At 35.7% G+C, this 124,692-nt stretch overlaps 1 protein-coding gene across 8 annotated transcripts; it reads left to right on the top strand.

Moving 5' to 3' along the window:
* Positions 1-3,969: 3,969 nt before the first annotated feature.
* On the top strand, positions 3,970-124,013 carry MEF2C (myocyte enhancer factor 2C). 8 transcript variants are annotated; one of them, XM_071581503.1, is made up of 12 exons: positions 3,970-4,497; positions 46,175-46,373; positions 58,770-58,973; positions 85,581-85,724; positions 85,786-85,923; positions 92,249-92,435; positions 94,153-94,200; positions 108,456-108,628; positions 109,835-109,858; positions 110,758-110,887; positions 111,752-111,887; positions 119,125-124,013. In XM_071581503.1, exons 2-12 carry the CDS (start codon positions 46,320-46,322, stop codon positions 119,444-119,446), a joined length of 1,560 nt encoding a protein of 519 aa, XP_071437604.1. In that variant the 5' UTR covers positions 3,970-4,497; positions 46,175-46,319; the 3' UTR covers positions 119,447-124,013. The 8 variants fall into 8 exon arrangements, with proteins under 8 accessions (XP_071437604.1, XP_071437603.1, XP_071437600.1 ...); XM_071581497.1 differs by lacking the exon at positions 85,786-85,923 and having other exon boundaries at positions 3,972-4,497; positions 46,178-46,373; XM_071581496.1 differs by lacking the exon at positions 85,786-85,923 and having other exon boundaries at positions 3,972-4,497.
* The last annotated feature ends 679 nt before the right edge of the window (positions 124,014-124,692 follow it).

The following is a 124,692-nucleotide window of genomic DNA, read 5'->3' as shown; positions in this document are numbered from 1 at the left end:
ACACTGACTGGATAATGAGTACAGTCTGCAATCAATACTTTTGTAATTTTATTGATAGTGTAGCATTCCTAAGGTAGGATTCAGATGGAGTTTATAACAGCTTTAGAAAATGTCAAGTTACTTGCGAGTAAGTTAGGCCTAAGTGCACTTCAGTAAAGACTTATATTCTTTTTATAGAAATTGTTTCATTAATCTTCTTAACTATATTTAAATACTATTGGTTTGCATTTTAATAATATACTACTTTTGTGCTTTTAAACATCCAAGGTGCCGAACAAGAATTGTAAACTGTGAAGTAACTACTATGGGAAAGATTAAGTAAAGCATTGGAGGCAAATGATTTTGACAATAAAGAGGGTGTACGTGGTGAGTATTTAATATTTATTGCGTTTGATATTACAAAGTACTATTTATTGAGATTTATATTAAAAGCAAAACCTGGAGAGCAAAACTCTACTGTGTTATGTATTTACAGATACTCTTGTGACAAAGGCTTTCTGTAATCATTGCTTGATGTGCATAGCACCATTTTAGTAATGGCATGCCAATTTATTTAAAGTTAATGTGTCAGCTGTGCCTGCCGTGCAGATTTTTTTTTGCAATTAAATGATTTTGCAAAGAAACATATACATGTCATCTCTTTGCAGTGGTTTACAAAGAATTTAAACTGTGCTCCTCGAATATATATCCTATTACCTTTGAAATTATCTGAGTTTATATCTTTTTGTTCATTACAAAAGTATATGGTTTGAGGGAATATTCTGAATGAATGAAGAACAAATAGGGTACTGTTGAATAATCTTGTGGGGTAGATTAATCTTTAGCCTTGATTTTTCTCAGGGTGGGTTGCTGGGGCAACCACCCCAGCTCACTTTAAAATAATTTTGTAAAGCTCACTTCAAGCGCTGCACCCAGCGTGGGCCAAGTTTATAAGCAGCCAGACATGAGAAGAAGAGTTATACTGTGTTGCTCTTACAAATAGGGAGGTGGTGAAAAGAGCGAGGCACGGAGTGGAGTGCGGTTGAGCAGAACTTTAAACGGCAAATAGAAACCAAGCCACCCTAGGGTTAAGATGCAAAAGAGGTGGATCATTTCATAGTAACCTCACTGCTTTTCAGTTTAAATGCCATTAAAGGATGTAAACTGGCAATCTCATTTCTCCTAAGGGAAAGATATGTTATGCATCCACAAAAGAACAAAAATGGACTTTGATAACCATCTTCAAAGGAAATGTTACCTTGAGATAATCACACTTGTAAGGGAACAAGACACTTGGATACACTCTTTGATAAACCTTTGGAGATCTGATTTTATAACTATTACACTTTGACTGATGTCTCATAGTTTAAAACACTGCATGCCTCAGGTGGTGGATTGAGGAAAAAATAATTTTGTCAGCAGCCCTATGTATGAACTGCAGACAGCAAAAAAGAGTAGATTTAAGTCTCGTGCCAGAAATTTGAAAAGGGTACATTTGTGGAGCATCAGTAGAAGTACAGGCACCAGAGCAAAGGTTTTTCACTGCTTGAAATTATTCCAGACTTTTAAATGAAATGCAATGAGAGGGAAAAAAAATCCTAAACACTTCAAATGATACTGCATAAATTCATGCCTTATCTAACCCTGAGACAAGTGAGAAAGGCTGATCCCTCCTCTTATATCTGTTTGTCCATTTAGCATCTGAACCCTGTTTTAAAAATTGAGGTGTCTTTTACATGGATTTGATAAATTGTACTCGTGACAAAATTTGGCATGGTTTTAAGGTGCGCTGATATGTGAAGGTCACAACTATATAAAGATTAGGCCACAAGTGCCTACATGGAGGTGTAGCTCATGTCCTAAGCTACTGCATACTTTTATTTTCTAAAATACTTGCCTAGTCTAATAATATCAAAATATGACAGTGCTTGTTTTCTGTCTTGCCAGTCAAAGGACTGTTACCAACTAACCAGAAACCAGAAAACTTATACATCCTGCACGAAATAAAACAGATGACAGTCATTTTCAATTAGAGCATGAAAGTGTGAAATCTTAACAGTTTTCTATTTTTGCCACTAAGAATATATGAATATTACTGGATAGATGGTTGCCACACTGGGAGACCAAAATTGTCTGCAGAAGAGGCATAGCAAGGGTACCACTCATGTAACTGTTATGTGTTTGTTTCCTGCTGTGCTCATCCCAGACCTGAGGCTGAGAAAGTATTTCTTCCCCAATGTTTTTTGGCCTCTGTTACTGCCTCTGCTGAGCATATGTGCCTCTCATGACCATGTACAATGTGCATGGCTCATGTCTGGCTGCCTGAAGGTTCCGGGCACATCCGTATCACTGTCTTTGTTAGTGTGGGTGCATCTGTAGCGTGTCACTGCCTGTCCATAGAGAGTTGTGCACTCTCACCCAGACAAAGCAGGGCATGATATCTGTAGTATTCTCTAGGGATCTGAGTTGAAAGCAATGCAGGGTGTTGGATCTGCCTGAGCTTTGCTTTGCTCTGGCTGTGCTTTGAGCATCCATGTTTTAGTAAGTATAGTTGAACTAGGTATTTATTCACTGTCAAATATTTCGGAAGTAGGTCAGTGGCCCAATGAGATGTTCATAGGGGAAAAGACTGCAAGACCAAGGACTTGTATTAAAATAACCCAAATATATATTTATCACTGTGTTTGAATTCAGTTGATTGGTTTTATATGTGTGCTGTTCCTATTTCCAGTACATCAATCTATCATAAAAACAATGGTCTGTACCTTTACAAACTTCCCCACTGCTCTCAAATAATCGTAAAAGTTGGCTATCTTCATAGAAATTAAAACAAGTATCCGTAAAGTCCAGATTTACTCACAAATTACTGAATGTGCTTAATCTGGATTCAGCTTTTCATAAAGTAGTCCTTTCAGTCTGGTTTTAGAAGTAAATGAACCTATTAAAAAATAAAAGTAAAGCCCTGTTCTCTCGTACAGCATACTGACAGTGCTGCATTTCTGCGGGTAAGTCTGACATGAGACCGTCTCCGGCAGCCGGCCGTGGCCGGGACCCGCACAAAGAGCCGAGCGGGCCAGGCTCTGGCTGAGATGCGGCCGGTGTTCCCCGCGGGGAAAGTGCCGCTGCGCCGGCACTGCCCGGGGACTGCTCCGCACGCCTCGGGTTGGGGAAGTTGGGCTGTTCAGCAGGCAGAGGGCTCGGGAGGGGCAGCCCGGCCAAGGTGCGAGGGGCAGGACGGCTCGGGGGAAGGGGGCGAGGGCCGAAGGGCCACAGCCCGGCTTCGCACTGGGGGGCGGTGCAGGGGCCGGCGCCTTCGGGGCCGCACGGGCGGCGGCGGGGCGGCTGTGCCCCCTCCCGGTGCCCGCCCCTCCTGCCGGACGCGAAGCCGCTCGGTAGATGCCGTCGCGGTAGTGCCGAGGGTGCGACACGAGGGGACGGCTCGAAGCCCCTCTATCCCCCAGGTCCCCACGCGGGGGGGGCGGGCTCCGTCACGGCCGAGGATGCGCTGCCCCGGGTGGTGCGCGACCCCGGCCCCGCGGCCGCCCTGCCCGCCCTCCGCTCGCTGCGGCGCCTCGCCAGAAGGGGGAAAACACGCACCGGCTCGCTGCCTTGTCTTCGCTCGGTATAATAAAGGATTGTCATTAGGTTTGCCTGTGGCATATGCCATTACCCCCACTGTAGAACTAAAATTAGCAAAATGTCAGGAATGGAAAGATTGATTCACCCAAGATGCAATTATCATTTAAAAAGTGCTTGATTGAGGTGCTGATGCTCGGTGATTTATTCTGCATACCATATACATAATTAAAGTAGTGTAGTGGAGCAATTTATCAATCTAGTTTAGACTAGAGGGGCAAGTAGCTACTGCTGCTGCTGCTGCTGCTGCTCTATGTTTGTTTTATTAAAACGCTTTAGGAATTTGATCCCGCCCCCTTTTTGCAAGAGTGAAACTGATTATTTCTCCAGCTCGGGTGGAGAGAGTCATTCGTTTGGGATTGTGGGAGAGGGAGAGAAATAGAGACACGGAGAAGGAGAAGAAAAGGGAGGAAGAGAGAACGAAGCAGAAAAGGACACCTCCTCAGGCGTGTAGTTTGAATCTCTTTCTCGCCCCCCCACCTGCCCCCCCCACCCCACCCCCTTCCCCTCCGCGATGTTACAAAGGCTGTGAGCTAGTCGCCTTTTCCCATTCGCCTGCTGTCACTTCCTTCCTGGACGATCTCAGGACGAGTCCGGTTACTTTTAATCCGACCAGCAGCTCAGCCACTTTCTCCTCCTCCACGCTGCACACACGCGCACACACACATGCACACGCGAACACACACACACACACACAAGGCATCTTCTGGCTGCTTATTGGATTGACTTTGAAGGTTGTGTGTGTGATTCAAAGCGGCTGCATATTGAACCAGGTGGTGAATATTTAAAGCTGGAAGAAGTAAAGGGATTTTTGATTTTTCCTATGAAAGGAAAATATCTGCAGGACTAGTCTGATCATCCAAACAGCTAGATGTTTATAATGTAAGTACCTGTGAAATTCAACATTGGAATAAAATACAGTGGGCATGATACAAAAGCCCTAGGTACATTTCCTATTGGGTTTGAAAAATGTATCACTCATTTAATGTGGACTGGGATTGAGGTTGCTTGCAGACTTTTTAAGTGTATGATTTTGCTGTTGCTTTAAGTAACTTGTTAGACAAGTAACATAGTTAAATCACTGTCCTGTAAATTATTGCTAACTTGTCTTTATCAGTGTCATAAGTGCTTGAACTTTGATGAAGTTAGTTTTCATAATTTGTGTGCTTGATCTTGTGAAGTGTTGTAAGCTTACTTGATTTAAATAGTTCACTAAAAGCTATGACCTTGCAGTGCTTGCACTCTGATTTATCACACTAAGGAAACAATCCGGTTTGAGTGAAATGCTCTTAAACTTTGTTTTATCACAGTCTCTTCAGTTCTTGAGTTTAGGTAATGCATGCTTGCAATTGTTTAACTTAATGTATCTTTCATCTGAATATTTATATTGGAGATGGAAAGCCTCCTTGCACTGATGTGGGAATTTTTAAGTCATGGGCTGCAAACCTCTCTTGGAATAGTATACTTTGGTCTTTACACAGTACTTTGAGTAATTTTTACATTTTTTGTCATAAAGCTAATCAGCCTTACAGAACTGGATGATGTAGGTACAGTACAGTTACTTGCAGGCTAAGATAAAGTTTAATGTAAATGAGAGACTTGTAAGACTATTGGTGCATTATGTAACTGTAATACTTTATGTTTCCCATAAAACTTAGTGTGTCCTTCTGTCAGCCTGAAAAACAAGTATAAAGACAAACCAATACTTTCCTTTCTCAGAAGAGCACACCCCCCCAAAAGCCCCCCAAAACTACCAAAAAACAACCAAACCCAAACCTCACCAAAAAAACAACATCCACAAAAAAGAAGGCAAAGCAGCACATTGCAAAACAAAACTTAATGGATCATTGGGGGTACCTAGGCATTGTGTTTTGTACAAAAGTTTTATTTTCTTTATTGTATATAATGGTTATTATTACCTACCTTCCTTCTTAAATTAAGTAAATACTGTAATACACAATTTAAGACTAAAGATATAAAAAATTAAGCAGAGAAAGGTAGTTCACCAGTATTTTATTAGTGATCAGAAAAGAATTGCCTTGACACAAAATTTTTCTAGCACATATGTGACGATCAAATTAATGGCAAATGTTCTGGTTTCATATCTTTACAAAATGAATGGTAACAAAATTATATTAAATGCAACTGTGACTAGATTTTTTTCATTGGCACTTTCATGGCTATTATGGTTGAAAAGTAAAGATGTTTATATGGAATATAATAACTAATCCCCAGAGGCTTGGCAGGGCATGGAAATACTACCACCTGTGAACCAGTACTAATCTCTGTATTATGTACATACTGATTTCCAGTTCAAATGATCAGACATATGGCTACTTTGGAGATTTGTTATTTAGTAAACTACTTTTGTTAGCTGATTTCACGTACCTTTCAAAAAAAAAAAAAACACAAAAATAGAAAACCTGAAAAACTTTCTTACTTTATCATTTTTCTTAAAATGCCTATTATATTATTTTTTCATATCCATGAGTACATAATTAATGCTGAGTCTAACACTGAAGTCTCTGTTCATGGTTAAGTCCCTTTGGAAGTAACAGAAAAATTCCCTGAAAAGAATTTAAGACAATGGCCCTTAATTCATGGTGTCTATGTTCCTTGTCGTATACGTATTTTTATTTTTAAAAACTTGTTTTTCATATATATTTTTAGAAATATTCCCTACATAGCTATCATGAGGATATAATTCTGAGACCTGAACATGGAAACCTTCTTTCATGCAAGCAATTCCTACACAACTAGTCCCATTGGCAATGCTGAGACTACTTGTGTGAAAATGGACAAGTCACAGGGATAATTATTTACAGGATCAGGCCCGAGGAGACCTAAACCTCTTGTCTGTCCCAAAGCTCTCATAGGACAGAGATGTAAAAAGTGTCACTTTCAATGTTCTATAAAGGAATGCAAGGATCAGGTAGTGCCTGTATCCTCTTAAGATTACTTGATCAAGAAAAAAGAAACTTAAGAGCCTTATAGAAATTTGTACTAAATGATGAATAGTGTGTGAGATAAGTCTTTTAGAGCTATGTTCCTGAGTTAGGAGTACCATAAAAAAATTCATACAAATACTTTATTCCTGTAAATTTTCTTCCAGTATGGGATTAGTTGTGTTTTGGGGTTTTTTTGAGCATTTCATCTATCTGCAACACGTATAATCAAATTCAGAGGTACCTCTCTTAAATGGTTCTGTTTTTTAAAACACCTAAAATGTCATAGACAAAGAGAAATAAAGTTTTCTGAAGTTTTTCCCAAAAGTTTGCCTATGAAATATTCTGATAACTTACTATTTAGTAGATAAATATCATTACGTATAAACTTATGTACTAAGCAGAAGTTGTGAATAGAATACTTTTGCCAACTTAATTTCTTTTAATTTTGCTTCTCTGTAACAGATTAATTTATTGTTCACCAGAATAGTTTAGTTCATCTTTGGAGACAGCTAAAGATATTCCTACAGCTCATTGAGCAAGAAGTCATTAATTGCTATTAGGTGCTTTAAAGAAAAAGCATTTGGGTTTTGATACATATGGTTCATTTTTTTCCTGTTTGACATTGCATGACAATTTATCCAAAAATCAAGTAAGTTATACTGGTGTTCTTTTGAAAACACTGATGATGAAGTGGAACTGACATGAGGTGTTACATATTTTCAAGGATTTTATAATCCTTGCATCAGCATTTTGGAGAATAACCAAAACAGTTATATTTCTGTTGTATTTTAAGTCTTTAAATTTTGCTATACGATATCAGCAGAGAGATTTTGCTATACCCTCATTAGGCTATATAGTGACTTAGGTATAAAATACAAAAAAAAAAAATCTATATATAATTCTGAACATCTAGAAAACTTTGGGCTTAGGAGTAGGATTAGAATTTTGGTGTTTGAAAAGGATGAAAATACAATTTTGTATCCCATTTCAGAAACAAAACGGGCTTAGAACTGGTCAACAAACACAACTGATGGTGCAAGTTAAAAATTTAATTTCTTAATTTTCTATTTTTAAAAGTAATTATTTGGGTCTTCTGACAATCTTTAAGGTCATTTTCTCAGAACTGATGGTCAATGTTGCATTCGGACAGGTGATTAAAATCTAGTGTCTTCAGTTCTCCACTTTAATGTCACTGTCTCATTGACTTCGGTGTAGAAGAGCTTGTCTATTCACTGGGATCTGTCATCTTTAGGAAATCAGACCAGCTTATAGAGGCGATTCACAAAACCAACAGTGACAACAAAGTCTTATGCGCCTTACAAAAGAAGGATTAGGCAGTTCACATGTCATTTTGATTGGGCAGAGATAAAAGCTGATTGCAGCAGCATGGCAAGGCACACTTCAATTTTAATTGATTATTTTATGAGACAACTATAACTCTGTAGCTTAACCATTGTTAATTGCAATTTGAAGTGAGGAAAACTCAATTTTGACATTACTGATTTTGCATGACATTTTAGTGAAAGGTAGAGCCATTGTAGCATTGGTATACAAATTTATAAACACTGCTTAACTCACTGCTTTCAGAAAATATAATTACAATGTAGTAGTTAGTATTCAGGGATTCTTTTAAAAAAGTCTTTTGTGTAGATGATATCCTGTAAACAGCTATTAAAAGTTCTTAAAAGTGCCTAGAACTTCAAAAATACCTATGCACCAAAAAGTGCCTATGACTATGCTAAATTCACTGCACCTACCCTATTAAGAGCTTACAAGCAGTTTTATCAAAAATTACGGTATTGAAGAACAAATTATTCTGTTATTTTTAAAAATATGTGCTGTAAAACTATCCTTTATGTTGCATATATGAACATTATCTGATTTGAAAAGGAAATTGTTGTCCCTATATTATTAAATATTTCATTTATCAGCAAGAATAGATAGACAGTTTTACCTACTTACATAATTTAGTTATAATGTACAGCCTTTAACATTTGGAAGTATGAAACTTGCAAGCTGATAACTTAAATGCAAATTTCTTACCATTTTTCAAAAAACTCCTTTTTTTACCCAACTGATGCCTCCTAGTGTTTCACATAATAAACCACTAATGAGTCAACCATAAATGTAAACATTATTTTTTCATTGTCTTCATCTTATGAGATACATAAAATTAATATTTATGTATTTAATTTTGTGTGTGCTGTTATAATCAGACAGGAAACTCACATAAATTGAGATATTTCATCTTAATGGATATTGAAGGCACATCTTTTCTTTCATTTAGCTTTCTCTAGCTGTATTTTGAAAAATTGAAGTTATATAAAGTACATTTGTTTTTCTCTTTTTGTTTCCTATGTGCATTAAACTAACTTCTCAACAATATATTAATAGGTTCAAACAGGAATTTTAAAAATTTTGTAGGGTAACATTTTGAAAAGAAAGCTCTCCAAAATAGGCAGTGAATGCACTTATAGAAATGTTTGAAATATCCTGAAGTACCTCACGGCCAAATAAAATGAAAAAGACTGATCTGAGACATGCTTGTTCACTGCAGTCCTCAAGGAATAGTTAAGTTGTCACATTTTGTAACTGATCTTGGTTATTTTACTGATATATAACAAGTAGTCTTCAAATTCACAAAACGTTCACCTTACTCTTTTAATGGTATTTGTTCATGATCAGTACCTCTGAAAAAGAATACACATATGCATAAAATATTGAAATGGAACTTGAAATGGTAAAGACTGAAATACAGTGTCCTTTTCTTACAAGTGCAGTCTGGTCATGCAGCTCATAAATACCTCAAAAAACATTCAGCTGTGTCATACCATACAACAGTAGAATTGTGTGTATATATATATATATATATATATATATATATATACACACACACACATATATATCTATATATATATATGAAATTATGTATATAATTGGGTTTTTTAAAATTTAAGTACATAATTTTGTAAAGTTATCTAGCATTAGTATGACAAAACAAAACTTATGGGCCTCAGCTGTATATTAGATCTGTCAGGTACGGTCTTATAATAATAAAGAAGCAGGCAAGACTGAGTGCATTCTTGCACAATTTAATGTCCACACAGTTTTATGTAAAGTATGAGATTGATATAATGATGACATTGAAAATAAAGCCTGTTATTCTAAGGCTTTCAAAAAAACAGTGGAATTCCTAGGTACCTGTTCAGCTCAGGAAGTTTTAAAGAGAAATGCAGTGGATTTGTAATTAAAATATCCAAGTTTAACAGTTAACACAGGTAGTAAAAATTTGTATCTTCTTTTCAATGTGTCTATGGTAAATTAACGGCCTTCACAGAGATAAAATTCTCACTGAATACAGAGAGTTAAATCTATATATCCAGATCTTGATCATGGAAATTAATATTTGATTTTAGAATATTTTAAAAAAGCAGATTTTAAAATTGTGTCTTGCCATCAGCCCTATTATAATATTACATTTTTCTCCCACTAGTTCTAACATGCAAAAAAACCTTTTCAAGATCTCTCATTTATTTAATCCACTAAACATCACATTGAAACCTAGCCTTTAAACTACCTTACATCTTGAAAGTATTTCAAAGTACAAAAATGGCACCTGTTATTCAGCCAGGAAAGCTAACATGCTAGTCATAGAATTTTTTCATGTAGTTACATTGCTTCTTCCTTTGATAAGAGAGAACAAATTTGGAAAGAAATAGAGAGAAGCATAGAGAAAAAGAATCTTCAAATCATTTCAAGTATAGGACTATTACTGTGAAGCACAAGCAAACAGAACTCCACCTGGCATCCTTTTTTTGTTGTTTGTTTTTTTGAACAACAAATAAATTCAGATTGCAGAAATATGTCCTAGCAAATTCAACAAGTGCATTATCTGACTTAGAACCAGTTCTGGATAAATTACCTCAGTATTATTCTAATGCTGTATGGAATACAGTCTGGCACAATATAGATTCAGTAATCATACCAGTGATGTCTGTAGCCTAGGCCCCATTTGTAATCCCTTGAACAGGTGATTTACAAGTCTCCTGCTCCAGTGAGGTGGATGTACTTAACCCTGCCTTCTGCCACCTTCCTTGACATTGGAAGGCTCAAGAGTTTGGGTGAAGAGAGCGCCAGACATCCTGACCAGTACAGCAGGTCCACAAAAGTTAGTATCTTCTGCCTTCATTTTAGTTAACCATAAGGCAGCCCACAGATTAGGGATGGAATTGAACAGATGGCATAAAGCTCCTCTGCCTCCTTTTCCAAGGTTAAAAAGCTCAGAATTAAACCTAAGAGGTCTTCTCAAACTCCTGTCTTTTCAACTGTGCAATTAGTTCAGCGAAGTCTATAATGAAAATTATTAACCAAATACCAGTGCAGGGATTTATCTTAAATGTTACTACCTTTTATCTCTCATACTATAATCACAAGATGTACAGACAAGTAAACTGAATTAGAAACATTATTTATGTTTGCTTTTATAGATACAGGATGCATGCCTCTTGTGGAACCCATGCTCAGTTAAATTTCACTATTTACTTTTCAGTAGTCAATCAATAGCTGTTAGCAAAGTATGTACAAAGGACAAGGAGGGGGGATTGTGAAATTGTTTATAAAACATCTGCACAAGTAAACATAGTGCCGAACATTGTTCATGTGTAACATTACTCTTGGTAATATAAAAAAAATAGCAACATAATAGCATGTGGTATTTATGTGATTTCTAACAAATTCTTCCCACTATGGACAAAAAAAAATTTATATGACATTATATTTGAAATAATGGTGCATTATTTTAGTCCAGAAAAGTTAGTTATCATTGCATAGTTAACAGAGTTATAATGTTCCAGAACATATTCACCCGTTTAAGAAGCTAGACTGCAGCACTTCTCATTTGAAAACACAGTATGGACTTCTCAGTGGAGATTGTTTTATATCAGTTAAGCAGAGCTGGTGAGAAAAGCTGTCCCTGAAGGTGGGGTGTGGAGGGCATTGTACAGAAGTAACAGGACACTGAGGTTCTGTGACCATCCTGTAATGCTGGCCCACATATCCCCTTCAGCCTGGCATTTAGCCTCAGACTTGTGCTGCCAAGAGCTCCCCTCTGATTGCCAGACCCATGGGAATGCCTGGGCAATCACTAGAAAAAGTTAGTACAGTCTGAGGATATTCTGTGAAACCAGCAGGAGACAGTATGTTCTCCAGACTTATCCTCAGGCCTGCTTCATCTCTGTCCATCTGTGTACTAAATGTGTTTCTGCCTGTACTGAGTATGAGCAGTGGAAGAAGCAGCAACACAGGAGAAAAGCTTTTAGGAAGAACGTGAATATGTATTATTTGGTAACATGGTATACAAATGGAAGAGAGCGAATAACACATGGGAGTTGAACTTAAACCCTTAATCTTGCAGGTTTTTTTCATAAAAATATTCCTTTTGAAGGGTATAGAATTTGCCTTGTTATGAATAATCTTTAATTGTTGCAGATGTAGTGCAGTGTTCATAGTAACAATGGCTGCTGAAATATCTTCTAAAGCTATAAGGAACTGATCATTGAAGCAGTATTTGATGAGAACCTGTTTTGCCCCCAGAATCCTGGAGAAATCATCAGTTTTTCCTTTTCTTGCTTACATGTATATGATGAAGACAAGGAACCGATCTAGCAGAAGAATTATTAAAAGTCCAGTTTATTATCCCAGTGCAATATATGAAATAAGTGTGAATATGCACACTTACTAAACATCTACATGACACGTTTTTTATTTCAAATACTGAGCCAGGGAATTCATCCTTGCAGTGGCATACAAAATGTACAACTTTATCCAAAACACACATAGGCAAATTTTAGAGACAAGAAATATCACTATAAATTTTGGTAAGAACCTCTGGACTGGTATAGTTTTTTAAAACTAAATTTCATTCATATTCTTGGGTACACACATTTAAAAATGTGAAAATAATTTAAAGTTATATTTAAAATGTATATTAATTGGAAAATAGTTTTCCAGTTTATTCTTAAAAGGAAACATGATTAAATGCTTGGCAACTACCTAGTTAAAGCTGAACTGGCCATAATTATACCTTAATGCTTGGTAGGTAGAAATCTGCATATCTTCAGTGGGATGACAGTAGGGTTTGGTGTTACTGTTTTATTGATGCTGCAGTAAAAAACATTATGCATAGGATAGAAACAAAAACATGCTCTTCTACATACCCTAAAATATTGGCATATAAGTTGAAAATTGGACTAATATTTTTGTACATTTTTCAAAACTTGTAAATGGCAAAGCAAAATGAGAATTTATCTTCAGTATAAGTTGCAGTACTTGTGGTGATCTGTGGAATAGCCATCCAGAGAGCACCCTTACTACCTTTTCTGGAATGTCATGTTTTTAAAAATTGTATTGGGGTATGATATAGCGGTCATAGGCGTAATGTGAATCTTTATGACAGTTACAAATCAAACAGTAGATAAAGTGCTATTTTTGCATAGCATTTTCAATGCTATTAGAATTCTTTTTCCCTCTGCTTCTACTCATGTAGTAAAATACTAAATTAAGAGCACAAGGATTTCTCAATCAGGGCAGAGTGTGTTTTTTTATTTAACTCTTATTTTGTCACTAAAACTAATAGGAAGCAATGTCTGATGCAGCAAAGAGACACGAGAAAAAAGAAAGACATTATGTTCTGTTCTGAAGATCAGTACTTCATATGTATGTGGACAAGTGGTGATTTTCTGGAGCTGCTTTCTTTCTTTATACAAGTCACTAAAAGTCACTACTGTAAAACAGTAGCACTCTGCTCTACCACATTTTTATGTAAATGATTACAGGCAAATCTGTCATGAAACCATCACTACTTTGACTACTCCAACAGGACACGGAATGACACTCCTACAGATTTCTGATACAAAGTAGTTTTGAGAATTGTCAGGAAGAAAGTATTTGTTCGCTTCTTTTGCTCTACTGTTTTCCAGATGCAACAAGAAAGAAGAATGTTCCACTAATGGATCAAAATATTGCTCTGTGAATCAAACATCATCCTAAAAAATAGCTTCCATGTTTGATAGCTATAAATTCAAAATACAATATCAAAATGGCATCTTAGAAATCACAAGAAGTCTAAGACATAGTTTTGTAAGGTTCCACTGATGATACTTGTGGAAAGAAAAGAACCATCAGCATTCTATTTTCATATGTTGGTCCAAATTGTATCCTTGGATGCAAAATAGTTAAATAAATACCCACTATATGTTCACTGAACATGTTTTGAATATATCATGATCTAAACTAGATACCTAAAAACAGGTTTTTCTACTGAAAAAGTCAACATGTGGCATAATCAGTTCCAAATCATGCTTCAAATTTTGAACAAGTTTCCTGAAAGTAATGATATCCAGCACCACATGCAACCCATAGGTTACAATTTCTAAGAAGATCAGGGAAAAGAATCCTTCAATATTAATTCCAAAACTTAAAATATAATGGGAGGATTTAAAAATATATGGTGCATCCTTAATGTACAATTCACTAAGCATCATTCCCAAAAAGGTATTTGAACTTTATTTGAGGAAACAGATGCAAGGTAAAAAAATCTGCAAGTGAAGCGCAGAAGATGCACAACAGTCCAATGTATATAATATAAGAAAAGGGACTCAGAACCTCTAAATGTAAATTTTAAATGAAACTGCAAACATTTTCTTTTTGATGCAAGTCTGTTATGCAGTTCTCCAAGGGTAAAACATGGATGAAAATTGTCAACTTTACTACTAAGGTATTGTAAAACATAAAATTTGTGCCAGGATGTATTCAGATAGATAGGAAGGACTTAGGGCAACATGAGAAAGGGAAAATTAGATTTTTCTTTGCTATATCCTGATGTATACTGAAGGCACATCCCCAGATAAGTCTGTAAATTCTTTATACATGGTGGTTTAATTTGTGTAGCAGAAATTCAAGAATTGAGAAACCTGATTGGAAATACTTCCTACCCTTAATTTAGACCAGTTAATGGGAAATTCTATCTTTCTGGAAAGGTCCTTACTCAGTTGGCTGTAGAATATTCTGGGAGAAAGCTAATCTCAGTTTCCAATGTGTGAGGCCTCACATTTTTGTATAGATAATGAAATATTCATCAAATGAAGGACTGTAATTGAGTCATGTTTCACTGGAATGCCATAGTTTCTTAGCTATTGAATTAGTCTTATTCTCTTTTATCTCTCTTACTAAAAAATGCAAGCCTTTCTGTTTCTAGTCTGTAATATAGGGTAAAACTACTTTGAACAACAATTCCATCCCATCTTTCCTATTGCATTGTCTGAAAGTTTGATTTTACTTTATAAAATACAATGTATAAGAAGAAAATTATTTTTGTTTTATCTTTACACTTGCAAGTGTGTTTATCTAAATATGCAAAACTAGATTGTAAGTACCTCTGTGACAGTCTTTCATTACTTCTAATGACCTCATATTTTAATTTGAGTTTGTTTCTTGAACTGAGACATACCATGCCAGCGAAGCTCTGAAATCTGGAATAGAAGTTAGGAACATGAAGAGATGTTTGAATTTGGGGACAGTGAGGATGCTGTAAATGAATAAAGGGTTGATTATAGATTGGTTGAGACAGGAAGTACATCTTCAGGGTGTGATAAATCTTTCAGCTACTGAAAAATTTTTAATAAACGTGTACGAGAACAAATAATTCAAAAGTAGCCATTATGTTCGTGTTCCCACTCACCTTCAGGAGAGCTTGGGTGGTCCTTTAGGAAAGCCCTTGAAGCCTCTTCAGCCAGTTTCTTGTGTGGTTAATGTGCCTGTAGAATATGTGGGTGTCAATCCAAACCTGGTTTCCTGACCACATTATTATGCTTGAATTAATGAAGAAAAATAACTGGTTAAAATGTTGTGCCGATATTCAGTCTTGACTAGTATTTATCCAAGAGCTTGAAACAGTTCATGCTGCTGCCTTTTCCTTTCCTTCCACTATAATTTGGAAATTCTGATTAAAAACTATGAAATGGACTGATATCCACATACATTAATATATTTATTTTTAAATATAGCAGTTTAACAGTATTTCAGATGTAAGGGAATATATGATACTATGTCCTTTGCTCATGTATTCTAGCATAACTCCACTGACTTGATGACCTACTAAAAACTCCTTTATATACAGAATTCATGCTGTAATTAATATCCACCTCTTTTTCTCAGTTCCACTCTGACTCTTTTTCTGGACTCATTAGAAATAAAGGTACCATTTGAATAGAACATTTCAAAATAAGATTTCCTTTTCTTCTGGACCACTCTGGGAAGAATGTGTAAGGATCTACCACATCTTTGATCAAGACCATTATAAGCAGACTTAAGCAGTTTTTAAAATCTCTCTTGGGAGTTAAATACTGTACATGTGAGATTGCTGTTCACACATCCTGAAATGATGTGGTACATGAAGGTGCATAATATGCTATTCTAGAGCTTTTCTCAGACTAGAGGAGTATATCTCAGCATCTGTCAGCTGAATATTAATTGTATTATATAATGATCTGTATGAGTTTTATGAAGTCCAAATAATTTTATTTTGTTAATGTGATTCTAAAGTACTGTTAGAATATCAAATAGTTACTGTACACAGAATACATACAGACTGAGACTGCTGGCCTCATGAGACTTCCAGGTGCTCCAGATTACTAGAGATGCTCAGGCCATTAGGTGCTGTATTAGTCTTTACTCAGCTGACAATCACATCTTATTGCTGATTTCTGAGTCAAAACAGTGTATAAAATATCAGAGCTAAATTCAGAAGTATTTGTATGCCCTCATAACTGGAATATTGTTTGCTTAAAAAAAAACAAAGGAAAAACAATCAAAAAAAACCAAATAGCACTTCCACGTTTATTTGGCCTATCTTCCAGTGATTAACCAAAAGGGTACTATGTAAGTTCTTTTACAGCTGAAATAAAAGATTTTACAGACTCAGCAGAATTTCTGACTTCTTTCCTGAGCATAAGCATGCAGTTCTGCTGCCATGATGAGCCACTAGCTGGAGAGTGCTTTATAACTATTAGTAAAGATTGGGTTGTCCTTTTATATGAGAATGCACAAGTACCACTGTTTGTGGTGACAATTCTGTACTAACGACTGTAACTCACTGTTTCTTTTTAGACCCATCTTGGGCTCTCAATCTGTATATTCAAAAGTGAAGCTTGAGAGGATGCAAGCAGCAATAGCAAAGCTGACTCTATCACCTTTTATGCTAATTTTACTCCTCAGACACCCTAGTCTTGTAATGCTAGAGTACTAGCAAGTCAGTTGTTTAATGTCAATTTTAGGTATAATGGTATTGTCTGAGGGCACAGCTAAGCAGAGGAAGGGTATTCTAGCATCTAGGGTGGCAGCCTGGATTTGGACAGTGTGGATTTAACTTTTTCTTCCAGAACCTGTTTTATAGGACTGTGAGGATTTCACTTTGCTGGTTCAACTCCCTGTCTGTTGAATGAGATGGTATTTTCCCTGAGGCAAGTTCTGTGGGACTCAGACACTGTGGTAATGGTGTCCATATGAGTACCACAGGGAGTAACAAGACAATGTAGACTATAAATACACAGAGACTTTTGTAGAGTTGCTGTCTAAAGCAAAGCTACAAACTCTTAGATAAATTCACTTCTGTTAGAGAGCCATTCTAATTAGAGTTTAGAACTTTCTGCTTCTTTCTGTCCATTTTTCTTCTACTTCTTTAGTAGTTGTGCCAAGGTGTCCATGTGTGTTTCTTCCACTGTCATCTGGCTCATTCCCAGCAGATGCACACAATCTGTTTTGCTGTCACTGACAGGGCTCAGTTTATGGAAAGAATGTGGCAGAACATGATGCTGTAGTCACTTATACAGGATTCTCTTTTCTAAAAAGTAACTGAGCATAAATTAATTCTTTTAAACTTTTTTTTTTTTGCATAGTATTCAGTCATAGGGTTTTATCTAGGCTAATTGGGTTAAATAGGGTATTTATTTAATTATTTTCTTTCTTTTTAGTTTCTAGTTTGTAAAATATAAATTTGCCAATAATTTGTCTATACGAAATCAACACAGTGTTGATAGAACTCACTTTCAAGTGCTGACAGTAATCTTGGCCATTGTGGAATATATGTAATATTCCCAACTATTTTAGAAAATACTATAGTATTTATTTTAAAATTTAAATATAAATATTCCAATTTATAAATAATCCTCGTCATCCAAAGTTGTGGACTTTTAAGTATCCTTGCAAGTATCTGAATCATACTAAAAAATTTTTTATAAGGGCATATGTGTTCCTTCTCATGCAAAGTACTTGTCAGAAAGAGGCTGAGTAGATACAAATGGAAAAATGAAATTTGACTCTTTTTGACTTTGTTGCCTCCAGAATTAAAGATTTAAACTTTAGCATTATCACTTATTGTGGTGGCGTAGTAACAGCTACAGGTCCTAAAAGAGATTAGTGCCTACAGTGCATGATGCTGTGCAAATCCATATTAGTGGAGAGAGCTCTACCAGAGGCACTTACATGATGAACAAACAATGAAAAAAAAAAAAAAAAGAAAGGAAAGGAAAAAAAAAAAGAAGGTAAATGGAAAGGAAATGCAAGTCTCTTTACTATTAAGAATGTCTTGCAGTTCTCCTCAGTGTTCAGCAGGAAGATTCAATGTGCTCATTAAAATTTATGGTAGGTTTGTGTGTTTATGAGGTGAGGGGTGTTCCCATTGTCTTTGACAGGAAAATTAATTAACAGCTCAGATTTTGAATTCCTTCTTTGCTGCCTTCTATCTCCATCCCAATGAAGGCAGGGATGACAATAGCAAATACGCACTGGGCTACTAAGATTACAGCCTAAGATGTTAAAAAACTGTTAACATTAAATATGTATAGACACAATACATGTTTATTACAAAACAAAACTTGTTTTACAAGATGGTGTTGCCTATGATCCTATTATTTTCATCCATAATGACCTAACTTTTGTCTTTGAATTGTACTTTGTTCAGATGGGCTGAAAGCTCTTTTTTTTTTCTTTTTTTTTTTCCCTTTTTTCTATAGTTAAAAAAATGTGCAACATTGAAAATGTACATTAATTCCCCAAATCAAAAACTAGTTTAGTGCGCTTAATGACTTGGCTGCCTCTGAAATATCTGCATATATATGTTAATATAAATTAAATATATTTGAAGAAATTTGTTCTGTGTTTTTAGGACATGTTTTTAAACACTTTCATTTTGGGAAATATCTTTGAATGCTTACAACTCTGTATTCATATTGTTGTATCACACATAATTGCAGATTTTATGTAATTGATAGGGAATTATGTCACAAAGGCTATCTGGAAATGTGCTACAGGGGTAGACTGACACATTAGCTAGGCTTGTGGTTTTTCTGTAAAATCATTTCCTATGATCATGTACATATATTTATACATATGTACATATATTTATACATATGTACATATATATATGTGTGTGTGCTTTATATACAAATATATATGGTTCTCAAACTATGATTTCATGCTGCTGGGTATGCCTTACACTGTAAATAAAACTGTCAAAATGTCTCTTCACCGTTAGACCTCATAAAAATAATCAGTTCATAAACACGTGGTGTTCTTTATTCATGTATATACTGTTACTATATAAAGTAAAAGTCTTTCTCCTTCTATATTATGGGTTAGAAATATAATATTTTTTTTAGTGCATTCTTTTTAAACACATATATATTTGTGTGTGCCAGTATCAGAATAATAAATGTAAGAATACCAAACACAACCTCTCTGGTTTTATAGACAGGTTGGATTAGAAGACAACTTTAACCCCTAGTTTTCATTCGTGGGTTTTTGTGTTTGTTTGTTTGTTTTAATTTTATTACAATCTAGATCTCTCCAGAGTTTCTGGAAATAATGTCAACTTTTTAATTAGTCCCAAAAATACTTTAGGGTGGGAATCATTAATATGTGTATCTCTAGGAGACAAATACTATTGGTGTATCAGTTATCATACCTGATGTAAAAAGATAAAGAGAGTCCTAAGATGATTTCTTTTACTACCTCTATACCTTGATTCCTAGACTCAGTTCAAGTCCTGAAGTATTGTCACCACTTAGTTATTACACTTCTAAGACCAAGATTACAACACACCTACTAGTTGTTTGGGCAGTGAGATGTGAAAGGGATAATTTATTACATTTTTAAAGATTGGAATTTATGTCCTGATATTTATCACAAGAAATGATATTTCTCCAAAGTTTCAGGAAAGACAAAAAAGACCAAATGAAAAACTGGAATGTAGCACTTTCTCGTTATGTCACCTGTCAACCTTGATTTTTTTTAATTCACTTTCTGTAAAAATTAAGCATATTAATTATATTTCCTGGCTTTAAAAAAACCAACCAAACAAACAAACAGAACACAAGATAAAACCCAAAATATACCACCCAAACCAAACAAAAGAGAAACCCCTACCCACCAGAAACTGAACTGCAGCTCAGCATAGCAATATATTACTATTAGATGCAAATACTGAGTGAAAGAATCTCAAAACTATTTGCCTGGTATTTCTTAATCCTACTTGGAACCTGTTATGATGAAAGAGATGAAATTTATACACATCGAGAGTGGACAAATCAGATGATAAATTCTAAAGCTGAAAACGTACTATATAAAACTGTATTCAGTAAGTTAAGCAGTTGCAGAATTTGTTTCAGACATCAGTGGTGATCTTCGCTGTAGATACATTGCAAATAAGAAGATATGAAGTCAAGAGAGTGTCTTGTTTGGGGTTTGTTGTTTCTTTTTTTTTTTTTCATTTTACAGAGCTGATAAATTCCATGGCTTTTTTTTTTTTTAAGGCAAAAAAAAAGAGGAAAGACATAACAGGCTGGGAGCTGGTTTTTCATAGGTGCTGTGGGTTTTAGTTTACATGGAATAAGGGCACTTAGCTTTGTATTCCCCTTATTTTCACCACTATCAAATAGTAACTTGCATTTTCAGTGACCCAGTAATATTTGGGGAATGAATATTGTGACTTAAGTGATAGTATGCAGATATCTGTGTATCTTCAGATAAACTAATGTATAGAATAGGTCAGTAAATACTTTATAGGTTTGCATCTTAACTGGCAGACAGATTTGGCTATGGTATGCAGTCATGCTCCACCTGTTTAATCTCAGAAGTTGTGTGTATCTATGCAGTGCAGGAGATACCTTGCAATTATTAATTTTGAATCCTATCATGGTATCAACAAATGAAAATGCACGTAATCAATTCTTCAGTCAATTTCATTATGACTTACTGTTGTGATTTGTCCTTAGCAAAAATACGGGCAGTGCTTTAATTTAAAATTTGTTATTTTGAAGGAAAATGCTGTAATTTTGAGTATACTTTTGGTATGATTCAGAAAATTTAAGTATGTTAACTCTGTTAATATGGCTGAGGACAAGGCAGCCCTTTGGTGATAACACTTCAAAAATATCTTAAAGTGAGCTCAATTGACAATGATGTGTAATACCATTTTTTAAAATTCATTTTCAGTGTCATTAAGCTTTCAAGTGCACTATTTCAGTAACTGTTCCAGTATTTTATTTGTGTTATCTAAAAAATGTGAAAATTGCTTTGTTGTTTCCCAAGTCTTATAATTCCATTTTAGTTTGTTTGAAAATTTAAGTGTGAAAATATGAAATGTAAGCAGCTGAAAATGTTATGCACATTACAGCTTGCTGATTGTGTGGATTCAAATTCTGTAGAAAATACCTATTTGATGGAATAAAATGTAACTCTCTTCGGAATCTTGTATTAGAAATAGCAATATAAATTGTAATCCATTGTATAACTCTACTTTCTTTATGTTTCTGTGATAAGGCAGTAGTGGGTCTTAGAACTATGATTCTGAAAAAAAAAATTCAAGCACCCGAATGCTTTTATTCAAATGGCCAATGAAATAATTTGCATCCCAAATAAAGGCAGGCCTATACCAGACCCATTGGGCAAGTAAAGCACTGAAAAATATTGATGTTTTGTTGAAGAAGCAAAGCATTTCTGGAGCTGAGAAAATAAATAGCTTATAACATGTAGGTAAAGATCTTTGAGAAACCTTTCATGTTTTGGCAACATGATCACTTTCAAATCTGCAATATTTCAAAATTTTAATGTTATATATCCATATAGTGTATGCAACAACAAAGGTGTTTTTTTTCTCTTGTGCATAGAGCACACTTCCTATAAGCAGAAGCTGGGTCATAGGCAAAAATATTATATATTTATATTTAAAAATCAACCAACCCAAACCAGAAAAGCAGCAAGCTAATCTTCCAGTTTCCATCATCAAAAATATTTTGTTCACTACAGTTTTCAGTCAGAAGTGTTGCACACAGTAGCTTCTCAAGTAAATCAGGAAACACTTATATATGTAGCTATTTCAGCATTAAATTAAGCTAATGTTTTCCTTCCCTAAGTACCCACTGTTACATAATAAGACTGAAAAAATCTTTTCACAAGACTGAAAAATAGTCAACTTGTTTAAACAAAATTGTCTGAGAGTTTCTTCCTTGAAGCAACAAGGCCTGGTGACAGTGTGAGGTCTTTTTCTGAGTGATCAGGGCTTGTCTGGTTTTGGTTTCTTTGCTTATTTTCCTTAATAAAAATATGTAAGCAGATTTGTAACAGTTTCTACTCTTAATTTTTGGAGTGTGAGAAGACACTCTGTGAAAGCCATTTCTCCTCCTAAACTGAACCAGTGGTACAGGCACTTAGTTGCACAATCAAGGAAACCTGTGCTACTATCTCCTTAAGCTTCACGGCTTTGACTGGACACTTGCTGGCTCAAGAGAAACTATTCCACATCAGAATACTCACAAAATATATACTACCTATTTCTTGGCACCCTGAAGTGTGAAATTTTCACTATGAATTAGAATACATTACACAAAGCATTCACTGCTAAAACCATGGACCAGAAAGTGTCTTCCTGCTTGCATGAAGCCATGATAAAGATACATATTATGAAGGTATAATTTTGTTAGCCTTCTTGTACAAGGCTGTGCTGAACAAGGTTTCAGGGACACAGTAATCTGGATGAATTGTTAAGGTAGGGGACCAATCTTTAGTAGAACACCTCAACTGTCTTCCCATCCGCTCATGTATATCCACTGTATAACTCCAAATATTCAATTTGAAAATTCCTCCTTTTGCTGTAAAACTTCACTAGTGACTGTAAGTCAGAAGTGAAAAGCAGTGAGAGAAAATTTTATTTTATTATATACATTATTTTATAATCAGTGTACTATTTTCAGAAGCTTCTGAAAAAATAACACTTTTTATTTGAGAGCTGCAGCTGTTAGTCTGTTGAGACATAGAGGGGATGGGGCATATATTGAATTATTCATGAAGGCTACTGCTATAGCTGACAGAAGTTCATCAGCTAATTCCCCTACTCCATTCTGAACTTTCTTTCAAACTCAGTCAGGCTGCAGGGGGACAAGCTGTTACTGTTACATGCTGCTAGAAGTTTCGTAAACTATATATATCAATAAGCTTTCTCTTAATAAAATTATTTATTGTTCATTGGAGGCTGATCAGTGCTTAATTTTGAATACTTTTAATTCACTGGTAATGTGAATCACTTGATATGCTTTCAAGATGTAATGCTTACATAAATGTATTACAAAATATATGTAACTTTTTTTACCTTAAATTATTTTGATGAACCAGCTCCTCCCCGACATTTTAATTATATATACATTTAAGTTTTTCATTATATAAGAACACAAGGAGGTTTTGTGTGCTGTCATTTACAATATATTTTTCAGTTTATAGGGCTATTCAACATATGTAAATCCAAGAAAATTTTAGTTTGTACAAGCATGGGGATATCAAGCATTTATATTACAAATGTTAAGTCATTTTGCCTGCATGAGGGAGTTGGACTGGATGATCTCCAGAAGTCCCTTCCAACCTTAAGTATTCTGGGATTCTGGGATTAGCCAACTATTTTGTAGTGTAGGCTATCAGATTAATGATAAAATAATTTATGCTTCTTCAAAGCAGTGCTGATATTTAAGGTTAGTTTGGCAGACACCAGAATAATGTCATGAAGTGAGTCCTTGGTATAGGTATTGTAGGAATGTTAAATATCAAAAGCTTTGTCCCAGTTTGAGCAATAAGGAGCTGTGTGCCTCTCACTCAAGGTATTCCACAACTGTAGCTCTTCTTTTCACATAGGCAGGATTGCCAGCTACCTCTGCCCTGGCCACAGCAAAAGCACAAATCTTACCAGTGTGTATTTGTTCTCTTTAGGGTATTGCTCTCTCTTTTTACATGTCACTAGTCTGATTTGGGGCTTTGAGTGAAGTAGGAAATTGTAGTAAAAATTCTGATGTCCAGTTCATTCCCCTCTCTTCTATGGAGATTTCTGCAGTGAATGAGATTGAAAAATACCTATTTAGTGATGTGCTTGATACAGACAGTGCCCTTATTTATCCTGTGATGACCTCATAGCAGCAGCACATGCCCTTTTGATGGAGAGGATTATTGTAATTCCCTCCTAGAAAGGCTTCTAGCAGCTCAGCTCTGTCACTTGCAGCCTGTTCAGAATGCAGTGACACACTCCCACCCTGTCTTGAGCAAATATGATCATCCCCCTTGTACCTTAACTCATTTACTTTGTCTGCTATGAAGTAGCTGTTTGATTTTAAAGTTTGCCTATTAGTTTTGGAATCCTTAATGGTTTAGATCCTAGCTATTTTCAAAAACTCCTCCACAAATATCATCTTGGCAGATATCACCACCCCCATAGCACATTTTAGGAATCTCAGCATCACACCTTAGGTTGGCAAGTTATGTCCTTTGGTGTGATAGGCCTTCAGTTAAGGAACTCCCCCAGGAAATCTGTCTTGATCCATATATCCTTATCAGACAACATTAAAAATTAAATATACATTCTTGGCTACTTATTTTTTCTTCATTATAATTGTTCAGCATAATTTCTATTAAGACCATGTTTATTCTGGTTGCTGTCAATAATTCTTGCTGGAGTTGTTTCAAATTTTCTTGTTCCCTTATTTGTAAAGTAACTTACGCATGCTGCTGGTGTAGTTATTGATAGGGACTTCTTAATGGTGAGTTTCATGTTTCATGACAGGAGTGTGAGCTTTTCCATGTAAACATAGTTATGTATGTCAATATAAATACTTACCAAATAAGTCTTGTTACTTCTATTATCATCTCTGTAATTATGATGAGATGTTTACAGTTATGTTTGTACAGTGCCTAATTGTTTTCCCGATGATAAAATAATAAGGCTATGTTTGAAGAAGCTTAGACTAGATGCCAAATGTTGGCTTCAGTGAGGTCAGATGGATTCTGTTGAGGGCATTCATAAAGTACTTTGTGGAATAACAAGACTATTTTCTTCAGTTCCATGTCTGAATTTTCAGTCTAATAGTTAATTGTATTTTTGATAAGTGACTTAAGTTGTGGAGTTGGTTGGGACAGTTTTTGCCAAATTGCTCTAAATACTGTTCTGTGCACTGATAGTATCCCCTTTCACCTGAAAACAGTGCCATATTTAAATGCACCAAACTTGTATCCACCAAAGGTTTATGAACAGCATGAAGGATTTGCTTTTTTATCTGTCATGTACTCACTGATTTCAGATTCTCATTGGCTTGCTTGACTCATTGGGATGCAGTAACACCATCTGTGATTTTATTCATATTAACTGCTACATATGTAATTAATGTTAGGTTCAAGAAGAGTTCTGCAGCCTTCAGTGTGCTATTCAAGTGTTTCAAATTAGGCATATACATTCATGCTTGTGAATTTGGGGCTACAAGACATAGTACTGCAAAGACACATTTGTTCATGTTTACTATTTTTGGATGTTGTACTGATGTCACAATTATTTTCATGAAGTAAAGTGCTGTCCCATTAAGACCTCACTTGACTGTTTGGTGTGATGGTATCCCCCTAAGTTATTTATAATTCTTTGGATTTTAAACTATTCCATGCAAGTTACTTAAATAATCTTATTAAAATTAGCAGAATTCAGAATGTTTTCTAGACCGGATGTATTATTACAAACTGAAAGCTAGTCCTAAGAGGAAAAAAAAAGGTCGTTGATAGGTTGTTTTTATTTCTTACATCAAATTTTATAAATTATTTCCAAAGTGAGGAGGGGAGGAGAGAAAGAAAAGGAAATGGAGGAAGTTGACATGCATACCTGAAATTAACTTCATTATATTTAGATCTGTCTAAATTTAACTTCAGTGCAAACTCCTTATTCTGCAAGGTCAGCAAATTGATGATTTTTTTTAACATGCTTTTTTGTCCTGTTTGTTTTAGTGGTATTCCAATGGCTTAGAGTCAATGAGAATACCAAGGAACGTTTTAGCCCAAATAATTCTTGAAACAATCCAAAAGTATTGCACATTATTGAGCTGGGAGTTTACAAATCATCATTACTGGATAGTCTTCAGGGTAACTTGCTCTTAATCATTAAGCCTTAACCACAATCCCAGCAGAATGTGGTGGTTTTAATAGCACTGGTTCCTATAAGCAAATTTTATTGTGGCATCATGTACTATCCTGCATTGTATTGCTTTATGATTTATTCTCCCTAGATGCAAAATGGTAAAAGAGATGTGTTAATCTGTTTTTATTCAAAGTACAGAAATAGCTCTGTTACAGTTCAGGGATTGAACAACCAATACAAACATACTACTCAATCATGCTATACTTGATGCTCACAGTAAGAACATTGATCAATTACTGGGACAGATACATAGCACATTTTACAGATCATTGCTAAATATTACTTTTTTATGTTTCAGACTGTTTTCCCAAAACAAAACATAAAACTGCTTTGTTAAATAATAAAGTGCTTCAGTGCTGGTTGCAACTATATACTAGAAAAATACAGTAAGCAAACTCAAAATTAGTCTTAAAGACTAACAATATTATTTTCCACCTTGTTTGGATACTTGGGTCACTATTCTTCAGGGATTTATGCCCTTCATATGCCTGAATTTATACAGCTGAAAAAGTGTGTCAGAATGCAACATTTATCTCAAACTTGAGGGAAACTCGGTTACCTGTTTCTCATCATGCAATTAGAAACTGTCTGTTAGGCAGTGTAGAAAGCAGAATAAGGCAGCTTATCTTGCTTGTCTGGCACTTACCAGTTCATGGCTGATAACCCAGGCTGACCCTGACCTTGGCAGCATTGCACAAGTAATCTTTATGGGAGGATGAACTATTCTTTAACAATTTGTCTAATATATTAGACACAAGAAAGCTTTCCCTTTAACAAAGGAATGCATAGGTTTTATTTTCCTTCTTATCTTGAACAAATGTATTTAACCAAGCTGATGGCAGGACTTTAAATTCTCTGTTTCTCATTTGATCTCAGTCCTTTTCATAGTAGCCTTGATGGAGTGCTTAAGTGAAGGTTACTTCTTCAGTCTTTTTTCTGTCATTAATTTTTACTTGTTCAGATTGTGTTGTTTAGTGACTTAAACCTGCAATATTGCTTTAGAATTAACGAGGTGGGAGCAAGGACATACTTTTAATGTATTGGCATAAGAAGAACTAAAGTGATGAACTTTTCTCTCTTATCAAAGGAAATGCACTACTTCACACAGAGAGCATAGGGTAAAAGTAGTGATGTGATGGGCATTACCATAAGTTTAAATACTAGAATGGAAGACACTCCATAAGATAGATGACTGAACAAATCAGAGCTCCTCAGTTACTTAAATATCTGTGTAGTTCTAATGGAAGGTTCATCTCTTCAGAATGTTGCATATAATGCTCATTTAAATTCCAGTTTTCCTTAAAATATCTGCAAAAGTTGAAATACTATTACACCTTTTTAAAGTGTTTTCCTTTTTTTCACTGATTTTATGTACCTACTGCATTAACTTTTATGGACAGCAAAGGGGAAATGAGATAAATACACATGGATGCAAAAAGTCAGAACAGAGACTTTAGGCTACAATAAGATCAAGGTAACCTGCTTCATAGTCTCAGATCAAATCACTGATAAGCAGCAAGAGATTAAAAATTATATTAAGCTGTAAAATGTATTTTCTAAAGAGCTGTACTACAGTAAATCTGTTTAGATTTACTGAAGACAGCAAGGACAAAATATTACACTACAGTATTATCAGATTTTCAGTGAATAAAGAATTACTTCTAAAATGCAAACTGGAATTTTTTTCTTTATTTTCTAGCTGGCAGAAGAGAAGAAGGATGTAGAACTAAATTGCTTATTGTTACTGATCATTATTTCATGAACAGGGAAGAGTTAAAAGTAGTCACAGCACACTGCAACAGGTGCACAGTACTTTTGAGATGAGCCACTAATTCCACGCAAGGCATATATTTACCCTTCATACTTCTTGGTTTCATAATGTGCATGACATATAATCCTATTAGAGCAGATACAAACACCACAGCCAGGACACTGGGTCTGTTTTCTGCAGTAAAATGTAAAAAGTCAGCAGTAGTCAACACGAATGTGACAGTCTATGTTAATATTAATTATGCAGTTCACTAAGGATTCAAGTCTATAATGCTTATAAAAAAATCCATCTCACAATAGATATTGACTAAAATTTATGTAATTGTTCATAATCTTAACGTACTGATATGTGGTATCATATTTTTCAGAAGGTGCTTTTCTTTCACTGAGACCAGGCTCTTTATGTATAATTTTAGGTCTTACAGTATTCCAAAATGATTTTTACCCTGTCAGGTCGAAAGCTCCATGCATTTCAGTTGAAATGTGGACAAAATTCATGGAGAAAACCCCATAGAAATATAAACAAATAAATCATCACTATGTTCTCATACTTATTTGACAGCAAACTGAGATCTAAAATGTTCCTTCCAAATGTAATGACGAATTATTTTAAGTGAGTGAATCCCACCAGCTGTGTCTTGGAAAATGGTTGTTAATTATAGGATATAATTTCAGTCTTAAAAAAGTATTGCCAGTAGCAAACATTAAACAATCTACTGCAAGTCAGTGCTGGTATTTGGCAAAAGAGGGCAGAGACTCAGCCATGGAAGGATGATTTTAGGTTTATTCAGATAACGCTCAAGAATGAAGCGTTATCATTCCATTAGGTTTAGCCCATGTTTTCAATACAATTAATTAATAACACACTTTTCTGTTAGCATAGTGCCTTTGAAACATCATTGGTTGAAATCTGTCTAACTTTATGTATTACCTGCACAGGTTTGAAATCTTATGACTGAAGGCCCATTATTTTTTGTGTATGTATCTGTATTTGTATATTCTTTACTTTTTTCTTTTCTTTTCTTTCCTTTTCTTTTCTTTTCTTTCCTTTCCTTTCTTTTTTCTTTTTTCTTTCTTTTCTTTTCTTTTCTTTTCTTTTCTTTTCTTTTCTTTTCTTTTCTTTTCTTTTCTTTTCTTTTCTTTTCTTTTCTTTTCTTTTCTTTTCTTCTCTTTTCTTTTTTTCTTTTCTTTTTTTTTTCTTTTTTTAACTGTAAGAGCTCGTAGGAAGATATTGTCCATGTCCTAAAGAATTTACAAGACATAAATCTTACCCAACTTGACCCTGATTACCTGTGAGAATCAAGAAAGATCACAGCACATACTGGTTTGACTGCAGCAACTCAGGGAAGTCATTAACCAAGGTGACCATATGCCATACAGGTCAAGAGTATTTGACACCTCTTTAACTGTGGGTGACAAGTCTTTAAACATCTAATCTCAACCTCTTACTTGGCAGGAGAGCATGGCACTGACTTAGGGTCGAGGTAATGGGCAAATATTACTACTCTATGCGTATCTGACTGGATGTTGAATACGTTTTGCCTGTGGCAGGTGCAAAGCCTACTAAATTTTGAAGGAACCTTTAGTCTCTTTTAGGCAGCACCAGATCTCTGTTCTTGCTGTTCTTCTGCTTTTCGTCAGACAAGCTAGGTTGAGCAGAGTGACCTGTAGTCCTAAAACCCTTTAAATTTTTTTAACACCAGCCTATCATGATCATGACACTGTTTGTCATGCTCAGCATATTTCTGACTGGTGAAGGGAAATGAGAGATGTACAGGCTTAACCAAAATAGCAAAAGAATGCATGGTGCCATGTTTCCATGGATTTTTTAACAGACAAGGTATTGTACTGTAAAACTGGCAACTACCAATGTGTACACACCTGAATCCATATCACAGATTCTTGCATATGTCTTGTCATGGGTCATTTCCACGGTATCAAGCAGCAGTGGGGTTTCCAGAAACAATCCCATGTAGATGTTGCGGTCTCTACTTATCCCTGCAAGAGGTTTCGGCAGGAGCTACAGATGTATTAATGCATGACTTTGATCTGAAGAAACTACTCTAAGAACTGAAACAAATTATGTGGGAATCCAACATCAAAGTATAACAGACAAAACCAAAAAATATAAAAATAAAATATTTGTCCTAAAAAGAAGCTCCAAAACCACACTAAACATAACCCAGCAAGAGAGTTGCTTCCATCAATTGGAGCCAAGAAAAAAAATGACAACTGAGCAGCAAGATCATCTAAGATGGAAAATAAATCTGTCAGTTCTTGTCTTGGGCGGCTGGTGTTGAAAAGTAAATCCATGAGCTGGTATGGGAAAATGTTGGGTGATTAAAATTACTTGAAAGTATCCCCTTACATTTTCAGTAGTGTAGAAAACTATAATTAATAAATTTCTTACATTTTACTTGAACATATTCAATATATTGTATACTTTCATACAAAATTGCATGGTGAAGCCTTTGACTCCTCCGTGTTCATCTCTAGCTAACTGGACTAACACCTTTCTATTAATGTGGCTTATACAGAGTATTCATCATCATCACATCATCAATCATCATTATCATCATCATCATCATCATCATCATTATTTCCATCTGAAAGTTTTGTGCTTCATTTTTGTGATTTTTTTAACCTTATAACATTCCTGTATTCCATGAGGATTTAGAGCTCTCCACATCATCATAACTCATCTCTCCTCCCCAGAACCAACTGGTGGACTTATCAGAAAAGAATCAGTATAGCTATCTTTTATTTAAATGGCATAATACCATAGAGAGGTGTGGGTTAAGACCCTTTAGAGTCTGCAGCCTTGATACTAGAGTGGTCTGGAGCATTTTAATAAAGTATTCTCAACTTTTTCCCAGAGCCTCAGCTTTCTTAAGTAAATAGAAAAATTCCAGCTGAATTCCATATGCACTGTAACAATCAGGAAGTGGGATATTGTTTTAATGAACTCTGTTTCCAAGCTCTATACTCACATTTCTAAAATAATTGTAAAAAGACCTATAAAATGTTGAATTAAGGCTATGACATGAGATCGACATTTTCATTAGTAAAAGTCATTACTGACTCAGATGGTTTTCACTTTTGCAGCATAACATGGGTCGATAGCAGGTAGAACATATTTAAAGTATTTCATCATGCAAAATTTTTATGTCTGAAGTTTAAAAAAAAGTATGCTGGAGATTTTTTTACCCAGACAAGTTGTGATAAGAGCAGAACAATTTTATAGATTTGTTTTGAAAATATGTTGCTTGATAGCAGTGCATTGATACTTACCAGTATGCATGTTCTAATTGTAAAATTATCTGATTTTACATGTGAAGAGAGGAAATATAGGTTTACAGGCTGGCAAATCACCCTGACACAATATTTCTGTACAATCAAGAGCTTGCTTTTAATTATTTTGCTGTTGCTATTCACAGTAGTTTTTTAAAGCAGGTTTATTGTCAGGAAAAAATAATGAACTTGAATCTATCCTATCAAAAATGTGATTTTATTCTAAAAAAAAGATATGAGAAAAAAATGCAGTTCTCATCTAACTCTTGTTTGTTGTATTATCTTTTAAGTACTGCTAATTTTGCACCTTGAATATTGTTATTCTCTTCTCAAACTGTTTCAAAGGCCAAAAGTGTATTTTATACTATAGACAACAATGTAGCAGGTATGGAATGTATTTTGTCCAGTTTTTTGCCTATTCATTGCAAAATTGAAATTAATCTCTTTAGCTTGAGGCTGCATAGTTTACTGTCATTAGTTGGGGACAGCCAAAGGCATGTGAAGCTTCAATAGTAGAGAAGCTTTGGGATTTCCAGCTATTTCTGAGATCTTAATCAAAAATATTACTGATTGCTTGGGAATCAATGAACACACTCCTGAGGAAAAAAAAGAAAAAAAAAAAGAGCCAGCATAACCTTAACACTATTCACAGTGTTTTGTTAGAAGAGACAATGATTCATAATGATTACTTTTTTCTCATAATATAACATAGTGAGGAATATTAAAGACAATTATCCATTTTTGCCTCATATAAATGGGTGAGACATGTCAGTGCTTTTGATCTTTTTGAGACAGTCTTACACACATGAGTAGTTTTAAACATTTTGGTTTTCCTTTTGACCTCTTGGTATATTAAATTTTAGCATATTCAAAAGTCTGTGCCTATTCAGGGCTTGTGAAACTATAGCTTTGAAGTCACCAGATACTTCAGTAACAGTATAGTAAATTCTTTTTAAGAGAATTAACTTGTGCTGATGATACAAACGACACCTTGTAACATTTATTGAAACAGCACTTCTGAATCATTGAAGGACTTTAAAGCCAAGAAAAGACACTTAAAAATCATCACATTTGACTTCTAGAGAATGCCATCTCCATTATATTCTTTTTTAACAGTGACTAAAATTTGTCCCTGCTTTTATCCATCAGAATAAAGTTATGTATGACTGAATAAGAGTTAAGACATTTTTTAAAACACATTGCCTAATGTCCAGTCAGACTACTGAGTTTCAAAACTTTGTTTTTCTTGGGTGTCTTTCAGACAGAAAAGAGGAAGCACTTCCTTTTGCACCACTATGTCAAGACAAGGACATACACACTCACATATGCACACATACAAACAAGGTACTATTGAAGTTGTTTCAGAGTTTACTGGTTGCCACATAGGATCCTAAATGACACAAGGAAAAATGCAAAATTCTTTGTAAAACCAAAGCAGCTTATTTATAGTGTTTCAGTAATTACAATATTGCTATGCAAAATACAAGGAGTAAAGATCATTTGGAATAGGCATCAGTCAGTGTTCCATCTTAATAAAGCAACAGGCTTCACTTTCCCTATGTGTGTAAACTATTTTAAAACAACCTCTTTATCTAAATTAAAGTTGCAAGCAGCTTTCAGATTTCACTTTCACCAGTGTAAATGTGAAATAACAGGACCGGCTGGGCTGGAGGTTCACTCAGGGCCGTGCATTTGAATAGCCAGGATCACAACGCTGGCCCTGGGGCTACAGTGCACAGCTTTACAGTGTATTTTTGGTAGCGGTAAGGACATGCTGTGTCTCCTGAGGATTTTGTTGACAGCAAAGTACATCAATGAAGGCCAGCTCACTCACAGTGAAGGTCTATCTTTTAAGACAGCACTAAAACAAAATAGTGGTTGTGTTTTGATAAGGGTCTTAACTATTTACAGCAAAACAGCTAGAGCTGTAAATAACACTATATTACCTGGATCTCCCTATGATCTAACTCCAAACCTTAACCAACCACTATAACTAAGGGCCTTTTCTTTTGTAGCTTTTAAAAATACAGTATCCATTGTCGATGTAAACATTCAGACACTCAGGCTGATACTTCTTTTTAAAATGCAGAATTTTGATTTGTGACAGCTGCATTGGATCGTTAATCATATATTATCTTTACGGGAGCCCTTTTCTAACATATGTTAATTGGCTGTTTTCTGTGACAAATTATGAGCTCTTACTTTGATGAGGTTCAATTGCAATCATGTTGAAGTTGAGTATGTAGTTTCCAGCCCCCGCCGACTCCTTAAACCACTACAAACATCTGCACGTCACTGCAGTGCTGAGTAACGGCAGGATTTGGGTTGATCTGATCTCCGTACAGAGTTTTTTCCACAGGATATTTTCAGCTCTTTGCACTAAATCTGTTACAGGGTTTGCTGCTTTTAGCAAAAGAGCTAAAATTAATGTCTTGTATGGGATTATTAGAATACTATGAGAAATAATTAGCAGTATGGTATACCAAAATCTTTTTTAATATTTAGAAATTTCAAGGTCTAATTAGAAATTTTCTGTCAACAGTTATTGCTTGTTAGCATTTAAGTTTATTAGTGTCATATAGCATTTCTGAAAATAAAAATGCTGCCTGTTTTTTGAGGTCAATTTTTTTTTTAATTCTTAAATATAACATTTTTAAGTTCTTTTAAAAAAATTTACTTGCAAAGTAGTTGACATCAGTTTACTTTGTTTTTAATTTTTACCTCTTAAAAAGGGTATATTTCTCAGCTCAACAGGAAATGTGTCTAATCATGTTTCACATAAACTTGTGCATCTTCCTGTTAGTAAAGAAACTTTTGCACTGAAAGTTAGTGTCTTTCTATCATTTTTGTATTTAATGCAATCATGCTTATGTTTTTCAGTGTGTCAATTAAGGAAATACAGGAAAAATTTATCACAATGGAAGCAATGTTGCTGCTTTTTTTACTTGTTACTTAGTCTTTTGATGATACTTGTGCACATAATATTTTATATAGCAATTCGTTAGATATACTGAGGTAGAAAATGTGTGCTGTATTTTAATATGTTTTTACTCAAAGCTGTATTGAGGGCAAATATGCAAAAATACAAATTTTTATATATTTTAATACTGAGAGAGCAGTCTGGTCATAAAACTGTGTCAAACAGTATCAATTACATTGCAATTAATTTAGCAGAACACCACACAAGTCAGCTTTGACCTAAACCAAGTAGCAGTAGAGAAATCTGTCCCATTTCTTCCTCAGTGAAAAGTGGGGGGTTAAATTTCCAGGCAGGTGTTAGAGTTTAGAATCAGAAGAGCCAGATGTGTATAGAAGCTACTTCAGTCTCATGAGGGTGGTTTTAATTCCGCTATTTCCCTGGAGTACCACACAATCAATGAGTTCCAAATCCTGGGGCTACCTGCCTTTGCATGAAATCATGGGAACATTTCTTCACAGTATCACAGAACATGTGTGGAAAAATTAGAGCAGGAATTAAAGGCAAAAAAGGTTAACCTCAAAAAGTTACGCAAACATCACATTTCTTTAAGTTTCTGAAATAGAATGATGATAATCAAGTGGAAATGCTTACAGAAGAGTTGTATTACTATAAAGATAATTGTGAACAATACAAAACTCAGAATAATATGTAATATATTTAATATGTTTCTCTAGTCATTGTTCATTGTAGGCACTATTTTACAGCTAAGCATATGTAGGTCATGTGCAGCACAGTGAAGAGCATTAAAGTGAGGTGAATGGAATCAGAGAGGAGTTTCAAAATTAGGATTTTGAGTGTGTTTTCCCTACTTCAGAATGTCAGTGAAAGTAAATTGATGCAATGTATCTTGCATTAGTCTACAAAATGGCATTCAGTTCCACTTGCTAAAATGAGCTTAATTGGCTTTAGGAAAATAAAAGAAGGTAAAGGGAGATATACATGTGATAGAGAGGGCTTGGCACTTTATTGGATTTTGAGGCCTATGAGCCATGTGTCTTAATTGGGGCCAGTTGGGATCATTTAATAATTGCTGTCAGAAGATCAAATTTAATTCTCTTTATAAAAAGACCACAGTGGGATAGAGTTAAACAAATTGTCATCTGAGGTTTCAAATGAACTAAGCTTTAATTAGGTTGATTAGGATGCTGTAAGAGAGAGGGAAACAGGAAATTGATGAATCTGCTGTGTAGCATGTTAGACCTTTTATGACAGTACTGTCAAATATCTTTATTTCAAGAAAATGTACATTAGCATAAAGGATTATAGAGCTAGAACAACATGCATATATAAATGCTTTAGTATACAAGATAATTATAATTTTCTGAAATTGATAATTTTAAATACCGATATTGATATTTTTATGAACATAATATTGCCCTCAAAATTTATTTTATACTTTTTAAAATTTTCTAAATTCTCTTCTTTATTTGTTTACATACTCACAGTTTATACCAGATAAGAAATATACGATATTTACTGAAAGCCTTTAGAATTTATCTGTTGTGTGTTAAATATTCACTGTTCTATTTCTCAGAACATTTCCATGAGCAAAGCCACAGGTTTCTTATCTCCAGGTTTCCAACAGAGAAACTGAGTAGAAAATGAAGGTGACATGAAATATTTCTGGCAGAAAAGAGAGCAGACCTCAGCCATGTTTGCATCCCAACCTTGAATGCAGTTATTTACACTATGCTGCCTGCTATTTTTGCCACAGCTGTCTGTCTCTAAGAGGACATTTTGTCAGAAATCACCTTACATATCAATAGAGCTCAAAAAGTGCCATTTCAGAGAAAACTTAATGTACATTCAAGGCCACAAAAAGATTTAGCTAATGTATCTCTGTATTGATTATGTTTTGGGTTTTTTCAGCTTGCTTTTAAGATAATAGTAAATTGAGCAACGCTGGCCATGATCCATTAAGAGAAGCAAAATGCTCATTTCAGATGGAATGGAGATGATCAAGAAAATTCCTCTGCATTTTCCTTCTGCAAATTAAGAACAGTTTATATGTCTGTTTTCTTCTGATATTTGTCAAGGATGTTGACTTTTTACATTGGCTACTGCCAAATGCAGTGTGTTTTATATGTGTAAGAAAGTAATAAATCTAGCTGCATGTGCTAATGGAGAGGTTACAGCTGAGATTCAGTAAGCAGGGTGTGATGCTTACTTATAGATTTTATAGTTATAGACAGTAGTAGGTGCAAATGCCATCCCTTCCCATAGAAATTTTGCATTTACAGATTTTGAGGTTAAAGCTGTGAAAAAAATTAGAACATATCTTCACGTGGAAAGTATGAATTAGTTACCTAGCACAATTTTCAAAAATTGAATGTGAACTATGATGCGGTTTAACAAAACACTAAATTAGATGAGGCTATTTATGTCTTTGTAACTAATGCTCTTTATCAGATCACAGCATAACTCTTCAGCGTGCTGTATATTTTAGATTTCTCCATTGACTCTTTTTTTCTCTCTTCATGAGAATACTGTTAACAGAAATATATCTGTTGCTTGCCTGTCTGTCCCACACCAAGGACAAAATATTTTGTAGAATATCCCACTAAGCCAGAATAACAGAAAATTTCTTCCTGAACAGACAGAATAAGCCAGTTGTTTCAGGCAACGTTTTTTCTCCTAGCTTTTCTTACCATTTTACATGGCAAAGTCCATGTTACCTTTACCTTCTTACAAGTAGACTTACCTGTTTATGCTTTTTTCTAGTTCTAAACCAGTGGGAATCCAGTTTAGATCTTATAGTATAGAGAGATCCTTCTTGACCAGGTGCAGCCAGGAGGTGGAAAGCAAATACCTTCAGCAAATGACTTATGGAGTGCTAGCATTAACAGATATAGCCACATACTTTATTTCTTGGGAGTCAGAACCTTCTGCTTTTCCAACAGATGCTTCACCCCAAATATGCAGTATCCTAGACATGAAGCACAAGACGATATATTTGCGAGGTTTATTTCCTATCATGTGACTTATAAAAGGTATCAGATCTTTTCAATTGTGCTTCTTTGTTATACTGCCACTGTACTTTTATTTTTTCCCTTTTTTTAGGGTAGATCTATTCTGAATTTATATGTTTCTATTTAAATTGTGTGTATCTTATATGTTTAAAAGCAGCAAGCTGTCCTAATTTATGAGCTTGGGCAGTAGAAAGGACAAATATTTCACTGAGGTAGTTCCTAACCCCTCTGCAGTGAAATGCAGGTGTTATCTTTTTTTTTTTTTTTTTTTTTTTTTTTTTTTTTTTTTTGTTAACCTTATGATGTACCTGACATACATTTCATCTTCTTTTGTCCTTGGGAAAAAAAAATTTTAAAAAAGTTATCTGAGTGGGATTGGAAGCATTAATGGTGTAGACTTTTCAGCTGTCATGGTCATTGGGAAGATTGATATATTTCCCTTGCTGGTTTTCCTCCCCCTCCCCCACCCCTGTCTTCTTCCTTCTCCTCATTTTAAGCCTGCAGCTGTCTCTGCAGAGTTCAGGGAGTTTCATAGTTTTAATACTCATATTTATCATGTTAGCATTCACACAAAATGAATGAACTGTTACCGGTGCAGCAGCTCTTCACAAACTTGTGCAGTCTACATTTCATAACCACTATATTTAATTCTTGACATTTCTGGGAAGATTGGGAATTAAAGCAAAAAGAGTGTGCTTCTAGAACTGAGTATACAGAAAAAGAATAGCAGAACATCTCTGTGTCTAATAATTCCCCTATAAGAAAGGAAATACCAGGTGAAAGATATACTGATCTGAGATTGCATTAGAAAACTAACAAAGGTACTTAAATGTGGAAGTAATGTGCTTAGGTTTAAGTCTGTACGAAAGCCAATGTTCTGTTTTTGTGGTAGTATAGTAGCTGTAGCTGAGATCATCTAACCCCACAGACAAGAGATGATTTCTAGGCAGAGAAAATATATTTCATTTTCCATTTCTATAGCTGAAATAAAAGGATGGATTTTGAGCACACCGAGGAGCCACAGAATTGTACACCATAAAGGCAATTTTTTTTTCTAAATTGGTTAGTCTACATAAGTTACTAACTCTGCTTACAAAACTTGTCTCCCTTCTTTTTCAGTACTAGTGATGGATCTGTTCTCTTGTTTGTATTAGTAAAAAGGAGCCATACAGGAATCAATAACATTCACTAAATTTTAAGTCATATCTGTCCAAGACTCATTTCATCTTTGATGAGTCAGTGATGGGCTTAGGTGATGGGTTCCATCGTATAAGAACTAAGAGTGGAAAATAAATAAATAAATAAATATCCAAGGCATTATAATCAAATTTTTCAAGACTGAGTAGGTGCCATCCTACAGCAAACCATTAACTATTTAGCTTGAGAGTCTGATGCATACAGCTTCTATGAGACTTCCAAGATTTTATCAGATTTTGATGAGTTTCAGTGGCTCGGGAACACCTGCATGAATATTTTCATGTTTGTTTACTTCATTTATCTGGTAGGAAGCTGAACCACGTGAAGAGACATGCTTAAGAGACATTGTCCCTTTTTTGTTGAGTAGCTAACCAAATTCAGGTTGTTATACGTTGTTGCAACTAGGGCAGGTAAACTAATAAGTGACTCTAATATTTCGTAAATACTTTTTGTTTACCAAGATTTATTATGTCTCTAAATGTAGCAAGACTTGAGAATTGATGGCCATTATCAGGTGTTAGAGTTCTCTATCTAATCATCTGTTATTCCAAAGCCTGTGCTAGTTTTACTTCTGAACTCTGCTCTTTGTGTTTTCTATAACTGGGCTCTCTCTTAATCCCTCAAAATTTTCAGCTTCTTATCATCACAAATCACAGCACCTTAAAAAATAATTTTTTGCTATATTTTTTCCAAGTATTCAGACCTCTAAGACGGCAAAAGTAACACCAGCAATAATCCTATTCCTTCTCTCCTTCATCTTCCAGACATTGCTCTAATTAATTTTAACATGGCAATGCCATGATCCACATTTCCTATTCAGTAAAAATGTTTTACATCTTAACATTTTTGTACAGTTTTCCTGTCAAGGTATTTCCCATTACTAACCTGAAACAGTTTTACTTTCATTCAAGCTTTACCACTTGATTTTTACAGGGCATAGCTTTTTCCAATAATAACTCAAATTATCCCCTGATTCTTAAAAGCCATTTTTAAGTTACTCACCACAGACTTCCTCATGTAGGAGCACTAGTAACAAATCTGTACACCTAGATCTAACTAGAATCGGAGACTGCTTTCAGGTGATGCAATGACTTAACTCTAGAGAGTTTTTAACTCTTAGACTTTTCCTGTAACAAGCCAACACTCTCCAATGTTCTTGGTATTTTTTATAAGACTGCTCCCAAACTGTAGGCACTAGTATCTTGGCCAGTATGTAAAATGTCTTTAAATAAGGTAGACCCAGATCAGAGTTGCTCCAAGACACCTTTTCAACTCACAAGGTTACCCTATTGACTAGTGAAATGCTTCCTCTTCTCCTTCAGCTCAGTAAATGACAGTCTGAATTTGTAAAACACCTTTCCTGATATTCATTACACCTCTATTAACTATAATGCAATCCAATCAAATTATTATCTCAAAACTGTCAAGACTCGTAGCTGAATTTGCAGCGTTCCAATTTCCCTTCTCAGACAGGTTCCCATTCCCAGGCACTTGTCTCTGTTTCAGACCAATTAGGTAATTCACTTTTCAGACCTTTATTTTTTTCTCTTTTATTATCGGCTTGTCTAATTGAATAAACTGCTATGCTTGAGCCGGTCTCTGAAGCACTTCATGGATCTTATTCCATACATATTGGTCAGACTCTGATTACCTCTGGCTGGCTGCTAAAAGTACAGCATGAACAACATCATAAACCCATAAATATTTTCTTCAAAGTACTTTCCAATTTTTAATTCTGGGTGATGGTTATAAATGGAATTACCACCTGCTCATCACTTTAGTTTTAAAATCAACTTTTCACAGGTGTGTATTTATAGTAACACTTCACTTAAATGCTTTCCTTAAAAATATGTGTTAGTGTCTGCATTCTTTGCTTTACAAATCAAATATTCTTCTTGATCATGGCCGTCTTCTTCAAGAATGTTGTAACTTAGCCAAGTCTTCCTTTCTTCATCAAGCATAGCAGATGCATATTCTACTGGGGTGCAGATGATCAGTTTGCATCTAGATTGCTGATGGTTGCTTTTTCTTTTGGTACACGCCTGCAAGGAATGACTCACCATCTGTGGCAAATTCCACAATCACTTGGAAGGCCTTTGGCCCCCTGTCATGGTTTTTTATTGGTGTGACCGGGTTTGATATAACATGCATGTAATATTCTGAAAATCCCCCTTCACTGTGCTGGATGAATGCCTTTCAGCACATCCTCTGGAAGGTAAGATAAAATCACTTCTTTCCTTTTCATGGATCAGCTTATATTGAGAGGTGGCTACTGGGTATTCAGTGCCTGTATAGCTCAGTCTCCTGAAAAGCACTGTCCGTGGGATAGTTAAGCAGGGTTACTGTTAGGAAGTACCATCTTCTCCACTATTTTGGCAATGATGCTTAGTTTGCCCATAAACATTTTCAGGGGAACTTGACAAAACAAAAGCAAATGAAACTCTTCCACCAATATTGCACAAGTTCTTGCTTTGTGAGATAGCTTGGTACTCTCAGTTACAAGCTACAATGACCAGTTACCTGAAGCACTCTTACAACTAGTCTTTAAAAGTTCACATTTAAAACAAAACAAAACAAAACAAAACAAAACCAGAATGCTAGATATTCTCACGCCTCTTTCAAGGCATACAAATAATGGTATTGATTACAAGTCACTAACTTAGCTGTAAAAGGAATATTATGCAATTCATGGTTACACTGTCATTGTATTAGAAATTAGTTGAACTATAAACATGAAAAGCAAGTAAGATAAAACTCCAGAAGTTCAGATTTAAAAATAATCACATTTTTCTAACCTTTACACATGAACACATGAAATAATAAGTGGAGTGTCAGTTGAAATAATCTTACAAATCCACCAGATGCTTTCAAAATCAGTACTAAAATGAGTGAAATATGAATTCATATCAAAGGATTCAAGTTTTCTCTAAAACTTCTAAGCAAGAACTTACATATAAGGAATGATTTTGCAGTTAGCTAGTTTATGAACATTTTGCTCCTGCCTTAGTATAGAACTTCATTGTCCTTAACTTATTCTCCTTTATAAATTAAGCTCATGCCATAGGTCAGGAATCAGCTTAGGTAACTGAAAAGATTAATAAGCTTTGGCAGTTAAAGGTTACAAATATTTTCTTTGTGTACAGGCTTTTTTTTTTTTTCTTTTTGACTTAGTGTTTCTCTAGTAGTCTGTAATATGTCATCTGTTACAGCATATCCATTATGGCTTAAATGTTTGGTTTATATTTCCTGTAGCAAAATGCATGATCTCTTGAGAGTTATATTTAGTAGATAAAATGAACTCCTTTCCAATCTTTTCATATGACAGGCTGCCCATAAGATCAAAACACATAAGTGTAGGTTATATTTAATTTTTAAATCAGAGTGTTGTGGACAGATGTTTGAAAGCTTAAGATGACTCATATTCATTTGTTGCATGTTTTTTTGCCTGGGTAACCATACTGTAGATCATGCCATTGCTGCTTTACTGATATATTGCCATGGTGATGACTTATATAAATTTATCATAACCTTCCTGTCAATGGCCCAAACTGTGCCTTTTGTAATAACCAACCAAACCACCATATGAATGGGAAGAATCACTTCTATCTTTAATATCAGCTTATCTTAGTCAGATATTGTGATAGATGATCATTATTTTCAACCTTTTTTGCATTTCCTTCATCTATGTCCAGCCCAAGGTGACAGACACAAAATAAGTGATGTATTGAATTGATGAAGTATGCCCAGAAGATTTTTCATCTGTGTAGCTGTCTTTGTCTATGTATGGAACACAGTCAACTAGGGTTTTTACAGAAAATGTTTGGGTGATCATTTTATTTGAATATTTGTTTCCCGCTGTCAGTTTTCGTGGTTACATTGCAGTTTTTGCAGGTAATATTTCTTCAGAAGAGTAGCTGATGTGTTCTTACTCAGTACATTCACATTTTTACTTAGACACCTGATTCAAAACTCATTTCAGAAGACAGGCTTGTTAAAGAGATTTCCTAGTTACCTTGATATACCTTGCTATACCTTAATATACCAAGATAAGGATGATAAGGGAAAGAGGATAGTATATTTTTGTTTACTTCCTTATATCAGGATAATTAAAGAAATCTGGGTTTTAATTCAGTTTTTACCTAATTAATCCACTCAGAATTCAAACTGCTTAAAGGGACAGGGGCATCTTTATGGCATGTTTGTTTCTTTTACAAAGCAACCATGAAAATGCTAAACTCTAGTACAATTTAGCTTGATTTTTTCTTTGGCTCCCTTCTTGTTTATAAATTAAATATTTTTCCTGTCTTGTTTTGATACTCCTTATTGCCCCTGGTGTAACTGCTCAAAGGACTCTCTGTCTGGGGTGTTGCAGCAGAGCAGATTCAGACAGTTCTGCTTGGAGAAGGAAGTGGAGAGTTTTGGTTCCCATTTTGCACTTCTGGAACAGTTTAGGGAAGGAAACACCTTTACACCTTTTATTGTTCGTGGTTGCTGACATCATATCCTTCCCTGACCGCTCTGTGCGTGTTTCCTGCCATTCTGTCAAGATTCTTCTGTGTTGCAGAGGAGGGATAGAGGGTGGGCATGTGTGTGTGTATATGTGTATGTCTGTGTGTGAGTGTTCAAAAGAGACACATGAGTGGTCAAGAGATCCGCTGCATTTGTCCATTAGCTCTTTTCCCTTCTCAAGGCTGTGATCAATCTCCTCTCAGCTACCGCTGCCTCAGCCAAATCATATAGTGAACAGAAGCCCGCCAAAAATGAAGTTCCTCTTTTTGAAAGCAGTCAGTTTTATTTATTTTTTTAAACGTTTGACTTTGAAAAGAAAAAAAAAAATCAGAATGTCGTAACACAATAGTATCTAACTCTATGTTTCTTTAAATGCAATTTGTTTGCATGTGATCATATCATTAAACTGGAAGACTTCTTTATATGGATTTGCTTCAACAAAGCTCCTTTATAGATTCTCTTGGATAATGGAAGCCTGCAGTGCTATTTGAGTTTTGAAGAACATTCAGCTTTTCTAGTCAATATGCTTTATTACTGTTAGGGAAATAACAATTTATCAGTTGAAAGGACATTTAAATACTTAATACTGCAATTTTTGTTGCTGAAGAACTTCAAAAAGTATTGAGAACACTGTTGAAGTCCTAAATCAGCTACTGTGATTTGTTGGTCTCCAGAGTTCCTTACATTCTGACTTGGAAATTACCTGCCTTTGAAGGTTATAGCCCTTGCATGAAATGTCTTGATTTACTTATCTGAATTTAATTGATTAGAAATTAATCCAAATATCTGGTTTATATATGTACTAATGAAATAATTAGAATTATATGCAAAAACACGGTAAGAGTAGCACTTGAAGCACTATGTCTTGATAGGTATATATATGTTTGTGTGGGTGTGGGTGTGGTATGTGTGTAGCTGTGTAAAGAGCAAGACAGATATAGAAAATGCCATAACCTTCCCACTTTGTCTCCAGTAGCCGTAAAAATACTGGAAATTATTTTTTAAAAAAGGAAATATATTTGCTACAAAAATTTAAAAGCTTTTATTTGAAATTAGCTAATATAAAAATGGAAAAGCAAATGGAAGAAAGATTTTTTTCATCCATGCAAGAAAACTTAACCCACTGCCTGGTGAAGCAAATTTATCTTTCTTTGCATATTGTGTGATTTATACATATGACCTGACACATTTTTTCTTCTCCTTCAGGTTCTCTCGGGGTGCATGATAACGTTTAACAATAAAATAATCCTTACTCCCTTTCAACTTTATTTCCTGGACTTCTCTTTTTACACTTACAATAAAACTAATGCAGTCAGGCAGAAAAGAACAAAATTCTGCTCATCAAGTGCTGCGTGAATTACTTTAAGATAATTTTGTGTAGATCATGGGAATTTTAAGTATTCTGACTTTAAACTGCCTATAAAAGCTTTTGTTGTTTAAAGACCGGTCTTAAATGTGGAACTCATAAGTGTGTGGGAGGGACTCAACATATTGCTCCTCCGATATGATTTCTGTCCTTCCTGGTAGATTTTTCTCAGCATTTGGTGATTTTTTTTTTTTCTGAACTCACTCAGCATGAGCATCTTGATCTACAGAGCTGCTCATCCTCACTAACCAGTCAGCACTGCTCTAATCTGTCCACCCTGACCTTCCACCTTGCAGGCAGTAGGATCTTAGGGACACATAGTGCTGTAAACCGACAGTGCCACCGGCTTCACCTGAAAGAAAGGGAAGGAAGTTGTTCCATATGTATTTGCTGTGGATTAGTGTATGGGCTTATTGTTGCAGAGAAAGCCTGTTAGATTCCTTGGAGTCCTGCTTGTGCATGGGAAACACCATTCTAACTTGCTCTTTGTGTTGGAGGTAAGATTTTAGGAAAAACAGGAAAGAAACCCTGTTCAAAGAAATCTAAAACTGTTCCTAAAAATAGACTGGGTTTGTTTGTCAACACTGAATATCAGATAAAACCGTCTCCTAGCTTTGTTTGGGGAAAAAAAAAAAAAGTTTTAAAAATACATTTAATCAATTTATTTCAAAATTTTGGGCTTTTTTTAAAAAAAACCTTGTAGTAAATATGAACAAGCATCTTTTTGCCTTTTTAAGTAGTGAGAAGTTACTATTTTCAAATATTAAAACGTAGCAAAATATTTTCATCCTATATTTTATTATATTGGAAAAATGAATTGGCCTATGTTCCATGTTCTGCGTTATGTTAATGATATATAAATACGCCTAGAAAACAATAAGAAAGGCATTCATAGGCAGAAAGTAATTATTAAACCTGAAAATTTGATTTGCCTAACAGATTAATTACACCATAATGGCTAGTTAAAAAGTCAGACTGACTGTTTATTCATTAACTTTTTTTCCTCAGAGTCATAAAACATGAGCAGCTTAAGGTTTAATGTATGCGAAGAAAATCAAGAGACAATTGAAGATCAGAAGTGAGGTCTAGCTTTTCTACCTCAGTAACTTTGAATCAGAGCCAAATAATGGATTAAATGACCAGGACATTGGATGTGAAGAGAATAATTATGTGATTTGTGAACTTTTGTGAAATATAGAATTTGCCCTCCATTGTGTATTTTTTGTATATTGCACATAACTGTCCTTAGCTCAGAGACAGAACAAGTATTGTGAAGATCAGTGCACTACTAAAAGAATGAAAATATTTTTCAGAACATTCTTAAATTATTATCTCTCTGTTATTCTGTTTGCTGATTATAAAGTCTCTGTCAGAACATTTTAGAACTTACATTGAAATGAGAGGGAAAAATGCACTAGTGTTTTCTTCACGCATCTTAATACTTTCACTTATCTCTATTCTTAAAGAATAAGATTAAAAATTTTGCAGTTAAAGTAACTGACATCTCCTATATATCAATGAATACTTTAAAAAAGGTCCATCATATTTGCATAATGAGGAATATTATCACCTCTGCTGTCAAAACGCAAGATTGTTTTCCCTTCAGAAATGAATTAGCTGGCCTATTTTGCATATATAGGTACAGAAAGGTTCATTAACTCTCTGATATAGGTAATTTCTCATATTAGATCTGTGAGTGATATCTGAAATTAGAGGCACTTAATTCTGTTAAAATTTTCACAATGTGTATTTCAGTCCTTTTCTTATTTCTTGATATACAGGTGGGTGGGGTTTTTTTCCCTGAAAAATAAGCCCTTGAATTAAATTATTATTTCACCATAGAATACTTTTTTTATAGGTGCAGTAAATTTTATTATAATTTACTTGTACACTAAATTATAATGCGGATGCTTGACCAGCTCCATATAGTAATTTTCATCTGGTTATCAATTTCATAATAACATTTGATTTCCTTTATGTGTTTAGCAGGAACGGATGCAGGGGACTGTGAACTGAGTAGTGCAAGTGCTGAAGAAGGAAGTTTGTTTTGAGGAAACAGGAAAGAGGAAGAAAAGAGAAGGGAAAAATACGTAATTTTAAGGAAGAAGGAGAGAAAAAAGAAACGGGGACTATGGGGAGAAAAAAGATTCAGATTACAAGGATTATGGATGAACGTAACAGACAGGTGAGCTGTAAAATACTACATTTGAACATCATATTATATTTATAAGGTGGCATTATCAAAAGTGATTAAAAAGTTTATAACTTTGTGTATATATGCATATACCTACATATATATGTATACACATACATATACACAATGTATGTAAGACTATTAAAGAAAAAGTACTTTTGTAAACAACCAGAAACCACACACACTCTTTTTAAACTTTGGTAACATGCATGGTAAGGAATTTATTACTTGAAGCCTTGATTCTTCAAAGACTGATGTTTATGTTCTAGTTTGGACCCCCTCCATACTTGCTTTGACTCAGCCTGGATTATATATGGTTAAGCACTTCAGCGAGTTGTTACAAGATACAGGTTTTTAGAACTGTATTTTGTGAACTTCTATAATGTGAATTATTATATATGAAAACTTGCATTTAAATCCAGAGATCCCAACTATCTATGGGATATGTATGTTTCTACACCTTTGCAGCGTTTTTATTTTTACCTCCTTCATATAAAAATGACACTTCTCCATAAAAAAAAATCTCATCTTTTTTGGTCTGAATTTTAAAAATAATTTGGGTAGCCTCAGATATTGTAAACCCCATGTTATTATGTTGTAGTTAGGAAACCAAGTGCCTGTCACTGTGACAAAATAGATCCAGCAGGACTGACTAAGTAAGTATTACCTCTGATTTAGACAAAACGACTGATTAGCTATCACATATTAACAACACTGCCCCTGCTAGTTAAATTATGGCCATAATTTGGAGAATCTGCCTTCCTGTTTTCACAAAAATAAAATTCAGCAGTTGACATCTTCAAATAAAATCAGTGAAATGCTGCTGCTGTGTACATTTGATGTAAATGGATGGATGTTTTGTTGAAACTGGAGATTCACAGTTGTGAGATACTCTTCATGCACTTATTTAACCCTATGATTAATGTTCTTCTTACACCTGGCTGCAATTTAGGAATAATCTTCAGCAGCCAGTTTTAAGAACTTGATACTGGATTAATATAGTAGTTCCATTCATTTGATCTATAAAATTCTTTATATAATAGAGAATTTGTTTCTTAAGAAGCTTGGAGGATTTTATAAGGCTGTAAAAAGCTCAGCCTGAGAATAACAACAAATTATAGTATTTAAATATGCTTTCCAAGAATTTTTAAATTCTGTAGTGTTATTAGTCACTTGTGTTTGCCATCACACAAAACCATTTGTAAAAACAAAATGTCACTTATGACGGATACATTTTGTGTTTTCCCTAAAGTTTGCCTGTTCCTGTGAGACAAGCCAAAAAGCAATAATTCTGGCATTTATAAAACTATCATTGTATTTATTTTAATTTATTTATAGCTTGGAATTTGATCAGATTTGAATATTGAATGTAATTTATCATTAAATGTTAAGCTACTGGCTGTTTGAAGCTTGACCATACTACCATGGTTTCTTTTTGAAGGGAACATGAATTATTTTGTAAATGATACGACAAAATTTTGTCACTACTGATGTTAGTTCATACAACAGCTTCAATGTCAACTTGCTTACTGACATACAGGATTTACAGAGCCCTCAGCCTTGGTTTTGCCAGAGATATCTTACAAAAGATAATTTATTTTTAAAAAGGAAAACAGCTAGTCTTTCGAATCATGCACAGCAGAATTTCAAGAATTCCAGCACCAGCTTTCAGAACTAGTAATTATGTATAAAACTGTAACACTAGAATAACAACAACTGCAGTGTTAGTGCAGAAGATGTTTATCTAGCTAGCATTTCATAGACTCATAGAATAATGGAATCACAGAATGGTTTGGGTTGGAAGGGTCCAAGATCTGCTAGCTGCAACCCCTCTTCCATGAGCAGGGACACCTTTCACTATACCAGGTTGCTCAAAGCCCCATTCAGCCTTAAACACCTCCATGCATGGGGCATCCACAGCTTCTCTGGGCAGCATGTTCTGGTGCCTCAACACCCTCACAGTAAACAGTTTTTCCTAATATTTAATCGAAAACAACTCTCCTTTAGTTTGAATCTATTCCTCCTTGTCCAGTCACTACCTGCTCTTGTAAACAGTCCCTCTCCAACTCTCTTGTAAGCTCCCTTGATGTACTGAAAGGCTGCAGTTAGCTCACCCCAAGCCTTCTCTTTTCCAGATGGAAAAGATGGAATCAACCCAATTCAATATTTTCTGATATCTTATCATGTTGATACCACTATGAGAGTGGAGGTATAGGTTTACATTACAGTCCACATATTAAAACTGGCTTGATTTTGTGTCTTATTTCTGCTGGTGTACTGAATGATAATTTTAAAATGTTTTACTGATTTTATCCTCTTTGCATTTAGTGCTCTGATTTAACACTCAATGAAGCCAGTGATTTCCATTGAATCATTTGGACTGTGGGATCAGGCATTTCAATTGTAACAATATATATGTGATTAAATACAACTGGATTTTCAATAATAGCTGATTGGTCTTTTAACCATTTGTATGAGACGTACTCTTTCACAAGCCTTACTGTTCTTAAAATATAATGTATCCCCTGAGGCATTGCTGTTTGAGCATAGCAGCATAAGTTTATATGTTTTCTAACCTGTACACTTCCAGTAATCTTAAAATACCAACTTGTTTATATTCCTATATTGTCTTTTACTTGATTTTATTCATATATACAGATGTAGATTGAAAGGTTGCATTGGGAAAAAAGGATTAAAAGTTTTCAGTTAATACAATTAAAATACCAGCTCAAGCACAGTTCCACAAAACCTAATCATCGCTCCATTTACATATGAAGACTTTTTTTTCTGCCTCACTAAAAGATGTTTGGAAGAACAGCAGCAAATCAGTTGACTTAAAACTGTCATATCGTTACTTTTATTCAAATGCAGTGTGGTTTTAAAACACAAGGTATGTTAGATGGGATTATGGTATACTTGGATAGTGCATCCTCAGCTGTTCTGAATTACATAAATTCTCTGTAGGACAGCATATGCAGGGAAGAATACATGGAATACATATCAAATTAGGAGATGTAACAATAGTTTAATTATTCTGTCCTCTCTCACTGCAAAGGTGAATCTATTTGGAAAGCAGAATTTTTGCAAAAGGGTTTAAATTGTTACAAGGCCTGAGGAAGGTGGTTTCTGTCCTTGCTTTTGCACTCACTTGCCCAGTGTCCTGACTAGCTATCTATGTCAGCCATTAAATGGTGTCCTTATTCTGTCAGTATAACAGCTGTTTTCTTCCATACTACTATCTGCTATAGCAGGAGACTCCCCTACTGTTCAAAGTGCTTGTATGTCTGGATTGCGAAGGACAAAAATAGTAGTGACCTCCCTTCAAGAGAATTTCTTGTAGGCAAGTCTAGTTTGTGGGATTTGTGTACTTTAGTGACCATACTGGTAATAAATGTAAGTTGAAACAGTCCAGAGTAAGATATCTGGCTGCAAATCTCACAGAAATGTGCAATATGGGGACATACTCTGCACTTTTTCAAAAACTATTTGAAAATTCGATATTGTGGGGTAAGTTAAAGGGAAAATACTGCAACCTACTCATTAGAGGTACAGACCTTTCCCCCTGGCCTGCGTATGATCTCTGTCATTGACATCAGGAAGTACAGAATTCAGGCTTTTATCAAGGAGGAGCCATTAATTTAATGTTGTTTCATATGGGCTGCAAGTTGGTTGTATTTTCCTAGCCCTTGTAGTTACCCTGTGGTGTTTTAATCTTCTTTGAATGATCACAAATTCTCTTTGGCTGTGAAGGTTTCAGAAAAGCTGGTCTGAAAAATTCCCTTTCACCCTGATTTTACCACAGGTAGGAGGATTATGAATAATTGTCAATGCTAGAGTAAATGTGTATTTATTTGTGTAGTGTAGTTACCACCATATCATCAAATGGAATGAAAACTCTCAAGAGAATCCTTGCTATCAGCAGCCAATGTGAACAGTGACTTTTTTTTTTTTAATTCTGGCAACACTGAATAATAAAGTCTTCATAAATGTGGAATAAATCCCTAGTGATATTGGTCAGGCTTATGAGATTATGTTGGCCTTGACAACAGCCCATACAAGCAGACTGTGACTGCTTCTGTGGTATTAGTTGAACCACCAATAGGATCAATAGCCAAAAATATTGGCATTGACATCTGATGCTAGAAGTTCTTGACTGATACCAGGTTTTTCTGCAGAAATTTCAGTCAAGCAGATTGGAAAAGGCTTTTGGGAAGTCTTCTAAGTTGGTTAAAAAAAAAAAGAAAAAAGTAAGGTCATTTGGGAAAAAAGTGTGAACTTTATTTTTCTGTTTTCTTAAGTGAAAGAAATAATTCATCTACCTTTTTTGTGGTCAACACATGAAGGGAAAATTACATTCATCTGTCTCAGAAAAGTCCTTGTATTTTTTCTGGTTTTCATTACTTTGAAATATTTCGTTCGTTTTAATGAGCCTTTCATAGTGTGCTCTGGACTGGAATCTTCTGAAAATCTCTTTGCAGCCATCCAGGCAGGTCTGTCCAGGCCTAAAATAAATACGTGTAATGACGTAAATGATATTGTATTACTGTTATACAAGGTCACTAACAAAATATCTCATTAAATCCATGGTCTGTGAGCTAAATCCAGAGGTATACTGACCCAGGAATGAGGGCATATTGACTCAGTGATATTCTGGTATTGGGTCTGGAAAACCCAATTTTAATTTTAATCCTCTTTTTTTTTCTGGTTTGTATTAAGAAATATGAGGTCTTACAGGTCCACCATTTTTTGATCCTCTGATTGTCTTGCTCATTAGTTCTGCAATTATTTTCCCGCTTGTGAAGATTTACAATTAAAACTGCGTTGAGCTTACCTAGTGATTCTGCGCACCATTCAAAACATTTCTTTCAATTTTGTAATGAGCTGCTTGGACTTCAAATGCTAGTAAATACCACAGGAAGTGCACACGTCAATATTAAGATGCTTACACAGTGGGACACCCTTTTTAAAGTGTCACTTCTGTGTAAATCAATGCAGTATAACAGTTAACAAACATTTGCTATTTAACTTTTTCATGTACAGATTTTTTACCACTCTGATTTCAGCAAACCTGTAAAGTTATAAACTAAGACTTGCTGCAGTTATCAGCTCAATACAGTAAAAAGTCAAAGCAGCAAAGTGAGGTTATGGGGCAGGGGAAGTATATCCTAGAGGGAAATGACCACTTGCAGGAAGACCTAGATTCGTTCTACTGACTTCAATACCTAATGTTGTTAATTTCAAAATTAATTTCAGCCCCATGTATCTATTTTTATCTTTGTTTCAGTGCTATTTAAAAGGAAAGAGTAAGAGACTATTGGCTGAATCAGAAACTTCCCTGTAGAAAGAGTGAAGAACTTTGAGTATTACTGCTAACATGAGCACAGCTTAGGTAGAAAACTTTTATCCAGCAATTTCCTTATATATTCAGTATTCCCTCATGAAGTGTCTTCATTTTATCCAAGACATGAGATTTCTTTTTCCCCACCAGGGAAATGTTTTTATATGAAAACATAAGTGCTTGACTATGCAACTAAGCATGAATTTATTCAATGAACCTTTGTTTTATTCATCACACACTTTCTCTCTTTCATATATTTTAGTTCATTCCCTTGCTTATATTCAATTGCACACAGATATATGCTTGGAATATAGCATTAAATTTAGGTCTTGCCTCTGTTTTTTCAGAGGTAAAGTTAGGTTTCTAAAAGCAAGTAATTAGACCCCAAGCTTTCATGACTTCTATTTATAGTGATCTGTACAATTCTGGCAGCACTTTTCATATTATGGCAGACTACCTGAGAAGTCAAGTTTTAAGAGAAGTGCTGAACTGAACTGTGAATTTCTAGAATGCATTATATTTAAGGTTAAATGTACTTGTATTACAAATACTTCTTCTAAGCATAATTTACAGTGAATTAACATACGGTAAATATTTAGGTCAAATTACTTTGAAATGTGAGCAAGAATCTTAAGAGGGTGCAGTGGTGAATGAGACATCTGCCTACACAGCAGAGTTGAATAGTGCAGACACAGACACAGCCTTGCTGTCTTGCAAGGAATGGTTTGGAAAGCCCTGGGGGAGAAAGAGCTGGAGATGGGAAGCAGAACTGAAGCCATTGTGGAGAGGAAGAAGTTACACTCTTCCTGTTATGACAGGAAATGCAGACAAATGTGCTTCCTGACCATTTGCTCAGCAGGGAATGAAATATTCTTTGACCTTTACCTTATGAACATTTTAGGAGCACAGAACTAATAAACATGTTTTTTGCAATAAACATCTATTTGTACCTGCCAGAAGTGGTGATAGCATTATGAAAAAAAAATCAGCTTTGTTGTATACTGTGTTTTTGAGATGATGTTTTTAGATTAAAATATGTACATATCTGTATATCTGCCTATAATGAACTTAAACTTACCTTTTTGTTCCAACAAAAGGAAATGAAGAATCAGAATTTCAAATATGTTTGTTTTGAGATCTTAATTTGTAAGTTAAAATGAGAATATTGATACTCGCTAACCTACTAATTTCTGAGTTCCTGTATAATCTGTTAATTAATACATCTTTTAATTGTCTCTGCTCTCTTTCCGTACAAGGGAAAAACTCATAAGAGAGATCCACCATCTTGTATTGGATTTGGGCAGACTGAATAATGTTACTATTTTAAGTATTTCATTTATGCACAGAGATTCTAAAAATGTAATGTAACATACAAACCCTTCATTTTTATATGGGTTAACCATGATCATTTTATTTGTTATGGTTGTAATTTTAGGGCATTCTCTTTGAACCCCTCTTTGTCTGGGCTATTCAGCAAGTCATAGCTCAATATGCTTGCGGGTTTCTGGAACAATTGTTCTTTTACCAGCAAAAATCACTGCTGTCTCATCCCTGTAAGTTATGCTGGAGGGTTATAAGGACATGGAAGGAGTCTGCTGAAGATCCTTCACTGCTCTTTAAAAGGTCTTTCATTTAATATGGCATGCATCGAGGAAGGTTTGTCTAGAATGAATCCTGCAGTGGTGCTGTTTCCCACTATAGTTGAGGGTTATTATAAAGGTTGTTGCAGGCAGACCTCTTCATATGACAAACAGACCCAAGCAAAAATCAAATAAGAGGAAAGGGAAGAGGGAATGTGACAAGAACTTTTGTCTCTGCAGTAGTTATTTGGGATTTCAAGAGAGGATTAGGTGCCTATCATTTTAGCAAAGAGCCCCTTTGACTATGCATGGCCAACTTTACCTTATGGTTGAAAGTAGGTGGATATGTGTATTATCTCCTGTTTGTCACATCTGTTGTATCTACCATGCTTACTCTAGTCCCTATGTCAGAAATTTAGACATTTGAGATAATGTAAGGACCAATTCAAACAGAATAGTATTTTTTTTAATGAGACAGCACCACTATCAGATACTTCTGTGGATCAGTGGTCGCTCTTTTTCACATGTTTAATGGCAGGAAGCGCATATAGGAAGGATTATGTGCAAATTCCCTGTTACTCTCATTTTCCTATGTCAGCAGCTCCATATCTTTATAATCGGAATAGGAAGAAGTAAGAAGAGCACTGACATTTTGACACTGGCTAAACTGAATTGCTGGAAAGATCACAGGACTGCTACTTTGAAAACATGAAATATTACAATATAGGCTGTGACCATTAGTGACAAATACAGAGTTATGTTATGGTTCAGTCTCTTATAGTATGTGTGATTTCAGAAAAAATGCTAGGACATGAATTAAAGCTAAGCCTAAACTAAACTAATCTCCCTTACCAAACTCCCACTGGAAAAAAAAAAAAAAAGGAAATATAGGCCACATGGTGACAAAGCTAAGTATGTATCCTGAAGGCTGTGTTCATTAAATTTGAACATTTATGAATGCTTCTGTTTCTCTACTGATACATTAACGTCTATAAGAAGTATGTAATTGCTGTTACAAATTTAACTAAATAAAGACTATTGCCACTAGCCAGTATCACCCACACAGCTAAATTTAAGTTTCAGCAGATGTATGTACAGCCAAACTTGGTGAACGAAGATTTGGGAAGGGCTCTCCCCACGTGGGTGTGCCCTTCCAGCCTGCACAGTGGATTTTTTTTTTTAGGTGAGGCACAGCATGCGCAGAACTGGCCCCACTATTTAAGTCTTAAGGTACATAAATTAGGAGGTAATGTTGTTTGATGCAAGTACGAAGTCTCTTCAACAGATAAGAGACTTTGTACTTTCATCAAGCAACATTACCTCCTAATTTATATAGTTTAAGTAAGTTTAACTTACTAGCAATTAAACATGAAAGTCTGCTCTGGGCCAAATTACCCTCTAAACAGAACATATCACAGTGTGTGGTACACATGTTTGATTTCAGACTGTTTACAGCTCCACTTGCAGATATTGCAATGACTAGGCTGTCTGAGTGGTGTTTCCATGAAATTAAAGAAGAGTCAGAGTTGAAGTGAAAAACGTCTTTTTAAAAATCCTTCTTTTTCAGTGCCTTTCCTTTAACTTATGGGTTTCACCTGTAGTTATAATTTCATCCAAAATGTGCAAAGGCTTACCTTGATTTATATCAAGGAAGTTGAAAATTGGCTACTTCACTGTGATGTTTCATAATCAAGCAAGACCTCAATTAGCTCACGGCATGCAAAGTCATCAGAAATAATGCTTCTTCATGTTGCAGGCTTTAGAAACTTACCTTCTTAGTACTGCCATTCCTGTCAAGGGGGCAATTAAATTTAAAATAAACAAAAGATAAAAAGTACATAAGTAAAATAACAATGGGGCTAAGACAAATGTACCAAACTGAGTTTTCAGTTAATATGAAGGAATGAAATTGGGGTATTTTGGTAGGTTTCAGAAGTAATTGTGGTACTACTCTCCATACCCTACTCCTTTTGCAATACATATAAAACTAGGCATAAAAGTGCCTCATACCAGAATTTACAAATTGTGCCCTTGTTTAAAATCTGGTGCTTTATATACACAGCCTTTAATGATAATTTAATGCTGACCTTTTATCTGTTCCACTTTCTCCATCCACTCCACTTTCATTTTCACCAGTTCTCACACTGTCACTATAAAATATTACATCCCAAAAAGAGAAGGACTTCCTAAATTGCCTGTCCTTGTCCTAAAGAGAAGTAAATTTGTGAACTCAAGAACTCCTACAAATTAGCAGGGATAATTAACCATATATTGTCTGTATTGTTAGAAAGATCATGTAGTTATTTGATTCTTTCTGTTGAAAAAACTTAAATATTAAAGAGCTATTGAAATGCATGCACGTTTTTAGATGCTTTCTTAAAAATATGTTGGTAAATTGTCTCACTTTATGTGTGTTTTCTTTCAGTGTCACTAGTGTTCTTTATGTCAAATGACAAAGTAACATTGTCAGCTGTTATGACACTGTCAAGACTAACAACTTTGAACACTATATATAATAACAAGACTATATGAACACCTGAATCTTTTGGTATTGTAGCTACAGCTTGTGTTCATGCCAATATGTGTATCTTGTTCATTCTTAGCACTGTCGCCTCAAGAGTAATTAGAGTTTCTTAAGTGTAGGTTTCACACTTCCTTCCAACTAGACAAAAGAGAAGAAATGTTTTAAATTATTTATTCTAATTTTTACCACTCAGCAAAACTTGTGCAATACTAGAATATTTTATGTTAACTTAGACAATATTTTAATGTGGGTGGATATGGTTAACATGGCAAATGGTGAACAAATTCATAGCCAAAAAAAGTTCAGTAACAAACATGCTGTTTACTTATACTGCTCACAAAAATATTTTAGCATATGGTGTATTCATCTTCAATATGGAGCCAAGTAGAAGTATGTATCCAAAAATATACTTTCTATTTTAAAATGGCCTTAAGATTATTCTTAATCTCTTCTGAAGTTACTGACCTGACCTTTCACTATACATTTCAAAATACAAGCTCACCTCTACTATAAACTGTTGTAAAAGCATAATAAATGTATATAAATATATGTATTATATATATTTAAAGATAAAATAGTATGAATGTTAAATTTTAAAAATTATGTTGCAGATCACCACAGAAACAGTGGTAGATACATAATTTTAAATTAATTTATCAACATTCACAGAACGTAGTAGAAAATATTAGAAAAATGAAGAATTTAAAAACTAATCAAATTCAGAACAATTAAGGTTATATATTAAAGAAAGAAAAGATCTAGCTGATTTATTGTTCTCTTTTTTTTTTTTTTTTTCACGTTCCACAAAAAGAAACTCTAACCAGCATCATTCTGGTGATAAGTATTATGAAATATGTATCTGTGTGGTTTCTCTAAATGTTCAGGAGCACCTAACAGTAAACACAAAACAGTGCTTCAAGGATATTAATGTACTGAGGTCTACTTTGATGGTGAAAAGCTATAACATGCTAAACGCAGAAGTTTCTGTGCAACAGAAATCATACTGTACAGAGACACTCCACCTACAGCAGTGCAGTGAAAAAGTTGATTGAAAGGAATGTTAGGTGCAGAAAAATATGTTGAATTACTACATTTTATTTTCTGCATGTATAGATATTTCTAAAACAAGCTTATATATAGATATATGTTTCAAGATTTGCAATACAACTTTCTCTGATAAGAGAAGACATCAAAGGAGTATTTCAAATGCAAGATTTTTATTTGTTTTTAGAATTTGAGTGAAGTTTTGCTACTTCTCTCATTAGTCATTGCAAATCCCAAAAAGCATGTTAGAAAAATTTAGAAAAAATTATTAATTATTCATACTTGAGACCAGTGTTGTGGAAAGTGTATTTTTAAAACACTTGAATAATTGTATTTATTGGCAATCCATCTTTTCTTAACAGTACCTTGACAGAGACTAAAAAGATCAAAATTAACAATAAGACAAATAATATTTGATATATATTTGGGTGAATAATTGTCCACAGTATTGGCAAAAAGCCTTGTCTTTCTAAGACAGTTTAGCAGATAGGATTAACAATACTTAAAAGTACATTTTCTGTGGCCTGACATGCTGGGATTTGAAGGTAGTCTGGGGTTGCAGTTAGCATTAACTTGCATTAGGAGTGTGACAAGATAAAAAGCAGCCATTATGAACCACATATAGTTGAATTTTCTTGCCTTTGCATTAAAGTGCAGAGGTGCCACTGCATATGGTTGTAATAGGAATGGAAGCAAGTGCAGAATCAGGCAGACCTATAAACTTGATTATGTGCTTGTCCTTGACTTATCAAGTACTTTGACTGCATGTTAAATTTAATTATAAGCTTAGCAAAAACATAATTTTGTCTTAAAAATTCCTGTCACTGAAAATTATTAGAGAATAAAATAGGTGTAAAAGAATCACATACATTTAATGAGAATTGCACATATGAAAACATGGATGGAGATAATTTCAACCATATAATTAGGTTAAACAACCCCTGATAATTTCTTATTTTGAGTCCCATGTCTTATAGGAACTTGTAAGCTAGCGCAGAAAAGAGCAAGAAAAATTGCTTGATGTGCAGGTCTTTCATTATCAAAACAGTCCCCATGGAAAATTATGGTTTTTTACAGAATAATTATATTTTTCATACTGCGTGGATTTTGCATGATGTCAGGGTATTAGCTGGTGTACTGAGAACTTTTAAGCACATCCCCATTTTTTCCTATATAATATGACCCTTTGTGCTAAAAAATGCCACTTTGTATTTCTAAGCATATAGCTTGAAATGAAATAAAGTCTGCTGTTTGTGTTTAGAAAAGACCATGTTTCAAAGGTTGATCACCAGCTATTGTTTGTTCTTCATTCATGCTTTATAATTTACATTTCTCATGATTGTTTGAATTTTTAACACATTGTGTATCTTCAAAAATATTGTGAATGTGTTTATATGGACAATGTATCTCTTTTGTACTACATAAGTCATGTATAAAATAATATCTTTGCTTCAAAGCTAGCAGGAGTTGGGGGGCTTGGAGTCAAAGTCCATTGCTATAAAAAATAAGAATTGACTGCACATGTTTAAACTATTTAAACAGCTGCTAATCTGAGATGCAGTTTTTAAATATTGATGGGAAAGATGTATGCAGTTTAAAGAATTTCTGAATTTAAAAGTCTCCAAGAGAATACAGTATCAACACCTCATCACATCAATACATGAAAATGTCCCATACTCCTTATCTGTAACTCAAGTTTTCTGAAGTGATAATTAGGTATATTTCCTCCCTTGCATAGTACAAATACACATATGTGCACCCACATAAATATTCTATTTTGGAACAGCATTTATATTTATACATTTGTCTTCTGAACCTGTTCAGTATCAAGACTACAGCAGTCACACTACAGAGTGTAGCTTGGGTTTTTTTGATGGATCTTTATTGCTTTTTTTTTCCAGGTGACCTTTACAAAGAGGAAATTTGGGTTAATGAAGAAGGCTTACGAACTAAGTGTTTTGTGTGACTGTGAGATTGCTCTGATCATCTTCAACAGCACCAACAAACTGTTCCAGTATGCCAGCACTGATATGGACAAAGTGTTGCTGAAGTATACCGAGTACAATGAGCCACATGAGAGTCGAACAAATTCGGATATTGTTGAGGTAAGAGCTCATGTATTGCTCTGAGATAGAGATGATCCAAGTGAGTAGATCATACCGTCAAGTGACATAGCAGGAGGACAGCAGAACAATACAATGGTGTGTTGGTTTGGGGGGGCTGGAGGTCGTGAAGAAAAGACTGTAGGAAATGTATGCCTTTTCTGTGCTGCAAGTTATGTCCTGCTGAGCTCACAGAAACTCCTGCAACAGGAACTCTAGCTCACTGTTGTCCAGCTTTCTGTGTTGCTTTGTCCTTGTGTCCCTTTAGTCCTCTCCATGCCTTGACCACTACCTAATAGCTGAATCTTCCCTTTTTCTCCTAGTCTCTCCCAGTCACAAGCTCTCCAGAAAATATTACATACCCTGTTCCCACACTCAAAAGTTGTAATATTGTCTATCCAGGAAAAACTAAAAATACATTGTAAAAGATGTGAAAGAAGATTTACAGCTACTGCTTTTAGGCATTAGACTCATTATTTTTAACTTTTTAAAATTTATTTACAGAAGAAGGATATTTAATAAAATGCAAGAAAAGCTTACTCACAATCTGCACAGTAAAAATGTTTCAGCTACCTCACACAGAATGATGCTAATATGTATGTATGTATGGCCAAACTTCACGAACGAAGATTTGTGGAAGGGCTTTCCCCACGTGGGGGTGTGCCCTTCCACCCTGCGCAGTGGATTTTTTAGGTGAAGGCACAGCGTGCGCAGAGCATCCCCCACCGTTTAAGTCCCAAGGTCCATCTGCCACGGCCGAGCGAGCTTGGACGGTGACAGTGAAGTCCTCAGGACTGTCTACAGCACCCGGTACTAACCGGGGCTGACCCTGCTGAGCATCCGAGATTTGACGGGATCAGATGGGACGGAGGCATTGAACTGCCCGGTACGGTCTCCACTGAGACTCGAACTCACGACCTTGTGATCAGAGTCCAGAGTGCTCACCATTACACCACGGGACCGCTCGATGCTAATATAACATAATAGTAACAGTATCAAAGCAATAATATCAAAATGCTACAAACACTTTTTAATGAGTTTTTTAATCATAGTGGGAAATTTTTATTTACAATTGCTGAAAATTATTAAAATTTACTATTTTAAAATTTAAGCTTTTAATATTTGCAGAAAAGTCAGCTTACTTTAAAATCACATTACAATTCAAGTCATGTAAAATAGATGAAGCCTTCAATGATTTTGTTGATATAGCAAAGCACTCAAACTGATATCTATGGAATGGGTTATGTGACCTCTACAACTTTTATTTTCAAAACATCTAATACTATAATTTTAAAAAGTAGCAGAAGAATGAGGACCTATCTTAAAGTTCAGTGAAATTTTATTTCTGAATACCTTGGCACACAGTTTCAGATTTTTAAATAATGCTGATATTGTCTAAAATGAGACTTTGATGCTTTTGGACTCTTCACCTGGGTTACTCATGTATTTGAGACTAACAAGGTAAGGAAGTAAGCTAGTTAGTTACATATAACATTTTTGATGGACAAAAATGCTGCATAATGAACATTTTGTGCTTGTTACAAAGAGTCACAACACACAATCATAGGTGGGCAAAGACTGCACCCAGAAATATATATCATTTTTCTGTCTATCCTTGTCACCGTCTAGGTAGACACTGTTTTGCTTTCCTCATTGATTTCCCCCCAGATTTTCTTCCCTATTAGAAGAAGGTGAGGTTCTAAGAGCAGCACAAAAATTTATATGAGGTAAGACTAGCAGGAAGGTCTGTAATATCTTCTGCCTCTCTATCATCTCTTTTCTTCTCTCACTTTGAATTTTCTGCATAGATATGAAGCCTTTCCTGTCACCTAGCTCTTGTAAGCCCATGTCCTGTCCAACAGAATTCAAATTCTGTGCCCAAAATAATGTCCTCTTTTAGTGGCAAAAAGCCAGAATATTCTTAGCAGAAAAGTTTCCTGTGATACTTTTACTTCTTCCTGCAGGCTTTCTTGTGGAAATAGGTGAGTAATCCAATTAGAGATTTATTACTTGCTTCACAATGAATGAATACTTTTGATGATGAGAGATACATTTTTTCATGAAAATTAAAACCTAAAATTTAAAAAAATGCCCATTTAGTTATAGTTTCAATATTTTCCAACAGATCACTTGCTGTACCAGCAAAATTCCTTTCTGCATAAAGAGTGGAGCAGTTTGGATAGGCTGATAGGCAGTTTTGAATGCAGATGTCTTATTTTCTAGCTATACCCAAAGTTTGGTGGGAATTCCTTTTCACATCTCTAAAAGGAACAAAATAAAAGTAGATAGTTGAAATATAGATTATCTAAATTGAACAATCTAATAATGGGTAGAAAAGGCCAAATTAATTACATGTTTATAGGGTTTCCATATGTTCTGTCAGCTCTGAATTTGTTTTGCTGTTACATTTTTCAGTGTTCTGCCTGTAGCATAAAATACTTCAGCCACATCAATACTAACACAGAATCCAAGGAGCACTTCTGCAGGGTGTAGGCTTTGAATGAAACTTTCATATTATCACGCCTTTACTGGATAATTAACATCATAGTTACAAGTACAGGAGAGGAATAGAGGCCCTGAAAGTATGTAATCTGATAAATGGCTTGACTCTTCATGTAATTTCGGTATATTTTTAGGTACAGGATATAAATCTGCTACACATTTAAATATTTTAATTGATCAGTTAAACTGACTACATTGCACATATTTTCCTTGTAAGGAGACTATCTTCTTTTCACTTTCAGACAGTTAGATTTCACCCTTACAAGTTTTTAATCTTGTTCTTCCAGAGCTATCAACAGCAGATGAGAATCAGACAGTATATTAAATGTGATAATTTTCAATTGTTCAATAGCTATATTTCAGCAGAGGAAAAGGGCATAGCTGCATTCACAGATTTCTGCACAGTATTAGAGAAAGAAGAATTTTTTTAGGTAGACTTATGAAAATATAAAATATAACTGTCAACCATAGAAAGATCCTTAATTTAAGATCCAGTTTCTCTTCACATTCAGCATAATATTAACTGTTTAGTTACTTTTCATTGTGTTATCCCTGATTAAAACATGTTATATTTTCTTTGAACAACCTATATTCAAAGAAAATAAAAAACTCTAATATGTAGTTTTTACTTTTAAGTTAAACCATTGCTATTCAAATAGAAAAATTATGTAACTATTCAGGTAGATCTGGCTAAAGCTGTTAATTTTATTAAGCAAATGTTTTCAGTTTAATTACTGGGATTAATTACATTTAGCGTTTCTGAATGAGTGAGTTTTCATGCCATATCTTGTTATTTAAAGTATCAGAAGACAAGTGTCATATATCTAACAAACATTACACATTTTTCCTTACACTGTTTTTGTTGGAAAATTGGTCCTTCCCAACTTACACATATATGATCTCAATAAGTCCACATTGAAAAATAAAGAATCTAATATCAAGAGAATCGTAAAGCCAGTCACTGGTTCTCTGTGAGATCTTTTAATGTTTTAAATAAATAGCTCATGCTTTTTTTACATGTGTAGCAATTTTATTTGCATGTAATAAATATAGCTGAGAGGGTGTTTTCCAGTTGCTTCATTCAAAATGGAGTGGATTAACATGCAGTTTGGTATATCCGAGTTTTTCACATCACAAAAATTATCTACCAGCTGAAAGAGTTTCAGTTAACACACGTAAATATACTTACAATATACACAGGTAACTAAATGTCATCATGTACTCTTGATGAAAAATTATTTTCATTCAACACTCACATTTATTATTTCTGGGACACCAAAAAAAAAATAAAATAAGTAAAAATATATATATATTCTGAGACTTCTGTTTAGAGTTAACTGGATTTTTAAAACTGAAGCTTTTATGTCCTCACCCACAAAACCACTCACACCACAGTCATTTATTCAATTTTCCTTCAGTTAAAAAATTATTATTAGTTACTTGATATAGTAATTTCTTTTAAGGGAGAGCAGAAACTATGCAGAGTTCCTTCAACACTGATGAAAAAACTATTAACTTCATCTTTATCCTAAGTTCCAAGAGTGAATAAATACCAACAGTAATATATTCAGGATAGCTGTATAGGATTAGGCAATAACTTCCTTGTGGTAATAAGGAAATGGGGAAGGGAAAATGTCAGATCTCTACAGCAGTCAAGTATGAGCATTATGCATTATTTGTATTTATTAAAAATGAGGCCAGATCCTCTCCTTATTCCCATAAAACAAAAGTGGATTTAACACACCTTATCTCAGTGATATTTCAGTGCCACATTGTAACTAACAAGAATCCAGTACTGAAGCACTGTAAACCCATGGTTTAGGAGCTCAAAAAGGACAGATTTGAGAGCAGGAATACAGAGAAATGTTTGTATATAGGCCGCAAAAGGAATTAGAGTCCTAACTATGTTAAAGAAATCTGCTGTGATTCTTCAGCTAAGCCATGAAACCTTTGCTGATTTAAGGTGAAACTTCCTGCCTGTTTTCTCTCTCACTGTCCCTTTTTCCTTGCCATTTCTTTTATGTCAAAGGATCAGCTACTGCCTCGGCTTTAGCAAACCTCCAGTGTGTTTTCACTAAGTCCTGGTTTTGATTCAGTTTCTCAGATACTGAGTTTAATACACTGATCCTTGCTCTTTGTGCACATAAATCATTCCCCCACAAGTCACTCACCACTTTATCTTTCAGCTCTTTTTAGTCCCCAATCCATCAGTTTCTTTGACCCTGCTGTTATTATTGTCCCATGTTCTCCACCTGGCTTCTATTCCTCTGCTGATTCAGTGGTCACAACCTTTAGTTCAAGTTCTCCTACTAGGTCAGTCCTTTCAAATGCATGCCATTAAATATATCTTCCATTTTCAGGCAAACATCCATCCACCTCCTCAGTTTCCCTCTGCCATACCACTAATCACTAACAGAGAAAAAAAAAGGAGCGCAGACTTCATTCATCTTTCATCTTTCTCTTTGTTAACTGAGGTTCTATGTCATGACTGCTGATTACCCATCAAATCTCCTAATTTTGTAAAGTTCACTGTGCACATGTGCACGCACATCTTTTAGGCTGTCTTTCACCTTACAAAAAGCTGTCCTGTGACTTCGGTGTCTTTTCGAAATCTCTCTCTTGTTAGCTACTTTTGGCATTGTCTTTTTCTAGCATCTGGCTTCAACTGCTCCTTTATTTCAATTATTTTCTTTTTCCCTCTCAACTCTTAGAAGCGTTTCAGGGTCCTCAACATAGTCTTTTACATATAGGAAGACATCAGCTCCTGCAATACACTGTGATATCTTTCTGCTTCAGTAAAACCTTATCCTCTTTTGGCTTCTCAGCTATATATTGTCATAGTCTGTATGGTTTTTTCCAAGCATATTGTCCCCTTTCTCCCACCTCTCTGCTAGCTCTTGCAATTTTGCTGTATTCTAGTGTGCACTGACAGGCCCTACCTTTAAGTATTTACAGTCCTACTTCAGGCATGTCACAGTAGAACTGGTTGAACAATAAGGTGATTACAATACAATAACATGATTCTCTAAGCAATATATATCAATAGTGTTTCCATCAAATAATGTTTATACCTCTCTTACCAAGGGCCATCTTTTGACAATTTCTGAGGGTGTCCTCATCTTCAGCTCATTCTCAGTTTCACCCTTAATCTTTTCCCAGTTGCACTCCAGTACATATTTGAGAGTGTCATTAAGTTTTGCTCACCTTTGTCTCTTGCCTCTTGCTTCTTCAGTCTGACTGTTAAGGATTGAGTTGTCCATTACATTTGATGCTCCTCCATTCTCTTTTCCCTCTCCTTTCTCATGGAAATTAGCCAGGTTTGGAAAACTTTAATTGGGTGAACTCTTGCTTTTTATCACATAGTCATAGTGAAGATTTCATCAGGAATTAATCTGAACTACTGTAGGAAATTAATTATCTTAGGGCCATTGTCATGCAACTGCAAGTTTTCCATGAAGAAAAAGAAAAAAAAAAGAAAAAGGTAGTTCTGATTTGCAATAATATGTCCCATATTAAATAATTTACACATTATAGATTCTTTTTTCATAGTTAATAAGCATGTAGCATTGTCCTTTTAACCAGTTTTGAATAGGGTCATGCATCTTCATTGCTCTAACAACTGCTGGTGAATTAACCTTTTACAGAGTATTTTCCCTTTTCCAGTGGACTCCTGGATTTGGTAAGGGAGAACAGTCTGAACATAGCAAAATAATTGAGTGTCATTTGCTGTAGCATTTTCTACTAAGAGGAAGAAGGGAAGTTCTGAACATGTGAAATTCTCCCTGCAGATTGCTCATCCTTTGTGTTTTACAACACATAGAGAAATCTTCATAGACCTTAATGTTAAGATGGCAGGGAACAAAGTAATGAACAAGACCTACAGGGAGGTGGAGTTCAGATTTGTGTGTGTGTGTATATGTGTGTGTGTGTATCTTGCTTGATAAAAACGAACATTTTTGCTCTGAAAAAAAAGTGTCAAATGAAAATATACAACCAGTGATAGATAGCAAGAAATTCTTCCACAGGTTTGTAGAAAAACCATGAACTGAAAACGCAGTCACTTTTAGTATGACTAGTCACAATATGTTGGTAGGGATGAAATACTGCTAAATTTTCTTAAGGGACTTGAGAGGTAAAATTTAGTACAGCTTTAGCACATTAAAAGGTTGGAGTTGATGAGAATGGCTCTCAGGTCTCCATAGGCAGTATTTGTGCCTGAGAGGTGTGCCATGGTCCTGTTTTGTTCATGGACTTGCTGCACATTATCCCATCCATCCTTACGGGTGTGCTGTGAGTGCTAGAGCACATGTAAGATGAGTCACTTGGTGTGGAAGTTCTGAATGAGATGAAAATAAAAGAAAATTTCTTCTGTCAATTATTTCTAAAGGTCACAGAGCTAATGACTAGCTAGGAGGTTAATTAGATTCTGAAAGCCTCTTCATATCAATTAAGACACTTATCTGTATATTTGTAGTAAATAAGCCCATATAACTCTCTAAGTGTTCTCTTTTTAGGAAAAGTAAGGCAGCTGTTGTAGCTTGTTTAATGTAATAAGTGTATTTTCTTCTCTTGTCATCACAACATAATATTACATATAAACAAGCTGTGAAATACACAGCAAATCAGCCCTTGATCTGTTGAAATCAGGGGAATTCTTTCAACTACCATGGGCTGAAGATCTGGGACAGTATAGAAAGTAAGCCTGTATGTAAGAAAGGTTATTCAGGGTGATCTAAAGACAGTACAGTGTATTGGATACTGCCCTGGACTAGAACTCATGAGACTTGGATTTTATTAATAGCTTTGCCAAATACTGTTATGTGACCTTGGATAAGTCACATTTCCTCCTAATGCTTCGTTTTCCCTATCTGTAAAATGAGGATAGCATTATTGATTTCCTTGGTAAATGGGTTGAAGACCAGTTGTTCAACAAACAGCTACTGTTACCAGTTCCACATGCTAGGAGATGTTTGGAAATGGTCAACTGGCCAAAGAATTTCCTTTGGATGATTATTTAGGGTTTTTTAAATGCCTTTGACTTTCTTCATTTGTAGTAAACATTTGCCAAACCACTATTGCCAACATAATGAATGGCAAAATCATGGGACTGACTTCAAGATCTTCAGCATTTTTGTAATATTCTTTTGGTCTTTCTTTGTTTGCCATCTGTGTACTGAGCCTTTGAAAAATGTGTTAGTAACCTAATATTCTCATGTGAGTTTTTTCTGTGTTCTTCCCAATCACGATTAGTACAAAAATTCTCAGAGGAGAAAATATCTCATTTTCAAAAGTTATAAAATGCTGTCCATTTTATCAGTCTTAATTTCATTTTTTAAAGCATTTAATTTAGAAATATGTCTTTTTTAAACAAAAGCTGATATCCTTACCTAATCTTGTTATTCCATCAATTTGGATTTCATTTAAATAGTAGCTATTACAAGACCATAAGAACTACTTCAAAGCTGGAAAACAGTGAAAGTCAATTCTGTTCTGTCCAAAGCAGTCCCTCAGTGGGATTACTGTTCCAGTCAGTGATAGTGTTCAAATTAGTCCCTTTACTGCACCCAATAGGTAGCCATTTATTCCCTTCCTTCCACTTATCCTCATGAGATGTTTGAGCCTTTATCTTTCCAGGCTATTGTTCAAGCTCTCCTTGATAACTGCAGCTTCTTGTTGCTGTGTACTTGATAAGTCAAAGCCTTTAGTTGCTTTGCAGCCTATAAGAAGAAAGACAAAGGATCAGATGTTGACACTGTTATTTTATTTTTCTCTAATATATTTCAAATTAATTCAGTATGGGAAAAATGCAGCTAAGGGAAAGTTGTACAATGGGTTGTCATACAACTTTTGCTTTTTCTCAAACACACACACACAAAAGCTTTCCATTATTATTTATTTCAACAAGGATTTGGTTAACATAAAACATGGTTTGTAATATTAATGTGTTTCAAATGAAAGTGAAGCCACTCACTTGAGAGCTTGTTTTTCCATATCTGGAAGAGGAGAGTAGGGACAAAAAATACTAAAATGGATTCAAAGTTAATTATTCTGAAGCCATGGTAGAGCAAAAACTTCCTCTGAGTATTTGGAAGGAGGTTAGTGTAAAAATGCTGTGATGACAAAGGTGAAAAATATGTGCAGAATATAACTGTGTTTCAAACTCTGTTCATACTTCCTGCCTTTGTCAGACTGGGGTCTTAAAGCTGTATTTCTTAAAGCGAGGTTTATTTCACAGATCACTGTTTCTTTCTTCAAAACATGATATATCTGGCTAAGAAGTTGGAAAAATCTTATATGTCTGTGTAACATTCTTAGAACTTAGTAACTCCAAAGTTTTATCCCAATCGAGTCACTGGAGAACATTCTTTGTTTTTGTAGTCACTGTATCACATAGTAACAGCTTGTTGTATTTTAGTCTGTTTGCCAGAGGGTAGGTTTATTTTTAAATCCCTGAACTCTGAATTTTCTTTATTTTTCCAAGATTAGAAGCAGCTGAAATGCCTGGAGTTACAGGTTGAAGGGCTTGCTTCACAATATGAAATGGGAAGCTTCATCCCCACCCCCATGTGTTTTTCTTTTTTTAAATTTTTTTCCTAACAATGTCTCTTAACTGATATTTGTCTAAAAATAGAAAACATTCTAGCTAAAAATAGCTTGGTGCTCAGTCTTGCCAAGGAAAATGGAGAGGAATAGGCGTGGAATGGAAGGCTGAGTAATCCAGCTCTATTCATTCACAGATCCCTTTGAGAATGCAGGCAATGATAAAGTGCCCTCAAAAAACCGCAGGCCTGACTTGCTCTCTTCAGACTCCTAGGTGCCAATAAACATTTTAGCCCAAGGATATATTTTTTTCCTTCATAGATCGTAAACACTTTCTGAAAGACGAGGCTTTGTTTCACAGAGGCTAAGTTACTTTCAAAAATAGCCAACTTTCCTAAGGTCCTTTTTTTTTTACTTTCCATGTTTTTTAATTTATTTTCAGATAAGCAATGACTGCAGTGTTCTGTCAAGAATTACCATGAAATGCCACATATCTAGCGTGAATGAATGAAAAAAATAGATGCTTTGCATTGATTTCATGTGCCTTCAAAGCTTCACATATCAGTAAGAAATAAAAAAATATTATTCTGATTCTGAGCAGTAAAAGTGAATGACTAGACATTGTTTATTTCACTGAAATATCAAAATTTAGCTGCAGAGCACTTCTGTCCATATATAAGTGAAGCTTTAAATTTGTGATTTCACCAAGAGGGTAAAGGAGATGGGAATGGAATGGAATGGAACAGGATATAATTTACTAAAAAATAAACCTGTTGAGAACCCTGCAAAGCAGGAACTTTTCATTTGCAAAGTTGTCATATTAGAGAAGATCTATCTTGTTTTGTGCTGCGGTTTTTCATATCACATCACCATTGCAGTATTGCAGTGCGACATATCAGTAATACTAGACATCAGAAAAGACACCAGGAAGGGTTGAGCGCATCATTTAAAACAACAACGTGTGTTGTTGCTCAGTATGGAGTTTTTTACATTTTGGTGTTTGGGTTTTTGTCTTTTGCTTTTGGTTTTAGTCTGAGTAACCTGGTCAAACACCACAACAGGGTGTGGAAATGTCAGCACAGTTCACAGGGTTATTTGAGCTTGAGTATTGTTTTGTTCAGTTCCTGTAATGCTGCTTGTGATAAGACTGGAGACAAAGGACGATAATTGATGGAAAGGGACTTAAATCACTCCAAAAAGAATCAAGGTCCTTGTATTTGGGTAGATCAACTCTTCTGGTCTCCTTCCTCCTTGTAAAGCATTTTGTCTTCTTGGCCCCCCACTGCTCTTTGCAATGGAGGCAGACCACAAGTGATTCCTTTATGCAGTACACAGGGTGTAATTGTGTCTGTGTGGTGCATTAGTAACTGCTGAGGCTGAATTCGAGTATTGTATCTTCACTGCAAGCACGGAAAAATAGGACACACTATCCTGCATTACCATTTTCAACCTAGATAGTGAACTACTTATAGTTATGTTCCAGACACAAAGGCTTTTGTGAGCAAACCTATTTTTCATTTTCATCATTGAAATATCCCTGCTTTGTAAGGTGAATACAAAATGCGGGGTTTTTATCTGGTTCCTACACAGTAGTAATAATCACCAGTGTAGAAATACCATATCTTCTGTTATCTCACAGTAATCTTTAGTGCAAACTCCTGACCTTGCCCTCTTTTCCCTTAAGATTTTTTGTTTTATTGGGCTCCTATAAGCTGTTGACTGTTCCCTGTCAAACCAGTGTTGAAGATTATGCAACACTGAGTTTCTAGCAAAATTGGTAAGTGATGCACAGTTTTTCATATGCTTACACACGAGCAAGGGGGATTTTTTGCTGTATAAGTATTTCCAGATGTCGGCCATTAGCCATCACTCGTAGTTGTATTAGGTTAAAAGAGCCCTACAGTTATCAGAAGCCAAAAATTCTGCTATGCGAAGTCCACTATTCAGGTTTTATTGAACCCCTGATTAAAGGCTAGAGTGGCCTGTGGGAGCCTTTGACTCCACATCTCTCTCATTACAGTTCCTAGCACAGACACCAATTTCTACAGATTCTATCACCTTTTGCAGTAAGCAATACTTGAATAGGTCTTATTTCTAAAAAGATTTGTAAAAGTCCCACTTCAGACAGTGAACCTATTCACAAGAAGAAAACTGAATGCTCCTGCAAATCTCTGCAGAATATGGGTCTTTTTCTGAAGCAGTCACAGTGTCGGCAAGGGTGGCAGAGTTGGGACTTAAATAATTCATACCTTCAGTAGCATTTATTTATCTATGCTGAGAAGTAAAACTCCCTGCCACAGAGCAAGGAATAAGTGAACCTCTGCCCTGGTTAACAAAGCTATTCTGCAAGGGGAACTTCATCATCAGAGAGGATCAGGATACAAAAGTCAGCGTAATCCTGGCTTTTTGCCTACTTCACTCACCTGCTAGGGACCCAGCATTTTAAATGTTCTGCTCAGGCTGGAACACCTTATCCATTTGTTTTACATGAAGCAAAATACCTACATACATCTCCTTCCCCGGTCTGCACACAGTTAACATTATCTGTTCTTGAGATGTGTTTCCACAGTTTTCAGAGCACTGGCAAAAGTTCTGTTAAACTTCAAAATATGCTGACTTTTCTACCTTGTTACAGTAAGAAGGTATAAATTAATTATTTGTGTACTTTAAGATTTGCATCCATCCTTTATGTATTATGTACTTCATATTGATTAGACTCCATTTTCCCTCAATTCAGGGAGGCCTCTCTGTGTGTGTTTATATAAAAGACAATTGAAATTAATGTAAGTTACCAAATTTACAGGGCTATAAAACCTCAAACAAATATGATTTATTGTTCTACATTTTTAATAATCACAAGTCTATCTGTCAGCTGTGAATTAATGTCCATAGTCCAGAACTGTTAAACAATGTTAAATCTTAAATAGCAATTGTTATTTGCATTAGAAAATAACCTCATAAGAGAGCTTCAATCAACATTTTCTTTATGCAGAAAGTCCAAAACTTTATGGTTTTGTGTTTTCCTTACTTAATTTTGCCATAAGTGTTTCTATTTGTGGTTACCAGTTAATGGAGGAGTAAACACTATTAAAAGAAGTTGCATAATTTGTGTTCTAAACAGTTCATTGATTTTTATGTATGATAGACCATAGTGCTAAACGTAAAAATATGTGATACACTGGATACGCTTGCATTAAAAAAATCTTAAATGCATTTATTTATATCATCTTGTGTGATCTATAAACAAATATATTTACATTTTATAACACAGAGTTATAAAAATTATCATGCACTTTACTTTGGGTTGTTCAAGTAAATGTTTATTTCTTTGATCAAATGTTCCAGCACACAGGCTATTCAAAGAAAGTAAATTATAGGAGAGTCAAGAGTACTTTAAACAACACACAGCTAATATAGATTGATTCAAAAGAGATCAAAATCTTGACAAAGAAGCAGTTCCTTATGGATTGTATGGTGTTTAAAGTATATTAAAGTTACTAAAATATAATAATAGCTATAACATGTAAAACACAAAATCATGAATTTTCCTTTCATTTTTATAATCCAAGACTTGCCTATTACATACTTCTAGCATGTTCAAACATATATATCAGTTAAGCTGGAAGCTTTACACTTTTCTCTCCAGCAGTTACCAGTATCTGCCTTAGCATCTAAGCTGTATTTTTTTAACCTATGTGAGAAAAAACTTGCCGCCTTACATGTAAATTACTCATGAATAAAAATTCATAATTATGCTCAGTACTTTTCATCCTAAATCTGAAAATGTGTTAGAGAAGTGACTAAACAAAAACTTTAAGATATGTCAACTAAGGTCATTTATCCAAAAGCCTGAAGGCACATGAACTTTGTGAAGGACCTGTTATTTGACCTTCAAGTTTACTAGGGACCTTTACTATCTAGGCCAAAATTGACAGTCTTTTCTAGACTCACTTTAAGATCCAAAGGATTACAACAGATTTTCTTCAAACATAAATGCCATGACAAGCCACAGAATTCTGTCCCCTGTTCTTTTTCTCTGACCCAACAAACATCACATTTGTTAATGAAAAAAAAAGCAAAATATTAAAGCACAGTGCAGAGATTTAAAATATCTATGACTGTCTAGAGCATGGGAAGCTGGGTAAACCCTATCCATTCTGGGGATATGGGAGGCAATAGCTTTGAGACCATTCAGATCAAAGAACAAACAGAATCTGTGTTTTCAGTTTCCAGTTAGTATGTTTCTAATTGCTAGCTATTACACAGAAAATCTGTGACACCAACCTTTTTTTTGAAAGGGAAGAGGGTCTTCCTGGAGTCTTTGAAAGGTTACCTGTAGGAGGTGACAGTATGTGTGAGTCAATGCATAAACAGCCAGTAGGGCTTTGTGATGAAGGCATCTCTGCAGCCCTGGGTAAAGAGTGTAACTTCTGGTGAGGGATAGGATTTCTGAAAAACTATTTGCTTCATCTGGGTCACTCAGAACTTCATCACATGCTGCTAGGTTTGGATTCTGTTCTGTAGCACCAAACTCTTCCTGTGCCTCAGATCCTAACACAGTGTGAATTCCACTCTGAAGACCAGGTGCCTAAATAGTAAGTATTGCCAAACTGAGTTTTTTATATCCCTAAATTCTTTATTGGATCTATTCCGTAGCCCTTTTTTATCACAAGGCTATTCCTTGCAGCAAGGGAATTGCAGCAGGGTGTGGACTGCTCTTTGTGGTTTCAGAGTAAGCTTAAAGCAGCTATGTGGCTAAGAAGGTCCTCATTGACCATCTGCCTACCGTGTCACTTTAAAAAATGCTTCTGTTACAAAGAAAGCTTAGATAGTTTACTGTCTTTTTGCTGTCTTGCAGACAACTTAGTTATAATTTTCAAACTGGATGCAGGGTGACAGTTCTTCCTAATAGGCTTCATTAGCAGAATCCTTAAACAGCTAGGACCACTGTAGACCCCTGTAGATAATTACATATGTGTAAATAGAATTTGACAATTGTGAATTGACCTTTATCAAGATTTAGGAGGACTTAATTCACTGGGTAGTAATGCCCACAAGAGATTCACATCTGTAACCTGAACAGAAAGACGAGGGTTCTGGTCTTGGACTTGAGGTGAAACACTGGTTCCCAAGAGTTACAGAAATATCTTTTGTCTCTTTCACACATTAAATTTTTCATTCCTTTTCTCTTGAGGAGTCTGAGAAATCCATCTACTTCTGTGCAGTCTTTTTCATGGGAGAAATGTTCTTTCTTCATGAAGAGTGATGGAGCAACAGAGTTGGCGAAACCTAAAACTTCTGCTATTAAGTGCACTTCCTATGATCTCCATGACCAGTTCAGTGGCAGGAATAAAAGAAGTACTTGTCGATTCCTGCTACCACTATTTTATTCTGTGGTCTTTTGATCTAGTGTACGCAGGCAGAAACAGGAATCTTGCCAAGTTTGCAATCATCCAAGTAAGCTTTGCTGCAGCTCATTTGAAATTTTCATATTGTTGGAAAACCCTAGGCAAACCTCAAGGCTGTGAACCTCTCTATAGACACTAGGAATAAAATTCTGCACTTCTGAGCTGGAAAAGTTCTTTTATGTCCGTTGCCCTCTTCATGGCAAGTCTTCTAGCATTACCGACTTTCATTGAAATTTTTGTCTTTTAGGACATTGTTGTCCCTTTCACTGTAAATGCTGTGTGAAAGCCTAGGCCCACTGAAATCTGTCAGGATCTTTTTGCCAGATCTTTGATTTTATTATATCAATAGTAAGAGGCAAAGTCATGTGTATTTTGATGTAATCTCATCCTCAGTCTTAACACAGTCTCTGCTTTCTTTGGCAGAGTTAGCTTCTGATTGATTTTAAAACAGATTTTTTGTATTCAGACACAGAATAATGGTTAGGGAACCTGAAGTATTCCTTTATCATTCCACATTATACTCTACTTTTCCTCTAGGTTGTTTCATTGCTCTGTAAATGCTCTGCTCTGCGGTATCAGGCTGATAACTGCACACAGCTTATAAGATAGCCCAGACAATGGAATAAGTAAATAAGCTTGGTTTTCTTCCCAAAATAATGTCAATAGGAAACGCTATTCCATCTCTCCTCATGATGGTTTCAAGTTTGGTTTGTAGTTGGCCCAAGCCTCCAGCATGGCAAAAATGGGACTAGTGCTTTTGCACCTGTGGATTTCAGCTCAGTTTTAGGTAAGGATCCTGAATGGTTCTTCCTGTACGCAAGCTATGTTAGAAAAAAGGTCAAAATATTAATGATTTCTGATTGGTTTTCTCAGATAGCCAGAAGTTAATAAAGGTTTTACCTTTTTCTCAGGAACACAGTCCCCAAAACACTATTGGTAATCATGTTAAAAACACTGTGAAGTGACTTATTACATACGAGTTCTGCTCTTTAAAACAAATGCAGTCCTTCAGCCTGCTCTGGATTTAGGATTCTCAATTAGAAAAGTTTCCCATCCTAAAGGTGACATGACTCTGTGAGACTGAGAAAACAGCTGTGGTATCTGGAGATGTGAGTGCCCCAAAGCTATTTATTGCCTTTCCTGCGTTGGAGGTCACCACCTTCACATCAGAGTCAGAGGATGGGAATGTATGCCCACTCCTTGGCTGCTCCACCTCCGCAGCTCTGGCATGGGGTTAGCAGTGTCGGATGACAGGGCAGACAAGACAGCCCTGCACAGTGATTTATGCTGCAGCAACAAGAGACACCAAAGCTGGTCAGATCCCACAGCTAAGTCTTTAACAAGTCAAACAGAATCTGTGATGCCCACGTTCACAGTGTCCTTTATGCCTATCTCTACTAAGTCTTAGAAAAATCAAATAGGCTGAAATCTTGTTCCATTTGTCCAGCTCTCCTGCGGAGTTAGAGGATCCAAGTGGAAGCATCTTTTGTAGCTCACAGAATTCTCTGTGTGTAAATACCATACGATTAAGAATTTTAAGATTTTAGAACATAAGACTTTGGCAGGCCAATATACCAATTCATCTTACAAACCTATAATTTTGTCCAAAAAAAGAAATCCAGTTTCACAGAGAAAACCCATTATAATCAGAGTGTTTTAGCTGCTTCTGGAATCAGCTGAAATTTTCAAACAAGGCATTTAATTTCTGAGTTAATATTTTTCTTTCCCTTTCTGTTTACCTTCTCAGCCATGATTTTTCTAATATCTCTGTAAACTGGACCTTGAGTCTACCTCTTCTAGTTCTGTTTTCTCAAACAGTGATAAGAACTAGAAGCTGCTATTTTTCTAAGGTTTTCTTCTTTCCCAAGCAGAGCACCAAAACTGACCATTATGTTGTTAATTTAACTTAGCTTCTATTCAACAACACTGCAGAGGGCAGCATATAAAGCCTGGTTTTGCAGGTGTATGTGATGGTCTGTCTATATCAAATCTAGACTCCTGATTAAGTACATTGCCACTTGCTTGGGTCCTTCTTTCTTATTGCACCCTAATCACACTGGTAGTTGCTATCATTTAGCTTTTTATAGAAGGAGAGCTATAGAAAAGTGAATTAGCAAAGTCCGTATAGGAAGCCAGTTAGAGAAGTGGAAATTAAACTGCATCTTCTTTGGGTGCAGTACCAACTTAACCCTTTATCTTATGTAAAGGGGGTTTTGCCTCCATGATGGAACAGTTTTTAGTAATGGAGGTTGAGAATTCCTTTGACTTCAAAACTTCCTAAATTATAAAATAACCTTTTCAAAATCTGACAACTTTTTGCTAATTCAGTCATTTCTTATTCTTTCCATTTGAGAGACGCACTTACTCCTCTCAAGGGAAGGGCAAAGTGATGGGACTAGTATGACTTTTAAGGAAGTTATGGTTCAGGAAAACAGCTGTTTGAAGGATCAGCTTTCAAGGATAATCATCCAGTTGTGGGGTTTCATCCAGCTTCTTCATACAACTCCTGACTGTACTTTCTCACTCCCTTTTGGCTAATGATTGGTTAATTCATCTGCAAGATTCATCTCGCAGTTTCTGTCTGCATCTTACCACTCTTGTGGGATTTTCTATGGGAAAAAACCACAGTTCTTTGTTCCTAACAGATGACACTTTGATAGGCTGATGAATGCATATCATAGTCTAGAGATTCTAGTGGCTGTATAAAGATAGATATAATTTGTACAAATCTTTCTGGTATAGAATAAAATTTATGCATACAAGAAAAAAAGCCATCTTAAATCAAATATGAAGCTCTGCATTGTTTGAATTACCTGTTTCATAGTTAAATCATGAGCCAATTTAGATTCTCAATTAGTGCTTGCTTACTCAGAAGTTAGTGAAGAAAATTCCTTCTCTTTCTCTTTGGTGACAACTTGACTCTATCAGCAGAACAGTCAGTTGATGGTTACTGCTTTGTGTAATTTAAGGCCTCTGTGCTGCAATGAAACAGAAAGCTAGAGTTTCAAAGATGTAACCTCTATTGTAATTCACGATTTTTGAAAAATATATTGGTTTCAGCAGTTTTACCATTGGATAAACAATTATGGTGCTATAAAAATAAAAGGAAATGTTCTTTTTCCTTTAAAAGGAGCTGCTATTCAGCAATATTTACTCATTGTCATGCTGGCACCTTTTTTAAATACCATGTCATTTGATCTGCTGTAGAACAAATGTTCAAATTCTGAGAGGGAAAACAAGCTGTTCAGAACATTCAAGGTTTTTATGGGAGACCTCTGAAGAAAACGCAGGTGCTGAAGGAAGTGGTGTTCTCTCAGTGGGTGGCATTTTCACTGCTGAGTCAGTACTGCAGAGTTCAGTGCTGCTAGAGGTCCGCTGTTTCAAATGAAAAAGAAAACCAAACTGTTGTGGTCATCAGAGATTCCCTGGCCCCATGGTTGAGAGTGAGGGTGTTTGCCTCATGGTCTAGGAAAAATTCCATCCCAAGTAACTTATATCGTATGTTACAATTTTATTTGTCTGAGGTACCTGTCATTTTCGCATCTGAAAATTTCACTGGCTAGCATAGCTACACAGATTAGTGATATATTCTTCCCAGTATGGTTGCATTTTAATGATCCCTGAAGGAATCCCTAAGTATATAATTTCAGAATCTCTTTGGGATCTTTTAGAACACAAATAATGCTCAAAATATATGCAAAGAATAATTGACATCAGCAGTCATTCTTATAATAGATTTTTGTGACCCAAGAATCTGTAAAATATATGTGTTGTTTTGTATGTCACAATTGTCAAGTTCTGGGTTTCACAATTCTCAAGTTCTCTGTTTCGCATCTCTCAAGTATTTTGAATATGGCATTTAGTATTAAAAGCTTCCATTTATATCATGGAAAAACACCAGCTGCCTTTGAAATAGTTAATTGTTTCTGTAGTCATTTATATTAAGCCCTACATATTTCAAATACTATATATTTCAAGAGATAGTAACACTGATGTAACAGGCTTGGTAACACCACTGTACATCTAGAATAACTTGACTGGTATCTATACAGCTCTTCCAAATCCAGCTACAGATTTACACTACTGTAAATGAGATCTGACTTCAGCCTTGTATTTCTGTATATGTCTGACTAAATTAGACACAAATGAAAATGTTGAGGGTGGTGCTTCATCTGGAAGTGCTGGAGCCAGAGAAGGATTATAGATAGATGAACATAAAAAGAAAGAGGGAAATAACAACATGTTGATGATTACAGAGTTTATTTTTAAGGGCCTCATATTCCATAAAGAAGTTGAAATAAGTTGACTGAACTACTGTAAAGTTTATTTTTCCATTCATACTCTTTTATGTCTGACAGCAAAATCTAGTACAATTGAAATACACTATGTCTCATCAATATCTTCTTCTCTTTTAAGATGCTCAAAAAAGCTTAAAGCAAACCTGGTCATTTGAAGACTTCATACACTTCAATGGTTTTGAAAAATAAGTCAGTGATATAATAGACTGATATTATGCTGTGGCCAAGGAGCAAAAGGGAAGTCAGGGACGCAATTATTCTGGCTTTCGGTCATCTTTGCAGCCTTTGGCTGTCCAGGTCTGGTTGCAGACTAGTTGTGCTCCTGACATTGAACTAGTGAAATCTGCCAGAATATAGGAGCTTTGTCTTCATGCAGTTGTTCCACTAACACTGAGCTTTGAGAAATAGAAGGATTCTATTTTCTGTAAATATTACTTCCAAGATAGGAGACGGAAAATGAGCTATTTGCCACAAGACTGCGGTGCTAACCTTCACTCTGCAGAAGGCACACACTCATGGGAGGGCAGCATGCAGAAAGACTGGAGAGAAAAACTGGTGAGCAACCTGAAGGTTTTGGCCTTTACCTACATCTTCTGTGCTTCTGTAAATCAAAAGCAATGCCTGTGGCAGGCCTTTGAAAGAACAGTAAGGAGGTAGAACCATTAGGGTGCTCAAAAGACATTCCTAAAACACAAATATCCTGAGAATATCTCTGATCTAAGAAAATAATCTGCTAATTTTGTACATGAAGCACTGATAGCCAGTCTCTGGAATGTTGTCAGGTTGGGGTTTTTTTTAACAAAAGAGAGCAGAATTTAACTCTTTTCAAATGGAAGTTTAAAAAACAGCTGCACAGAAGTTTTATTTTAATACAGTCTTTGAGTGTAAAGGATGCATTTGCAGTAAATTTTTACTAACAATTAAGAGGAACTGTGTTTGGTTTTTTTTAAAATCTCATATCTGTAGTGGGGACTTGATCATGAGCTGTAATCACAACTAGGTCAGCTTTGAGTTTATGTCACTAATCTTAACACCTCCAATTAATCTCATTCATGCGAATTCATTATTTAGGAAATGCCAGTCTTGTCTGGAAAAGCACATCCCTTTCTTTAACTCCGCTAATTCAACACACCAGAAATATTAAGCGACTATTATACTGCATCATAACAAATGATGTCTGGTCATGAATGTGTGAAGACTGCAATGAGATGTGAGTGCTGAGAAGATGAGGCTGGTGCTGAGAAGTGATCTAGTAAAGGGTGTGCATGCGTATATAAAAATATATGTGTAGATAAATATACATGTATTTATGTGTATATATATGCAAACCGCAAGTGCTGCGTTCCTGTAGGCTGAGACCACATGAGAGTCAGGAAGCACAACAACACCATGGGTGAAGAGAAACACACATTAAAAAAACGCCAAAGGGCTAGGAGCAGAGCGTCCCCAATCAGCACCGCGGCCGTGGGGACAGCCATCTATGGCCATCGGGGCAGCAGGTGCCGGCCGGGACAGGTGCAGATGGCAGAGATGTGTGACATTGCTAGGGACCTGCTCCCCGCTGGCTGCAGCCGTGTTGTGCCAGCCAGCATCACCGGTCACTTGATGCTTCACTCCCCCCGTGGATTCCTAGGCGGCTGGTCTTGGTGAGTGCTGCTGCCTGTCTACTCTGTCAAGGCTAAGGAAACACAATCCCCTCCATTGAGGGTTGGCGTAGGAATCCTACGTCACCTGCCCAGGGGCATTTGTGGGGTTTTCAGACCTTCTGCACCATGATGATGGATGGGAATAAGCCTGAAGGATGAGGAAATATCCTTAATTTAGAACTTCAGAAATTATTCTGACCTAAATTCTTCTTTTAAAAACAGTTTGTAATTGCAGTGAGGGACAGAAGTCTTTTGTGTGCCCCATGAAATAACTGTGAACATAGAAAGGTGTATGTTTAGTTGCTTACCCTAATAGAAATTTTAATATAAATATTTAGTACTGGAATCCTCATTTGATTTGCTTTTGTTTCTTTTATAGAAAATCCTGAAAGATATATGGTTAGTTTAGCTGCTGTGAGATCTCTGAATCTGACATATGCTTCTTCTATTTATACTTGAAAAGCCAAAGTTGCCCCCTATAATTGAAGTCAATACTAAACAGAAAAGCACTGGCAAGTTGATAAGATTGAATATTGAAGAAAGAGATTGTGCTTGATCACTTTTAGAGAGGAAACAAATCTCTTCCATCTTCCCATCTCCGGCCTAACCATCTCTCCAGAGGGGTGACTGAGGCACAGCAACCAGACAGCCAGACAGGTGTGATCTCCCACACAGATGCAGGAGGTGCATGAGGTGAGGCAGCAGGAGATGTGGTGATGCTAACCAGTGTGCTACAGGCTGCAAAGATGGCACAGACAGCACCTACTGAGAACTCTGAGGCTGCATCTGGTGCACTGCATAGCTACAGGGAACAAAGAAGCAAAAATCCCACTATCCCAGTGCCCTTTGGAAAAAATATGGGTTTTGTTTGGTTATATATTGACATTACAAAATACTGTAGAGATGCCTTTACACTCAAGAGCGTGAGTGGAGGAGGGTAGAATGAACTCTGTAATCAGGTAGGAATCTCATGCCCTGGTGATCTTGCGGAACACATGTACAAATATTGTTCATGTACTGGTTGATCCTTCATAAGCAGAGAGAAGCAGATGTTACTGGAAAAGGGTGTTGGTCCTGCTTGGTTTCACAAGAGGTGTGATTAGAGAAGCTACTTGAAGTAGAAGAGAATAATCACTTGACATGCAAACATGAGAGGCAAATCCCGGCAGAGGGTTTGGTGTATTGTGAAGAGCACAAGAGCACACTTATGTGTATTCATTTGAAGAAGATAGACATACAGGACCAGACAATGGAAATTTTTTTTTCTTTGAAACTTTGGTGAAAATAAAGTAGTAATAAAAAGATTAGCATGTGGCTATAGAAGTTCAGCTTTATTTAAGCCCTGTAGCTTGTTTCAAAAAGAGTACACACCACAAGAGCATTTTATGATTTGTATAAAAGAGGTAAAAAATGTTCAATTTTCTTGTGTTACTGGTATGCACTTTTTTGTGTGTGGGGAGTTTGTAAGATAACATAAATGTAATAATGTTTTATCTAATTCTCCTAAACACACAATTAAAGTTTAGTAGTACAAGGATACTTACTAATTTATGTTCATTATTAAATGTAAAATTTAAGAATTCAACATTAATGAAACATAAAATTTGAGATTTTAGTTACACATAAGTCAGGGAATTCAGATGGGTTGTTCCCATAGCAACCTATCTCTTCCTCTGTGTTTTTCATTTCAGTGGAACCTTTCATTATTTGATTGCACCATACATTGTATTGTGGAATTTCATCATAAAATTTCATCCTTATATAACTGAGAAGAGAAAGCAAGCTGTCTTCACTCAACACTTTCCAACTTTAATATCTCTGTTGCACAGAGAGCAAACTGATGCTTAAATGAATCGTGTCCATGATCTAAATATTTCCTGCTCTTTTGGAGGACCTCCATAAGTTTGGCTAGGTTCTTTGGAATCACAGAATGACTATAACTAATAAAGCCATTGAATACAATAGTATTTCATTACCTTGTAATTGGCTATTGTCTGCCTTGACATGTAGATATATGGCTCCAGTGAGGAGGGGAAAAAAAAAAGAGACTAAACTATTTTTCATTTGTGGCTAAAAGACTTATTCCATCCAGATACAGGAAAGAAAGTGATAGTGAAAATTGAGAGCATTTGAGGATTTTGTCTTCTGACAGTGGAATATAATTTACCAGACTCCAGCCCCATGGATTGTTATGGTCACTAGTGGGTCTGTCAGTCAGAGATTATTGTGGTGGCTTCTAGGCAACTAACAGATATGGGAATTTGTAGAAATAGACCTGTAATTCTGAATTTTTCCATACTGTAAATTTTGATTACAGTTGAACACCCAGTGAGATCACACTGTTAATTACACAAATGAAGATAGTGATTAACCTTACAATAGTTAGGCCTTTGTTGCAGAGGATATTAAAATGGAGCAGAGTGGGTGGGTCTGAACCTTTCAGGAACCTCATCAACTGACCGGGTCTTTTTAATTTGGCAGCTATACTGTCAGCATTTCCAAGCCCTGGAGTGCTGTGAGGAGCAGTTCCACAGCAGATGAACCTATTAAGAAGAAAGATGAGCAAACTAAATGTAAAATGAAAAAGGAAGAAAATAATTTCTAACCTTCTCCATTCATTCTGTTAAAGGAATGCTAAGAAAAAGAAGAGGATAAAACTGTAGAAATAGAGATTAGATTAGGAAAATGAAAGACTTTTTCTCCTCAAAAGACTTAAAATTGTGATGATTTCCATTGCCTTGATATAATCAGACCTCTCTGATAGTGACATATTTTCTTTTGTGTTTCTGTAGTGATGATAAATTTTGCATGAAATGTATGTAAATAGTTGCTTATACTTCATTTTACAGCAGCCAGTGTGTCACTAAGTCAGCACTTCTCTGCGATTCACAGAGTAGGATCTAGCTTAAATTGCTGGCACATGAGATTTCAGCCAAAGGTTGTTTTCCTTTAACCATTTTGTTTTTCAAATGTCTTGGCTGGTTTTAAGTTATTGGAGTCCAATATAATTACTTGCTTAATTGCTTGGAAGAAGTAGAGCTTCTGTGGTAGAAAAATGGCTTATTTTCTTTAAAAATGACTGAAATCTGAATTGAGGTTCTCTATAATGCAATGCACTATACAGTTGTGTAATTTTGTCCTCTTAAAAATCCCTGAATAGTCATCACATCTTTTGAAACTAGCTGATCTCCAGGAGGATGTGATATTCCAGGGTTTGCAAGAGGTTGATAGCTTAACATCACAAAAAAATGGTTTCTTAATCCCTGCAAGACTGGGTCAAGGACTCCAGAAGCAGCCTTTCCTTTCAAGATGTGACAGAGAATAGAGAAGAGGGAAAATTGACATGACGTCCAGAGAGCTTGTGAATAAGGATAGATCAGTTTTATATTGGTCAGTGCAATTTTTAGCTGTGCTGTACCAACTTCCCATATGTTGATGCACAGCAATCATGGGAAAAAAATGAAGGAAAAAATGAGAGGTTTAATGTGGTAACTAGCAATGTGGAGGAGAATAAAATAAGAAACAAGGTAATAAAATGAAAAACAAGGTAATAAAATAGGGAGAACTGTAGCCTGCATGTTAATAAGCCGGAGATAATGCTAAGATATTCAGGATCATTATTTCCTGTTCTGAATGCCACTCAGTACCTTAGTGCAGAGGATATATATGCCACTTCCAGCCTCCTCTCCTCTCCAGAACAGGACTGCGATGAGGGTGTGTGTTCCTGTGTGTAGTCTATCAATCTGTTCTTCTGTCTGTTCCTTTATTACCTTTTTTTCAATGCCAAGCAAATCTAATGCATAGTGACTGGTCTGAAAGATAATGAAATTCCAACAAATTTCACAAAACTTTTCTGTGCTTGTGAAAAAAAAAAAATCAGAAATTAATTCCAGAAAGACTCCCAGCTGCAGGCAGCATTGCAGTATGAGTCTTTACAGACAGAAGCAGCAAAGGATCAGAAGAGGGATGGGCAGTGGGCAAGAGATGTCCCTGGAGACACTGCCAGAGGAGATCTCTGCATATTGCATTTCATCTTAAAATGCAATTCACAGGGAACCAGGCATTAGTTCCATCACTCTCGAAGCTAGGAGCTGTGCTTCTGACTCCAACACACATGGAAATTTCTGCTGTCTAACCTTACTGCAGCTCATTCAAACATGTTTGTGTTCTTGTGTGGGATCTGTGTTTGTGTCATTTTCTTGTTGGTTGGTTGGGAGTTGGGATTTTGGTTTGGTTTGGATTTGAGGTATGGTGCACAGGGTACAATTGCACTGCATTTCAGATCTTGATTTGCTACATCAGCCAAGGTACCAGCCAAACACACTAGATTGATGGGTTTTGCAAGGGAAGGGTTTGCATCTACTCTTTAGGGCTAAAGTTAATTTTTAGTAGAATACAAAAATGTATTTACTAAATTTGGTCTTTGGCTTTTCTAGTGAAAATATTTATTCTTGTCTGCCTGGTGTCTATTAAATCTATTAACAGCTGATTGCACAACCCTCTCTCTAATTGACTTGTTTCAAGCTAGTAGCAGTAGAAATTGTACATGATTATGTCTGTTCTGCTAACAAAACATTTAACATTTAAAAGACAAAAGAGAGATAAGAGGGAACAGAAAATAGGTGTAGAGAATCATTTGGGTTGTTTTAGCATCTTAAGGTTTTATTCCAATGGATTTATAATTTTGTTGATGTGGCAGAAGTGGGATTAGACTTCAAGGCTCTACAGATAGGAAGTTTGAAAAGAAAAATCTACATTTAGCCAGCCTTGCACAAATACCTAAATCTGTTCCAGAATTCTACAGTGTGAGACTGGAAGGGTCAGATCTCTTAGTGACTACCATCACTTTGCTAGTTGATGAAAATATCAGATTCAGGGGGTTTTAATAAATAATTATTATATTATGGAAACAACGTATGACATTAAAGTAATTGAGAGCATTAATAGTAGTAAACTGGACATTGCCATAAAGAGAATAATTAGGAAATGTACTCTATCCAAAGGAACAAAAAGCTCAGATGGGAAGCAAGTATTCCGAGAAGGCAAAAACAGAGCAGATAGAGTGCCCCACACTAAGAGACAGCACAAGCATGGCCACCTAGTAATACACATTATGCATTATGTGATCTTGTTGTTGAAACTGAGCTTTCCTAGCCAGTTTTCAACTCAGAATGTACTACAAGCTGACTAGCAAAGTTTGTAGACAGCCAAATAGACTTTGAGGAGTTTTTGAGTGAGACATTATTAAAGCTAAGTTTGAGAAATTTTGAAAATATTTGCTTTATGTACTATTGCTTGTACATGGGGAGTCCACACTCTCTTCTCATATTCTTTTACCTTAATATAGCCTGTGAATGTTCATTGGTAATCTGTCAAGGTAGATCACTTAAAACCTGTTTAAAGCCGTGCAACCATTCTGAACTCTTAGCTACTGACTTCATTCTGGTTTTAAGCTTTTTTATCTCTGTTATTTATCTTGGTGATGATAATCATGGTTGTGATAATAATTTGAGCTGCTGAACCGGAAATTATTCTAATTTGACTTTTCAGTGAGCGCCTGATTTAGCAGTGATTTATCTTATACAGTAAGCTTCAGCCCTGTGCATTTGTAGGACTGTAAATGAGTCAATAAAAAGTAAACACTGTGTCTAGAAGCTCTTAATTGGTATGTTGCAGCCATATTATCACCTCTGTCATCACTCTTGTACTGTCAAACACACACACTTAGGAATGGCATTGCTAATGTCATCCCTTGAATTCAATTTCTGTGAAGAAATTTCTAGATTTCTTTCAGGTTGAGTTTTTTAGTTTGTTTTTCGTGAGTTTTTTTTTCTTTTCTCCCTTCTGTATTTTTCTTTAAAGAAAAAGAAAACACCAGTGTATTACACTGCAAGCACTATATGTCCTTTGCTTTTAATGTTTATTCACTTTAAATGGATAAATATGTTAAGTTTGTTTCATGTTAAATTGCATTCTGGGTGTATAGCTTAACCCCTTCCAACTTCAGAAGAAAAAAGTCTGTATGGTTCTCAATTGCCACTCATAACTGGAGACCTGCAGCATCAGTGTGGTGGATTACTAGTCAGTTTCTTTCCTTAAAGCAATACAAAGCAATGTAAAACCTTCCTCTGACAAGCAGTTTGTGTTTCTCTAACACTACTGAGTCTTTCTTGCAGCCTGCGTCAAGGATTGAACTTCCTAAATTATGTATTTCAGACATTGAGAAAGAAAGGACTTAATGGCTGTGACAGTCCAGACCCCGATGCAGACGATTCAGTAGGTCACAGCCCTGAGTCTGAGGACAAATACAGAAAAATTAATGAAGATATTGATCTAATGATCAGCAGGCAAAGATTATGTGTAAGTACTCTGAGCTTCCTTTCATTTTTTTTACTTTCTGATATTTCTCTGAATCTGGCAGGCATTGAACAAGAAAGAAAACAAAGGTTGTGAAAGCCCTGATCCTGACTCCTCTTACACTCTCACCCCACGCACTGAAGAAAAATACAAAAAAATTAATGAAGAATTTGATAATATGATCAAGAGCCATAAAATACCTGTAAGTACCAAAGGTTAGATGGCTGTCTGCTGATAACTGTTGCAGTAACAAACCATAACCCTTTCAGTCCTGGCTTCCTAAGGAAAACATTTCAGATAGAAACAGGCTTTAATAGCCAAATATACAACTAAACACTGTGGTCAGAAAATTTCACACAACATACTTTTCTTCCATCTACCTCTGACACACAGACAAAGCCTACTATGGGTGAAACCTACAGAAGGAAGTGAAATATACATATATGCATTATATCCAGAACTTGATTTACAGAACTGTTTTACCACATCACTTGCCCAAATTATACCTAAAAATTAACAATGGAAATCTTTCTTTGTGGACAGCTAACAAACCCACAGAACACTTTCTGTGGTGGTATAGAAAAAGTTATGTAGAACTGAAATTCCATCATCTATCTAGTAAATCGTGTATTTTGTGCGTGTCATTTTTGTTCTCAAATGCCTCTGCTAAACTCAGTTGCAGCACTGAAGGGTTACAGCTACTTGCTCGCTGCAGAGAAACAGACTGCATGAGAGCCTAATAGCAGGATTCAGACATGTTTTTGTGTTGGGGTGATTTTACAGCTTTATCAGAGAATTTGCTTTGACCTCATCAGCATTTCTTTAATGCTTTAACATGAGCTAAATTTTGTTTTAACCAAGTCAAAATTTCTAACAGTCATATGCCTTGCCAGATATCTAAGAGAAATAACTCTGCATGTGCTATTTGGTTTGCAGAAGACATACAAATGATGAATACTTTGTCATTATGCTTGATATTACATTTATAAAGAACATAGAGGTTTGAAGGTTATATATTTGGTTGATCTTCCAAATGTTTATGGAAGATAAAGTAGGAAACCAAAGATTTGCCCACATCCAAAGAAGCATTTGAATTTGCATGGGTAACTACTTGTTTCTATAAGAGAAGAGATTATTTGTATGTGTTCATTTGTCATTCCCACATAAAGGTTGCATGGTTGGCTACCAAAAAGGTTATCTGTATGAGCAAAGTGTCTTCTGTAGTGCTAGTCAACTGAACATTCAGAATCTGACAGCTAAGATGAGGATTCCTATTAAGGATGTTCAGATTCTGTCTCATTCAGTGAATGTGTTCTTTCATTAATTCTCAGCAGACAGATTTTTCCTCAACATAATTAAAATTTGAAGAAATTCTCACATCATGCCAAATATATTAAAAAAAAACAAAAACAAAAACCTACTTTCCCAGAGACTAGAATGGGATCAAATTAATATTTGGAATGACAGGTTAAAGGTACCCGGTGTGTATATGACATATCAGAGAGGAAGACATACATATACCATCTTTTTTACCTCCATTTTATTTTGCTTCTTTTTCAAAGCTGTTTTTCACAGAACTAAAAGCTCTAAAGCTGTCACCATGAATTTGGTTTCTCAGGATGGAACTCAGTTTGGCAAACGATGACTGCAGTATTTAGGGAGACTGTTATAAACCAGAACGCTTAACCCTTTTTCATGTCAAAATCTCACTAATTGCCATTCCCCCATTCCTTTTGTCTTTCAAGGCTGACTTTTGCCTTTTTCAAATGAAATGGACAGAATTTTCACCAAGCTACTTTTTCACCCTAAAAATCTGTTTGAGATGATCATCCAGAATGTCTGTTTATCTCATGCTACCTCTGTTTTTGTTCCATCAAAGCAGCATGTGCTATAAACATCTGAAATCTTAAGATATGAAAAAGAACCAAAACTTGGAAAAAACTCTCATTCCTCTGGTAGTGAGGTCTATCACTTTCTTTACCTCCATAAGCATTTGAGAAAATTTTATTTTCTATAAAAGCAGAAAACTTACAGGAATTAGGAACAACACAGCTAATCTGAACAAATATGTCAATTTTGTCTTCCCAAAATTAATGAAATTTCCCTCTGGTTGCTCTCATTAAATTTAACCTTTTGATGTCAAATATAGTCCTACTTCAGCAATTAACTTGATGGTTTAGGGTATAATAGAACATCCCTTCAAGGATGTTACAAGGTACGCTGTATTATTCTTTTGGTAAAATTACTTCAGAGATGTTTCAGATATATAGAACAGCAAAATGTTAGCTTTTTTTTTTCATGTAAAACAGAATATACCTCCTCTAAACTCTTCACATGCAACACTCCAGGTCTGTGTCCTCCATCAATCTTCCTACCACAGAAGGAAGAACCAGTAGATATTCTCCCCAAATGCCACAGGAGCTCCTTCTCATGGCATAAACCAAGATGTAATGGGCAAGATGGAGATCACAACTAGTACCTAATGGAAAGTTTTTACTATCTGTTTTTATATATAAATATTATGTACTACATTATAAGTAATAGTACCCTTAACTGTACAAATTAGTATAACCTAGTCAGGGAAGTTATATTCATTTACTTTTGATCCTTAAAGGTAGCCAAGAAAGTTTGGAGGAAGAAAACAAAATTAAAGAAAATGTAACCAAATCAAGTTTCTGTATCACTACTTACAAAATACATAAAACAATGCACTACCTGTGCCTGGTCTTGTAACATAGTAAAGCTGCTACCAAATGAAAACAACATTGGCTTTTGCTCCTAACAGCTAAGGCCAGTAATGTTTCCTCAGATAATTTTCCAGGGATAAGTATTTATATTGTTCTAAACCATCAGGTAATAATTAGACATTTATTTGTGGTTTTCATAAGAGTGATGAAAGCAGAGGAGACAGAAATAGTCCATTAGAAGGGAGCTATAAGTATCTCTGTCTCTAAATAAATGAAGGCATGGTTGAACATGGAAGGAATAAAACCAATATTTAACACAAAATATTTGGTCCCTTAATTTCCCAAAGGTTTGGGTGTCCAGCACTTTGCTTTGAACCACATACCACAGCTTGTGGAGTGCACATCTAACATAGTGGAGTGTTGTCTCCAGTGAGCCATCTGCACAGTTTGGTGGTTGTGTCCAAAGGAGAAAAGACAGAGGGAGCAGGGAAAGAAAGGCAAAATGTGGCAAACTGCACACACATTATAGTCAGACTTTGCCTATTTCAGAAAATTCTCGAATGGCAAATAACATACTGAGGCAATGGGAGGTACTTATCTCTGAGCCGAATTCTTTGAACTGTCCTTGGCATGCTTTTGGCACTGGCCAAATAACATTCTCTCAGACAATTTTGTAGCTCTGTTTCGTTGTTAGCCCAGGCCAAGAACAATTCCCAATTGTGAGTTTATATGTAGACGTGATTTTTTTGAGGTTGAGAAAGCTTAATAGTATGGACATGGACTGTTCTATGGCCTCAGATGGCCTCAGTTCCTCGCTAGTTCCCACTAATATAGATATTACACAAGTGCTTCTGTAGCTTTAATGTCCATCAAGCCTAGCTGGAATCGATATGCCCCGTGACTTACTACCAGGAATGACCAGGGAATCTGCAGGGGGTTGCAGTTCTTGGTGAAGGACTGTAATAAATTTGGACAAACAGAGCAAATTGGTGCTAGAGGCTTACTGTTTAATACTAGTGTTTATCCAGCCAAACTTCTCTCTCTGTGTCTTTTGACTGCAGAGGAGAAGAAATAAAAACTACTATATTCCAAATATAGTATGTATTGGGCTGCAAAGCAAAGCATAAATTTGCCTATGAAGTGCTGTGTAAATGGATGTAAGTAGATCCAGACAGTAGGTATAAATGAAACCATTACTACAAAAATTAGGGAACCAATTCACCTTGTTTAAAAAAAATAAAATGACAAAATAAAAACAAAATAACTGTTCACATGACTAGCAAGACTGGCAGCCCCAAGAGCAACCAAGACTGGAGTTCTTTTGTGCTGTAGAAAAAGAAGAATCTGACTCTTGAACTGTTTGGTTTGTACATGGAAGAAAGAGTATAATAATCAAAGCAGACAAGTTCGTTGGGGTCTGGCAAGATTCTAGGTTTTCGATATCTTATTAGTGTTTTAGCTTAGATAACTCAACAGAAACTTGGATAAGATGAAGATGTTTAGAAAATAGAGGCAATAATAGTCTCTACCAGGGCTCAGAGGGCAGATTTCACAGATCTCGTGTCACCAGTGAAGATGTTGTGCAAAGTGCTCTCCAGTGGGTGACAGTGAAACTGACATGGACTGACAAGCAAGCAGTTTTATGGGTTTAAAGCCACCAGAGAGAGCTCCGTCACAGTCCTGAACACTGCAAGAAGAAGAAACTCTGTGTTGGCTTATTCATGTCTCACATCAGGGTGGAGGTGGAGCTAAGGCATGAGGAGCTGTTCACATCCTCAAATGAATTCACTGGCTAAAACCTTTTGAAGAGGCAATAAGCAGTGGCAGCAGCAAAGTTTGAACTCTAGGAGCAGTCACATGCTTCTGACTTACATAGGATTTAGGAACCTCTTGGGTCCTTTTGTGGTCAGTAAAAGGAATGTCTTCCTTCAAAACATCCGCTTCAGCTGATAAAGTCCTTCAGATTATACTGTATGAAACTGTTTTCAAGGAACCTAGACTCTGTGGTGAGGTTGAAATTTACATGTAGATTGTTACATCTGATGTAGAACATGTGGATTCCCAAAACACCTCACCTTCCTTTCCCATCTCTACATAAACCAATCATCTCTATGGAAAATACAGCCCTTGGAGTGCACTTCAGCTTCTCAGCAGAGGGAAGCAAGTTCCAGCATGCAGCCCTAGGCTGGGGAGAGTGCCAGCAGGCTACATAGAGGCTATCAGAGCTAAATTAATGCCTTGAAATAATTCCCAAGGCATTTGTGTAATGCATCCTTCTCATCCTACCCTGAACTAAAATCTTGCTCAGTGTTTCAGTGGTTAAGCAAAATGATTCCTGAACTAAAATCTTGCTCAGTGTTTCAGTGGTTAAGCAAAATGTTTCCTCTATATTTAGAGCAAAATTGTGTCTGCTTCTAGAAAGGGGAGAGCTTAAAAAATAAACCCCAAACTAAAAATAAAAGGAAAAAACAAAAAACATCACACAGCCAACCTTAATAGATAACTGTAATTTGATGGTTAGTCCTGTAATACACAGGTTACAGCTAACAGTTCAACCAGAGAAGAGATGTGTGGGTGGTACAAGGTCAGGGTGCCTCTGTTGCCTTACAAGCAAATGATGGATGCTCTTCTCTAGGGCCTTGAAGTCTTACCAGTACTCTCAGCTGTCAATAACAACATTAAAACCTCTGATTTCCTCCCCCAGAATATGTTACAAGCCTACTTTAAAGAATTTTTGAATCTGTTTAGTCACTTGAAGCTTGTAAGCTTTATAAATGGCTAATTGAGGGGCACTTAATTTGCATTCATGTATTAAATGTTTAAAAGTCTGTCAGGTAATTCTGAAAAAGATTTTCTGATCAAGAAGGCAAGAAATTAATTACTTTAAAAACAAGTGAATTAAATACAGATTTCTAATGTAGCTCTAACTTTTATACAATCACTTCCTGAGAAAATCTCGGCTGACAAACTCACATACCAACCAAGGAAACCTGAGTTTGGCTTCTCAGAGCATAATGAGAATTAAATACTGCATCTCCTCACACCCTCTGTCAGAATGGTTCATTTTTGAAAGGGATTCTTTCAAATGGAAATGGCTCAGGACATTATCCTGCCTTTAAGTATATTGAAGTGGCATCACTAAACACACATCCCCACCTAAAAAAAAAATACCGAAAACAAAGACCACAAGGACTGGTGTGTGTCTAAAGTTCTTTTATTTGTTAGCTCTCTCTAAGTAGAACTTTCTTTCTTATAAACCACTCCAAGCTAAGATTGAAACTTTAAAAAAAGCAATTTACTGTGTTGGTGTATTTAATGTGATTTGGGATCGTACTGATTGCTAAAGCAACATAAGCTGAAATTAAAGCCTTCCCCTTTGTATTCTACCCCTTCCAATTTTTCTCCATGCAATGAAGTCATCATAATAATGTACCTTTGATCTTGCAGTCATCTATGACACTAGATTATGGTATCACAAGTAAACAATTATGACTTCACAGATGAAACAAAAAGAAAATTAAGCTGGGTAAAGCAGAGGTTTGTCTTAAACAAGAAAAGCGGGGGGGAGAGGAAAGAGAGAAAAGCTAAAAGAGAGAAAAGCTTTCCAGTTCTCACAAAGTTATTGTGCAAGATGCATTAAAGGAAGATGGGATCATGATTTGGAAAATCATATTTAAAGCCTTAGTAACTCTTTTGAAACTCTTGAGTTTTGGGGGAAGAAGGTGAGCATAAATATTTTAACAATCAACTATAAAGTATTTGAACTAAATACAGAGTAACTCTACTTGAAGACTGTTGTGCTTCTATACTATTGTCTGTTTTCCCTTTTTGCATGTACAGGCTGTTCCACCACCAAACTTTGAGATGCCAGTTTCTATCCCAGTATCCAATCACAACAGTTTGGTATACAGTAACCCAGTCAGCTCACTGGGAAACCCCAACCTTTTGCCACTGGCTCATCCTTCTTTGCAAAGAAATAGCATGTCTCCTGGCATGACACATCGGCCTCCGAGTGCAGGTAACACAGGTAGGTTCTGGTCAATCTCACCCCTTAACATTCTCTCTTATCAGCTGCTTGCATCCCTAGGTCACTTTATAGTATACTCTGAGAAACAAGAAACTGTTTTTACCAGTCAAAAAAGTTTACCCAAAATTATTGTGTTGAAAAATCAAAAGAAGAGCCAAAGGGGGTTCTATTTTCATTTTAGAAAATTGGGGGCTGGGGGGATTAGGGGTGGGGAGGAAAAGAACAAAAGGTTCTAGAAAAACATGAGTATTGACTAAGATTAAAGGAAGTCAATAAAGGATAAAAGGGCAGACAGCTTGCTGTTTCAGCTTATCTACTTAATTCATACAAGAATTCACTATACCACAAAGCTTAAGGGGGCAATGAAGAAAATTTAGCCAATGCAAATTGGCTACAGAAGTTGAAGCAATTAAATTAAGACATGTTTTACTTAAATAATCAGTCCAGAGGCTAAAAGCAGAATTTATTGTTATTTTTTCATTCACAAGTTACTTGGTGGGTTAATGTTAGTTGAGCTCAGTTCTTGAGTGCCTTGTATAGAAAGGGGTTGTGCTTTATTCTGGTGATGATGAGAGCTCACCTCTAAACAGGATAAATAGGGATTAAGTTGTTTCAATCTGTCTGGCTGCAGCAACTTCATATCTTTAAGAATACGAGGTTCAAAGAACCATTTGAGGTTTCCAAGTGCAAAGAGAAGTTTTAAAAATCCTTAGTGTGAATGTTTGTCAAAGGTCAAGAAAATTAAAAACTATCTATCTATCTATCTATCTATCTATCTATCTATCTATCTATCTATCTATCTATCATCTATCTATCTATCTATCTATCTATATGTATATGTATATGTATATGTATATGTATATGTATATGTATACGTATACGTATACGTATATGTATGTGTATGTGTATGTACATGTAGGCAGTTAAATGCCTCCCTGACATCTGATCCCATCATATCTCAGAAGCTAAGCAGGGTCAGCCCCGGATTAGTACTTGGATGGGAGACCTCCTGGGAAATACCGGGTTCTGTAGGTTCTAGTCCTAAGGACTTCACTGGCACTGTCCAAGCTCGCTCGGCCGTGGCAGATGAATCTCAGGACTTAAACGGTGGGGCCAGTTCTGCACACGCTGAGCCTCACCTAAAATCCACTGCGCAGGCTGGAAAGGCACACCCACGTGGGGATGGCCCTTCCCAAATCTTCGTTCGCGAAGCTGAGCCACACACACATATGTATATGTATATGTATATGTATATGTATATGTATATGTATATGATGTAGATGTAGATGTAGATGTAGATGTAGATGTAGATGTTCTTATCCAGGAACCTTCAGACTTGTTCTCCCAGTCCTGAGGGAAAGCCTTTGCTTTTCTGGCTAACATTCAGCTATTGATAGATTTCAAGATAAAGACTACTATACATAACTTTCATGCTTAATTTTTCTTATACTGTGGAAGTAAAAAAATAATAATTTTAAAAAAATATTAAATGTGGTCTACTACATATTTTTGTTTGTCCTTGAAAGGCAAATGTCTCATACAGGTAACATTAAATACTATGATTCTATACTATGGTTCTGATTCAATACCTGTTGAAGTCAGAGGAAAGAAGTCTTGGGTATTGGAGCAGACTGTTTGAAGTTAGAGAAAATGCTTTGAATGTTTGTATGTTATAACACATTGTCCTCATTTACAGTATTTCATTTCAACTCCCTAGGTGGCCTGATGGGTGGGGACCTCACAACCGGTGCAGGCACCAGTGCAGGTAAAGAGAAAGGAATTTATTTTATTGAGTGAATAAAGGACTTACTTCAAAGGCTGAGTCCTAAAATAACTCCCTATTGGAGGCGAGATATTAGAAATTGATTGGCATGAGTTTAGTTCTCCTAGCTGGGTGGTGGGGAGTTGACACTTGTGCTTCTTTTATTAGTAGAAAGAGGCTTGTTTTCCAGCAATGTCAAATATCTTGCACCTCAACAAATTTCACAGAAACAAATGTCTGGTTTCCTTCACATTATCCTTTCCATAAAAGCTTCTGGGTGCATTGCATAGCCCTGTTCCAGTAAAACTCCCAGTGGAGCCAGTGTCAGAAACCCTGATCCTTTTTGAGTCACAGGGAGTTTTTCCATGGAGTATAGTGGAATTGAGGTTTCATTTTATGAACTTAAGCTTGAGTAAAGATTTCAATATTGAAACTTTCACTAGACTTAAATGTACTGAGTGCAGATTTGATTTCAAGCCCCTGCTCTAAGACCATTGCTAGTCAGCAAAGTCTGTTAGCATTTACTTAAATAATCAGTAATTAACTTAAGCTTAGTTTCATGTATTTACTTAAGTGCTTTGGTATACAACAGGGAAAGGATTTTCAAAATACCTAGGCAGAGAAAAAAATTAGCCCACTTAGTCCTGTTCCTATAGAACTAGTGAGGACTGCACTTGCTAAGGTCTGTTAGCAGATCAATGTTGTCAGAGTTGTCCCCTTCGCTCAGTAAACTCAGTGGTTTGTTAGCAATGTCAGCAAGGTTGCATTATGACAAATACGGATTACAAAAGACAATGGCAAGATTATTTTTGCAGTTTTAGAAGCAGACACGTTTGTTCAAAGAAAACAAGCTGACTGGTAAAATTCAGTTTTACTGGGTTGACTGCTCTCAAAGAGAACTGTATGGAAAAATAGCCAGAAGATCAATTTTCTGCACTATAAACCAAGGCTAATACATGTGGCAATTCCAACACTGTGTCTCAAAATTATTTTCAAAGAAATTTTGGATTTTTATTCTCAATTGATTGTCCTCAGGCCCCACCCTTCTTTTAATTTCACACATAGATGAGTCACAGATGTTTGTATGATGCGTCCTTAGTAAAATTGTAACTGCACAGCACTGTATCAGTAAGGCACTTTAAACACATGCTAAAGCTTTGAGAGATCATTTTGTATAAATTTAGAAGGAGAGAAGGCAGACCACAGGGACTTTGCTTTGTAATCTAAAAAGAGAAAGTATGATAGAAAATTATAGATTTGTTTATTGCCTCTCGTTAGTCTGCTAAACACAGCTAAAGGAAGATTCGTTCTGGTTGTGTTCGCAACTCATCTTTTAAACTCGAGTGGAAACTTCAGGAACGAGAGCAGAGGGACTGGGATAGGAATCGATCGCCCTATTAAGGGGCTCCCTCTTCTGGCTCATGTAGAAATATCAACGCCTAGTTACTCATCTCCCGTTCCTTCCAAGTAGACCCTGGAAAGCAATTAGTAAAGAAGGCAATGTTTCTTTTAAAAGAAGCGCATACTAAAATTAAAGTTTGTCTACATGTGCATTTGTCTTGATAGTCCTTGTGCTTAATAAAATCTGTATATCAATACAGCAGTTGAAAATTTATTTTTTTTCCAAATATATTTTTTCCTTGGAAATATATTAAAAACATATATAAGCATAAGGAGGCAGATAGCTTGATCATTTACTCACAAATTAAGGATTTCCATTTCCATTGCAGAGTGTTATGCATTAAGCTCTCAAGCAACGTAACTTTGGAGCAGGCAATTGATTTGAGGGGCATATATACGAGGGACGTTGCTAGGAATGTATCATAAATATTTAATTGCTTGAATAGTCTTTGTTCTTTATCTAGCAATAAGAGCTTTAAACACCATTAAAGAAGTGTTTTCTAAATCTCTTCAATGCAGAACAGTAGGAAGAATTTGATATAGGGCTGAAGAAAGATGGAAAGGTCACTATATGGTTGAATCCTCTGTATCAGTTGCATCCTTCTACAATGACACTGTTTTGAACAATGCTCTTTCTTTAAAATGCAGAAGAATAAACATCAAAAGTTCTCTTTGTTCATCATTTTTCACAAGAAACAGAGATCTCAGTGTTTTCTTCTATTTGGCGTCTTAGAAGCTGGTAGCATGATCACGTTAATCACGATCAATTTAATCTCTTCAGGTTCATATTTCTGGACAAATTACAACATTATGAATTTGCATTTTTCTGCAATATAAAAAAATAGCATATATTCAAAATAATATACTCCAAGAAGAAGAGTCTAAACAGTTTCATTTTTGCCATCATGAAATGAAACAACTTTTTATTACTAACACCAGACCTCAGTTTCTTCACTGTTTCAACAAATTACATTATAACAAATTGCATTATAACTGCAGTATCAGAAATGGAAAAACATTATTTAAGCCCACATTTTGAGAAGTGTATTATTTCACTTGTTTGGATTATTTCAAGTAATAACCCTGGAATCATCCACAATTTACCTTGAGAGTCAACCCAAGATATAAACAGAACTTAAAAAGCTGACTACTTCTTTATTGCCTTACACTACCAACTGCCATCAGTGGTATTTTTAAGCTGAACCAAGGTTATCTCGGGTTTGTTAGAGTAAATTTGTTCTTAGCCAAACACTGATTGAATAGTTTCTATTGTGTGATAATAACAACTGCTAATAAAATCGGATTGAATTTCACATTATTATCAATGCTAAATTACAAACACAACAATGTCTTTGGGACTATTCTCTCCAACCAGAGGTTTTTGATTGAAAGAGAGAAAAAGAACTTTTTGGATGTAAATTGGCACCCTCTAAACCCATTCTAGCTTACTGCATAACTAATAGGAAACCTAAGTGAAATATTTCTCTGTTTACATAATAGATTATGTAATGTTATTTTATTTTCTAGAGAGTATAGTCCTTAACAAAATTATTTAACGTCACCTTGACCAGAAATAAATAATGTCAATGAAGTTTTAGTAATGTAAATTATCTGAACTCAATTTTAATTCCATGGCTCATTGTTTATGTTGAAAGTTTGATAAAAGAGTAAAACTTGTGAAATATTTCTTTATTTCTTTTTTAATAGAACGGTACAGGATAATGTCTTTCTTTGCATCTGTACTTCTAATTTCTGATTTTCAAACTGAGTTCTATTTTTAGACTCAATAATATTTTTCATTTTTATATGTTTCTCAGAATAAAACATTTTGTATTTTGTAATTAGGTTGGGTTTTTTAATGGAATGAGCCCACCTAAATAGGTAGGATTATTATATTCTTAAAATAACTATAAATAATAAAATCAAAGGAAAAATTCCATCTCAAGTTTTAAATACAGGGTGAGTATAAGAAAATATATATACTTGCTTTAACTGTTTATTTCTGTAATTTTTTGATTTCCCTATTTGATTTCTCTACCACCTTCATCTTGACATTAATTTTAAACTAAAGGAGTAAGTTATCCAAAAGTACTTGGGACTCCACAAATGCTGCCAGAGAAACTAACTGTCTTTTAATTTGGCATCCTCAAACTACCTTTAAACCTGTTCTTAAAAATCATTAGAAACTGAAAAGATCATCAATGCATTTTGAAAAATTCATCCCATGTGTCTTTAATAACTGAATACTGTATTTTCCTATAAATCAGCAGCTACTGATTTCCTTCTGGAAATTAGCCACAGTCTGACAATTGCCTTCTCATCTTCCAAGGGCCAAGGTACTAAAATGCCAGCCAGTATCATAATTTTCTAGTGTTTTCCTTCTCTTTTTTCTTTTCTTGGTCATATACTGACTGTAGGTGAAGGTATATATTCTACTAGTATTTCAAGACACAGGGGAATATATGTAATAGTAGCAATTTTTTACTTATAAACCTTCAGGGACAAGACAGTTGGGATGGTATTTTCTCAAAAAAAGAGTGGTTTACTAAAAAGAAACAATCTGCCCAAATCAGCCACCATCAGTACCAAAAATAAGGATTGAAAAGCATCTAGCTGCATTTTGAAACTATGAATATAAATAAGACTAGTATTTCTTTTTTTTAAAGTAAAATTAAAAGGTTACATAAATATTCTCCACTGTGCCTTTAAATCATGTTTGGCATAGTTAATAGAAGGTAATTCTTGGGCTGCAAGTGTGGAAAATGTTAAATAAAGGCGTGAGTTTGGAACAATGATTCTCAAAACACAGTTTATGGGCAATCTGTTAGGACTGGACTTGCCAGGGAGAGCAGAAGTTGTTGCCCATCCCTTACTACTTGATGAGTGCAGTAGCCCACAGACTTCTGATCCAAAGATTGGGCAAAATGTGGTACAGAAACATAGTAAACAATAGTTTCTGTCCAAAGAATCTTACAGTCCAAAAGAACGCTCAGTCATTCATAACAGAGTTTGTGATGCAATAATGTCAAATACAAAAAAATAAGAATTCATAAATTAGCAGATTGACTTAAACCATAGAGGGGGATAAAAAAATGGAGAGCATAACATCTCTCTTTTTTTCCACTTATAGTATACCATTCAGTGTTCCTTTTCCAAGCTTTCCTTCATACAAGGAGTACTTTTTCTTCAATGTTTTAATAGAGGTACCTACAGGTAGAAGGTTTTGATAAAGCAGGAAAAACTATAAAATTTGCTCAACAGGTCTAATACATAGTATGAAGGAAATAGTCTAGCCAACAGTACCTGAATTTTGTACCTATGTAGACAGCCAACACAGGCTTTTTCAAATTTACCTACCATTTCTGCCCTAAGCAGCTGTTTATACATCTTATTGAGGCTCTTTTCATACATGTCAGAATCACAATCACATCAATGAAACTTTGAGAATAAGTCTGAAAGGATAGATGCTGCTGCTCATGTAAAAATTTAAAAAAAAAAATCTTACAGTGGGTGTCATATGCAAGGGTTGGATGCAAGTATCTTCAGCTAACTCATGTGACCTCTTACCAAAGAAGATATCCACACAAGCTCATTCTCAGAAGGCATCAATGAAAATCTGTGAAAATTTGGCCTTTCAAATGTTTCCTCCAGTTTTGTAAGTGTTTATTTAGTAAATTATTTAGTTATTCTCTGTCTTTTCATTGTTCTCATCAATGGTGTTTCAATATTTGTATTTATAAAAAGACAGCTTGAAAGGAATGAACGGGAGAAAGCCCTAAGTTCACACGTAAAGAACAATTAAGTGAGTCATACAAACTGATTCTTTGTAAGTGGGATTTTAATGACAGGCATGATTGACTTCCTTTTTGACAAGAAGTTTCAAATGTTCCTCAAGACTAATTTGGTTTCATTAGATAAAATCCTTTTCCTAGTGAGGTCTGTGGGAATTTTGTACTTTCCTTAAATGAGACAGGGATTTCACTGTTTTTTTGTCTTTGCATTCTTGCTCGCTAAGGCACCACACTGTCTTCTGTTGCACACTGCGATCCATATTCTTGTTCAATTTCAGAAAATAGAAGAAGGCATTGCAAATTAGCAAACGTCTGAATTTCATGCCTGTCTTGAATCCTGAAAGGGACAGCTGATGCCTTCTGGATGTGGAATGCAGTAATGACTGCTGTGAGAAAGAAAGAAATGCTTTTAACCTCTCAAAACTGTGACTGCAGCCACACATGGAAGTTTCTGACAGTACTGAGTTAACATGACCCCTGCTTTTTAACTTCTAATGTGATTCCCCAATTAAGATATTGAGTCCATAAATTCTATTTGTTTTCCAAATCTCTTATGAGCTGATTTTTCCTTTGTTAACAGTTGGAGCAGTCTTTCATGTAATAAAAGCCAGAGGAGACATGGCTGGGTTAGTTACTGGTCTTTTCTTTGCATCTGTTTAAATTTCAAACCAAACCTAAGTAGTATTATATGTGTGCAAACCACTTACTTTTGCCTGCATATCTGTTCTAAAAAATGTTAACAAGTATTTCTAAAATTTCCTTGGGAAAGGAACAAAATACATTTTCAAATAAGGTCTTCTGTATATAGTTGGGATTATTCTCATCTTGAAATATTTTTCACTGAAAAAGCAGTTTCCTCAAAATAATAATTGATTTCAAACAGCCCCAAAAGGAAATTATATCAGCAAATAACTTGTTCAAAGTAGATGATTGACAAGTAGGTTATGGCTTTAACCTGAAAGAGGACAGATGTAGATTACGTATTAGGAAGAAATTCTTGGCTGTGAGGGTGGTGAGGCTCTGGCACAGGTTGCCCTGAGAATCTGTGGATCCCCAGACCTGTAAGTGTTCAAGGTGATGTTGTATGGGGCTTTCAGCAAATTCTAGTGAATGGTGTCCCTGCCCATATCAGGGGGTTTGGAACTAGATGATCTTTAAGATTGCTTCCAGTCAAAAAAATTCTGTCATTTCTATATGGTTTGTTAAAGCCTTTTGCAGGCAGTCGGAGAAGACAAGTTCTCACTCTTCACAGGCTTGTATTTTTCTCTTATCTTCAGCAAATACTGTATATTTCAGCAATATAGTTTCCTTTCTGACATAAATCATATTCTGGTCTTTCTCAATTATTGTAATGCTGGAGCAATTAATGTTAAAAAAATGTTTATTTTTTGCATAAACAGAACTAGATGGGAATATCTTTTCAGCTACATATATACAAATATGTTGGCAGCTAAGTGCTGACAACATATTTTGGAGTGGGGTTTATCCTGGACAGTGAAAAGCCAGATATGAATTGTGCATGTTGTAAGAGACCGGGCTTATGACAGTAACTGTAAGATTGTTGGAAAAGCTGTGATGCAACCTCAATTTCAGATGACCATGGAAAACCACCCTCAATATTTGGCATTGGCTTCTCCTACTTTAAACCTTATTGTGGAATACCAGTGCATTCTTTGTGCAGAGCATGGACTAATATTTGCAGATGTGAACTATGAATGAGGAGATCCTACAAAGGATCTGGCAGGGGCAAGACAGCTGTTTTACCCTGGTGAGACACCTGTAAATGACTCCGATCCTTAAAATTTTGTTTGGACCTTAAAAACTGAAACACAAGAGTATATTCTTTTTGCTCACCGTACGGAGTCCACATGTTTAAACTACAGACACAATATTTATAAAGCACAAAACTGAAGACCACTGTGTAATTGTTCTAAGTGATTTTTCTCAATAATTACAATTTAGTTTCTGTGCTGATTAGGTGAAGCTTCAGGCCAAACAAGATAATGCAAAAGATATGGGTTCTGAGATGAGCATAGCTGTTGATAAATAATGGTGTTAGAACAAAATAGTGTTGTGGAAGTGGAAATAAATGAATCCATACAGTCAGACGTAAAGATGTAGGAAAGGTAGTGTTTTTAAATGAAAGCTGTATGATCTGAGATGAGGTGGAAATTAAAGAATTATGAAAGCAAATAGTGCTATGATGTCTGATGGCACAATTGGACACTATATTTAAGCATACTGACAATAGTAACTGTACTGCAAGATTAAAAAAAAAAAAAACAACAAACCACAAACAGTACCTGGACTTGACTCATCTATTGCTCTAGCTGAGTCAAATGAAAAAAAAAAAAACCCAAAACAAACAAACAAACAAAAAAAAAAAACCAAGAGGAATAAGGATAATCATCTTTGAAGAAGAAACAGCATTCCCCTTCTCTCAGTGTATTATTTGTCAAGACCTTCACTGCCTATGAATACACCACTATTCCAAAGGCTTCAAGGAGGGACTCCATGAAAATGCTGAAATATCTGCCTGCCATTTGGGAAGACTAATTGCAATGAGAAATGTTTTGAAGGGTTTCTCACAGTTCCTTGTGTGGGTAGCCACAGGCTAATTTGAGACAGTCAGGTGCCACCTTTGCATTTATTTTATTAAGGTGTGAACTACTAAAGTGGGAGAATACTTAGTACAAGAACTAATTTAGCAACATTTAAATACAGCTCTTATAGCAATAAAACATAATTGCAGTGTTGGTGATCAGGTTAGCTTGCCATGCATTTGACTCAGCATTAACGTGTTTGCATGAGGTGTAATGGTCTGTGATGCACAAGTCAGGTTTATGTTCTCATGGTCTTTCATCCTATATATAAATAAACTCATCTGTTTCTTCATTCAGCTGAAAAATAATCTCCAATTTCCAGCCTCCTAGATTCATGACAGGTTCTTAGATTTTCAGAAATGTATTTTGCAGTATGTTTTGCATTGTAAAGTGGCCAAAGAGTCACTTCTTTACTTTCAGCCTCTGCCTGAGAAGCCTCATCTCTGTCCAGAAGGAAATCTGAGCCCAGTAGATGCAGGATGGGATAAGTGTGCCCTTTTGCAGCAATAGTTATGTGCACCAGCAAATATTCAGTAGATTGCATACAGTAGATTGTAAGGATGTTCCAGTTTTTATATGCACTCCCCCACAGATTAGAAATAGTTTTGACTACCTCATCCATGTATACAGTTCACTAAGGTAACTGGCAGTACTCAATATGAATATTTTATAATGAGAGTGGGGTTTTAATTCTTACATGAGGAACATGCCAGCAGGACATGCTGGTGTCAGGGAGCTGATGAAGGCCTGGAACAGCAGAGTTTCCTGGGGGTGCAGAGGTTCCTGGGGGTACAGAGCTGGACTTCACAGCCAGGACCCATCCCGCTGCCCCAGCCAGGGAGCAGGGCCAGTAAGAGGGCAGCCCAGGGCAGCTCAGGGCCTAGACCTATGCATCAGGCACCCCCATGGGGATGGGAATGAAGCAGGATGTCAGCCTATGGATGGGCATCTGGTGAGGCAAACCATTGGATTGGTTAGAGGACTATTAATGGCACTAAACATGACAGTCAGCAGTAAGACACATGCTGTCTCAATATGCAGCATCTGTGCCTAAGTACTTTAGCCAGCAAAAAGACAAAATAAAACTGAATAATGTGGGCCATGGAACAGAGAAGTAACTTTCTTCATAATATACTACAAATATAAGGACATCATAGACACAATTTTCCTTGAAAATTGGAATAGATCCTTTATCTCAGCTGCAGTGGAGCCACTGGAGATTTGCCAGAGTTCCAAAATGAGAACTCACCCAGAATAATTAAATGGGATGCACAGTTTCACCTTTAGCTTTGTGCAGTCCCAGTGCAGGAGGCATGTACATCTAAATTGCCTACAATATTGGGAGTATTTTAGTAGTTTCCAAATACTGAATTTTTTCCCCACACAAGATGACAGTAATGTCGTCAAAGCCCTTTACATCTCTTTAGACTCTAAAGAGCAAGCAGTTCCCATGGACAGTTATGTAACCTGCATGGCAAGAATGGATGAGTCAGAGAGAGACAGCTTAGAAATCTCTGCCTTCTTATTTACATTGTTCCTAAATTGTTAGTTCTAAAACTCACAAAGACTTGTTGAGATCGTTTTGTCCTCATTCTTCTCCCATTCTTCCAAATGCCTATGTGTTCTCCAGACTGTCATTCTGTTTCATCCTGAAAAGCAGTTGAAACTTCACAGGAGGCCTGAGAATTCTTTCACACAAAGTCATTAGGTTTTATGTACCACATCTGTCTGAGCTGGCTCTCCATAACTCAGTAAAGAAGGCCCATTAGTTCAGTGTTGTGAGAATGAGTAGCTACCTTAATGTAAAATTTCCTTTTTTCTGGGTGAAGATAGGTGCAGATTGGTTTTCTGTTCCCACTCAGAGTTTGTAAAAGTTGTGTGCTGTGAAATGATTAGCATGTGACATGTAAGAACCTGCATTTACCTCTTGTTAAAATTATTTTTAGGTGAACACGAATACAGCCTAGTGCTTTGTTGTTGGTGTCTGTTTATTTTTGGTGGTAAGCCTTAACCTAGTCAACAATGTGTATGCACTGGGGAAAAAAAAAAAAAAGGTGTGTGATGTAGGAGGGAAAATAAAATGTTTCCTTGCCTTTTAATTACTGTTTGGAACAATTAACATTCCTCCAGAAGGTGGGAAAATTAACTGAGTGAAGAGTGCAAAACTGGGTGTAAATTTAGCAAAATTTCTACTACTGCATTGATTCTTTTGTCGATACACATATTTTGAAGTGGAGTTAATTTATAGCATACTTTCCTCTCATGTTTATATAGACTATTTCTATATTTAACATTTTTTTCAAGAGGCTTGGTGGTCAAAATGTCATATATATGGGATATGAATTTAACATAAGCCAGTAAGAAGCAGAAATCCTCCTTGAAATTGAATGTACATATTCACCTTGGAAGAAATAGACGATTTGTCATTCAGTATGTTTTTAGCAACTTTGAAATCACAAATTAACAACAACAACAAAAAAGAATAAATGCAGGAACATAACAGTTTGAAAAGTTCAAAAAATCAAAATATAAAAATTTTCCAATTTTTCAACACTTAAAGACTTTGAATTATGACAATGATGTTCAAGAATGTTGAGATATATGAAAAAATTATTCTTTCCTCATTTGTGGTGTCTTAATACATGGAAAATTTTTTGGTTTATATGTTCAGTACAGAGAGAGACAGCTTAGTCTTATATTCCTCTAGAAATCTATTTCTACAACAGAAGTATTACCCTAACTCTGAATATGCCAAGAATTTCAGCCACTTTGCAACCCCTGTAAACCAATGACCAAAACCCTTTATAAGGTATAGGTGTTACTAATGGGGAATGAAAGGAGAGAAGTCAACTTTGCTCTCTGTCCTACCCTGAATAAACTTGTGCCCTTCTGGTACCCTTAAATTCTTAAAATATTGAAAGTGACCATTTAAGATAGTATTACATGAATTTGTAACACAGTTAAATTTTTAGTTTTCCATGACTACATGGACCTTTTTAAATAATTCTTCTTGGTTGAATAAGTCCTAGTGAGTAAAAATGAATTTCTGGATGTTTTTACAAAGTGATATTGCAGAGATTAATCATGTACTAATCATATTAATCATGTACTTACATGGAATTCCTTCTAAAATTAATGGCACTTGTGCCTAAATGCAGAATGTGGGAGCATGTCTAAGAAAAGCATTCTGTGCTGAGAAGGCAGTTGTTCTTATATTCTGCAATTAGTCCAAAAACAAAGTCTGGAACTGCATTTCTTGACACGTGATGCTCCGTTAGCTCTGTCTGGAAATAAGCTCTTTTCTGTGTAAAATATTTTTACTCTTTCAAGTCAGTAAACAAAAACACAAGAAAAAATAATTTTCTCTGAATACTTATGGAATTGAAAACTATGTAAATTTACAAATTCTGACATAGGCCTTTCAAAACTCTTGCATCCATTGCTTTTATTTTTATTATGGACTACACAATATATTCCTACTGTTTAAAAATGTTCTATTCCAACAAAAATATGGCTTTTAACCAAATAAAAATATAAAGCCAGCTTGCTGTAAAATCCATCTGGTTTTCATTTCCTTATAATCTATAATCAGGAAATCCATTCATACACGACCTATAATTTTTGTGCTTTCTAGTGGATAGTGGAATGCGATGTTCTGCATACAGTCACATCTAAATTGATAATTGTCCAGGCCGAGTGTAATTTTAAAGTATAGTATGGGGAAGGTTTAATTTGTACATCAGAGGTCTTAAACATTTTTTTTGCCTCTGAATGTAAATGAGGCCATTCTCTTTGGCAGACTTATCTGAAGGTGGGTCAGCTGCCTCAGAGCAGGCCACAGACCTCTTGAGTTAAAAGGATACAGTTTAAAGGACTGGTTTAAATGCAGACTCTTCTTAGCTGTAAACCACATGCATGCATTCATCATTGATTTCCAAATGATGGTTTTCTGTGTCATTGGTTTAAGGTCCACAGTCTTACATTCCTGAATACTCATTATACCAAAAGAATAACAATTTGGTGGAACAAGGAATGGTTATTACATGGCTCCAAAATGCCAGCTGGCATAATATGCCATGAACAGCAGAAATCTCCTGATAAAGAGAAGATTGCAGTAGTTCTTAAAAATCATTTGATGTTTTTAAAATATAAATATAAGAATCACTCTTCAAACTATATAACATCAGTAGATGAATAATATAAAGATCAAATTAAAGGTTCTGAAGAGTTAAGCTTTACACATTAGCATTCTTTTAATGTTTAATAGTGAATTATGTTAAGCAAATCTTATGTAAAAAATTGGAATTCTTTCTTGTAAGGGGTTTTATTCTCCAAAAATCAGTTAGAAACAAACATATAGAGTAGAATGCATTCTGTTTTGCTATATATCTGCTTCAAAGACTTTCATTGTCACTCTCTGAACAAATCCTTGTCATACAACAGATTTTGCAGGCAGTTTTATGTCCTGCTGCTAAAATATATCCTGTTTGAAAGCAGCACCAGAGAAACTCTACTTTTGCTTCAGTTCCTTCTGTTGATCACTTCTGCATGCATTACTTTTCATTTTGTAAAGAAGAAGTTTTCAAAGGCACTGTGGTTTCTGGCAGAAAATACTCTCCCTTCTAATTTAACTGCCTCTAGCATTAATTAGAGCATAATAGGTAGAAAATCCATTGCATACATTGCAAATCCATAGCAAATACATTGAGAGCATTGTTTCTGTAAAAAAAGAAATTGCTGACACAAAATGGGAAATTCTTGACAGTGTTCTGCTGGTTTAGCTTGATAAGTTTAAAAAACACTTATTTTCATCAATATTTTATCTTGCTAACTATAAGATAGTAAAGAAATAACAGTGTTACACATGAAAAATATTTTAATACAAAATACCTGAAGTGATCTGAGTACTTTTAAGTTTTTGGGTTTTTGCAAATGCTTGGGAGATCATAATAAAAAAATATGACAATAAATAAGACAGGCCAGACCAGTTACTGAAGGTACCTCACAAATACAGAAATCAAGCAGGTTTTAATAAGTCTAGCATTCACTGTTCAGGGTCTTCTAGAGCCTGAAATGGTGTTTTTGTATTTAACAGCCTCTGACATATTTTATTTCCATGCATTTGCTGATATGATAAATAGAATTAACTGATATGCTCAAGGATTAAAAACATGATTTAATCTTAGTCATGCTTCGATGCACTCCATTATCCTAACCAGAAATCACTATCATGTACTGTCATTTTTGTGCCCACCTCATAGACATTATCAAATTTAGTTCCATAATCCATTTATAGATCTAGGGCTGTAAACCCCATTTCACAGGGTGGAGGGAGGAGGTGAGATGCTGTGTTTTTCACTGGCTTTGGGACTGTAAAGGAAATTTGAAGGTCCATGTTTTCTGACCCATAGGGCTCTGACACTCTCACTAGCTCAACTTCTCACATGAATTTTAGGTGGTGTGTCACAGCTCAGGAACTAAAGCCAAGCACAGAACAGAAAGTTTTCCATAGTACACTTTTCCATGAAAGTTTTCATGCTATTCCCTCTCTATGACTGGGCCTTTTCTGTACGTCTCTTGAGACTGTGCAGACAGAATTTCAAGGTTAGACTAAAAAGTCATCTTTTTCCCCAGACTTTGTGTGGGTAAGAGGTGAAATCAGTCAGATGGAATAGGAAGGTCCCATTTTTAGAGTAATAGAAGGTTAGTAACCTTATGGTTATACACTTGTCAGTACTATGTGGTGAGAGAAGGAAACCCTTTTCTGAAAAAGGCAATGAAGCATTTGCTTGTCAGAATTGTTCCTGGGGCCTGCAGCAGAGAGATGAAGATGAAAGATATGCTGGCATTTTCCAAATAAAGTTATGATCTTGCTTCCATTGACTTTATTGTTGACAGAATCAGGTCCAAAAAGTGTAGTGAAAGAGAGTCAAAAGCATTTACAAATCCTTCTAGTCCTCCCCTGCCTTTTCTGGAAATTATAGCCTTGCTGTACTCGTCCTTTATTTAAAAGCAAAACAAAATCATGACCTGCAAAGGGCTGAGTCAGGAAAGGCATGATCCTCTGTAGTTGTTGAGAAAACATGTAATAGCTTTGACATTTTTAAGCCTTTAAATTGTCTGACTTTCCTGATTCTCTTGTAAGGCAATGTCAGATGTTGGCTGCTATGAAGGCACATATATATTGTGTTATATACCACAGTGCTGTAAACTGAGTCATATAATCACATTCATTTCAGCACATTGCTGAGATGTCAGCAGCCATGAGACAAAGCATTTGAAGATCAGTTCTTCCAAATATGGAATGTGTTGCATTTTCCTAAAAAAATACATAGCATAGGTGTTTACCATGAGATTTTATTTCACATTTTTAATGCTGAGGCTTAAGAAATACAGCAGAGTTTATCAAACTTCTATCTCCTTTTCTTTTCCCTCTTCTTTTTTTCCCTCTTTGCCTAAACAGGAAATGGATATGGCAACCCCCGCAACTCACCAGGTCTGCTGGTCTCACCTGGAAACTTGAACAAGAATATTCAAGCAAAATCTCCACCTCCAATGAATCTGGGAATGAACAGCCGTAAACCAGATCTTCGTGTGCTTATTCCACCTGGCAGCAAGAATACCATGCCATCGGTGGTAAATTCATTTTCAAAGCTTTTCTTTTTATCTCCTTCAGATAAGAGTTACTTGGGAATTTCAAGGTTGGATCAAGCAATTCTATTCTTGTTTGTTTGGTCTTTCTGTATAACCTTAATGCTTGACAAAGAGCTGAGGATGTAGGCTGAGCCTCTTTGATTGCTTTTTTGAAGTCATATTTACTTCCTCCCTTTTTTCTGTTAGTTGAAAATTAGGAACTATGTCTGCACAGTCTAAACTTCTGCAGTCTCTTTCCTAGTAGCTGACAGAGCCTTTCCTGGGTTTCTTATAAAGGCTGAATTTAACTAGTATTTCTAACCTATTATGTTTTTCTTAAATATTTAACCACACAGACTCTCAGCAGATGGCATATTAACTGCAAATAAATTAATTTGAACTCTATCACTCTGAGGACCAAATTTTGTAATGATAAGAGGTAGTGAATAGATAGATAAAGAGAAAAAAGAGCATGAAATGTCAGTGTTCCCTGACAGGATTAGTGAAATTTAGGCAAGATATTCTGCTAGAAGCTTGAACTGGGAAGGTTTCATATGCATGTCTTGTAGTTCCCTTCCAAAAGTCAGTTAGTAAAGTAAATCTTTTGTGAATGATTTAACATTAAAACTGAGCTTAATCTACAAAGTATCTTGATGATAAATTTAAGTGACAATATAAACTCCATTTTGCATTATATAACAGATGTTATTAAAACAACTTCCAAGTTGGCTACTTGAGCTTGATGAAAAATAAGTTAACCATCAAACTAACCCTCTCCCCCACCCCCCCAAAATGTGATGTTGCCTTCTAAGTGAGTAGGTACGAAACAGACCTACAGGGCAATACTCGAAGTCAACCAAGGCGGTGGTTAACTGTCTTATTCCAAGTCCCTTAAAACTGATATTTTCCAAGGGATTCTGCAAATGGTCAGGTGTAGCAAGACAGTCCACAATTAATAGGGTTGTGGAAGAAATAATAAACTCTTAAAGTCTTATGCTGAAAACTGGATAGAATACCCCTTCAACTGAGAGAAACATTCCATTAGAAGGAAAAATAAGAGATCTATGAGATGCTATTTTTCCAAATTATGCTCAGAAAGTGTTTATTTTGCTGGCCCTATCAAATGAAATTATTCCCTAAGATTGAAAGCTGCATTCTGGTAAATATTTATAGTCACTAATTTCTAACACTCCTTTCCTATGCAAACAGTCTGAGGATGTTGATCTACTTCTGGTAAGTGGTAATGATGTTCATCTTAATAGCAAGGAAACCAGGGTTCATCATTATATACCTGAAATGTTGGTTGAAGTAAAATGGAAAACACTGCTATAATAGCTGGGGGGGGGGGGAGGGGGGGGAGGGAGAAGGTAATAGTAATTTTTCAAATACAGTAATATAGAAGCCCAGGTGCAGTTGTTGCACATATTCAAATTAAGCCTGCTAGAATTATGCTTTCTTGTTACTGGTGCTTTGAGGGCATGTAAACCTGAAGGTGGTGCAGTCGCCTGGTGGCTCTCTGGTCATTTTATCCTGCCATTCACAGAATTAGATTTCTCTAGTGTAATCTTTAAAGTGCAACATCTAGTGCCCTGGAGTTAAAGATAAATGTGCAACTGCTATGCTAACAGCCTTGGAGGGTTTTTTATTATACAAAGACAGCTCTGAAGTAGTCAGAGCACCATCTGCTGGTAAGATTTCAGTGTTCAGCAGACTGGGGGTGTCCATCATTTTCAAAATCCAGTGGAGCTGGGTTTGGAGATTTTTCTTTCACCTTCTTTGTTTGTTTTGCTTTGTGGGTTTTCATTTTGAATAATAGGAAAACAGTGGGAATAGAGCTTATATATTTCATAAGTTTTTCACATGAACTGTTTTGCTACCCACAATAAAAGCAATCTTACTAGTTCAGTTACCTAGGAGATACTGATGTAATGTGTTACTATGGTGACAACTGGTCTCTTGAAGGCTTGTAAACGATAGGGTTGGCAGAGTTCATCAAAGCCACATGTTAAATGATTAATTTCTAGAAATTGTATCAGCCTGTATTTCTCATGCACAAAATATACCAAGAAAGCAAATACGCTCAACTGACTTAAAACTAGTCAATAATATGTTTATTTTACTTACTTTAAAAGAATCAAAGGATAAATAACTCCCAGTCTGCTCAGTCATTGGCTACTCCAGTGGTTTCCGTAGCAACTCCTACTCTACCAGGGCAAGGTATGGGAGGTTACCCATCAGCAATCTCAACAACATATGGTACTGGTAAGTATGGGTGCAGGATGCAAAGGAAGGGGGGGGGGGAATGAGGTGCTGACAAGTGTCTATCTCAGTACTAATGAATTAGCTAATGTTCCTTGGGAGAAACTGAAAACTTCATAGCTGATATGCTTTTGTACTACATTTGCTTCTTCTGCACCTGTCACTAACTTCAGGCACATCTATTTTTAAGTCACCTCTCTTGTTTGAATGGAAGGCTGCTTGGGTAGCTTTCTTTCATTGCCTTTAATAAAAAAATAAAAAAAAAAAAGAAAATTAACTTAAAAGACAATTTTTAGTCTTCATGTGTTTGAGTACATCTTATAGCAATGAGAGTAGTCAAATGAGCAGCTCCACTGTCTTCACACCAGAATCAGTAACTTCATGGGCTATCACATAGTTACCTGGGAGGTTGTAGAAATGATGCCTTAAGAGATCCTTTCCAGTTCCTGTTGTGCATAGCTGCTGTACAGTGCATGCTGACACGCAGATCCAGTGCTCTTAGAGGAGACACATCTTGTTCAGAAACAGCCTTGCCTGCTAAATTCTGCAAGGCAGACTGTAACTAAAATATTATGGTTTTCAGGTCTTTTTGACAGTGCATCTGTACTTATGTTGATATACAGTCTGTGAATGCTTTGAACCTTTCAGACCTGCTAATTTACAGAATAATTATTAATGCATTTTTACTCCCAAGTTAATCAGTTGAGGGAAGTGGAAGGTTTACTTTTTCTGCTGCAACTTAATGTGATTGGTGTAATTAAAATTAAAAGGTTTATAAAGTAACGTGAAAATTACTATGCTAGTTGTTGTTTAATTGCTTCCTCTTTAATTCTCTCTTAATTATTGTCCTTCTCTTTTCAAATCTAGAATATTCTCTGAGTAGTGCAGATATATCATCACTCTCTGGGTTTAATACAGCCAGTGCTCTTCATCTTGGTTCTGTGACTGGCTGGCAACAGCAGCACCTACATAACATGCCACCATCTGCCCTCAGTCAATTGGGGTAAGCACTGTTTTCTCTATTTTACTGTCCCAGAGTGACTTCAGTCTCCCCAGTAATGACAAATGTGAAATATGTAATGAAAACATATCAGCATGTTTCAAAACTGGAACTATGGAAAGTTTGCTAGGTAGCTACAGTGAAATATTCTGTGTCCATGACATTTTTTCAATAGTGTGCTCCTTATGTTTTGGTTTTTTTATTTCTTTAAATAACATTTCATTTCACTACTAAAACCAAGCTAAATACTTATTTGACTGTTGCTATATGTTGCTATTTATGCTTTTTATTTTCAGTTACTGTAGCACAAACATTTACAGTAAATCATAAATTTTTCTAAATACTTTTCATTGAGAAAGAAATACAAAATTATTTGACCTAAGATTAAACCTTAATCTTATCTAATATCACATATTCCTTTCTGCTGAACTCTGACATTCAAGTTTCTTTTTTTTCCTTTTTTTAACTCATTTTTATGTGAAAGTAGCATAATTAATCCTCAGATCTCTGAACCCACAAAACTCATTGTGATGTGCTACTGTTGAGGAGGACAGGTATTCCTGCCCTCTGGTGGCTAATTTTGAGACGTTTATTTAAGTTTTGCAGAAATGCACTGCTTGATTATCCCTGGGTCTTTAGAAGTGTGAAAATTCACAGAGGGAGATCACCTAACATATTCATGAACATACAACCTCTTGGCTTATTGAAATGAACAGGGTTTTTTTCAAAAATCCCAATATCTGCAGTTTCTATTGTTTCAGATCGTAGGCATACACCAGTGTGGCACACAGAACCTAAGGTACGGGTAGACATGTTTAAATTTTAAAAGTTGTAATTATAAAAATAGAAGATGAAAACAGCTGAGGTGTGTTTATGAGGGGTAATTTAATTCAGTTGTATTTTTTTCAAGACAGTTGCCATAATGTAGAACCATTTATTACTATAAATGTGCCCTAAACTTCAAAATTCTCCTTCTAATTTATTTGACTGCTTTTTGTAATTCATTTCAATGTCTTTACTATGTAAAGACAATCTGGCTGTTTTAAGGACAGCTATACAAATCTTTCAAGGGAAAAAATTTTAAACCTCATTTCTGTGTAAATAAGTATATATAGATACTAATGTAAAAACATGAAATAGTTGATGTGCTAGGAAGAAAGTAGTCTTAATATTTTTCTCCTACATTTTTATTTTCTTTTGGTGCTTGCACTCTTTCTGGGGCAGCAGTCAGACTAACTGTTCAACTGAAGATATAAATTCTCAAATAAATTGAAAGCTCACTAGGTATCAATGTATAGGTATCAATGTATAAACTTACAGTAGGCTGATTGTTTTCAGTGTCATGCCAAAGAATGTAATAAGGCTATTTGGTTAACCAAAAAAAGGATAAATTAAATCCTAAACTAACTACATAACCTTTTCAGATAAGTCGCACATTGTGATCTGTTTCTAGTTCATATCACAGAATGTCAAAGTCTAATGGCTGTGTTTGTGAAATATTTTCTGAGTTGCTACTTTTATTATTACTCTTTCAGTGATTTGTAAATTAATTCAGCTATGAAAACTGATTCACTGACAGTTTTGGAGAAGTCTTCTGTCTCTGCAGAAAAATTATAAGACTTTATTTTAGCCACTGAGTTCTACACGCAATGGCACCTGTGTTAACTTTGGGATTATTTGAAAAACTTGAAATTATATAGAACATACTCAGTCCCTATCAACCTGAGATAGAATTTGCAGGAAGATTTGAAAAATCTAACAAAATTACAGTTGTCCTCATATATTGAAGAAAATACATCTAGAAAGGTTTTGACAACTCCCTGTGCTGAGTTAGGTCCTATACTAAACAGATTTGGCAATTGTGAGAACTTTGTTATCAACAGTAAGCTGTTAAAACCTGTGAGAAAACAAGTGAGTGTGGAAAAGACATTCTAGTTCTCATTCAGGTTTTGCTTTTCTCCAAGGTCTAAAGGTGAAAACCAACTCTGCTTCCTCAATGCATAACAGAAAAATCTGGTTAGTAATAGAATAGGATAGGGTTAAATGTATTAGCTACCTCCAGACAAGTCCCCAGCAATTTCAGCTGCATTTTCAGAACCATCTTTACGGTAATTGGAGATCTCTGCAACCTAGTCCTTAATTCATGTTGACTCTGCAATTAGCAGCCATAATAGTGCCAGTTTACTTGAGGGCAAGTACTTGAGGACAGAGGAGTAGTTCATTTTTTCTGTCTGTGCAGCTCCTGCCCTTTTACCAAGCCCAGTGAACAGCATAACAATGTAGAGCTTATTTTTATAGGACAGGGACATTAAAGTCAAATATTTCAACTTTCGATGTTAAAATGCAAAATGGTGTTTTCATGGTCTTTTAACTGGGTCTACATCTGGATAAAAATACACACAACTTCTGCTGAAAATCACTCCCTCACAGACTTTGGCATTTGGCCTGAATATTGTTTCAACGTGTCTTACAAAAAGAGTTCCTGTTTATTTCGCACGTACCAAAGAATCCGACAGAAATTAATAGCTGCAAACCAGAAGTACATTCCAAACTTTATAATGAATGATCTAAATTTTTAAGCACGAATCAGTTATATGGAATATGTTCCCTTGCATCCATATTTCACAGCCTAAATGGCAATCTTTCCTTCTTAAAGTCACATCCACAGGTGAAATTTTGGCTTTCCTAAAATATGAATGCAACCATAGGAATGATGCTTCATCTGAAGAAACTAGAGTATAGATAGGGTTTTTTTATATCCGAGAAATTTCTCCAAACTTCTACCCTCCTAAACAAAAGGTTTTCCGAATTCACTTGTGTGTGTGGCTCGGCTTCGCGAACAAAGATTTGGGAAGGGCTGTCCCCCCACGTGGGTGTGCCCTTCCAGCCTGCGCAGTGGGTGAGGCACAGAGTGCGCAGAACTGGCCCCACCGTTAAGTCCCTGAGGTTCATCTGCCACGGCCGAGCGAGCTTGGACAGTGCCAGTGAAGTCCTCAGGACTAGAACCTACAGCACCCGGCATTTCCCAAGAGGTCTCCCATCCAAGTACTAATCCGGGGCTGACCCTGCTTAGCTTCCGAGATCTGACGGGATCGGATGTCAGGGAGGCATTTAACTGTTTACTTGTTCTGTCACCCTTAGATAGCAACATTACTACTTAACAATGATTACTTTGGTTAGGAAATAACCATAGCTAGATAGAGGCAAATATCCTTCACTGGACCATTTTTACTTAAAAATTTAGATATAGTGACATCATGTTTAATGAATTTGTATCAGTTCTACCAACCTCCTTGTTTTGAAAAAAAACCTTATATAATTCAGATTGAGCCTTTTATTCTTACTCCACTACTGGAAATAAGATGTTTGAGTGATTCAGTCTTATGTTATTATTTGTTGAGAAATGTCCTTCTAAAATGTGTAAACCTTAACGTGTGAGAGCTAATCAAAATGTCTTGACACAGAAATTCTTATTCTGCTTTTATTTTGACAAAAAAAAAAAACACAACGAAACAAAACAGCAATTCACCCCTCCCCACCTACCTAAAGGAAAAACAGAAGGGAGGAAGGTTGCATTGCTAGCAAGTCAAAAATATCCTCTCCTCTCCTAGCTACAAATTAGCATGTAACTAAAGTTGTGTAACTAATTTTTGCAGTGAATTTTCAATGTTTCTTTACTTATATTTATGGGGAAAACTTAAATGAAGTAAGGAAGTAGCTAACTTAGAGAGGCAAATGCAAGCATAAAATAAAAGGTATGTCAGACTGTCTCTTCCCTCAACAGACCACTTTGTCTGGGAAAACCTACCCTAATGCATATTCATGTTCTCACTCATCACCTACTCAGACCTGCACTTCTACCTGTGCGTGCTGAGCTTCAACACCAGTTGAGATTTGAATAGATGGAGACACACAAAGCAATGATCTCCCTGGCATCAGTGAGGACCAAAACCCCTCCCAAACTCATGGCACCCTGCCTTGTTCCCCATCTCTCACACAGCAAAGCTGTGTAGCTGTTCCATGTGAAACATAGATAGGAACCAGCATTTCTCCATGTGGCCATCATAATCTAAATAAACATGACATTTTCACTACACAGGTCTCAACAGGAACTGCTGTGCCAAATCAAAACATTAATTTTCTTCATTGTCCCCATAAAATGAAGTATTTTCATAGAATGTGTGGAAAAAGGTGATGACATCACCCTGTGTTGACTGCCCAGCACCTATTAAGTGCACAAAATTATACACAAACCTTTGAAGTCATTTCCTTTATTTTCTCAGTGGAGTTTCAGTGGAGCATTCAAAACTTGTTTGTTTTCCATGGAACTTCGTGTAGGTTTTAAAGGAAACAGGCCATGCTTGGGCCAAAGTCACGTAATTATGTAGAGCAACAGTGTAAAATACTCACTGATAGCTAGCTATAAGTGCAAATAGCTGTTTCTACACTCACACACGTATACAAAAATCTAAATCATTTTGTAGCTGGCAAAATTCTCATTTTTTCTAATATTCCTTCTATTCTAAATAAAGGCCAATCGTTTGTTTAGAATATGAGTCTAAAGACTGCATCTCTATGTATTATTTCACCATTCACATGTATATGTAACAGCAGGTTTCACTTGTAGGTGAACATTTTAACTTAGATGAGATTCTCAGAAAAATATTTCAGAACATTTTAATGAAATAATGTAAATTACAGTCTAATAAATAGATATTAAAATTCAGAAATAATTTCAGCAGGAAAAGATTAAAAAAGAGAGAATAAAGATAATTGCTACAATTGTATTGTTTTAAACCTCAAAAATTCAGTTCCCACCTCACAAAATGACTTCTTAACTTTCTAAAATTTACCAAAAAAAAGAAAAAAGCATCCAAAATGCAAATCAACCTGAAGCATTCATAAAACTGCCTCCAATTTGTATACCAGGTATTTAAACAACCCTCCCAATGACTCACAAGAAATCTGTAGAAAGTCTATAGAAATGCATTTTCATACTCAGTTCTGAAACACTATTAAAAAGACAATATTACATTACAGCAATACCAGCTCTATTTCATTGAAAATTCAGCTTATCCTTCTAGATTTGTTCCTTTGGGGGCTGTCACAAAATAGAATGCAAGTATGTTCCATGTGAAGAAATTTGATTGAATATGGTTATTTTTATCTAGCATTGGTGTTTTTAGTTATCCCCATTTTTACAGTGACATGCCATTTGCTCAAATCAAACACTTCTAAATCAAATCCCCAGGCTGCACCATCCTTTATTATGGAACTTTCAGGTTTAGCTATAAGCTTGGCATCTAAAATCAAATGGAGTCTAATCATACATGCTAAACTGACAGCTTGTTTACTCAAGTGAAGTCCTAGGATCTTCTAAGCAACTGAAAAATAAAGTCACTGGAAATGAAAAGCAAAAAACAAAAACAACAAAACCCCCAAGCAAACAAACAAGAAACCCCACAAAACAGGGAGGGGGGGAAAGTCACAAATTTAAAATTGATTCTTGGATTTTTTTTTAACAAGTTTTCAGGAAGAGTCAAATATTCAACTAAATTGGAATGGCAAAGTCTTATATTTACAGTTTCTTATGTGTTTTTATTTAATATCTAGAAAAGCAAAAGCAAAGGAAATGTATTCTTGGAAAAAAGGCTACATTTTTTATTGTGAGTGGTATTGCTCTTGAATTCTGTAACTCATGAAAGATCTTGTTGCAGATTTGGCACTATCATCTGTATAGGAATGAAGGGTAGATAAAAGCAATTGGAGGTAGAACATTCTATTTTCTTTGTTTTCTAACAAGCCATTAATTCTTAAACACTGTTGTAATTCCTGATAAAAGCAGCTGATATCATTCAATATTGAAGCCATATAGTTGTATTTTAAATCTGTCAGAAAAAAAAAATCCATTTCATCTTTCATCAAAGTAGTAACAAATGTTGTTTAAGTAAACTCGGTTCTCAGTTGATATCAGGAAAAGCAGAGTATCTCAGTAAATGAAAAGACCTCATCTAAACTTAACTGTGTCTTCTACATGCTTAAAAACTGCTTCCAAATCCCAATTTTGTGCCTTCTTTCATTAAAAATGCCTGCATATCCCTTTAAGTTTAAAATCCTCTGAAGCCATGTGCTCTGTTTTCCCCTATTGCCTTCATCCCACTCCATAAATAAATACTCCTAAGTAGAAACCTTGAATCTGTGTATCTGGGTTTAGACACTAACTTCAACCTAGAAAATTGTCTCTGAAGTGGAACATAATGGGAACATCATGTTGAGAATTCTATTTTAATAACAAAGTCAGGTTTTGCCAGGAGGTGGTGCTTTTCTGCCAAATATTGTGCAGATGCAAGTGAGCTCCTTTCTCCCATGGCGATAAAGCATGTTCTCAGTATTCACTCTCCTCCCTGTCTGTTTCATCTTTTGTCTGCCATTACCTGGCCACAAAAAAAGCTTAGAATAATTGTACAACTTGCCTTTAAAAAGTTAAAAAGTTTCAGCTCAGCAGTCTCCTAGTAAGATTCTCTGAGCTTGGCGCTTCTACAGGCAAACAGTATAATCCTCTGATATCTTCCACTACTTTTCAGCCTCTCTTTGAGAGCTTATCCAAAAGTGTTCTACATTGAATTATGGATTCATAGATTTAAACCATAAAGACATATCTCAAGCCTTGCCTACTTGTTCTATTTTATCCATGTCAGTCCTAAGTCCAGTAAGTTCAACTCTATTCTGAAAGGTAAACATATTAAAAGTACCAGGCCAGAATATTTTTTTGTTTCTGTTTTGCAGCTGAAGTCACATGTCAGAATGAACAGCCATTAAAGCACTTGGGTGTGTTCAAATGAATCAAATTAATCCCATCAGAAAGTCCATGCCTCCTCTGTCTCAGCCGGTACATACAACACACACAAAAGCATTAGTTACACAGAAACCTGCAGGGGGTTCCAACAGTGCAAAGGCTCGTCTCACCAAATTTGTGGTGACAGCTGACTTTAAAAAAAGGGAGAGCGATTGAAGGCAAGACCTCCTTCCAGACTGAGGACATGCCCCACTTAAGCCTACCACATCTGTTCAGGTGCTTTCATCTCCTGGAATTTGTGAACTCTCAGACAACAGTCCCCGTGCTCTCTGCGTGCACTGGTCCTGTGAGAGCCTTTACACTGGTGTTTTGTGTGAGTGTTTGTGCATATCTGGGGGCTCCATGCCTCCTCCGTCTGTAACTGGGTTTCCTTTCCTCCTACAGAGCTTGCACTAGCACTCATTTATCTCAGAGTACAAATCTCTCCCTGCCTTCTACTCAAAGCCTCAACATCAAGTCAGAACCTGTTTCTCCTCCTAGAGACCGTACCACCACACCATCGAGATACCCACAGCACACACGCCATGAGGCGGGGAGATCTCCTGTTGACAGTTTGAGCAGCTGTAGCAGTTCCTATGATGGAAGTGACCGAGAAGATCACCGGAATGAATTCCACTCCCCCATTGGACTCACCAGACCTTCGCCGGACGAAAGGGAAAGCCCCTCTGTCAAGCGCATGCGGCTCTCTGAAGGATGGGCAACATGATAACATTATTACCTATTAGTTGGTTTTGTTTTTTCTTGCAGTGTGTGCGTGCTATACCTTAATTGGGGGGGGGGGGGTCGATATGCATTATATGTGCCGTGTGTGACAAAAAAAAAAGTCAGGTACTCTGTTTTGTAAAAGTACTTTTAAATTGCCTCAGTGATGCAGTATAAGGAAAAACAGAAATGCTGAGATAAGCTTAGCACTTGAGTTGTACAACAGAACACTTGTACAAACTAGATTTTAAGGCTAACTTCTGTTCACTGTTGTGCTCCCTTGCAAAATGTATGTTACAATAGATAGTGTCATGTTGCAGGTTCAACGTTATTTACATGTAAATAGACAAAAGGAAAACATTTGCCAGAAACGGCAGATCTTTACTGAGAGAGAAAGCAGCTGTTATGCAACATATAGAAAATGTACAGATGTTTTGACAGACCCAGCAGTTGGGTGGCCAGGAATTGATGCTAGAAAGAGAGGGGGTCACCTAACATACCAAAAATGCTCACAAACATGCAGGCATATTGTTAGAGTATGGCACTCAGTTAAGAAGGATCAAAACATTTAAAGAGGACTGTACTTGTAAAAATGTTGAGTTTGAGGGCTGACATATTTAATTAAAAAAATCTGGGTCTGCATCACTTATTAAATAAGAAAAAAGTATAAAAATATGTACATTACATTTTGCTTATTTTCATATTAAAAAGTAAGACAGAGTTTGCAAAGCATTTGTGGCTTTTGTGGTTTCCTTAAGCCAAAATGTGTTCTTTTTTCCCTGATAGCTTTGCTAATCTTTTAAACAGTCCTGGGCAAACAAACAAAAAAGGACTTTTTGTATAGAAAACACTACCCTGTCTTGAGGAACTCCATGCTTTGCTAACCAAGATAACTGTTTTCTCTTTGCAGAAGTTTTGTTTTTGAAATGTGTATTTCTAATTATATAAAATATTAAGGATCTTTTAAAAAAATCTGTGAAATTAACATGCTTGTGTATAGCTTTCTAATATATATAATAATTATGGTAATAGCAAAAGTTTTTGTTATCTTAATAGTGGGGAATTATATTTGTGCAGTTGCACATTTAACTATTTTCTTTCAGTTTTCTTTTACTGGGTGAACATTTTACAGATCAAAGTCAGCCATTGAAAGACTGATCTGTAAATAGTTAGACTTTACCCACGGTGTAACAACTTAAATCATTTTAATACAGCATTTTACAATCAGTTGGGTGAATTGCGATCCATTGTATATACTGATTAGTTCTTTCATGCTGTTTTGTGCATTGTAACAAGTTAAGGGCCCTTCTATTACTATAACGTCCTGCGTATCTTGTAGTTTCCCATGGGTTAAATGATAAAGCGGCGTAACTTGGCCCTTTCTCATTGATGAAGCTGGTATTCTGCCTGTCAGAATTGGATGTGCAGCTCGAACTGCTGTCAGCTACGTGAGTGCAGGTAAATATGTGCCGAAGCAGCAGGGAGAAGCAAAGGGCACAAACGTGCCTGTTTTAAAGATTACTCCCCTCTCTCACAGACATAAACTCTTAGAGAGATTGTCAATTAAAGGATCACTAGGAGTAGACTGATCTTACACAGCCAGTGTTGGTCATCAGGTCCTTGGTTCTCATGGACCTCCGCAGTCATGTCATCTCACAGTGAGCACGTTGTTGAGCAACGATGCCTGTGTGTTTGCACCGGAGCAAGACTTGCTTTGGCATATGGCATCCACATTTTGTCCAGCCTCATATTGTTCCCTTGACTAAGATAGCTTGACCAGAGGGAATGTGTCATTTTCTTCAAGTCTTTTTCTTTGACCCTCTTGTTTATTAGGGAAAAAAAAAAAAAAAAAAAAAAAAAAGAAGGTATATTCAAGTGTTTCAGTTTAATCTTTCTGTTGGAGGGGGAAAGTGTTTAAAGAAAATATTAGTGCCATAGTAAAATTGTAATATTTCTCCTTTTTTCCAAGAGTCCTTCCAGGTCTCGCCTACATACATTGACACTGATGAAGGATATAGCTGTGACAGCAAAATGTCAACAGAAAATATTTTATTAAGGGAAGTCCACTCTCATTTTTCCCATCTGTATGTGCAGTTGCTGTGCACTGCTCAATGACAGAGTGTACCTCTCTGTAGCAGAGAATGATGATCAGACTACAGTGTGCATTAGGATATAGGCTCTTCACTTGTCATGACTTTACAGAAGACTGCCTTACAGGCACTCTCAGCCACGCAGGGGTTAGTGTATAATCTGGAAACTCCTTAAGCAGAATACTGTGCTACTAATGCGTCCATCTTATCTCATGGAGCAAACTGCAGGGTAAACAAAGATACGCATGTTGAAAAAAAAAAAAAAAACAAAAAGAGAAAAAAAAAAGAATAAAATGCAAAAAAATTAAAAGTCAAATGGGGCCCATAATTAATTTTAAAACACAAAAATACTGTTTTTGAAACCACTTTCTTCACCTTTAAATGAATCTATACTCATATTTTGAGAATTTTAAACTTTGGTGTGTCAAAAATATGCAAATATATCACAAATGTACCTTGTCTTTTCAAGAAAAAAGTACAACTTTATCAGTATTGTAGTAGAAACTTGTCAGTGGGGAAGGGGATTTGGTCTATTGATATATGAAGAATAGCCATAATAATAGTTTACCTTGCGATTTGCCTCAGCAAAGCATGGAAAAAAAAGAAAGATATCATATTTAATGAAGATGCAGTGTAATATATTACTGCAAGTAACTAAGCAGAAAGTAGCGTGAAAAGTATTGCCTGGGCAATTTATATTAACTCCGACAGTGATTTTTATATAAACACGAGTAGAACAGAATCACATGAAAATCAATGCCAGTCAGCTCTCTTGTTTCTGCTGCAGAGGGCAACTAACTTATACTGGCAAAATTGTGGGGGATAATGCATATTTGCAAACTGATCTAATGATAAGAAGCACAACTTTGATTGTGAAGTCACTTTCTGTAAACTAAAACTGTCTACCTTTCTTGTTCCTTTAACTGTACCTTACCATTTATCGTATTTGCAAAGCTAGGTTTATTGTGTGATTCCTTTGTATTTAAGGAGTTTGGGGCAGAGCCCTGAAAGAGTATTAACATTTACTTTACCTTAACCCATGCTATATAATGTTTTAGGCGACATTCTTAATTGTAAGTTCAAACACCTGAAGTGGCATTCTAGACATCTGCAAGTATTGTTATAGCTAAGCTAACCCCTATTAAAAGATGTTGTCAGTTAGTGTTTAATTGCTGGTGACAATTATATGATATAACCTATCTGCACAACATGTATATTGTATGCATTGAGCCATTCACAGTAAAATCTTTTGTCATTTCAGTGTCTTTCAAAAGTTGTGTTTTATAACAGAAATGGCTTATATTTTTCCCAGAAGAGGAATTTAGCAATTTTTAATGAGTAATATAAAAACTATCTGTTGTCCTCAGATCTTTTTCAGGTAAAGCTAGAGTAAGAATAGAAGAATTTATAGGCTGTTTTCAAGGATGTCAACCCTTTTGTATCGTATCTGTTATCCTATATACCCTCTTTTATCTGAGTCTAACAGCTGTTTTGTTTTCTTCTTTCTTCTCCTTGAAGGTAAATGCTTTGTAATTTTTAAAAGCCACTTGAAACCTCAATAAAGGCTGTTGCCTAAACATGGCATACTTCATCTGTTCCTGTTTGTGCCATCTGCTGTGATGTCGTCAGTTATATGGCATTAATTTCCTGTCACTACAGGTCTCTTGAAGGACTGATGGAACATTGGTGTCTGTTAGAATGCTTCAGACTGTAGATGTAATAAAAGGCTTTTGTTAATATATTTTAACCAAAGATGTGGAGCAATCCAAGCTTTGAGCCACAGACTTTCTGCATCAAAAGTATCCATTTGATTATTTTCATAATCAGGTGTTGCATTTCTACCTTTCCTTCTCATACCTCAGACTGATCCGTACCTCAGTTTGATTCAAAAAAAGGTCAGTTAAGTAATACAATAAATAAATAAATAAATAAATACATGCATACACACATACATACATACATACATAATTAAATAAAATAAATAAATAAATAAATAAATAAATAAAATAAAATAAAATAAAATAAAAAAATAAATGAATGAATGAATGAATGAATGAATGAATGATGCAGTGCCAGAGTCTTTGTGGATTAACTAAAATCAGACCTGGTTTACCACAGGCATTACACTTGGATTGCTTCAGATGGTTTGTTGTAACTTCTTTTTTCCTTTATTTCTTCTCTTTCATGGGGATTTGCTTCCATAAAACAATGGTGATAACAAAATAGTTTGTAAATGGGAGCATACAAGCATTTGCAACAAATATTAAAGTAGAGGCTCACAGCGGCATAAGCTGGACTTTGTCGCCACTAGATGACAAGATGTTATAACTAAGTTAAACCACATCTGTGTATCTCAAGGGACTTAATTCAGCTGTCTGTAGTGAACAAAAATGAGAAAATTTCAAAAGATTCTCCTGCTGGAAATAAGGTATAATTTGTATTTTGCAGACAAATCAGTAAAGTTACTGGCTTTCTTAGTGATGCGGTGTCTGTGGTGCATTCTTTTACTAATTTAAGTACTGTTCAGTTTTTACTGTTTTGCACTGTAACACATGAAAGAATCAGCACTTTAAGTACCAGCAGCTGTTTCGAGGTCCCTCTACTCATTATTTGTGCTTGCTTTGAAAACTAAGCACCTTTTTCTGGCCCACTTCACCCCACCAATTTAGAGAAACTCCATTGTTGCTCTGGAGTCAGTGTCGTTTGGAATGAAGCCATCTGAATCTGTCTCTGTCTCACTAGCAGAGGAGCTAAATGACATAATGCCTGGCTTTCAGGTGCTTAGTCACTGTCAGGCAATCCAAAATCCTGGATATACATGTCCTGTGAATTCTGCCCATGGAGAGAAACATGCAAAAACCCTAAAGAAAACCCCATGTTCTGTGTCAATATCTTCTATCATTGGATCTATGCTTTTACTATATTCTCTAACATAACTGCATTGGGACTGAGTCAGAATTAATCTATTACACTTTAGGCACTTTTTTCTGAGGGTTTTGTTTTAAATATTTTTCATTCCTAACATGTTTATATTTTTGGAGTCTAAGAATAAAAGAATTGCTTTATTTCAAGAAGATGTGTTTTTCATACCAAGGACAGACAAGCTGTTAGTAATGTGGTTTGCAAATGTGTCAATTTCAAAAATAACATTGCAAGACCT

This window comes from Pithys albifrons, chromosome Z (genome assembly GCF_047495875.1).
Source record: "Pithys albifrons albifrons isolate INPA30051 chromosome Z, PitAlb_v1, whole genome shotgun sequence".
Classification (NCBI taxonomy): domain Eukaryota; kingdom Metazoa; phylum Chordata; class Aves; order Passeriformes; family Thamnophilidae; genus Pithys; species Pithys albifrons.
The sequence above is the reverse complement of the archived record's forward strand: the minus strand, read 5'-3'. Positions and strand labels throughout refer to the sequence as shown.

Coding starts and splice junctions, on each gene's coding strand:
- MEF2C (XM_071581503.1), top strand. CDS start 46,320: ATGGGGAGAAAAAAGATTCAGATTACAAGGATTATGGATGAACGTAAC. Junction 85,725..85,785: donor TCAGCAGGCAAAGATTATGT/GTAAGTACTCTG, acceptor TGAATCTGGCAG/GCATTGAACAAGAAAGAAAA. Junction 108,629..109,834: donor AGAATACCATGCCATCGGTG/GTAAATTCATTT, acceptor CTATGCAAACAG/TCTGAGGATGTTGATCTACT.